The 144179-nt window shown below is 45.0% G+C and overlaps 4 protein-coding genes and 1 pseudogene across 14 annotated transcripts; 2 read left to right on the forward strand and 3 right to left on the reverse strand.

Moving 5' to 3' along the window:
* Nucleotides 1-12715: 12715 nt before the first annotated feature.
* Nucleotides 12716-34811, reverse strand: THNSL2 (threonine synthase like 2). 9 transcript variants are annotated; one of them, XM_086700628.1, is made up of 9 exons: nt 34667-34809; nt 26813-27045; nt 25113-25307; nt 24553-24705; nt 20301-20531; nt 17026-17174; nt 16798-16923; nt 14316-14467; nt 12716-13917 (listed from the first exon to the last, which is right to left on the reverse strand). In XM_086700628.1, the coding sequence occupies exons 1-9, from the start codon at nt 34669-34671 to the stop codon at nt 13692-13694; spliced, it is 1470 nt and encodes a 489-aa protein (XP_086556754.1). In that variant the 5' UTR covers nt 34672-34809; the 3' UTR covers nt 12716-13691. The 9 variants fall into 9 exon arrangements, 8 of the variants coding, with proteins under 8 accessions (XP_086556754.1, XP_086556761.1, XP_086556757.1 ...); XM_086700635.1 differs by lacking the exon at nt 34667-34809 and adding an exon at nt 28704-28855; XM_086700631.1 differs by lacking the exon at nt 34667-34809 and adding an exon at nt 28522-28689.
* A 24015-nt stretch (nt 34812-58826) lies between these two features.
* Nucleotides 58827-64966, forward strand: FABP1 (fatty acid binding protein 1). The gene is made up of 4 exons (XM_025927364.2): nt 58827-59017; nt 60602-60774; nt 62878-62970; nt 64841-64966. Exons 1-4 carry the CDS (start codon nt 58951-58953, stop codon nt 64889-64891), a joined length of 384 nt encoding a protein of 127 aa, XP_025783149.1. The 5' UTR covers nt 58827-58950; the 3' UTR covers nt 64892-64966.
* A 4238-nt stretch (nt 64967-69204) lies between these two features.
* Nucleotides 69205-113695, reverse strand: SMYD1 (SET and MYND domain containing 1). Of its 2 annotated transcripts, XM_025927293.2 has the most exons (10): nt 113477-113695; nt 98696-98872; nt 95029-95242; nt 89577-89707; nt 87207-87245; nt 84107-84296; nt 78969-79061; nt 76672-76835; nt 75271-75439; nt 69205-73717 (listed from the first exon to the last, which is right to left on the reverse strand). In XM_025927293.2, exons 1-10 carry the CDS (start codon nt 113611-113613, stop codon nt 73559-73561), a joined length of 1473 nt encoding a protein of 490 aa, XP_025783078.1. In that variant the 5' UTR covers nt 113614-113695; the 3' UTR covers nt 69205-73558. The 2 variants fall into 2 exon arrangements, with proteins under 2 accessions (XP_025783078.1, XP_025783079.1); XM_025927294.2 differs by lacking the exon at nt 87207-87245.
* An 8317-nt stretch (nt 113696-122012) lies between these two features.
* KRCC1 (lysine rich coiled-coil 1) lies at nt 122013-138564 on the forward strand. 2 transcript variants are annotated; one of them, XM_086700636.1, is made up of 3 exons: nt 122013-122987; nt 133482-133594; nt 137087-138564. In XM_086700636.1, exon 3 carries the CDS (start codon nt 137184-137186, stop codon nt 137955-137957), a length of 774 nt encoding a protein of 257 aa, XP_086556762.1. In that variant the 5' UTR covers nt 122013-122987; nt 133482-133594; nt 137087-137183; the 3' UTR covers nt 137958-138564. The 2 variants fall into 2 exon arrangements, with proteins under 2 accessions (XP_086556762.1, XP_086556763.1); XM_086700637.1 differs by having other exon boundaries at nt 137162-138564.
* Nucleotides 122414-134843, reverse strand: LOC112864224 (ribosomal protein uL24-like pseudogene; annotated as a pseudogene).
* Nucleotides 138565-144179: the final 5615 nt, after the last annotated feature.

Here is a 144179-nt window from a genome sequence, read left to right on the forward strand (position 1 = left end):
AAACACAACACAAACAGTGCAAAATGGGAATTTGTTCTTTTCTCCTTTGCTACATTTTACTGGTGACAGAAACCAGAATATGCAAATAGACTTGATGTTGAACCTTGTAAGGAAGATCCTGACCAGCCCCCATGGCCCCATTATTAAGTGAAAAGGTGGTTTTTAAATAATTCAAAAAGAATTCTTCCAATTGAAATAATTTTGAGAGGGTCATACTTTAAAAAAATGTGTAGAATATAAATATTTAAAATCTTGATCTATTATGAGTGAAATTAAGTTGGTTTAATGTATACAATTTGGCAGTTTTATTCTAAATTAAAAACATAATCTCTTTGGGGCACCTGGGTGGCTCAGTTGGTTGAGCGTCCAACTTCGGCTCAGGTCATGATCTCACAGCTCGTGAGTTCGAGCCCCGCATCAGGCTCTGTGCTGACAGCTTGAAGCCTGGAGCCTGCTTTGGATTCTGTGTCTCCCTCTCTCTCTGCCCCTCCCCTGCTTGTGCTTTCTCTCTCAAAAATAAATAAACATTAAAAATAAATAAATAAAAAACCATAATCTCTTGCTATAATTTTTTGGTAATTTCTTGCTACAATTAAATTTTTTTTTTTTTCAACGTTTATTTATTTTTGGGACAGAGAGAGACAGAGCATGAACGGGGGAGGGGCAGAGAGAGAGGGAGACACAGAATCGGAAACAGGCTCCAGGCTCTGAGCCATCAGCCCAGAGCCTGACGCGGGGCTCGAACTCACGGACCGCAAGATCGTGACCTGGCTGAAGTTGGAGGCTCAACCGACTGCGCCACCCAGGCGCCCCTCTTGCTACAATTAATATGTAAGACCATGTTCTTTCCGTCTGGCGTGATCCAAGCACACGAGTTTAATCACCTTGGTGTCCTTCCAATCTGTTATACTTTCATAAAGTATCTCACGATGGTATAAGTTGGAGAAACATGGTCACAAGAGCCAGTGGATATGTGTAGAGCTTTGGGGTCAGAGCATCTGGGTTTGAACCCACTTTCTGCCATTCCCTACCTGTGAAGCCTGGGCAACTTCCTCAACCTCTCTTAGTCTTCATTTTCTGGCTTTGGTACAAGAGCAAAACCCCAGTTTCTTGGGGGACAAGACAGTCACACTAAATTAATGGTAGGCATTAGTATTTGCCAGATAGATGCACAGTCTGTGATTAGAAGATTCCACCCAGGAATGCTGACAGAGGGGCGGTGGGGGCCAGTGGCTTCGGCCACCCTCAGGAAAGTCTTGCTGTTTGTTCTCACTTTGGATTTTGCCTCCAGTCTCCTGAAAGCACCTGTCTTATTCCCCACAAACTGCCAGACCATCCCATGGCTTTGGTCCTATCTCGGTGAGCTGCAGGACAGCTTAGCTATTGTCTCCTTCCTACATTTGTCTTCACAGAAGCATTTTTTTTTTTAATGTTTATTTATTTACTTTGAGAGCCAGAGATAGAAAGGGAGCAGTGGGAGGGGCAGAGAGAGAGAGAGAGAGAGAAAGAGAATCCCAAGGAGGCTCCATAACTGTCAATGCACAGCCCGACACGGGGCTTGAACCCACGAACTGTGAGATCATGACCAGAGCTGAAGTCGGACACTTAACCAACTTCAGGAACCCCTCGATGCCTCTTGAAACTGCCTGGCAACTAGAAGTTTCTCCAGGAGCAGCTGCCTGGTGCTGGTTTTAGAGTTTTGCCTTGATGAGCTCCAGCAACCCTCTCTGTCTCCCTGTCTCAGCTTCTCAGTCTGTGTTTCTGTCTCTCTACCATCCGCCCCCAACACCCTTCAGAAGTGAAGGGCATACCCCCCCCCCCCCCCCCCGCCCCAGCTGTTAGGGGTTTGCTGCAGGCAGCACTGAGCCCTACTTATGTAGAAATTGTCTCAGCTGAGGACAGTCAGCTCATCCGATGTCCCCCCCTCTGGGGTGTGTCCACATACAGTCGATGGGGGGGGGGCAAACACAGCTCACTCCTGCTTCTTTTCCTTCCCTTCCACAGGACGGCTGCCCTACTGTTACCCCTCCCCCAGGCCACCCCTCCTCCAGCCAGGATTGCCCTGCTCCGAGCCCCTTCTCCCAGGCTGCTGTGCCACAGCACCCGCTTTGGAAAGGTTCTCGGGCCCAGATCTCCCTTCCTGAACTTCAGATGTGCAAGCTCCTGTTTTGTTTTGTTCCTCATGGGGAAGGAAAGACAGGGTGACTCCCGGAGGAGAGAGAAGAGGGAGAAGTGGAGAGGGGTGAGAATAATAAACCTGCACATCTGTAAAGCCCAAGACACTTGGCAAAAGGATTTTATCCATATTATTTTAGAGAGGAGAAGAGGCATTCCTACCTTGGGGCACTGAAACTACAGGTGATCTTTGTTTTCCTTTTTTGCTTTTCTCTATTATCAGAATTTTTTTTTCAATGAGAAAATAACCAGGAAAAACACACACACACACACACACACACACACACACAATAAAGCTATTTTGAAGGAGAAGGAGGAAGCGAGGACACAGGGCTGGAGGGCTTGATTCTTCTCCCTCTCCATTCCCTCATTCCGCCCGCCCCCAAAGTAGCACGTCCGAGGGTGGCTGTGGGCAGAGGAAGTGCGGCCGCAAAGCTCAGAGGCAGCTCAAAGCCAGGATTTCTGGCTGAGCAGATCCCCCCATTCTTTGCTTCCAGCCCCAAATCCCACGCTTACTCACTTCACAGCACCTACTTTTAACCTGCCAAATGCCACTAAATCTGCAAATTAAACCTCTGATTACAGAATTCCTTTTGATGTAAAAAAAATGTGGGGATTTTTAAAATGTAATTATTCATGCACTAAGATTTTAATGGTGCTGCTTTTCTCCCTCTCTTGCCTTTTTTTTTTTTTTTTTTTTTTTTCCAGGGCAGGGTGATTCCCCCGTGAGGGCCTGCCCAGGCAGCCCCACCGGCCGGGCGCAGGAAGGAGCCTGCAGAAGCTGTCTGCTGCGGATCGGATCGTGGGGACGCTCTGCTGTGGGGAGGCTGCAAGGGTCCCGAGCCCCAGGCCTCCCTCCACTCCTCAGCCTCCCACCTCAGCAACCAGATAACACCCAGACAGATGCAAGGCTGCAGTGTGATTCCCAAGCCAGGAGCCTCGGACCGAGGGTCTGAAGTCCCGGCTTCTGCTGGGGCATGGGAAGGTTCTTCAGTGGAAATCCCGGAGCCAGCCCGGATAGGCACAGAGCAACGGGGAAATGGCTCGGCCTGCCCACATTTTTCTAGCCTGCGCCTCACTCCCCGCCTCAGCCGCAAGCAGACCGATCTTTCTTTTTTTTTAATTGTGGTAAAATACACGTAACACAAAATTTACTACTTGAACCATTTTTACGTATCCGATTCAGTGGCATTAAGTACATTCATAGTATCAAACAACCATCACTGCCATCCACGTCCAGAACATTTCCATCCTCCCAAACTGAAACTCTGTACCCATTAAACACTAACTGCCCATTCCCCTCTCCCCTGACCTACCCTCCCCCTCCCCCCCTCCCCCCCACCATTCTCTGTTCTGCTTGTGAATTCGCCTGTTCTAGGTACTTCATGGAAGTGGAATCACATAGTTGTCCTTTGGTGTCTGGCTCTTTCGCTTAGTATCACATCTTCAAGGTTCATCCATGTTGCAGCAGGTATCAGAATTTCCTTCCTTTTTAAGGCTGAATAATATTCCAACATAAGGATATATTGCATTAAAAAAAATTTTTTTTTTAACGTTTATTTATTTTTGAGACAGAGAGAGACAGAGCACGAACAGGGGAGGGTCAGCGAGAGGGAGACACAGAATCTGAAACAGGCTCCAGGCTCCGAGCTGTCAGCACAGAGCCTGACGCGGGGCTCGAACTCACAGACTGAGAGATCGTGACCTGAGCCGAAGTCGGACGCTTAACCGACCGAGCCACCCAGGCGCCCCTCGTATTGCACTTTATTTATCCATTCTTCTGTGGCTGGACCCTTGGGTTGCTTCTGCCTTTTGGATCTTGTGAACAATGCAGCTGTGAAGGTGGCTTGCAAGTATCTGGTCAATTCTCTGCTTTCAGTTCTTTAATGTATATACCAGAGGTAGAATTACTAGATCATATGGACCAGACGGATCTTTTAAACATGCAAGTTAAACCATTTTGTTTAAATGGTCTCTCTTGGAGCCCTCAAGGGTCTGCGTGACAGGGTCCCTGCCAAGCCTAGGGAGCTCATCTCATCCCACTGTAACCTCGCACACTGGACACAGCCACACTTGCCTCCTTGGGGATTCTCAAACACCCAAGCACACCCTACCTGTAAGCCTCTGCTCTGGCTTGTGACTTCCCCCTTAAATGTTCTTTTTTTTTTTTAATATCTTTTTTAAGTTTATTTATTTATTTATTTTGAAAGAGAGAGAGAGAGAGCAGGGGAGGGGCAGAGAGAGAGAGAGAGGAAGAGAGAGAATCCCAAGCAGGTTCCATACTGTCAGCACAGAGCCTGACGTGGGGCTCGAACTCACCACCTGTGAGATCACGACCTGAGCTGAAATGAAGAGTCAGAGGCTGAGCCACCTACTGAGCCACCCAGGCACCCCTCCCCCAAGAGTATTCCTGACTCCCCTAGTTGTCATCCCTGGCATGGTAGCTCCCCAGCGACCCTCCCTTGACCACCCCAGCTAAAGCTGGCCCTGCCCCTCCCCCATCTCCGCCACATCTTCACCTTCTGCTTAACTCTCCTTCCCAGCCGCATCACAGTCTGGGCTGACCTTGCTCATTTGTTTGTTTCTTGGTTGCCTGCTCGCTGCTTCCTCATCATGAAAGCTCCCAAGGAGCAGGTATCTTATCTGTCATATCCCTGTGCCTAAAACCATGCCTGGCTTACAGGGTCTATCTCCTTGGCTTGAAGATGGCCGTCTTCTCCCTGTGTCTTCACATCGTCTCCCCTCTGTATGTGTCTGCCAGAATCTTCTCTTTTTATAAAGACACCAGTCATATTGGATTAGGGCCCAGCCTAATGACCCCACTTGAATTGACTTAGCTCTTGAAAGACCCTATCTCCAAATACAATTACATTCTCCAGAATGGGGTTTAGGGTGTCAACATAGGAATATTGGGAGGAATACAATTCAGTCCACAATCGCTCATAAACCATTAGCTAAAACCTACCACCCTTTCACGAGATGCTTGACTCATTCCCCCTAGGAAGATTTTATGAGCTGTCTGACACTGAATCAGTGACTTCCCTCCTTCTCAGAACCACCACAGGAAATTACCTACTGCCCCCACCATTTCACATCTGTGTGTATACGTGTGCATTTGTGTGTGTGTGCAGGTGTGTGTGTGTGTGTGTGTGAGTGTGTGAGCGTACACAGGTCCCTGGCAACTACTAGAGAGTGGGGCCTACTTTTTCCTCAGGATGCCTCCTCATGCATGGTACCAAGCACACAGCAGGGGCTTTATAAATACCGAATGTTCGACTGGCCGCAGGCACCGCACCTGAGACCAACAGCAATATATTTTACCCTGAGGAATCTCGTCCCCAACTCCGTGCAAGTAAAAGATGCAGCCCAGTGGGGGATTGTGAGTCTAAGGGTGCAGGGACCAGGAAGAAACACAGAGAACATGAGGCCAGTGCCACTATTCAGTCAAGGACACTGTCCTTGTCCACTCCTCTGTCCACCACAAGCACCACCTCTGTCCCCAGGACGGGCCTCGAAACAGACCCACACACCTAAGCATAGCAAGCTTTCTCTTGTTTGGGCGGGGGGTGGGGGGGTAGGGAAAGGAGGTATTCTGGTTCATTGAGAGTAAGTGCTTAAATCAGAAAGATTGTCAATTTTCAAAGAATAGTATACACTAGTAGGGAAGATTCCCGAAACCAGAATGGGACCTTGAAGACCAGTCCTTTCTTTGGTGATGCTGGTGGCCTCACTGGTGTGACAGGGCCTCTGTGTCACCATCCTGAGTGTCATCCCCAGCAGCCAGTCCTCTGTGAGGTCTGTGAGATTGGGGTCCCCTGGAAGTTGAGACCTACAATGAAGTTCTAATGTTAACATGCTTACCTACTCCATTTCTCTTTTCCGTCAAGCTGAGAGCAGAATAAGGCCCCCAGCCCAGATGGCTTATTTACCATATTTGCACTATTTTACCATTTTATTTATTAACCATTTTCCACTATCCCATCCTCCGCATTGCCTCAAAAGTATTCTTTCTAGAGTATAAATCACACTATCTCAGTCCCTTCCTTCAATCATTTAATCCCCGACCCTGCCCACCACATCATCGCCTCCAAGGATAAACCATAAGCTCCTTAGAAGAGTATGGATGTGGGGTGCCTGGGTGGCTGAGTTGGTTGAGCATTCGACCTCAGCCTAGGTCAGGATCTCGTTGTTCCAAGTTTGAGCCCCACGTCAGGCTCTGTGCTGACAGCTCAGAGCCTGGAGCCTGCTTCGGATTCTGTGTCTCCCTCTCTCTCTGCCCCTCCCCCACTCATGCTCTGTCTCTCTCTCTCTCTCTCTCTCTCTCTCAAAAATAAATAAATATAACTACCCTTGTTATCTCCCCTCACTAGAAGTCCAGAAGCAGGAAGTTGCAGGCTGCTCAGTTCAGAGGTTCACAGCATCACTGAGAGCCTAGGGCCTTGTCCCAGCTCTGCCATCCTCATGGGGACAAGGTGGCTGCAGTGGCTCCAAGCATCCCTGCCTCCCATTCCAATGTCAAGAAGCAGAATCAGTTGTGGATGAGTTTTTCCTTGCATCATATGGGCCAAAACTGGGTGACAGGCTCTTTCTGAAACTGGCATGGGGAATGGAATACTGTGATTTTTTTACACAAGCCTGCCTATATATATATGTATGTACATACATGTATACATATATATGTATATATATATACACACAAACATACACTTAGTGTATATATATATATATACACACACACACACACACACATATGTGTGTACACACACATATACTTAGTATATGTATACACAGGCATATACTTAGTACATATATATATACACACACATATACTTAGTGTGTATATATATATACACACACACATATACTTAGTATATGTATACACAGGCATATACTTAGTACATATATATATATACACACACATATACTTAGTGTGTATATATATATATATACACACACACATATACTTAGTACATATGTATACAACACACACATATACTTAGTGTGTATATATATATATATACATACACACACACACACACAAACATACAGAAAATGAGAGCATATGGAAAGGTGCAAACTGGGCCTTCTTTTCAGACACTAGAATCTGGAAGGGCTTTAAGCAAATTTTTTTCGTATGTGGCAGTGGCTGTGTATATCTAATTTCTTTCATATTCCAACTTTCAAACGATGGCTGCTTGAAACCTGCAGGGAACCACCCCAACTGTAATCAATGACTACCCTTAAGAGAACTCCCAGGATTCCTTTCCTCAGGAGTGTGTTCACAGGAGGTAGTGCTATGCAAAGTAAGACAGTCCCATAGCTTTCAAGCTGCCCTGACTGGCCCTATGACCTTGGCTAAGCCAACTCTCTTTGAGTTTCTGTGCTCATTTGCAAAAAGTGAAGGTTGGGGGAGATGGCATTTGTCACATGGGGCTCTGGACACCCATTCCTGGTATTTAAGAATTCTCAGTCAGTGGTGTGTTTTTTTTTTTTTTTTGTATGTGATTTCATAAGTTTTGTAAAAGAACATTTTGTGGATCATCTGTCCGGCCACCTTAAAATGAAGTCTTACGTGTAATTCCAGTGTCTGCATTTGTGTTTGTATTTACAATCACGAGCAACAATACTGTCTCAATTGTCACAAGGCAATAAGGAAGGGTAGACCATGTGACAAATGCATGGTGAGTTGCATTTAGCAAAGGCTATATGACATTACAATGTGCTATGCTCGGGATGTTTCCCTGTGGTTAGAAACGAACAGTAATGAAAGAATGAAGTTATTCCATCACAAACAGGGGATAAATACGCGAAACAGACAAGGAAAATCATGCCTGAAGAGTTCAGTGCCATGGTTACCGGGCACCAGGGATTTGAGTGCAGCATGTGACGTATCACATACATTAATGAGGTTACTTTGAACTCTGATTTTGTTTGTAGATTTGTTCTCATTTAATTTGAATTTTTATTTCTGTTTATCTTTGTATGGGAGTTATCAGTATAAGGAGTTCACAGGTGGTTTTATGTTTGTACATGTTTGAGTAGCATTATTACAAAACAAAAACTACTTAAGACAACATTGGAAGCATCTATGATACACACACACACACACACACACACACACACACATTTTTAAAGGATGGAGGTCCCAATATTAAATTTGAGGATGAACTAAAAAAATTTACCTCCGCTCCCACCCCGACCTTCAGGGGTTCTAATTCCTGGAGAACAAAGTCAGACAGGCATGCCTGTAGGGGGCGGGGTCGAGGGTGGGGCTGGGGTCAATGGCCTTTGGAGGGAGAGGGCCTGGTGGTGGGGGTTCTGCTGCCCTCTGCTGGCCATGTGAATCACAGGCTCGCTCCTCCTGGGCCCAGAGAATTTGGAGGGAGCTTTTGCCCAGAGGTTGGGGGAAAGGGGGCGAAAGTGACCTTTATTGGCAGGAGCATTGCACAGAGCTGGGCCTGGACCCTTCTGATCCCTGGAGACCTAAACTGAATCCACTCTACAAGCAAACGTTGTCTCTGCTTGGGGGGTGAGGCTTGGATAAGGGATTCTGGAAGGAAGGCAGTGATCCAGGCGATTGAGGAGTTGAAGGTGGGGCGGGGTAGGTGACACTCCGTGGGTCCCCCTAGCGGCCAAACTGGGGGAAGGCTCTAGCGGCTTCTCCCTGGCCTGAAGGACCCAGAGCCTTGCCTGGGTTCTTGGTTTTGTACCTGTTACAGGAACTTCGCCTTGGTTATTCAGCTCCTGAGCGTTCATTCAGAGGGAAGGAAGTCCCTTCGCCTTCTTATTCAAGATCTTTGTGACGCCCAAACTATGGAGGAGGAGAAAGAAACAGTTCTGAATCTAGGAGGACCTCCTCGGTACCTAGCAGACCCCTGGAGACCCAGAGCAGCCTGTTTCTCCCCTACCCATTGCTCTCCTGCTGCCTTCCTTCCTCTGGTGGGCCCTGTAGCCCTCCTGCCAGATGGGTTCCAATCAGGCACTCGTGGAGGTCACACGTAGGAAGGCTGGGTTTGGGGGTTAGGTGTCGGTTTATGGGGTATTGGACAACAATCTTGCAGAAATGCTCAAGTATTCAGGGGGCAGGCCCCTAAACCAATCACTGCAGCACCGTGGCTCAGTGCTAGAGCTGGACCAGGAAGACTGGGCCACGAGAGGGCTGCCGGGGCTTCAGCATCCAGGAACCAGTCGCGCACAGCCTTGGGGCAGGCCCTGAGTGTTTTCCAAACTCTTCTCCTTCTACATAAATCAACCCCAACCCCATCTTTTCCTACTCTTTCTCTCTCCCTTGGAACCCAACACAGGGCCCAGCACCTGGTAGGTTGTGGATGGATAAACTGATAGGCAGGCCTTAAAGCAAAGCTTTCTTGACCAGGACAGAGAGAAGTCGACCCTCTCCTCTTTCAGGGGGCTCGTGGCCCAGCCCTCCTCGGGTTGCTCATGCTTTGTTCATTTGGGGACACAGAAAACGCAACAGAGTCTCCCCAGCTCCATGCATGTGAGTCTTCCCAGTGGGGCCCGCCGGGCCGGGCCTCCCTGCCGGCAGCTGAAAAGCCCTCAGAACTTCTGCCACGTCACTCTCTTCCCACGACAACACCGGCCCCACTTAGCAGACACTTGCTCCCAACCTTCCCCTGTGAGGAACCCAGCTCCAAGTGGGAGCCCGGGCCAGAGGCAAGCCCCCAGCAAAGGTTCTGGCTCCCTGCCCCCTCCCGCGAGCATCTGGCCCTCTTCCCCTCAGACACATTGACCTTTGGATGACTGCGGACTCTGATTTCAAGAGAACCTGGAGGCCATCTGGCCCAAAGTGCCTCTCCCAGCCTAGCACAATGTGTAAGCTCACAGACCCTCACATCTCTCCTCCACCACCCACAGGCTGGGAGGTCTTCAGCAAGTTACTTAACCTCTCTGAGCTTTGTTTCCTCATCTCTAAAATGGAGATCCTAACAGTACTTTCTCATATAGTCCTCGTGAGAATTAAAGGAGTCGATGTCTGGAAAGTGCTTCCCAAAGGGCTCAGCCGGCCTTCAGTGCTCAAGAGAGGGAATCAGTCCATCACTATCATCACTGCGGATTAGTGAGGTTTGTTAACCAGCTAACAGAGCCACTGCTGCTCGATCCATGCCGTTCAGCCCCCAAAAGAGCCTCGCCGAGCCTGGCACACTGGCTGGGTGAGGGCAGTTCCAGCTCTCTGTGTGCCCGGAGCTTTGCCAGCATAGTGGGGCCACAGGAGAACTGGGTCCTCAAGGAAGAGGCAACCTCACAGGCAAGATGAGACTAATTCACAAAGCAATTAGCAAAAAAATACAAGATAGCTTAAAAGTACTAAATTGTTCAGTGCAGACTATAATTGTGTTACTAAGAAGAACCCTTTGTGCAGCATTTTAGCATTTACCTAGCACTGGGAGATATATTGTTTCAGGTAATCCTGAAAACAAACCAGCAAGGGAAGTACTGTAATCGGCAGATGAGGAAACTGAGGCTCACGAAGGTGAAAATGACTTGCTTGTGATCACACCACCAGTGAGCGGTTGACTCAGGAAGGACGTCTTCAACCGATTCTAACCTGGTCTGGTGCCAGTGAGGTGTGTGTGTGTGTGTGTGTGTGTGTAGATGTATGTGTGTGTCAGGACAGCGGGGCTGTGTGTATGTTTACGTGGTGGGTGCGTCTTCGGATATTTCCCTCACCCGGGTCCTGCTCCTCCATTCACCCCCAAGATCCCCTGTGGCCAGACCATCCTGTTAGTACATGTTTCACATCTGTTTGTGCTGTGTCCAGTGGCTTTATTCTGGGTCCCTTCTTCTAGGTGTGGTGACCTTTCAGAGCTGGATAGGTAGGTCTCTGAACCACCCAGAGGGCAGGGATTTTTGTTACCCTTATGACCCCAACACCGCCCTGAGCCCCTCAGAAATAAGGCAGCAAAAGATGGGGAACTAGTGTGGCTCAGGTCGGCCCACAGTGGGCCCCGGGTGCCAGGGTCAGTGCTGGTTAGACAGACCAACAAAGCGGGGTTGTAGCAGCCCCCGGCGGGCCTCTCAGAGAAGCAAAGCCACGCTCCCAAATCCATCCATGAAAGGGATGGTGGAGGAGGCCCCGGAAGCAGGGCCACAGCCGGGGGGAGGATGGAGAGCTGGCGAACCACAGAGCAGCTACATAAGACACGGTGTGATGGAAACTATACGGTGAACTTGAAGCCACAGGATCTGGGTTCAAGTTCCAGCCTCTCTGCCCCCTAGTGGTGCCACCCCAGCAAGGTCTTCACCTCTCAGCGTGCCTCGGTTTCTTCGTCTGTAAAACGCAGGTAATAGCAATACCTACGTCCCAGGCTGTGAGGATTCAATTACAGTAAAACCTTGGTTTGCGAGCATGCTTGTAATCCAAAGCACTTGTCTATCAGAGTGAATTTCAAGAACCGTTGGCTCGGTTGTGATCACGTGATGTTCGGCATCCCGTACCACTCATATTGCAAGACATCGCTCGTTTATCAAGTCAAAATTTATTAGAAATGTTTGCTCGTCTTGTGGAGCACTCGCAGAACAAGTCACTCCAATCCAAGGTTTCCCGGAGTTACTTTGTAAAGCATTGCCTGGCACATAGTAGGTGCGATCAGACCCACATGATGACTTCTGCGGGCCCTGGGCACTTTTGCTGTCATGGGCCTCTTCCTCCATAAAAAATGTTTAAAATTCTATTGTACAACTGTGCTGGTATAAAGATGAATATAAGCCAAGCTGGGTTATATTCTTGTTTCTTTTGGTTTTAAAAGAAATGAAAGCATTTTCATAGGTCTTTCAATGTATCATGACTCCTAAGCATCAGACCTCTAGCGCCTGGTGGGTAAACGGGCCCTGGGACTCCATCATGTTTGCTAACATAGATATTACAGTGTCTCAGAAACTGCCCAGGGCTTTGACCTGTAAGGATCACTGTCTTTCCTTTAGGAATGCTCTATCCATCCTCCTGTGGGTCCAGCATTCCTGCCCTTCCATTTTTGTACTGACTGCCATGCTTCAATGAAAAGTTCTCCAGTAGGAGGGCACCCTCCAGCTTCTTCCTTCTCTCCCTGGGCATCACAGAGAGGTGGGGCCGGCATGCTGTGCTGTGGGAATGGCAGCCAGAGATCAACCTGGGTGACCAGCTCCTTTAGACCTCAGGGCATGGGAAGTGGGCTCGGGAGGCAGGATGCCTTCTCCCTGCAGCCCTCAAAATGGTAGCAACAGTGAGCTCTAGTACCCCCCTCCATGATGTGCCTGCCTCACCTGCCTTCCAAAGCCCACCACCCCCCCCCCCCCCGCCGCCATCACATCCAGGGCAGAAGGCTTGTGTTGACCTTCACATGTTTGTGTTGGTCTCATTTCACCCTCCTCGATTCAGACAGGATGTGAACCCAGTAATACAACTAAACCTGCAACTATCTGTAGCATGTTCAAGGTTAGGTTCTAGATCACTTCTGTCCATGGAAATGCAATGTGAGCCACAAAGGCGAGCCACATATATCACTTTAAACATCCTAGTAAAAGGAAAAGAAACAGATGGAACTAATTTTGATGATCTATTTTGTTTAACCCAATACGTCAAAATATTATCCTTTCAACATGTGGTCAGTGTAAAATTATTCCTGAGATACTTCCGATTTTTTTCGTTTGACGTCTTTGAAATCCAATATATATTTTGCACTTACGGTCTTTCTTAATTAGAACGCTAAATTTTCATTGGGCATACTTACCTGTATTTAGACTTCATAAAATTGACAGCTGAAAAAGCCGATTCACATACTTGCATTTTTCTAACCACACTTAAAATTTTTTAAATAACGGAATCAAGTAACGTAAGAAGTCAAGACATTTAAATGTAAATCAATTAAAATTTTTAAAAATGAAAAATTCAGTGTGTTAGCCATACTAGTCACATTTCAAGTGCTCAGAGACCATATGGCTGGTGGCTACTGAGTCCGACAGGGCAGGGCTAGATCGTGAAAATAGTAGAAGCAATAAAGCATGCCCTCGTGAAAAGAAAGTACACCTCAAAATGGATAAATAAGAAATTACGTATCAACCTAAACTCCCCAGCTCAGGCTTCCCAAATTGGAGTGCACAGAGGACTTACTCAGGGAATTCGTAAGAACTGCAGACGTCCACCCCCCACCCAGAGATCTGCCTGAGAAGGTAGAGGGTAGGGGCCGGAAGTGTGCATTTTGAGGAGACCCAAGGGCCACACTTTGAGAACCATGGCACGGTTAGCGGGCATGCCGCAGCGGTGACGCTCCTGCACCATCCGGAACGCCCCATCACACACACACATCCCCAGCCAGCATCTCCGGTAAGCAGGCACACCACCACCATGGTGAAGACACAGAGCGGCTCCAGAACACAGCAAAGCCAGCTGGTCCCCAGACCATGCTGAGCAACTTCCTGAGAACCAACTACACCACCTCTTAACGAGAAGGTGTGCAAAGCAGTTTAGAGGGCATGCCTCCCTGCGGTCTGGAGCTTGAAGGAAGTCAAATCCAGCCTGGCTACTCCAGAGCATTCAGGAAGTGACCCCTCTGCTGGCAGCTTATGTCCTCAATGGTGTTCCGAAGCATCAGCGTCCAGTCGTCACCCTTCCGCATCGGGGTGCAGCGTGTCCCCTTGCTCTCCAGGGCTAGGATCTCCGCAGGGGTCTCTGGGGTCAGCCCGGCAGCCAGGACAGCTTCTGGGAACTTGGCTGCAGAGGCGGGGGCCAGACAACACCGGGGAAGGCTATGGCATGGAGCAGGTGGGAACAGGAGGGCGGGTGGGAGAAGAGAGGGACAGATAAGGGAAGGAGAAGGCGAGGAGGGAGGAGAAGGAGGAACAGGAGAGAAAGAAAGAAAAGAGACAGGCGCTTGGTACCTTGAACTTATCTCTGCAATGACACTGCTAGGGAAACTGCTCTTCTTTGTTGGAGGCCCAGCTCAACCACCACCTGTCACAGTGGCTATCCCCAGAATATATCACACACCCTCCTCTGGGATCCCTGTTCCCGGGGCACTGTTCCACACAGCACCGGTCATGCTCAGCACAGCCATTTGTTCGGACTCCCATCTCCTCTGCTTGGGGGAAAGAAGGGCCCCTGAAAACCAGAGTACCCCAGTGACCCAGGAGCCCATGGCCTATACCTGGGCGGCTGCTGCTCCGTCTGTTGGTAATGGTAACTCACGGCCACGGCCGAGTGAGGGCACAGCAAGTACTTGTTCTCTTCCCAACAGCGAGCCATGGTCTGGGTGATGGCCTCATCCGACACTGACTCAGACGTCACTGCCCCTGAAAGCTGATGGGGCCCAGGGTCAGAGGAGGGGGGGGGTGGGAATCAGGTTTGGGGGTAACCCAGGGAAAGCGACCAAAAACTCACTACAAAACATAGCCAGGCAAGGGGAGGGTGGGTGATGGGTATTGAGGAGGGCACCTTTTGGGATGAGCACTGGGTGTTGTATGGAAACCAACTTGACAATAAATTTCATATATTGAAAAACAACAACAACAACAAAAAACATAGCCAGGCAACACGAGAGATTCAGATGAAGTCTTCAGACTAAGTAGCTCAGCTTCAGCTCAGAGAAAAAGCTGGTTCCCCAGGCTTCCCAGTTTTAAGTTGATTCACTCAGCTTGGGGGAAGGACCGTTTGAGTTTCAAGTCAGTAAATTTAGTAAGGATTAGCTCATGAATCAGCAAATTAGTATATACTCTTGTTCAACAAACCGACAAAACGCAGAAGGTTAAGGGTAATCAAGCATTCCTGGTGCCCTGTCTTTGGTGCATCCCTTTCCTGTGGGTGTAAGAAACATCTTCCAGTCAGTTCCCACCCAGTTCAGGTAGCACCTCCTCCAGGAAGCCTTCCCCTTCCACCCACAGACAGCAGAAGACTCCCTTCTCACTGTCCCCTCAGTGTGGACGGTTGATCTGATCATTCTCTGAAAATTTACTGCATGCTGTTGAGGTGCCAAACACCTTGCATATACTTGACTGCCGCCATAGGGTGTTATAAATCATTTGTACAGCTACCTGTCCCATTAGGGTTCACAGAAGACAGAGAAAGTATTTTCTTTATCTTTGTATTTCCAGTACCTGCACAGTTCCTGGATTACAGTAGATATTTTGAATGAATGAATGAATGAATGAATGCTGTTCCAGCAGATGCGATGTTTTGTACGTGTACAGCCAGGGAGAGAATGAAGAAGTGTGGGATCTGGTGTCTGTTTCCATGGAGCACCTCATTTACATGAGGAGAAGGACTGGGGATATCAACACGAACCGTTAACCAAGTAAGTTGACCTTTGGTTGTATTATGGTCAGAATGTTTACGTCCTCCCTCTCCCAAATTCGTATGTTAAAAACTTAATCCCAACATTATGGTGTTTGAAGGTGGGACTTTGGGAGGTGACGAGGTCATGAGGGTGAAGCCTTCATGAGTGAATGAGTGCCTTTATAAGAAGAGGCCGGAGAGCTAGCTAAATGTCTTGCCATCATGTGAGGATACAAGACCCTGGCGGTCCGCCACTTCTATGAAAGTTGCTCTCGTCAGAACCCAACCGTGCTGGCACCGTGGTCTCAGACTTCTGGCATCCGGAACCGTGAGAGATAAATGTCTGTTGTTTATAAGCCACCCGGTCTCTGGTACTTTGCCAGGGCAGTGCAAACGACGACAAGTTGCAGCACAAGAAAGATTGAAATTCCACTCTGGTCTGCGTGGGTGCCTAAACCCAGAAAATTGTATCCAGTTCTGGCAACAACCCTTTAAGACTGACTTTGACTATGCAAAATTAGGTCACGGAAGGGACAGCTAGAGGGACCGGGAAGACTCAGCAGAGAAACAAAGATTCTCTTCAAGTATGGGAATCGGACTGCTCCCCAGTGCACAAGTCAGAAGGAGACTCCGGCTCAACATAAAGAACTTTGTAATGATTAGAGCTGATGTGAGCCAGTGAGGACCTGGTCACTGGATATACACACGGTCTGGATGACTTGGTGGGATGTGATAGAGAAAATTAAAGGCAATGTCAACATATGAAATCCTTTCTCTTACGTAAAATAAGTGGACCATCACTAGGCTATATTAAAATAAAAGCAATCCTTCCCAACCAGATTCCTACCACTCTGAAGAAATAAAATTTCTCCTTTTCCTTAAAAAAAAAAAAAAAAAGCTCAACAGGCCTCTGTTCATACTGGATGGGCAAAGTGGCTTCCAATTGTTGCTACTACTGAAAATCGACAATAATGAATTAAAACAATTAACAGTGAATGTGTTAAGCCCTATATTTCCAGGCAGTATCCAACGTGTCTCATGGGCATTGATTGACGTAAATCTTCAACAATGCTGTGACAGGCATTCTCATTAGCCCTACTTTATAGACGAGTTTAAGAAACTGGCCCAAGGTTTCACAGCTGGCTTAGAGCCAACCCCTGTCTGATTTGAACCAATGCTCTCTACTGCCTCTCTTCATTCAACAAATCAGTCCCTGTAAAGAGACTGCAAAAGGGCCAGGCTCATAGCAGGTGCTCAAGAAACAGGTGTCCTCTTGCCTTAGACAGATTTTCAAGCCTACAACTGGGTTTCGTGGTTACACCCTTTGCTTTCCCCGTGGGGTGCAACCGGGGACTGACCTTGCTATGCAGTTCCTTGGGTAGGCTCACGCTTTGGGTCCTTTCAAACTGCTCCATGAGGGCTCTTGTCACCTGACTGTTGGAGCCAGAGAGCAGCCAGAAGATTCTCTCCATGTTGTAGGGCACCTGGAAACGCAGGGTGCCAGGGGCCACATTGATCTCAGTCCTTGTCCATTCCCAACCAATCAATAGCTGGGCCAGACCCGCACACTTTCCCACAGGTCCTACCTGAATGTCCATTGCTGATGCCAAGGTCTGTTCAACGGCCTCAGAAAGAGAGAAGTCGCCCTGCTGGACAGTCCTGTGGATGATGTCATTGCGGTTCACTGCCACGACAAGGCGGATAGGCAGGCCCATCTTCTGAGCAATGCACCCCGCTTAAGACAAGTGAAGAGAAGAACAAAAGTTTTCTCAGAGATGGCGCCCAAAGTACAAGAAATAAAATGAAATTCGGATAAACCGGACTCCACCAAAATTGAGAAACTTTTATGCTTTGGAAGATTTGTGTTTCAAAGGACACTATCAAGAAAACAAAAAGGCAGCCCACAGAATGAGAAAAAAAATATTTGCAAATCATATATCTAATAAAGGACTTGCATACAGAATATGTAAATAAATCTTCTGACTCAACGATAAAAAGACAAATAGCCCAATTTAAAAATAGGCAAATGTCAGGGCGCTTGCATCGGTTAAGCGTCCAACTTCGGCTCAGGTCATGATCTCACAGTTTGTGGGTTTGAGCCCTGCATCGGGCTCTGTGCTGACAGCTCGGAGCCTGGAGCCTGCTTCGGATTCTGTGTCTCCCTCTCTCTCTGCCCCCTCCCCCAATTCGCACTCTGTCTCTCTCTCAAAAATAAATAAACCTTAAAATTTTTTTTTAATTAAAAAAATAAAAATGGGCAAAGGACTTAGACAAACATTTCCCAGAAGCTATACAAATGGCCAATGAGAACATAAAAGAAATTCAGTATCATCAGTCATCAGGAAAACACAACCCCAAATCATAATGACATACTGTTTCACACCCATTAGGATGGCTAGAATCAAAGTATTGGTGGAGAAATGAAACCCTCATACATTGCTGGTGGGGATATAAAACGGTGCAGCTGCTTTGGAAAAGTCTGACAGTTCCTCAAAAAAGTTAAGCATAGAGTTACCATATGACCCAGCGATTCCACTCCTAGGTGTATATACTCGAGAGAAATAAATATAGGTCCACACAAAAACTTACACACCGATGTTTATAGCAGCATCATTCATACCAGTTTCAAAATGGAAACATTCCAGATATCAACATTAACTGATAAACGGACAAACAAAATGTGGTACATGCACACAATGGAATGTTATTCAGTCAGAAAAAGGAATGGAACACTGATATGTGCTATACTATCGATGAAACTTGAAAACATACTAAGTGAAAGAAGCTGGACACAAAAGGTCACATATTGTATGATTCTATTATATGTAAAATGCTCACAATAGGCAAATTGATAGAGACAAAAGAGATCAGTGGTTGAGTTGGGGAAATGAGGGGAAATGCAGAGTAGCTGCTAATGGGAATAGGGTTTCTTTCCAAGGTGATGAAAATGTTCTGAAGTTGACTGGGGGTGGTTGCACAAATCTGAACATATACTAAAAACTATTGATCTGTATACTCTAAATGGATGAATTGGGGTTTTTTTTTTCCATTTTTTAAATGTTTCTTTATTTTTGAGAGACAGAGAGGCAGAGAGGGAGAAACAGAATCCAAAGTAGGCTCCAGGTTCTGAGCTGTCAGCACAGAGCGCAACTGGGGACTCGAACTCATGAACTGTGAGATCATGACCTGAGCCGAAGTCAGGTGCTTAACTGACTGAGCCACCCAGGTGCCCCTAAATGCTCACTACTATTTGCAGAAGAGAAAATGGAGGTTCTGGGAAGTAGAAATGACCCACCCCAAGCCTGCCGAGTGGCACAGCAAGGATTGGAAGGAGGTCTATGTCCAGAGCACATGGTCTTGCCCCCCGAAATCAGCCTCCTGGAAGCAGCGCCTCCAGACGGCACCTCCTGGAGAGGCCCCTTGGGAGGACGGAGCGGCACCTTATTTGCACGGAACAAATAAGGAATCCCTCACCCTGAGAGAGGGAGAGCCCAAAAAGGTAATGACATACTTCCAGGGGTGGCCTATCTCTGGCAGGTCGTCAAGAGGAGTTAGGGATCACCACCCCACCCCAACGTCACCCTGAACTTTGCGAAAGCATGTTCACATTCTGTTTCACTGCATCTGCACGTAAACGTCATGATATCCGTGTACGGCAGAGGAGACGTGGACCCTCAGTAGGACCCAGGGGCTTAAGCTGAAACAGCTGGTTCCCGATGAAGCAGAGGTAGGTAGGAGCTACTGTGGTAGGCACTGGGGCACGTGCAGGTGGCATCATTCACCGGAGGGGGATGCACATGGGGAGCATGGTGGGCTTCACCCCGTGGGTGGTCACGGTGGCTGACCGATCCTTGCCTGACTGCCAGCTCCCCGTTCTCCCCATCCCCGTGTGAGTGGAAGAAGTCAGGAAGACTCCCGACCACTAAGACGCTTTCATGGTGTCATGCTTGGCGCCCATCAGAAGCGATGCCACCGACGAACCATCAGAGACTGTAGTGCCCGTTACGAGGCAGCTTGGCAAGCTCATGAGGACGCAGGCTCTGGAGCCAGCCTGCCTGGACGGTACTTCTGGCTCTGCCGCTGATCAGCGTGTAAGCAGGGGCAAGCTGGCCGAGCCCTCCGTGCCTCCACTGCCTCATTATACAGTGGAGATAACAGGACTGTCCTCCTCAGAGGCGCACGTGAGGATTAAATGAGTTGCTACATGAGAAGCACTGAGAGCGGAGCCTGCTAGGTAGTAAGTGCTGGATAAATGTTTATCAGTATTCCGGAAGACGATTTTAATGCCACGCAGCGGTACAGCCCTTCACCCTTACAAAGTTCACCTACACACGTGAAGACTCATGTGCACTTCGCAGTAGTCCTGAGAGATATGATAAGCTATCCGATGTTGCTTTTACAGCGGAGCGGCTGAGTCTAAGGGACGGCCCCGTGGCCATGCAGCTGGGGCCAGAACCCCAAGTCCAGCCTTCTTTCCATCTCACACGGTCTCTGGGGAGTGATTCTAGGAGTGGGAACACGGTGTGCCAGGTGCCCTCACTGTAGGCAGCTGGCCGAGGCTGGGAGCAAAGTCCGTATCTCTGGAAGAGGGAGCTGCCAGGCCAGCACAGAGGTGAACTTTGATCTCATCTTCCCACATTCTCCTGAGCGGGGTGAGCCCATCTTTCCCTCCTGCAGCAAGAGGCCGGGATGTCCTCTCGGGGAGTTAGGGGGAAGTTTGCTGAGGGCTTGCCTGTCACCTTCAGAGCCAGAGCGAGGACTCAATCTTCCTCCTCATAGTTGCAGCCGAGGGGGTGGCGGGAAGGACTAGGGCTACAGGCATTTTTCTGGAAAGCCCATTTCTGCCCAGGGGTCTCCTTACCTGCAAGGTTACCTGCAGCCCCTGTCGGTACAACCACCTCCACGCGGGGCAGGGGGTCCATGTCTAAGGATGACGCGCACTGGAAATAAGCGAAGAAGTGGTGGGCCATTTGCACGAGGACCCGGGACCAGTTCATTGAATTCAGGCTCATCAGGTTGTGCTTCTTGACAAAAGCCACGTCAGCAAACACAGCTTTGATCGGCTCATCGAGCTCATCGCTGTTGCCCTCCACTGTCAGGGAGAGAGTGGAGGGTGGCTCTCAGGAGCATGAAGAACCCCCAGGTGGTCAGCACTTGCCTGCAACAAGGCCCTCCCACACTGGGCCCATCCTGCCGGGACCTTCACTCGACCTTCGGTTTCTGCTCTCCCATGTCTTGGCCTGGCTTCTTAGACGCAAAATTAAGCAACTCAAGGAAAGAAACCATGTCTCGTATTCTTGTGGTCAGATTTCCAACATTTCTACCACTATATAAGTTAGGCATATAATGTCAGCCTTCTGGGATATTGGGAAAATGACTCCTCTTTGTAATCCGTGCCCACCTTCCCTGCTCTTTAGGAACAAGGAGAGATGGTTTATGAGGTCGTGAGGTGGCAAGAGGCTGATCTTTTCTTCACTCCACGGTCCTCTACCAGCGGGTGGGGGTAAAGAGTCACTGTTGCCATACGGTCTGCCCTTCTTCTCTCAGATCACAGAGAGGCATTCTGTTCCCTGCTCCTACGTGGTAGGGAAGCTGGCTGGCATGGACCTTTCCTCCATGAGCTGGGTGTGTACCCCATTTAATTTATGGATGAATTGCTCATTAAATTTATGGGTGAGTTGGCTACTAGTCCAAGTTGCATTCCTCAATCCAGCCCAACTAGCAATTAAGCCAATATGGATCTCTTATCTGAAACCTGGGTCTACTTCTCCTCTGGATCCAAACTTGGGATTTACCATGGGAAGTGCCAGAGTAGGCACTGAGGTTGTTATTCATCCCACCCTTCGCACTGAGTAGCAGCAATGAGGCTAGGGGGCTGACTCTAGATCCATGCACCAGGGGATGTGTGCTGGAGTTCCAGAAAAAATTCACTGCTCTCAAGACAGAGCCACAGGAAGAGAGACTTGGCTACATTAAGTAAGCACTACATACACAAGGGGGAAGGAGCCCTAGGACTGGGGAAGGCAGAGCAGAAAATACAGAGAATCTGGGTCCCTGTTGAGGGACTGCTGAGTCACTGAATCAACTATTCAGGAGCCCAGCCCACCTCTAGACTTCCAGTTACGTAAGCCGGAAAATATTCTTGTTCAAGCTGGTCTGAGTTAGATTTTCTGTTACATCTGGCCCCAAACATCCCAAATAATGTGTAGCTAGCACTTGCTGATTACTCTCTGCTTAAGAGGAACCAAGTATAGGGGCACCTGGGTGGCTCAGCTGGTTAAGCATCCAAATCTTGCTTTTGCCTCAGGTCATGATTCCAGGGTGCTGGGATCGAGCCCCACGCTGGGCTCTGCTCTGACAGCAAGGAGATTTCTTGGGATTCTCTCTCTCTCTCCCTCTCCCTCAGCCCCTCCCCACCCCCATTCATGCTCTCTCTCTCTTTCAAATAAATAAACTTAAAAAAAGAGATTCTCTTTAAAAAAAAAAGAACCGGGGCGCCTGGGTGGCGCAGTCGGTTAAGCGTCCGACTTCAGCCAGGTCACGATCTCGCGGTCCGTGAGTTCGAGCCCCGCATCGGGCTCTGGGCTGATGGCTCAGAGCCTGGAGCCTGTTTCCGATTCTGTGTCTCCCTCTCTCTCTGCCCCTCCCCCGTTCATGCTCTGTCTCTCTCTGTCCCAAAGATAAATAAATGTTGAAAAAAAAAAATTAAAAAAAAAAAAAAAAAAAAAGAACCAAGTATGAAATATATATGGAAATTAATGACTTTATTTTCTTTAATGTTTTATTTATTTTTGATAGAGAGAAACAGAGCACAAGCCAGGGAGAGGCAGAGAGGGAAAGAGGATCTGTGCTGACAGAGGAGAGCCCTATGAGGGGCTCAAACTCATGTACCTCGAGATCATGACCTGAGCTGAAGTTGGAAGCTTAACCGACTGAACCATCCAGGTGCCCTGGAAATTAATGACTTTATAAAACATCAGTGTCCAACTCACAACAATCCAGGTGGTCCATCCCTACTCCCTGAGCTCACTGGTCTAAGGGAAAATACATATCCACTGTTAGCTCTGGAACTAACACACATCCTCCTAGAAACCAAATCAGAAGACTCCAGAAAGGAAAGGAAGAACCTGAACGGTGCTATTTAGAAATAAAAATTAATTTCTCTAAAGTCTGCTGCCTTATTTTCTTGAAGCTCAGAGCATGTGCACGACAGAAATGCCCTCTTGAGCTTCAGCAATAATACATTTATGACAGATTTGCACTCAATACCATTGACATTTCTACCATTATTTCACAAATGGGCACCATTCTCCACCCCATCGTCAGGAACCAAGCTTACATACGAGTCGTTTTTTTAAATTTATTTTTCTTTTTTGAGACAGAGAGAGAGAGAGAAAGAGAGAGCAGGGGAGGGGCAGAGGGAGAGGGAGAGAGAGAACCTTAATCAGGCTCCCTGCCAAGCACAGAGCCTGACACGGATCTCGATCTTACAACCATGAGACTATGATGGTGAGATCATGACCTGAGCCAAAATCAAGAGTCGGACACTCAACCAACCGAGCCACCCAGGCTCCCTAACCCCCATGCCTTTAGATAAAAGTCTTCCAAAATCTGGTACAAGGCAAGAAGGGAGTAGGTGGCAGACAGAAATACAAAAGGCTACTCTCTGCTTTGATTCTAGGCAAAGACAGCCCTGGACCCATCACTAGCAATTTCAGTGCTTAGGGTATAACAGAGACCCTCAGGAGCCCAAATATCATACATCAATGCTTTGCAATGACTGCAGAAAAACGCGCCAAATACGGCCAACCACCAAGGCTAATGTGTAAGATTTTGCCAACACCTGCATTAGCTAAACCCGGAACCTTTCACTGGGATGTGGATGTGCTTGTTAAAGGGAAGAGTAGAAGGGGCTTTTTGCTTACTTCTGAACAAATGGACAAAGGCTATTCATGCTACTCCCATGGGGAAGGTTTCTTTGCACTACGCTTGGCTCCTTGACAAAGCCCGTGTCCTATGCAAACATGCTCTATGGGATCATACCAGGAGACCAGGCGAGTTGTAGGAGGACTGTCTTCTGCCACCACATTTGCTCTCCTGCCGGGTGAGTGACCAAACCAGACCAGACCACTGGGACAGCTTCCCCAAGGCCACGGTGTACACAGTATGCAAAACCTCACCAAGACCCCTACTGCTCATATCCCCGCCCCTACTTTGGGGCCACCTGGGGTCTAGCTAGGTGTGAGAAGTGGAAATAAAAGTGTTCGGCTCCACTCAAGCTCACCCCACCCTTCCACAGTCTCGATTTCTAAAAAATAGATGTCCTGACATTAAAGGAGATAAGTTTTTTGTGTTTCTGCAAATACAAAATGCCCAAATTCCTGACGTGGCTCAGGAAAGGGCGTCTCTAGCAATGGGTACCACTAACTGATTTCCTATTTTAAATACTTAGACCTGCTGGGGTGCCTGCGTGGCTCAGCCGGTTAAGCGTCTGACTCTTGGTTTCGGCTCAGATCAGGTTCTCATGGTTCACGGGTTTGAGTCCCACATCAGGCTCTGCACTGAGTGCATAGCCTACTTGGCATTCTCTCTCCCTCTCTCTCTTTCTTTCTCTGCTTGGGATTCTCTCTCCTTCTCTCTCTGCCCTCCCCTGCTCGCTCACGCTCTCGCACTCAAAAATAAATAAACATTTAAGAAATAATTATTTAACATATGTTTGTGCCCTCTTCCCGTGTCCTGGAACAAAACCCAAGTCACTTGGCTCAGGCGAATGGGTCTGGTGGCTGCCTGTATATAAGGCACCAGGAGGTTGAACCTGCATAAAGGTGGCAATCTTTGGATTATGGTTTTCAGCCTACACTTCTTAGGTTGTACTGACAGTATTGGTCTGTGCACTCGTCACCTCCAACAGCTTATGAAACCGTGTTGCCAAGAGCTTGCCCAGAGCTAAGCCAAGGCATATACCAACTTCATAACGGTTGAAGGAAGGAAAGGACAGAGAAAAGGCAGGAGGAAGGATGATCAACCAATCAACTGACCATTTTATTCCAGCTCATCTCCCCAAACAGACCCCCCTATGAGACAGGGCCACGCTTTCCCATCCCAGCACTCACCTCCAAACACATGGACGTTCTCCCTCAACACTGTTGTCATCTGGAGCTCTTGAATCTTCGTGCAGTGGCCCTTGGGCAGCAGAACGATGATGTCCATGTTCTTTGCCCCTTGAACACTCTCAATGGCAGCACTCCCTGTGTCCCCAGACGTCCCTGGGTAGGAAGCAAAAATAACCCTCTTCTTTAGAACAGGGGAGACAGAAAAGGAAAGACGTGGCCCCTAAAGCATGGCTGCCATGTGAGACAATGTCTATTTCAAATACCTGAAGTGTAGGAACCTAGTACTTAATCTGGGGTCCATTAACCTCCTAGAGATCCAGGGATAGAAATCAGGGCACCTGTGCACTTGGTACCATATAATCTTACATATTTTGTGTACTTAAAAAAATTATTCTGTGAAGTCTCCATAGCCTCCCTCAGACTGTCAAAGGGGCCAATGGCCCAAGAAAAGGTTATAAACCCTGCTCTAGAAGAACCAGTAACACACCCTCCTTGAGACACATCAATGACGGGCATCCTGTGGATGGATGCGGGCAAGTCAGGGCCCCCAAGGGGCTCACCTACGACCACAGTGACGTGCTTCTCCTTCTTCTCCAGGAAGTATTGCAGGAACTGTGCTGTACAGCACAGGGACAGGTCCTTAAATGCATATGTGACGCCATGCCACAGCTCCAACACGTTCAGCCCATTCCTCAACCTGGACAGATGGACCACTTCTCTGTGGCGGAATCTGCTGAAGGCTTGGTCGATCAGACCTGTGAGGGGAGAGGGGTTGGATGGTGGAAGAAGGGCATTATCTCTTCTACAGGTTCTCTCTCTTGTCTCTTTACACTTTTGAATTTGAAGCTCCTATCTCCTGCTACCAGATGAGAGGACAAAAAATGTTTACCCCAAATGATACTGTATATGGATATAATTGCATAATCTGAGAAAGAAGTCTGAAAAGACGTGAACCACACCGTCCATAGATTCCTCATAGTGATGCACCCCAGAGAAGAGAAATGACACTATCAGACTTCCATTTTTTATTGTGTAAACTTCATTGTTTGGATTTCTTCTGTGTGTGTGTGTGTGTGTGTGTGAATGCCAACAGAAGTTTGATTAAACAATTGTGCAACAAACAAATCCATGTCCCACCTTTTCTAATGTTCCTTCCTTAAAAAAAATTTTTTTTGACGTTTATTCATTTTTGAGAGACAAAGAGGGACAGAGGGAAAGCGGAGGAGGGGCAGAGAGAGAGGGAGACACAGAATCGGAAGCAGGCTCCCATCAGCACAGAGCCCAACATGGGGCTCGAACCTATGAACCGGGAGATCATGACCCTGAGCTGATGTCAGAAGCTTAACCGACTGAGCCACCCAGGCACCCCATAATATTCCTTTCTAAAGACAAGTTGTTCTTTATTTGTTTTTCCTATACTAAATCTCACATCTGTGATACCGGAACCTTGGGATGGTTTACATATAATCCTACCTAAGGCAGGCCATCTTAGGTAATGCTTCTCAAACTTTTCATTAGCAAACCAATCACCTGGGATCTTTAAATGCAGATTCTGTTTCAGTAGGCCTGAAGAAGTCTGAGAATTCTGATTAAGTGCCCAGGCAATGCCATCACTGCCATGAGACCACATTTTGAGTGGCCCTCTTCTTCCCAGCCCCAAGCTGTCACCATTATATTGTGATTATATCACATGTTTGACCCACGGACCAGCAACACTAGTATTTTCTGGACATTTGGTAGGAATGCAGAATTCTTGGGCCTACCCCAGACCTACTGAATCAGAATCTGCATTTTAACAGGATCCCTAGGGCAACCCATGGGTATATTCCAGTTTTGAGAGGAGCTGGTCCGGGATACTCTCAAAGTCCCTTCTAAAATTACCATTCAAGGCAATAAAACAGCAATCTGAGGGTCTAAGCACTTTACATACAGGCAGGAAGCATCCCACTATTCAAGCATCTCAGGATGTTGGTGAAATGTCTAGTCTTGAAAAGGGTTTTGAACAATAAATGAAAGGGAAAAATTCTCTGCAGATGCCACGGGACATTCATTTTATTGGAGATGGAAGGTGAAATGGAATGGATGAACTCTCTGGGGAGATTTCCATTTCTGGGATTCCAGAATCTGGAAAAAAAATCTGAAGTTTGGGAAATAGGACTAGAAACCTCCTAGGAGTTAAGTGATGGATTTGCAGCTCTGTGGGGGAGCTGGCTTGGCTGGGGAGTTAGGTGGGAGAGTAGGGAGGCTGGGGGGTGCTCACCATTTAAGACTTCTCTTGGAATGAGCTCAGGGCCAATGAAGAGGGTGCACAGCTCCTTTACCAGGCCGGGGTAGGACAGCGTACTCCACTGACGCAGGGTCTCTATGCTCAGCTGGGGGAGCTCCTCGGGCATGAAGAGACCCCCATCAGGAGCATAGCCAGAGAAGAGGGCTCCCTCAAAGTCGACCCGGGGGGCCATTCCCCGAGTGCTGATGTACCGCATCCCTGGTGGCCTGCAGAGGGAAAAGTCCCAGAGGCACCTGCTCTCCAAGCTCAGTACCCCACAGAGAGAAGCTGAAGCATACACAGCACCCTCGGCTAGCCCCTAGACCACGACTCATTTGGGGTAGGCATCCCAGACTGAGAGACTGGAGCCCTGTTGAGTCTCATGCCAGCTTCATCCAGAACTGTCCACATCATGGCCTCTCCAATCCAAATGAGGCAAATTCGTTGACCTTGGGAAAGAGGATACTGAGGCATTCGAGGAAAGGAGAAGGCTTGCTGGTCCTCACTGTTGAGGAATAAGGGAACTGGGGAAAGATAATAGCAATAATAAAGCAACTGCCATTTTGATAGCCCTCTTGATAAAGAGAGGACTACCATTTTGAGAAATGTCTGGGTCCACTTCTGTTCAAAAAATAGCCACCTTCAATGGTTTTACAGCATTGTTGCCCATAACCTAGTGGTTCCTCACTCTGGTAGTTTGTTGGGATCAACTTGGGAGCTATAAAAAAATATTCCTATCTGGGACCCTCCCTGAATCCATGAAATTAGAACCCCTATATGAGAACTCCTTGGGTGAGTCTATCGTGCAGCCAGGGTTAAGAATACAGGAACCAACTTATCCCACTTTGCCCACGACCTTCCCAGTTTTAAAACCGGAAGTCCCCTGTCCCAGGAATCCCCTCAGTGGTAGACAAACTAGGATTTGGTCAAGCTAATTGAAAACCAGTGCCCTACTTCTCAGCCTAACCCTGGAATAGTTAGAAGTGCTGAAAAGCTACCCTTAATACTGTCTAGCTAAGGCTGACTGGCCCTGGGTGGGTTCAGGATTCTGACTGGGGTTGTGGCGGGGGGAATGCCCAAGGCCACCCAAGGCCTAACTCTGGTTACAATGTCACATCTGTTAGTTTCTCAGGAGCCGGGTGCCATGTTGAGGAGCTGAGCTTGAGCTCTGAATACCTTTCTCTGGATCATGACAGTGAATTCAGGAGGTCTGATTTTAAAGCCCCAAGGCCAGGAAATAGTTCAGGAAGGGCCCAGCAAGGCGAAGAAATTTTCTGATAAAGGGCGGGGCAGGGCTGGGACTTGGACCCCAGCAGCTGAGTCTCTGTCCTCCGAGCCCAGACTGGGCCCCTCAAGGTGGAGACTCTAGCAGGCTCGAGGTAGGCGCCTGCCTGTCTAAGGTCACCGGGCACCAGTCTTCCGCTATCCAGGCCGTGGGTCAGGGAAGGAGGTTTTGATAAGGTCTGCATGATAAGGCACACTCCCAGCCTCTGAAAACACTTCTCAGTGTCCGAGTACCGCAGAGCCCCTACGGAAGGCTCCAAGCCTCGGAAACCCTCGACCCTCCCAGGTCCTCCAAATCTGAGCACAGTGCCCCAACTAGACTACGGAAGGGGGCAGGGAGGCCGACACAGCCACGCGGAAGTCAGGGTTGAGCGAAACCGAGAGAAGTTCAAAAGCGCAGACAGACCGCTACCGATTACCGCGGGGAGGGCGCCTCAATTCGCCAGAAGCCGACGCGGGGAGGAGATCCGGCCTGGGAGGGGGGAGTTTCGGCCGCTGGGGCGGGGGTTGGTCACCGCGGCGAGCGAGCGGCGCCACCCCGGATCCCGGCCCGGAATCGGCTGGCTTGGGCCGGGTGTGTGTGTGTGGAGGGGACGGTTACCGGGTCCAGGACGCGGGCGGCGGCGGCGGCGGCGGCTGGCGGGCGGCGGGGCCGGGGATCGGCCGTGCGCGCTGGACTTGGCCGCAGGCCTCAGGCTTCTGCGGGCGAGTGAGAAGGGCCGCGGGGGAGTGAGGCCGAGCGCGGAAGAAAGAGGCGCGGGAAGAGGGGGAGGAGGGCGCCAAAGGGCACGGCAGTGAGGGAGCCGCTCACTTGGCATGTTTTTAAGGCACCTCGCTAATCACTTACATTCAGTCTCTTAATCTTCATCGCAGCCCTGGAACCTTATTTTTTCAGATTAGAAAACAGAACTAGATGGAAAAAAGAAGCCCTTATCTTCTTTGGGCTTTATGCTTCTCACCTGCAAAATCAGACGACTGGACAGACTCCTTGTTCCTGAGACTGGGGCTAGCACATTAGGAGTTCGGAATCCACAAGGACACATGGCATTGTTTTAGCTCGACTGTTATTTGTCAGAAAACACTTTTTAGTAAGTACAGATCTAGTCTAGAGTGAAGTGCCTCCCCAAAGAATTTTTTTTTTTTTAAAAAGAAGCAAGACACTTGAAAAACTGTCCTCCAGATATGGCAAATGCCCCTGGATTCATATTTGTGCTTCTGGGTCCCAAGCCACTTTGGAGGCAAAGTTTGCCGAGCTGGACAGATGTCAGCTAAGATTTAGTCTGTGCCTCTGGGCTGGGCCTGGTCAGTGTAGCAGGCCCAGCTGGGACTCATGGGGACAGTGGACTTGGATGGCTGCCCTCCTCCTTTCTTCCTCCTATCTATGACATTCTCCTGACCCTGTGGTCTCTGCTTACTCAAGTTACCTCTCTCCACACTTTGGCCCACATGTGCTCATTTGACATATCTACACGAGTCCACGTACCTGCCATTGGCCAACTCTAGTCTGGATGGGTCTCAGATTCCAGAAAGAGAGAGTCTGACTAGTCCCTGTTCAGCTAATGGACAGTGGTCATGGAGTTCACATATATGCCAGGGAGCCATTCCCAGAGAAGGATACAGGCCAGGCAAAACCCCCAACGGTATCCATCCCTTATATCAGGTATACAAAGGCCAGGGAAACTGAGGCACCTGGCAAAGAGGCCCTAAGACACAGCTATGTTTGTTACAATGCTCGTGACCAACCAGGATGGAGTTTCAAAAACTCCACAAGGACAAAAGTAGCTTCCACAGAGTTGTCCCACCAGGCCAGACTCCCAGAGGCCTGCAAGACTTCTTCATTATTCTGTAAGCAGAAGGGGAGGCCAGAAGCTCTTCTATAAATCGTCTGACTCTCTCAGAAAGGAGAGAAGCCTTTTGCTCAGGGAAGAAGAGGTCTAATTTGTTAGGAATTCCTGGCCCAGGACATTCAGAACAATGCAGCTACAGAGAATAAAAACTTCTGTGCGGACTATGAGGAGAACAGAATTCTGAATTCTAAGCAGGAATAGTAGGAATGTGGCGTTCTCGGAGACGTTTACACTAGACCAGCGTTTAGTTTTTATGAGATGAAAAATTGTTCTTATTTATTTATTTTGCTTTCTGACCTTCCAGATTTGAGTGCGTAGCCATTTGTGGCCTTGAAGCCAATGATTTTCAAAGCAGAGCCCCAGGGCCCCTGCAGTGCCATTTTCTTCCATGTGTCCCTACAAAGTCCTCTAAGGGAAGCTTCTACAAGACTGTGAGCACAGCGGATTTACCGTGGTCTCCATGCAGTGGGATGTAGGAGCTAGGGGCCAGAGCCCTCTGTAAAGATTAGAGAACACACAGGATGCTGGAGGAGCAAGTGACCTGCCAGAAGCCTGCCAGCCGTTTGTGCAGAGCACAGGCGAGCACTCAGGCTTTTTCTGGAGTTCTGGTGAGGCAAGACAGCAAGGCAAAGAGGAGAAAAGATGGCATTCAGAGACACATGCCTGGTATCTCTGAGCATTTTGACCTCCTAAATTGAGAATTGTTTTACTTAATGTGTGCAATAGTTGTTTGAGGAGAGGGGGTGATATTTAAGCTCAAGTGCTCTGAATCACCCTCATTCTTCTGAGTTCCTGACTCTGTAACTAAGAGTTTCAAGTAAAGTCTCAAATTATCGAGAGAAAACTGACGAGTATCATTCCAACTACCTTTCTTTCAGAAATGGACAAGTGGATCCTAAAATTTATACGGAAACGCAAGGGACTCAGAATAATCAAAACAGTCTTGAGAAGAAATTACAAAGGCAGAAGACTTATACTTCCTGAGTTGAAAACCTGGTAAAACTGTGGTAGTCAGGACAGTGTGGTGTTGACATGAGAATAGACATACAGATCCACGGAATAGCACTGATAGTCCAGAAATAAACCCATACACATATGGCCAACTGATTTTTAACAAGAGTGCCAAGGCTTTTCAGTGGGGAAAGAATAATCTCTAAATAAATGATGATGGGATAACTAGACATCTACATGCAAGTGAGTGAATTTGGACCCCTATCTCACACCGTATGCAAAATTTACCTCAAAATGGACAGAAGACGTACATGTAAGAACTAAAATGGTAAAAATCTTAGAAGAAAACTATGGTATAAATCCTCATGAGACCTTGGATTAGGCAAAGGCTTCTTAGATATGAGACCAACATCAAATGCAACAACAACAAAACAGACAAATTGGGCTAACCTTTTGTGCATCAGAAGACACTATTAAAAGCAAGTGAAAAAGCAACCTACAGAATAAGAGAACATGTTTGCAAATCACAAATCTGTTGTGATTTGTTGAGTCTCCAGACTCAACAGTTGAGTCAACTCTGGAGAGTTGAGTCTCCAGAATATATAAGAAGCCCCTACAACTCAATAATAAAAAGACAATCTAATTTAAAAATGGGCAAAGGACTTAGATCTACAAATGGCCAACAAGCACATAAAAAGATACCATTAGTAATTAGGAAAATGCACATCAAAACTAGAATGAGATGCTGTTTCACACCTTACTAGGATGGCTTGCATCGGAGAAATTGTGTTGGTGAAGATATGGAATAATTGGAATCCTCATACACACACCGAGACCCATTGCTGGCGGGAATGTAAACTGTCTAGCCACTTTGGAAAACAACTTGGCACTCCTCAAAATGTTAAAAGAGTTACCTGATGACCCAGTTATTCCATTCTTAGGTGCATGCCCAAGAGAATTGAGAACATATCTTCATACAACATCTTGAACACAAATGTTCATGGCAGCATTATTCATAATAACCCCCAAATGGAAACAACCCAAATGTTCATCAACTGATGAATGGATAAACAAAATGTGGTATATCCATACAATGGAATATTATTCAGCACAAAAAGAGATACTATAGCATGGATGAACATACTATGACACGGATGAACCTTGAAAACATTATGCTAAGTGAAAGACAGACACACAAGTCCAAATCTTGTATGGTTCTCTTTATATGTGATGTCCAGAATAGGAAAATCCATAGACACAGAAAGGAGAGTAGTGGTTTCAAGGAGCTGGATGAAAGGAAAATAAGGAGTGACTGCTCATGAGGACAGGGTGTTTTTAGGGAATAATTTAAGTGTTCTGGATTTAGACAGTGGTGATGGTTGCACAAATTTGTAATATGCTCAAAATACTGAATTGTACACTTTAAAGGGTGATGTTTTTTAAAGTTGATGTATTTATTTTGAGAGAGAGAGAGAGAGCACATGTGTAAGCCGGGGAAGGGACCGGAGAGAGAGGGAGAGAGAGAATTCCAAGCAGGCTCCACGGTCAAGGGCACTAATCTCACAAACTGTGAGATCGTGACTTGAGACAAACTCAAGAGTCGAATGCTCAACCAACTCAGCCACCCAGGCACCCCAAAAGGGTGATTTTAATGCTATGTGAATTATATCATAATAAAAAAAAATGCAAAAAAACATAAACACTAATTGGCTAGGAGTCAGGGCACGTTATCCAAAAGAGCTGCCCAGAGAGAAAAGCTTTGATGGCATGACAGGGCAGACTGAGCCCTGAGAGGGGGCACGCTGTTCCCACTGGGAGTACAAGACAATCAGAGTTTTGATCCAGACATAATCTAATCCATCAGCGAACAACTTTAGAAATCATTTCTAAAAACTCAGAAAAGAACAAGCAAGCCTTTTCTGATGCTGGAAGTTTCCTCTGTGTAGTTAGTATGCACTCTTTTCTGCTCTTCTAAATATAGTCTTCCATTGCTAATTTACTTGGAATAGCAGTCAATGGGGCATAATTAATGCAGGTCAGAGATACCTTTTACCACTCTGATCTCTGGTCTTACTCCATAACTTTTGAGAAACCTGCAGAAAATGCTGAAAAGGGTACAAATAGTTCTGCAGTTAATGTCACTTCAGGTGATACTTTCTTACCATCTGAGCAGAGTGTGCATTTATAAGAGATGTTTGTTATAAGGACTGGATGCTGGTTTCTCGGTTGTGTCTTTTCCCTCCCCCTGGCCCGTGCTGAGCATTGCTCTGTGTGCATGAAAGCATCTGTGCCAAGTTCAAAGGTACTTTTGTTCATGCAAATAGGAAATCATGCGTACCCAATGATCTCCACTGAAGCAGAATTAAGTAAAAGCCCGGACTCATGTTCCATTATTTCGAGACCATTGCCCACACTGACCCTGTGTGTTCTGCATATTTTCTCAGAGTGGTAATAATTATAAATTGCTTGTACAGTTCCGCCGTCATGGGTATCGTTGGCTGTCAGGATGGGAGGTCTTGTGCCCGCTGTACGTGTACTTGGATACGTCACGTCATGGGAGCGGACTCTTGTTGCTTTGATCTGGGAGGGGACCTGGCTCCATGCTGCCCGACAGGTGCTGGACCTGCCCTTTGCTCCTCCACTCTCTCAGCTGGACTCACGTTTCCTAAGAATCTTCACATATGTTAGCCCATTTACCCACCCAGTCACCACGTCATTTCCAATTTTCAGGAGCTGAGACTCAGCAAGATTGTGGCCTGCCTAAGGGCACGTGATGAGACAACAGCAGGTCCGGGATTCACCCCCAATTCAGCATCCAATTTCCCTTTCACCCCGCCACCACTCTAAGTTGCTTGGGACTTGGAAAAGATGTTTTCCATTGATGAGAAATTCTGAAAGTCTGGGAAAGATAGCGGTATAAGAGCTACCTTACAAACATCCTGGGACAGACCACTGCGAGATGCTTGACCAACACCCACTTTCACCTACTCCTCTGATGTGGCAAGATGTGCAGTTAGAAACGTCACGTGTGCCTCAAACTTCTCTGCCTTTAGGGGTGACCCAGTGGCCAAGTTCAGGCCAGTGAGATACAAGCTAAAAGCTCTGGGACAGTTTCCAGGACAGCTTTTATAAGGAATAAACCCAACTAGTGCCCCTGGTAGTCATTTGTTAGTTAGCCTGGTGTTAAGTCAGAAACCACGAAGGGTCTGAGACGTTACCCTGCCCAGAAGCTCACAGGCTGGCCTGCCACACTTTAGGTATATCTCCTGACGGGAGACATGGGGTTTTCTGGATCAGAGAAACAGTTGATCGTTCCCTGGAAAAAGCAGCCAGAGCAGCATCTTAGCACTAGTTCCCACACCCCCAACCCCCGGGGGAGGACATGGCCAGAACCCGATGTTACTGCACATGCCATGGGGTTGGCATCACAGTAGAGGAGCCCTGAAATTAGGCGTTTCATAGGCCGTTGGCACATCTGCCCATTGAGATGACTCATTAATCCTCAGTAGTTCTCGTCACTATTAGAATTTAGTTCTGAGCCCACATGGCCCAAGAGGTTTCTCTGACCTGGACCCTGGGCCCAGCACCACCCACTCAAGCTCTTAATACTTGCCAGTTTGGGTAGGTGTGACAGCCACCTCTCTTTTCTAGGAGTGATATGGCAGATACTGTTTGTCGCTTCAGAATGGCCTCCGAGCACCCTCAGAGCTCACCCCTCCCCATGTCACCATCATATCGCCCGTTCCATTGTCTTCGTAGCACTTACCGCATCAGATTTATGTGCTTCTTGGCTGTTTTCTCCTCTCTCTATTCTAATAGAAGCTCTTCGAGGACACAGACCTTATTTGTCGTATCCACCGGTCTCTCCCTGGCACCTAGAACAATCACCAGCCACACTCAGTACATGCTTATTGGATGAATGAAGAAAATGCTAGAAAGTAAAAGCTTTGCTTGAATTGTCAGCCACCTAAATGTCATTGGTTACTCATTTAGTAAAGGCCAGCCTGCAAAAGTTGATTGGAGACTGATATGAAATTCCATAATTGGGGACGCCTGGGTGGCTCAGTCAGTTAGGCATCTCAGTCTCCGTATCCGCCCAGGTCATGATCTCACCCCACTTTGCGGTCTGCACCGACAGCATGGGAGTCTGCTTGAGATTCCCTCTCACCCTCTATCTCTGCCCCTCCCCTGCTTACATGCTCTCTCTCTCTCAAAATAAATAAATAAACTTTAAAAAAATCCCATAATTGGTGGCTAAGCTAACCATCCTGGAAAACAGTGGTTAGCAAAGACATTTTCAAGCTTCAGAATGAGAACACGTTTTTGGGGTTTTTTTTGCTTTTTTCTTTGCAGATCGAGAACTAGAAAATCTGCATAGACTCAAGTGGTCTCTAATGTATAAAAGGAACCTGCAGCTGCATAACTTTCTTCCTCTGGGTGAACCAAACAACCATTTCCTGTGGCCCCAATCCGAGTGTAGACCCTATTCTCAGAATACATACTGTTACCTGTTGATAGTGTTAGATCAGTGGTTCTTACACTCCCGGGTGTATAAATATCATCTAGGCCTATGCTTTTCAAACTTGAACATGCAAAAGCTTCACCTGAAGATTTTTAAAATGTGGATTCTAACTCAGTAGATCTGGGATGGGGCTGAGATTCCCAGGTGAGACCAATGTTGCAGGTCTGAGGACCACACTTTGGATAGCAAGTACCTAGAAAGTTTGTTTAAAATGCAGATTCCTGGGCTCAATCTCCAAGATCCTGATTCCCAAGGTCAGTAGGAGGGGCCCAGGAATCTTTATTTTATTTAAAAAAATTTTTTTAATGTTTATTTGTTCTTGAGAGAGACAGAGCATGAGCAGGGGAGGGGCAGAGCGAGAGAGGGACACAGAATCCGAAACAGGCTCTAGGCTCTGAGCTGTCAGCACAGAGCCCGACGCGGGGCTTGAACTCGCGAGTCATGAGATCATGACCTGAGCCGAAGTCAGACACTTAACCGACTGAGCCCCGCAGGCTCCCCCCAGGAGTCTTTGTTTTTAACAAGTGGCTCAGGTGATTCTGGTTCAAATTGTCTGTTGATATATTTAGAGAAAGTTTGCATTTGACCATTGTAAGAAAAAAACTCAAGAAGAGTGATGAGCTAACAAGCTGCCTTCAAGAAAAGTAGCCAATGGCAGCTGGAGAAATAGGAAAAGGCTTTGGGCAAGGGTAGAGAGGGGGCTCTTTATGGATACCCTGTCACGGGTGGTGAGGAAGAGTGACGGAATATAACGCTCACAATATAGTCTTTGCCAATGGTCCTTGTTGAGACACCTGAAAATGTCTAACTGAAGTTCAGGAACGGGCTAGTGAAATCTTGATACCGAGCATGGCATCATTCATGACAATGGGCCTGGGTTTGTACCGAGGGAAAAAACTTATCGACAGTTCTTTCACAGGCAGTGAGAAATATCAGGGTATTCAGTCCTAACTCCCTCCCCTACACACTCCCTTTTGCTCTCTCTGCTCCGGCCACCGTGGCACCCGACAGCTCCTCCGTGCATCAGACATTGCATGACCTCGTGCTCGGGCCTTTGCACTTGCTTCTTCTGCCCAGAATGCTCTTTCCAGAGAGTCCTTCCCTCTTGGTGCAGTCAGGTGTCCTAATTACAAAGGGCTTCCGTAATCCCTTGGTCTAAAGCAATGGTTCATTATCCCCCTGCTTGGCTTTACTCTTCTGCAGAAACTTATCACCACTAGACACTGTAGAGGGCCATTGGTTTCTCCTCACCATAAGAAAAGCTTCCAGAAAAGCAGGGAATAGCTCTGTTCCATTCCCTTGATTTATCACCAGTGCTTAGAACAGTGCCTATCATATGATACATGCTCAATAAAATATTTGCTTCAGGGTCAAGGAAGCCATGGCTGCATATTGGAGATCTTGGCCCCTCTCTGTACCCCAATACCTTTAATTACTCCTGGTGCCTCCAGACCCAAAAGTCCTTACCACCACCCTGATGTGGATACAAAAAAAGCAGTTAACAGTCTTTAATGACGAATGCTACTCTGAGCGTGGCTACGTGTGGTTTTTGACAAATCTGAGAGAGACAAAATAGGGCAAGGTCAGCACAGAATTTATTCCTTCAGGGGAATAGAAAACTATAGGTGAACTTCAATTTGACACAGGTGTCACACAGGCCATTTGGATGGCATAGTTCTGGGTCACACGGAACAAGACTGAGACAACATAGGACAGGAAGTTAAGAAAACATGAGTCTGGTAGACTAAGCCTCGGCTGGGAGCAGATGCCGACTTTCTAGAACAGGAGTCCACAAAGTATGCCCCATGGGCCAAATCTGGTCCATTGCCTGTTTTTGTAGATAAAGTTTTACTGGAACCCAGCTGTGCCCATTCATCTGAGTATTGCAGATGGCTGCTTTTGCACTGTGGAGGCTGCAACATAGACCATATGGCTGGCAGAGCCTAAAATCTGTCCCTTTACAGAAAAAGGTTGCCTGCCCTGGTTTAAAAGATTTTTCCTAAGTGGCTCAGTTAAGCGTCCGACTTCGGCTCAGGTCATGATCTCACGGTTCGTGGGTTCGAGCCCTGCGTCGGGCTCTGTGCTGACAGCTCAGAGCCTGGAGCCTGCTTCAGATTCTGTGTCTCCCTCTTTCTCTGCCCCTCCCCTGCTCACACCCTGTTTCTCTCTCTCAAAAATGAATAAAAACGTTAAAAAAAAAAAAAGATTTTTCCTATGTAGAATTACAGTCATGGGGGCAAAGGTGGGCAGTCTTTATGTGAACACTCTGGAGGAGACTCAGAACTTGTTGCCTCTGTGTCTCACGACAGGACTTCACAAGAAGACTCAGGAAATCACCTGCTAAGGGGAAGGCAGGCAGGCGCTGGGACCAGGAAACAATGCAAGTCACATAGGGACACAGAGGCAAGAGGAACACTTCATTTAAAAAAAAATTCTTTAATGTTTATTATATTTGAGAGAGAGAGAGAGCGAGAGCGCACAAGCAGAGGTGGGGCAGAGAGAGAGGGAGACACAGAATCCGAAGCAGGCTCCAGGCTCCGAGCTGTCAGCACAGAGCCAGATGCGGGGCTTGAACTCACAAACCATCAGATCATGACCTGAGCCGAAGTCGGACACTTAACCGACTGAGCCACCCAGGCGACCCAAGGAGAACACTTTAAAGCGCAGGCTACATTTAAAAAACATAGATACTGAGCTGAGCTTGCCTGAAAGGACTAGGAAGACTGGGGACACTTGACAACGTGTACCCCAAGCTGTGGAAAGGGAGGAGAGAGCGGCATGCTCCCCCCAGTGTAGAAATGGGGCAAGTAAGTCAGGGCTTGAAAGAGACGGAGGCTCCTGGGGGCCGACCTTAGGAACAGCACAGCATCTTCAGGAATCTCATGTGATTCTACAAATGTGGGCCTTTATACTCCCACATGGATTAAGCATTGGATACGGCTGCCCCGGAAGGAGGTGTGACCTTGGGCCAGAATGGTACAGTCAGTGCCCACAGTTGTATCTCCAGCTGATACAAATCCCCAAAGAAGGCTGTGGCCTGAAGGCCTTGTCCCAGCAGTTCCCAGCAGCTGGGGAAGAAGCTCTTTCTTCCTGAAAGAGGAGATGGGCCGAGCGTCACGCATCCACTCCATTTAGAAAATGACTTAAGAGGGGTAGATGTTTCATTCTCTTGGGACTGACTTTATGAAGGTGATAGACATTTACTCTGCCATTCACTCATTTTTTATTTTAATGCTGATACATAATTATACATATGGTGTATGATGTGTAATTATACTCCATATATATTGCACACCTACAAAGTTCTAGGCACTGGGCCAGGCTCTAGACATAAAACAAGACCTCTGCCCTTCAGGACCCCGCAGTGTGGGGAGCAGAGGGAGAGGGACACGCACAGCCCAAATGAGAAGCGCTTATCTAAGGGAGCAAGCCCGAGCGTGGCTCGGCCCAGATTGTTGGGGCTCAGGAGTCAAACCCAACACCTCGTGGAGGAGGTGGCCCCTGGTCCAGCTTCTGTGACTCGGGTTTGCAGCTATACGTACAACAGAAGAGGGCTTCTTTTCACCCACTCACGCCAGGCAGGAAGTAGATACAGGGCGTTTGGCTCCCTTCTCTCTTACCTGGTTCCAACGTCCTGAGCTTCACCTCTGTTCCTGGATCCGTCATAAAACATAGTGTTTACATTCAGTGCCACTAGATGGCAGTATTGGGTCAAAAGAGCTGCTACAAGGGCCCTCTCGCAAAACCACCCCCAGTTTGGGTTTTGGTTTATCCTGGGAGTGAGCTGGGTGGGAGTGGTGGTGAGTTCCTGGGAGTGGTGATAGGATTTTCAAAAAAAATTTTTTTTTACTTTAATTCATCAAATTGTATATGGCATATATATTTATGTGCCCCAAAGGATTAAAACATCAAGCAAATAGAGTATTGCTCTCCAGAGTAGATTGAAATCACTGCTCCATGTTTTCCTAGAAAATTGGCAAACTGGAATTTTGCCATGGGAATGATGTTTTCTTACCACGTCCTCCTTACCTTCTGGCCAGGTACCAAGTGTACACATTGGTGATGTTATACTTCATTTTTTTCATGATCTTCTGTTGACACTAACACTTTTGCCTGTTCCCCCAGCTTCTTTCTCTAAGTAGATGATGGTTGGAAGGCAGCTATTGTCTAAAATGTTTATGATATGTTAGAATCAGAAGATAGTTTGGACCTTCCCTGATAATTTACGGATGGAAACCAGAGTTGGGAGTCTCACCTCCAAAGTCACCTGGTTCATTTCTCAGTAATCCCCCCCTTTTTTTTTTTTTTTAATTTTTTTTTTCAATGTTTATTTATTTTTGGGACAGAGAGAGACAGAGCATGAACGGGGGAGGGGCAGAGAGAGAGGGAGACACAGAATCGGAAACAGGCTCCAGGCTCTGAGCCATCAGCCCAAAGCCTGACGCGGGGCTCGAACTCACGGACCGCAAGATCGTGACCTGGCTGAAGTCGGACGCTTAACCGACTGCGCCACCCAGGCGCCCCTCAGTAATCCCCTTTTGATGGGATTAAAATTCTCATTTCTTATTAACTAAGGCAGTATGGTCTCTGTTTTTCTTAACTTTAGGGAAATGATTTTTTTTTTTTTAAGTGTTGATTTAGGGTGCCTCGGTGGTTCAGTCAGTTAAATGTCGACTTCGGGCTTAGGTCATGATCTCAAGGTTCCTGAGTCCAAGTTTGGTGTCGGGCTCTGTGCTGACAGCTCAGAGCCTGGAGCCTGCTTTGGATTCTGTGTCTCCCTCTCTCTGTGCCCCTCCCCTGCTTGTGTATGCTCTCTCTCTCTCTCTCTCTCAAAAGTAAATAATCAGACATTAAAAAAATTTTTTTAAATTTTTTCTATGTCCCTCCCCTGCTCAGGCTCTGTCTCTCTCCTCTCTCAAAAATCAAATGTTTGATTATTGATTTTTGAGAGAGGAGAGAGAGACAGAGCGCCCTGAGGGACAGAGAGACAGGAAGAGAGAGAATCCAAAGCAGGCTCCAGCCTATCAGCCCAGAGTTAGATGTGGGGTTGGATCTCCAGGGGCTTGATCTCAGGTGCGGTGAGATCATGACCTGAGCCGAAACCAAGAGTCAGCCCCTCAACCTACTGAGCTACCTAGGTGTCCCAGGAAACTATCTCTTAAAGAATACCAACAGATACTTTGCAAGACAAAGTTATTCATTCAACAAACAGGCATTAGGCATTTCCTAGATGCAAAGCACTGCATGAGGCTGGAGAGTCGAAGCTGACTATGGTGGTGTGAGCCTCGCAGACATTTCCCGTCAAGGGGGGGATGCCGAGGATGTTACGCAACCAAGTGCCTTGATAGAGGAATGACCTTTAAAAAAATAAACAGATGTAAGAACAACAAATAGAAACTTATGCACAGTTCTGTCAACTTCTCACACGTGGGGAAGATGATACAGAGGGAAAAGGATGGAGGCAAAGGAATGAAACCGGCATTGGGGTTTAGGAGCTGGTGGCAAAGAGGACGCGGGTTGGCACTACAAGTCAGGAGAAGGCAAGGATCCTCTTTCTTACCCACAAGGGACTGCAGGGAAGGTTTAGGGCGGATTCCCAGGTGTCTTGGGGGCTGGGATCAGCAGTGAAGGCAGAGGGGAACAGGGCGCACAGACCATGGCCTGCTCTCCAGCGCCCCCGAGGGGAGGGGAGGTTGGACTTACTGTGGCAGGTGAAATGGGTATGTCAATAGCACATCTAGAGTCTAGAACATTCCCTGACAAGGAAGATGAGAGACGTGAGCCCAGCTGGGCACCTGGAAACCCCTAAACAAGTCTCATGACCCTAATCGCCCATGATAAAAACTTAGCTGAGACTATCCACAGCTACAAAAGTAAGGAGAGGAGAAAAGGACAAAAGAAGGAAGGAAAGATCATAAAACAGTGCTATTTAGAAATGTGGAGAAAAGTACTAGGGGGGAAAAAGCTAAAAGAGTTGAACATGGTTGCGATTGCCTCATTACATTACCATTTATGTGTGTTTTGTGTGTATTTTTTGATTCTCGGGCGGTCCTAATTCTCAAACCCTAAAACCCGGAGGGAGCTTACTAAACTCCGGCCCCACCCTCTGACTCTGAGTAGGTCCACCGCAGGCCCAGATGTCTGAGTGCTTAACCTGCCACAGGGGTTCAGAGGACCACTTGGGCACTTCTGCTCTAGATTCTGAGAGGGGTAGAGGGCAGGATAGAGCTAAGCCCCAAATTGTCTTCCAGGTCACATCCCCCTTGCTGTGGGATTTTGCGCCAACCACTTCGCTTCTCTGTTTCCCCGTCTTAGCAAGGGATCAAATTAGGTCAGAGCTTCTCGAGATTTTTGAGAGGTTCAAGTTGAGGATCTAATGTAAGTCTTATCAGAGAAATGCAATATACTTCGCACACAATTTCGGGGTCCCTTAGGTTTTTGGTTACAATCTTTTAGAAGGAATGTTCTCCAAGAACATGTCCCTTTAAGCTCTGATGTTCAAGGCTGATATGGATTCTGGAGGCTGTGGGCAGGCTGGCTGGGGAGAGAGGGCAGGACTCCCATCTGGACAGCTACTTAATAGTCACGGCCCATAGGTGGTCTCATGCACTGAACGGGCACCTCACACTGCCTGTTATGGGCTCAAAGAGCTGATCACTAACTTGGCAAATATAAATCTCCTCCACCTTGACCAAGACACTAGTGGCTAAGTCTCCTGCTGGGAATGATGAGGGACCAAGGACATCCAGGGCTATAAGAAATCAGAACATCTCAAAGAGTTGCATTTAATCAAAAACTGATTCTAAGAAAGACAGGTCAGCTGGGGAAGTAGGCTCAGCTCTACCCTTGTCCTTCAGATCCTGGAGAAAATGGTCTTTCTAGATAAGTAACGATTTTGATAATGGCCATGGTGCTCATTCCTCATCTGGTTCATGGGCTCAGATGCCCTGGGAAGGGACAACCTGTACAGTTGTGAGGCCCAAAGGTCTTTAGTCATCTTTGTCAAGCCTGAGAAGACCTTTCATCCAGACGGAGGCCTATTATCTAGGGCCATCAGAGGCCGAGATTGAGTGCTGAGTTCAGACCATTTCGGGTCTGATTGAAGGAAACATTGGCTCCTGCTGCTTCCCTAATCTCAATGAGATTAATTGAATCTGTGGCACATGGCCAGCTGGTCAATGGTCACAGTGCCAAGTTCTTAGATAGGAAGAGCAAACTCAGGGCCACTGAAGTTGTGAGCCACCCATTGGGACATGTGTGCTGGCACAGGACTCCTGACCACAAGCCTATCACCATCCCAGCCTGGAGGAATGGCCGTCCGTGGGAGGCTGGTGGGACTGGCCTCCCCAAGATATTTACATCCCCCATTAGCCTACCGTCCTGCTCTCTCATTCCCAGTCTCGGTATCCCACTACTACATCATGACGCATTATATAACATGGCAGAATAAGGTTGTCGACTGTTCTGTCTGAGATTATGCGTTCTTTGTCTTTTTGTTTTGTTTTGTTTTTGTTATTTATGACATGGCATGATTACACTAAATTAAGTGCCATGCAGAAAAGAGTATATATGGTATGATTGCACTTACACAAAATTCTAGAAAATTCAAACTAACCCAGTGACAGAAAGCAGATCAGTGGTTGCTTAGGAATGGGGGCATGTGGGTGACAGGGAGTGAGAGGGAGGAATTATAATGGGGCACAAGGAAACTCTAGACTGTGATGAATATTTCATTATGTTGATTGTAGTAATGGGTCTAGGGATTCATACATATGTCAGACTTATCAAATTCTACATTTTATTTTATTTTTAATGCTTATTTATTTGTGTTGAGAGAAAGAAAGGAAGAGAGAGGAAGGCAGAGAAAGATGGTGAGAGAGAATTCCAAGCAGGCTCCGTGCTGACGGCACAGAAACTGACACCAACATCCATCTCACAAACCATGAGATCATGACCTGAGCCGAAATCAAGAGTCAGACACTTAACTGACTGAGCCACCCCAGTGCCCCTCAAATTTCTCATTGGAAATATGTGTAGTTTATTATATGTCGACTAGACCTCAATAAAGCTGTTAAAAAATTAATCTCCTAGTATAAAAGAGTTCAACAAGGTGGCCAGATTTCTGTTAACAGAAAGAAAGAAAGAAAGAAAGAAAGAAAGAAAGAAAGAAAGAAAGAAAGAAAGAGAAAAGAAAAGAAAAGAAAAGAAAAGAAAAGAAAAGAAAAGAAAAGAAAAGAAGAAAGGCACCTTCCTATACCAGGACTAATCGGTTCGAAAATATAATAGCATCTACAATATCAGCACAAATCACAAAACATCTAGGCACTGACTTTTTAAAACATGTGGCACCTCCGTGGGGAAAATTTTAAACTCCATGAAAGAATCCAAGAGGATATGCACTTGATGGGATGACTCAATATTATAAGGATGACAAGTGTCTGTAGATTGACGTAGACACAGACATAAGTGTGGAAAGTACTTGATTTATCAGAAATGCCCAGAGCTCCAAGTAAGAGAAAGTACAGCACCATCTGAACATGGTGGGGGTTTTATTAGCAAGGAAGATGTCAGGAAACAATCAAAAGGGTCTGCTGCATCACTAAGCATGGTGCAGGGAAAAGTTTCTGACCGGGAGTCAAGCGCCTAGGGTTCGAATACCAGCCCCCACACAAGAGCACTGGAACTTTGGGTCAATATCTTAACGTTTTTGGCCTCTTACCATCATTTATAAAAGCAGAGTCTACACCATTTGATCGCTATAGTATATGTAGTTCCACATTTTACTGCTGAACTAACAGGCTTTGGGAAGGTTAAGTGAGTTGATTCCTCCTCAGCCCTCCTGTTCCTACACCTTCAACTCATGCATAGCCACCCAGGGAGTAAGGAGGTACCTCCAGTCCTCTGGATCCTCAGCCCTTGTCCTTTATGAAGATATCCACATGAATTATCTCCATCAATCCTCTCAGCAAAGCCAAGGGACAGCCAGCACTGACGCCTGGGAGGATCAAAGCTCTGCAGACGTCCCACGGATAATGGCCACAACTTGTTAATATCTTGGATGAGCAAGGTCCTGGCTTGAGGTAAATGCTCAATAAATATGTGTTGAATGAGTGAGTAATTGAATTGCTTCTTATTCTACAAATGGGAAAACTGTGGTCAGGGAAGCTGATGTACCCCCAGGGTGGTGGGGCCAGGAATCCACGATACCTGGCTACAAATCCTACACTCTTTTCAGTAGATGGGAATGCCTATTTCTCATGTCCATTGAAGGTTGGGAGCAGAGGTAGGAGTCAGAAGCAGGGACCCTCCTCACGGGTCACTGAAGATGATTTGGCAGCAATTAACTGTAAAGGCTGCAGTCTGAGTCTGTGAATGGTTCAAGGTACAATTTGGGGCTGTCCTGTTACGCTCACTTGAGGGGCCAGAGTGGTGTCCTTAGGCCAGCATGCCATGATCTCCAAAGGAGATTTGAACAGAGAGGTTGGTAGTTAACTTGCAGGGCCAGTGGGGGAGATTCCAGGATGCTCAGGGAGGCCTCCAGCAATGCATTCAACCTCATCAGCAGAGCTTCCCTGGCAGCATTAAGGGCCATGCTTTACTAATGAAATACAGAACTTTCCTTGTTTTCTTTTCTTTTTTCTTTTCTTTTCTTTTCTTTTCTTTTCTTTTCTTTTCTTTTCTTCTGTTCTTTTCTTATTTTATTTTATTTTATTTTATTTTATTTTATTTTATTTTAGACAGAGAGAGCATGCAGGGGAGGGACAGAGAGAGAGAGAGAGAGAGTTTCCCAAGAAAGCTCTGCACTGTCAGCACGAGGCCTGATGCAAGGCTCAAACTCACGAACTGTGAGACCGTGACCTGAGCTGAAGTCAGACACTTAACCGACAGAGCCACTCAGGTGCCCCTCTTTTCTCAAGCTTCGTTCTGTGATGATGTGACTCCCATCACTTGGTCCTGATCATTACCCTCACCCCTGAGGGTGAGAGAAAGAAATGGCTTACACTAGAAACAGGACAGGGCAATGTCTGCCACTTGGGTGTGGAAGCAGAAGGCAAGGTCAAAACCACTTGCTGCCTTAGAGGCTCGGTGCTGGGAGTGGGCAGGGGCCTGGCACTCAGCACAGCTCTGAGAGCGCCAACCAAGTGGGCTTCAGTGGCTGGCAAGCAATTGTGACTGGGACAGACTGGACCCCAAGAGCCAGGGAGTCTGCTCTTTCCCGGACAGCTCCTGCCTGGGCTCAGCCTGGGCCTGAGGTGAACTAATAGGAAAGGCCAGAGGCACTGCTCGTTTGTTCATTCATTCATTCATTCATTCATTCATTCAATAAATGGTTATTTAACACCTGCAATGTGCCAGGCACTGATGTCTCTGATTTTCTGGTCTAGTAGCCAAACTCGCTGGTAATGCACTAGAAGAGAAATTCCCCAACTCTGAGTATATATACTTCGTTAAAATACAAAGTTGTTTTGCATTTAGAATGAAAATGTGAAGAGGAGATACCTCTGGCACGGAGGAGACAGTTCTGACATTGCTCCCAGAAGGGCTGCCTTCTCTGCTGTTTCCTAGCTGTGCAGTCTCAGACAAGATGCTTTCCGTCTCTGGATCTCAGTTTTCTCTGGGTGAAATAGGAGTTGTAGCGTGCATCATGCCTGCCCGACGGGGCATTGGGAATGCATAAGTCCTGCTGAGCTGTGCTGTGCAGATTATGGTTCAGCAGTTTATTCTAACCTTTGGCGATTTGGATTCTCTTTGAATCAGTCTCCCCAACTAGAGTGAAAAATATCAACCCAACCCAGGGTCAAGAGTTTATCCACTTGGGAGTCAAGCAAATGGTTGGAGACACCTGACTGGTCCCACTCAGGCCCACGCATCTTTGGTTTTTATTATTAATTATTATTATTATTATTATTATTATTTTATTTTTTAGAGAGAGAAAGGGAGAAAGCGTGCACAAGTGGGGGAGAGAGGCAGCAAGAGAGAACCTTAAGCAGGCTCCACGCTCAGTGCGGAACCTGATGCAGGGTTCAGTCTCACGACCCTGGGATTATGACCTGAGCTGAAACCAAGAGTTGGACACTCACCCGATTAAGCCGTGCAGGCTCTCCTGGCCCACACACTTTTGTAATAAACTTTGAATCCCACTTAACTCAGTTAATCCTGCCCTTTCTCGAGACACCAGAGTCTCCTTGGGAAACTTTGCCCTGACCTTGGAAACAACTTCTTTCAAGGCTATTTTCAGCAAAGACAGCAAAGAAAGCTGACAGACTCCAGGGGCCTAAGTTACAAGGGGGGTAGTTTAGTCAAATAATATTTAGTTGAAATTTAACCATATTGTCAAAAGCTTTGGTCAAAGCAGGGACTTGGGCCAGAGATGGACATGTGATTACAAGTGTCCCTACCCCTGACACACACACCTTCAGCAGATGGGGCAATCCCTCCTCTCAGTGGACCATGTGCATGTCATGAGCTCTGCCCACATCATGGAATCCGGTACTTCTCCATGTTACTTTCCAAGAGCAGGGGGCTCTAGTGTTTCTATGAAATGTTTATAAGGATGTTGCTTAAACAGACCCAAGGCCCTTTCTCATAGATCTCTAATTACATCTTCACTCCGTGCAAGGCGTTTGTTTCCCTGGGTAACGGAAGATCCTGCCAGGAGGCAAAAGCCAGAAGAATTGTCACTTGTAGGCCAAGTTTGTGACATTTGTTTTATTCTTATCCGTTCACTCGGCTATTCCACTGACACACCAGGCATGTCCGGAGTGCCTTCTACTCTAAGGGATTTTGCTAAGCTCTAAAGATACACATAACAACACAGTCCCTGCCCTCAAGAAAGTTACAAGTAATAAACAAAACAGAAATAGAAAATGGGGTTACAAACCCTAACTCTCCAACTGTACCATTTTACTCCTGAGTTAATATTATGATGATCATTCCCTAATAGTTGAAATCCTCCCAGTCATAGATTGATAAACTGAAAGTAAGCAGTAGAAATTTTGTGTGTGTGTGTTTTTTGAGAACTTTACTTCTTTTTTTTTAAGTTTATTTATTTATTTTGAGAGACAGAGAGAGAGAGATGCAGAAAGAGAGAGAGAGACAGAGAGAGAGAGAGAGAGAGAGAGAGAGAGAGAATCCCAAGCAGGCTCTGTGATGACAGCACAGAACCCGATTTAGGGCTCGGAACTCATGAACATTGAGATCATGACCTGAGCCAAAATCAAGTCGGACGCTTAACTGACTAAGTCACCCCGTCACCCCAGGAACTTTGCTTCTTAATCAAATTTCCACAAAGTTTACAATGTAATAGTTCGATAGAAGCTTGAGGTACAAGGGGAGAGATGACAATTCAGGGGTCCCCAAGATTTTCCGCTTAGCCTCAGACCAAGTGGAGCTTTGGGTATCCCCGTGCTTGTCGACAGTGCTGCAGAATAGCTCAGGGTTACACTTTGAAACCGACCACCCTTTGAGACGTTGGCAGTCTCAAAAATCCTGCAGAGCATTTGGTGAGGTACCAAAGTCGCACATGTGAGGCAGTCGCACATGTTTGGAGAACGTTTCTGGGAAGCATTCTGATGAAGGACTTACCATGGTTCCTCCTAAGCGGGCTCACTCCCAGGTCCAGTATTAACAAAGGGAGGATCAGGATGGTTTTGACATTAATAGATCCTTCTGTCCTGGTTTCCATTCAAGGTTCCTATGAAGTTGGTGAGTGTAGTTAGATCCCTGTGAATCAGGATGCACCGAGAAATATGACAGAATCTGACTTCTCACCTTGCATTGGAATCAATGGTCTGGGCAGTGTAGCCAGAGTCCGTGGGTTTGAATCCTGGCTCCTTCCTCTGCTTCTCATCTGCGTGGAGCTGAAACTTCCTACCTTCTCTGTGCCTCATCTCTAAAATGGGTTTTAATGTGTTGTGAAATACGATAATTCATATAAATGTGCCTGGTACCAGTGAGCGCCAGGAAGTATTAGCTGTAACAGCAACGACATGCCAGAGGGCCATGAAGCGGTGCCACTGTGAGTCCGGGCGAGACCTGCCACTGAGGTCTAGAGCTGGAAGTGACTGGTTTTTCCCACAGCTACAGGAGGAGCCAGGACCCATCCTTCTGTAGTGGAGAGAGACACTGCCTGAGTATTTCTCACGTGGCAATGATGGCCCCATTGTCAGAAATCTAATCATACAAGCAATCCACTGTGAAAAAATCAAATGAACACAGGTAAAAAGTACCTTTCTGTTACTCCTTCCCTTCCCACTGCTCTCTTCTCAGGTAACCACTGTGAACCGTGGGGTGTGCCCTTCCAGACTTTCTCTGCATGCGTGTGGGTGTATGCGCATACATAATCATGGCTATTGGGCTTTTAGAATTCAAATGAAATCATTCTACATTTTTCTGTAACCACTTTTTATTACCTTAACAGTCCATCTCTGGAAATATTTCCAAGTCACTCACGCTTGTCAATGGCTATACAGTAATTCAAGTCACAGATGGACCATAATCAATGTAGGCAATCCTGTAAGGGCAGATATTCTGGTAATCCCTCTCAAGACACCCCCTTTTTCTGGGTACTACAAAGAAAGTACCAATATGGAGGCTATTCCTTCATGAGCCCTCCTTCACACAACTTCCAGACTAAGGATATTCGAGACCACAGACCCTTGAAATGAGAAGGCGCTACACTTTAAATTTGGTATTTAGGGATGTCTGGGTGGCTCAGTTGATTAAATAACCAACTCTTGATCTCAGCTCAGATCTTAATCTCAGGGTATGAGTTTAAGCCCCGCATTGGGCACCACACTGGGTGTGAAGCCTATAAACAAACAAACAAACAAACAAACAAATAAAACGTTTAGTGTTTACTGAGCTGTACTATGTATATGGGAATCCCATCAGGTAAGAGGTTGAGTGACAAGGTAGCCTGAATGAATTCCTCTAAACGATGTTCACCAAGCTTTGGCTGTTTCTGTTGAGCTGTCGATGTGGATGCTGGATTTTGCCCTCGGGATTTTAAGGGACCATGGACATATGACAGTGCACGAACAATCTACTAGGAACAGAAGAGGGGTGGAGAGGAGAGGAGATTGTACAACATGAACATACACAAATAACATCATTACATCATTACAGCCACCTTGTTCCTCAGGCATACATTGATCCTTCTCTGTGCCAGGGACAGTGAAAGTCCAGTCAGGGAGACAAGGGTGAATGACTGCACCCTGCTACCTAGCACCTTACCATCCAGAGGGAAAGGAAGACATAAAGCTAGGTGAGATTAGAAGATAGAGTGGTACAAACAGTGAGAGAGGCATAGAAATTCAGGAGAGTTCAGAGTGAGGAGGACATACTTCCAGCTGGGAGAAGGAGGAGAGGGAAGAGGTGAGGATGATCTCCCTCCATTACCCACTGGATGGCACTGACACCCCCATGGTCACCGGGGCTGGAGCTTCCCGGAGCGTCTATAGCCCCTCCCCCATCCATGCGCCTACAGTAGACCCCCAAACACTGTAGTGTTACATTTAATTACACAATAGCGTTCCAAGTCCCACCCACCCACCTCCTCCCGAGATCAGGTCCCCCTCGTCTCTTGCCAGAATTTTTGTAGAAGTTTCCGAACTCATTTCTCCACCTCCAAATGTCTCCCCATCAAGCCAGTCTTTCCTGCTGCCTCCACAGAGTAATCTTCCAAAACCACAATCACACCTCTCCTCTGCTTAAAACTTTTGTTGGCTGTCCATCACCTAGCATAGCAGTATCCAAAATGCTGTCACTAGCACATCAGCTTCACTATCTCTTTTTGTCATATCTTTAGGTACCTTTGTGCCAGTTTTTTGACCATGTCTCTCAGCCCCTTACCCTCACTCACCACTCTGCTCTGTATTTTAGGGACTTGGAGTCTACAAACTACATTTTCTGAACTCCTTTGCCAGCTGCCTCCCCTTAGGATCTCAGGCATGGCGATCACCCAATCAGCAGGAAAGTGGAAATCAGAAGGAGGAGGTAATCTTGCTTAGCAGCAGTTGCTGGACATTCTCGTGGTTGCTGGTGTGACAGCAGGAATGCAGGGGCTCTAGATTCCAGCAGCCTGGCTGGGGGTGGCCCCCTGTCAGTCACTCATGCCTGAGCCAAGGTGGCAGCCGTTTACTGAATCCAGCACTGAAGGCACCAGCAACCTCCAACACTGTAGAAGCAAGTGTAGGCCTCTGGAGCCCAGCCCAGGGGCATAAATATCCTTGAACCTCCTTTCTTTGGTTGTTCCAGCTCTTCTAAAACCTTGGTGACTAATCCCCTGTATTAAATTTCCTCATTTGAAATGCCTAGGGCACTTTCTGTTTTCCATACTATTAGTGATGTACTATTTTTTCTCTAAGTTGCTCCTTAAAAAACAACTTTCCCTTGTCCTAAGCAATAACATCTATGAGGTCATAAGTTGGTGTATATCTTCCAAATCTATATTAGACTCCATGCATAACTATTAATATTAATATATCAACATAAAAGTGTTCATCCATGTACCATCTAAAAATCATCTCCTGTGCTGATACATACTCCATTCTGGGTATATACAGACTCTCGTCTGGGGATCCAATCCAATCTCTCCCTCACTGTCTGGCTGTGGCCTCCCTTTCTGGCCTCCATCCCCAGTACGCCTGCAGAGACTCTTCCCTTTTCCTCTCTACTCTTTTTCCCTGAACCTCACGCTTTGTTCAACAGCAGCCTATTTTTCCATGTCTTTGCATGCTTTGTTCTCTATTCGTGAAAGTATTTTGACTCCTTCCCTGACCAGAATATTCCTTCATTTATTAATTCAATCATTCCCTACATTTTGAAGTTTTTTTTTAAGTTTATTTTATTTATTTTGAGAGAGAGAAAGCAGGGGAGGGACAGACAGAGAAGGAGAGAGAGAATCCCAAGCAGTCTCCATGCTGTCAGCATGGAGTCCGACATGGGGCCCAAACCCAGAAACTGTGAGATCATTACCTGAGCCAAAACCAGGAGTTGGATGCTTAACCGACGGAGCCACACAGACACCCCTATTTTGAAATTTTATTCAAACTTCATCCTAGTCAAAAGGCAGCTTAAATTCTCATTGTGCTCCCTACTACACAGCGAGTTCCTTTGTGGATTCAAAACGTAGCTCTCCCCTCAACAATTTCACATAGTAGGTCAGTGTATGCTTGCTGAGTGAATACTTGACAAGTAGGTGAATCATTGGATGCCTGTGGCTTTGTTGGGATTGAAGCTGGGGAAAGGCTTCCCAGGAAACCCTGGAGGAGGGAACAGAATGATGTGCATGATCACCATAGAGCACAGGGATGTGCTTACAGAGTGACCCATATGGGATATTCCAGTAAAACCAATATAGGAAGAACTATAGATCATACCATTAAAGAATTAGAATTTAGTGAAATATGCTTTGCACTGTACCTCTCCTGAACACAAGGGCCCAGCAGCTACCCCTGGATCTTTCATTTCTTTGAGTTTTGTCTTCATACACATGGACCGTCAGGTTACTTGATCTAGACTAATAGGACACTTCTGAGCCAACAGTAAATCAACCATGAATGACCCAAGAGGTCAATGGCATCTGGACTATTGTCCTACCAACATTTTCTAGACACACACTCTATGGAAAGTGCAAGCTAAGCTCTGGTGTAGAAGAATTTTCAGGAAAGTAAGCAAGGTATACCTTTAAAAATTATAATATGGAAATAATAAAGGTAAAAAATATAAGCTTTGGGGTCCAACAGACTGGGTTCATGTTCCTTTTTATCAACTTCTTATTTGGTACCTATAAGCAGTTACTAACCTCTTTGTACTTCAGCTTTCTCATCTGAAAAATGGGAATATAACACTTACCTTATAGTATTGTTCTGAGAATTTGATGAGATGGCACAGAAAAACTATCCACTTAGTGTTCAGTTAATAGAAGCTACTATTTTATCACTATTAATACAATAGAATTAAGGGAACATATTAAAAATTGCCATTGGGTACTCTGGTCTAGGGGAGTAGAGAAAGCAGAGACCTCAGGAGGGCTGTATGGTGAGGGAACGTGGAGCTGAACCTTGAGAGATGTCAGCGGAGTGGCCGTCCCAGCTCTGAAGGGCTGGTGACTCATGGCTCTAAAGCAGAGAGAAGGCAGAGTTGCAGGGCAGAGGTGACAGGCTGGCGAGATTTCTCTTTGAAGTGTCAGGCTGACTTTGAGGCCAACTGGACTAGCTTTCAACCCTCAGAGGGCAAGGGACACAAGGACACAGGGACATAGGACAAGCAAACACTATTAGCTTCACAGCCAAAATAGGAGCCTAATAAACAAGACTTACAGGTAAGTTTTGAGCTGTCTCTTGATTACATCAGCTCACAAATCATCCCCATTGCCTGCCACAGAATCCACAGGATTTTCCACTCCACTGTGTCACAGTAAAGGAGAACTGGTGGGGCGGGGGTGGAGGGGTGGCTTAAATAAATCACAGGAAGGTTTCCCTTTCTACAACAAGGATAGTCCTAAAAGTTATAAAGGGAAATTTTGTTAAGTGGACTTTTCAGTGCAGTCTGTGTAGTGTGATTCTTTTCACAGTGCAAACCACCACCCACAAAGTTTGTTTATCATATTCGCACTTTTGGGCCCCATTGGGTTCTTCAAGCAGGCAGACGTCTAAAAATGCCACGGATATTGGATGGTTTTAAGGCAGATTCCATTCTAAATACTGGACAGTCATTTACAGAGGGTTCTTTAAGGAAATGCAATGCTCGAGATAGAATAAGCATATGAAAAGCAAAGCTTAAGGAATGTCTTTTAGGGCCACCTCAGCTAGTGGGTTAAGGGTTAAGCACCTGACTCTTGATTTTGGTTAAGGTCTCTGTGCTGCCAGCATTGGAGCCCTCTCAGGATTCTCTCTCTCTCTGCCTCTTCCTTGCTCACTCTGTCTCTAAAAGTAAGTAAATAAATAAATAAAAATAATGTCTTTCAAAAATTTTTTGTTGAAAAATGTGCATCCCGGAATCCCACCAAAAGGATTTAAGACAGCACATAATAAAATCACAAGTCTTCCAGGTCCCATGACGTGGCCAACTGAGCTGATGTAAGCTCTTCCCTCAGCACGGCAAAAATGTGCAGGCTGAACCCTAACAGTCTTTCAGATATACAGCTGAGGTCACAAGAAGAAAAGAAAGAAAAATCCCCAAGTTCCACGAGCACAGAGGAAACTGAAAGAACAGTAAACAGTTTGATGAGTCTGGGGTGCCTGCAGGGGAGGGGTGGCCAGACCTGGAAATAAGTCCCGTTGGCCAAGAATGTGGGTTTCCATGCCCTCAGGAGCAGGAGATGGGGCCTCAGGCTCATAAAATACACAAAGTGGGAGAGATGGCCGGCAGGGTTGGAAGGCACTACCCACCAGCCCAGAGAGATGTGAAGGAGCTTGTCCCCAAGCCAAGAGGTACACATAAAAATTGGTCCTGGGCTGGAGATACCTCTGAGACACCTGGAAAAGCCAATGCAAAGTGCTCTGGCCCCCTCTGATAGGAGCTTCACGGTCCTGAAGGACTTGACAGTTTACACGGTGCTTTCACAAGGCAGAGAATGCCGTGACCATTTCACAGAAAAGGAAGTAGAAGCTCCATAGGGCTGAGTGATTTGTCCAGGATCACACATCAGGGAGAGAAATCCGGGCCCAAATCCAAGTCCTTCCCGTCCGCAGCCCTGCCTCTTGCAGAAGTATGGGCAGCTCAGGGCACCTCCTGGAACACCCTGGAATGGGCGCGCTGGCACTGCGGACACCCCGGGATCAGATACAACTGTAGATAGGTACCTGGCTTAAAATGAATGCCAGTCATATTCTGACCACCAAGAGCACGTCTCCCCTTCTCCCATGCCTCCACACTGCTCATCTGAAGAGGGAGCATGAGAAGGGACGTCTAGTGGGAAGTGGGAAGGCATTATTGTTTGGGGGTTGAGAAATCACACATTGCTCCCATGAAGTGAGAGTCTTTTTTTTTTTTTTCTTCTTGAAAGCCACTTGAACTTTGTCACTGCAGTTAAACTTATCTCTTCTTGTGTTTGCTTAGCTTGTGGGCAGGGGATATCATAACTCTCTCCTAATTTTATGGAAAGCTACTTACAAGTGTTAGATTTTGAAATGGCCACTAACCTTCTTGGCCCCAAGACTCACTAAAAAATAATGGGGGGTAGGGGTCAAAAGAGGCCATTGCCAATTGCCTGAGAAGGCCCTCTCTGGGATCTTGGGGAGAGAGGAGGTCCTTGCCTCATGTCTGTCAGGCTCTTTGCTCCAAAAGCTGGTGGGTCTTCGCTGTTGTGCCAGTCCATTGACCAGCCTCTGAGTGAATCACGCCCAGGTGCTGCCTGGACTGGGTAGGCAAGAAGTACAGAGGCAGGCAGAAGGGTCTGGAAAGAGTCAGCTCTCAGATACCAGAAAAGGAGTTCCTATCCCAGGCTTCCTGACAGGGCTCTGGGATGGGTGCTAACTTCCTCTAAGGAGAAAAATTCATGACCTTCCTTCCTGCTCTCCACCTTGGAGCCCAGAGAACAGCACTATGGGGTGTGTCATTTGACATCTGTGGTTAAGGGGAGTGGGTCTAGATGTAGACCCAGGTATACCTTTATCTGAGGAGAGATGCTGGGCAGCCAGTGGTGGCACAAGAGCGCATGGTGTATCCAAGGCACTGCCAGGAGATCCTCCCAGATGGAACACTTAATGGCTGGGGGATGGGGGTTTAAATGGCCTCATCATTGCCATTTTCTTAGTGGTTATTTCATTGGCTTTAGACTACAGAGCTCCTATGCTCCCCACTGCTGCAAATTTTTACTGATTTACTCCTTGATAAGTGTTTGAAAAGTTCTTTGGGTAGGTGGCAGGTGAGGTGGGGTGGGTGGGGTTTCAAGCATGACTTGAATTTAGTCCAGCACTCAGTCACTATGGCCATTAGACAGACACACACTAGCTGTTAGCCAGTTGCTATTAGCCTACGTCATGCAGATGCCATCTCAGACCACATGGCACTCTGGGATTTGGATAAAATCAGATTAATTTCCCCCAAACCCCTCGCTAAGATTTCTGGGGATCCTTGGAGGGACTGTACTCCCATAGACACTCTACTCTCTGATACAGACAGTCCCTGACCTATGTTCATCTTGGGAGGTTTTGAGTTTACAATGGTGTGAAAGTGATACTGATTCAATAGAACCCGTACTTTGTGACTTTTGATGCTTTCCCAGGCTGGTGATATGCTGTACGATCGTCTCTTGTGATGCTGGGCTGCAACAAAGAGCCTTGGCTCCATCAGTCATGGGATCACAAGAGTAAAACAATCCATACACTAACAGCCATTCTGTACCCAGGCAAACTTTTCTGTTTTTCACTTTCAGTACAGTAGTCAATAAAATACATGAGATATTCAATACTATATCATATAATAGGCTTTGTGTTAGATGATTTTGCCCAGCTGTAGGCTAATGTAAGTATCCCAAGTACATGTAAGGTGGGCTGGGCTAAGCTACGATGTTCAGCAGGTCAGGTGGATTAGACACATTTTTAGCTCACAATGGGTTTGTTGGAATGTGACACCATCGTAAGTTGAGGAAGTTCTATACTGTTTCAACTCCAGCACATCAATCTGGAAATGAAGCTCAGCCCTTCATCATTTTCTATTTGCACATGTATTGATTTATGAATTACAATTTACTGAAGCATTTGAGATAGCTGGGGAGAGAATTAAAAAAAATGGATAGAGATTCATTTTGTGGCCAATAAGCAGCTTCAAATTCAACATTAGTTTTCCTGGAAGCCCTTAGTGCCTCACTGTCACTGGGGGTGTCTTTGTGACCCATCACCCCATACCCACTCAGTGGTTCCCCCTCCTTTTGGCCTGCTGCACTGTTCTTTCCTTTCCCTGATGTCCAGGTGGAGAAAGAAGACACAACCAAGCCTCTCCCTGGGTCCTGCACAACCCAGAAGTCCTTCCCCATCACTATCTTAGCCCTGGTTGACCACAGACCGTAGGTTTCACTCACTCTCTCCCAAGCAGCTTCTTTAGCCATTCACACATACACACACACACACACACACACACACACACACACACACACAGTTCATATCAGAGAGGAATTCTGATGCTAATTCTCAAGACACTGGATTTTTGACTTCCTTACATATACATATATAAAATAAAAAATCATTGTCCCACACGGAGGAGATTAGGGTCTACTATGGGCACCCTCAATACAATAAGACATATATAAAGGTACATAATCAAGGTTCAGAACAAGATGAGAGGATGTGCCCATCACCCTGTGAGCCACTCTCACTGCCAGCTAGGTGCAAGGGCATTTGAGGTAGCTAAAAATGCCTGTGAGTTCTGGACATACAAGCCTGCTTAGTGTTCGCCAGGGACCATCCTGACCTGTGGCCTGGAAAGCACTTTGTGTCCTGGGCACTGTCAGAGGAGGAGGACTGAGCAGAGAGGGCAGAGGTGAGCACCTCTCTGAGCTGGAGGGAAAGGTTGACTGGTGTTAGGATCCACATGATGGCAGGCAACCAGTGCCCTCTGCACATGCCACTCAGAAGGGAGTGATCTCTCCACAGAAGGGAGGAGGACTTTGACATTGAGCACATGGGTGGATGAGAGGACTTCTCAGGTACTTTGCCGGATCACCATGTCTCAGATTCTGGAGGTTTGGGAGAGGATGTGTGAGGGAGTTGGAAATAACGGAGTGCGCCTCTACTGCGGGCTGACGCACTTGCACGGGTGCCGTGCTCCTCCTTAGGTTTGTCTTCCTGCGTCCTTGGCATGAACCTTCATCCACTCACCTGTCCCCTGACTCATCTACAACCAGAACCTGAGGGCTGCTGGGTCTCCAGAGCAGACCCCCAGGAGCCCAGAGTTGGCAGGTGGGTAAGTGAGCATGTAGGCTTCCGGGGGATTGTGCTGCAGATGAGAACAGACAGGATCTCCTGGCAGGGGAGAGCACTTCCAGGAAACAGAGGACTCTGGCTGTGATCTCCCTGGTGCAGGCTGGAATGGCAGAGTAGATTCTCCTGGTGCAGGAGAAGGAGAAAGAATGGGCAGGGATGGGAAGACAGTGGCTGGCCCTGGGGTCTGGGGTCACATGTTGCCAGCCCTGTTCACCTCCTCTCACACTGGAGATTCATCTAGGCATACATGCCCGGTTAGACACACACACACACACACACACACACACACACACACACACCCTGATCCTGGCTGCCCAGCCCCAGGGTTTCAGTGATTTGAGGGGATAATGGGCCAACCCGACTACTCCATGTTTCTTATTTTCCTTTAACAAGAAGATCCATGGCCTCATTATCCTTTGATGGTTTTCATTTGCTGACTCATCATGAATTGGACGCTTGCTATGTGCCGGGTATTGGGAATACCAAGGAAGAAATGAAAAAGAATACATAGAGAAATAATCCCAGTAGGATTTGGATGATAGGTATTTGTGAAGTGCTCCAGGAGCCCAGATGGTTTATAGAGGAGGTGAACAGGTGGAGGTGAAGGATGGGCAGAGTCTCATCGGGAAAGCAAACCCGGGCATGGGCGCCCCGACACCTTCAGCTGTCAATATGTACAGCCCAGCACGTACTACCTGCTTTCTTTCTCCTACCTCATCTCTGCCTAATAAAGTGCATCTCAATTTCCATACACCCCATTTCAATGGTTCCCATCTGCCCTTCAGTACGTAGTACTTTGACATCTTTAAACGAAGACTGATGTGGATTATGCAGAGCTTACAATTATCAAGAGGATTACCAGAATACAAAATAGCTCTAGGAGTTTATGACAACTTTGTAAAAATTAAGTTTGTGTAATGATAAAAATGGAAGAGATCATAAGGTTATGTAAATAAGATGAAGGTTTTTTGTTCCTTTTTTATTATTATTAGAGAGAGAGGGGGCACAAGTGAGTGAGGGTGGAGAGAGGGACAAAGAGAAGTGAGGCCAGAGGTGAGATTCAAGCTCACGAATCCTGAGATCGTGACCTGAACCAAAGTCAGATGCTTAATGACTGAGCCACCCAGACGCCCAATAAGGTGAAGTTCTGAGTTTAAAGGGGTTCTTCAGTATTTTTCTGTGTATCTACATCTCAACACACGCGCATGTATATGCACACACTTACACACATATGCACACATACCTGTGCATGCAGGAACATATATGTGTGTACATATATGTAAGCATACATATACACACAAATTTACATTTCATGGAGGATTAGCACATTAAAGTCGTGGGGACTTAGGGCTTTGCACTTGACTGACCTCCACTAATGTTTGCTGAATTAGAGCAAACCACTGCTGTGCCCATCCTGGTTTTTTTATCGTTGACCATTGCTCCTAGCAGTTAATGTTTGAACCTGGCCATAAAGGAGTCGACAGCTGCTGACCTATGGCCAACATTCGAAGCGGAAGGAGCCCCCTATAAATCAGCCCACACTGGACATCGCAGCCCACAGAGCTGCAGATCAGCTGTGGAGGGAGCCTCATCGCCACCATGAACTTCTCCGGCAAGTACCAACTACAGAGCCAGGAAAACTTTGAGGCCTTCATGAAGGCAGTCGGTAAGTGCTGGGCGGGACGCCAAGGCTGGGGGTCATGGCGATGAGGGTCTGGCCCTGCCAGGGGTAGCGAATCAGAGTCTCGATGCTGGGATGGGAGGAAAGTTTCAGGCTCTGCACAGGCCAGAGGCCATGTCGTGCATCCTCTGCAGATATCTGTGGCTTGTGCTAGTATCACTCACTGGACGAGGCTACTTCATAGGCAAGTGGAAAGCACCGAGCTAGGGGCTGATCTGGATCGAAGCAATCTCTGCTGGTACCTCACTGTGTGAGCCTGCTTATTCATTCATTCATTCATTCTTCTAACATCGATTCAACTCCAATCATATGCCGTGTTGGATGGATACCAGGGAGACAGATAACAATGAGCCACATTTCCAAGTCACAGTTTACAGACAGACAAAGAGACGAGATAGATGCAATAAAGTATCCCCTGATGTGTACTGAGCACTGACTCACTGCCAGGCACCGTGCTAGGCCCTTCACATGTAATAAATCCTCACCACAAATCTCTAAGTTGGGTACTAGTGTTTTTCCCATTTCACAGTCAAGACAACTGAGGCCTAAGAAGGTTAAGTGATCCTGACCAAGTTCACACAGGCAGGAGTGTCTGCCTTGGGATTTGAAGTAGAGGCTGGTTCCAGAGACCCAACTCTCATCCCCTGTGACTCCCAGAGTCATGTGCAGAAGGATGAGGTGCTCGCGGGAGGGCATGGATGGAAGGCTTGGTGGTGGTGAAGGTGAGCCTAGGCTGGGCCTTGGAAGATGAGCGAATGTCCCCTAGGGGACAGGGAGAGGGGAATGTGCTCCAGGTAGCGGGAACCCTCTGAATAAAGGGTCGATGTGCCAAAGAAGGGTGCCCAGGAGGGACAGGGTGGGGAAGACGGAAGGCAGGAGAGGAGGACCCTCAGGGATAGGCAAGGCTCTTCTCCTATAGGGTGTCATATCATCTCTCTTTCGAATCCTTTACCTGGGCCATAGGACACTCCACCCCCACTGACACTGCACGTGGATCTCAATTTGTTTAACAGTATAGATATGGCCTGAAATTTGTGAAGCTCTGTCCCAGGGTGAGGGACTCCCACTGTGCCTTCCTCAAGAGCCTCGACAGCAGAGACTGAGGCAGGGGTAGGGGAAGGAGGCTTTGTGGACACAACCCCAGCTTGTGAGTGTTGCCCCGGCACCTTATTCGTAGCTGCTCCTCTCACTCTCAGTAGGGACCTGGCTCAGAAAACGAACCGTGCGGTCAGTCTGGGTGTGAATGGCACGCTGACACTCAGAGAGCAAAGTCTGGCGTGAGGAGGGAGAGCGAGCGAGAACCAGGGTGCTCACCAGAGGACAGGTTCTGCGGGACCCAGGAGTGTCCTCTTTACAACCCTCCTGGCAAAACAGCAGACCTCCAGGTCAGACCACCAACCTTTCCCTTCAGAGGTCAGCCCATGTTGCTCACAGGACTTGGTTCGTGCCTGCGGTCTCTGGGGGGGCACGGCGCCTCCCCCCCTGCCCCGCGCCACAAAGTTTCTCTGTGACCGTCGCCTGGCAATCCCCACCTCTGCTCATCTCTGAACCTCACATGGTTTCCACCAGGTCTGCCTGACGAACTCATCCAGAAGGGGAAGGACATCAAGGGGGTGTCGGAGATCGTGCAGAACGGGAAGCACTTCAAACTCACCATCACCACGGGGTCCAAAGTGATCCAAAATGAGTTCACTTTGGGGGAGGAGTGTGAGCTGGAGACCATGACTGGGGAGAAGGTCAAGGTAGGAGGTGCCCCCTCGAGCCACCTTCTGGTTCTGGAACTTTCCTTGGAACCTGGCCGCAGGGCTTCATCCAACCAGGGTCTCACCTCACAGTCCCCACCATGGATACCTTATCTCCGAACCCACTTCTGGGCTGGGAGGCAGAAAGACAAGATAGCTCTAGGGAAGAAACTCTAAGGAAACCCTTCCTGTTTTCCTGTGACTGTGTGGGTGCTCTGACCCAAGAACCCGAGCTCTCCCATGTGGAGGATATGGGGGGACCAGTCACAAGTTCTCCCAGGCCCAGACAAGCAGGAGTCAGCGAAAAACCCTAAGCAGAGCTGTGATGTCATCCCTGAGCCCAAAAGAAACTGGCCTTGCTGAGCCTAGAGCTGCTGGTCATGGGGAGAGACTTCCTGGAGGAGGGGCTGGCAATATCAAGAATACCAGAATACCAAGACCCCAGGCAGGCCCTCAGACTGAGTCCGAGCCCCTGGCCTCAGCTACCTCATCTGTAAAATGGGCACAGACACCCTTCCCTGACTGAAGGCAGTGGGCAGGGCACCATCATTCCGCTGGGCTGTGGCTCAGGGTGTACAGTAAGAGCTAGGTGTAGACTATGGGAGTGGTCAGAAGGAGATGGCAGAGAAATCCAGAGGGCAGGAGGCTCCTCACTAGAGACCTCTCTTCCTCCCTGGGAAAGTCCACACACCCCAGCACAGCCAACGCCACAGAGCAGCCATCTTTACCCTTCCCCTCCAGACAACTGAGGCATCGGCCTCAGCATGCTGGCCTTTTTACCTCTTCTGATGGCCTCTTATTTCCGCTTCTCCAGATATAACATCACAGCTCAGGAAATCTGTAACAGGAAATTGTCTTGAGAGGCCCATAGTAAGGGGCAAGCCCTTACGGGTTTTACCACAGTGTCTTTTTTTTTTTTTTTTTTTTTTAACGTTTATTTATTTTTGAGACAGAGAGAGACAGAGCACAAACGGGGGAGGGTCAGAGAGAGGGAGACACAGAATCTGAAACAGGCTCCAGGCTCTGAGCTATCAGCCCAGAGCCTGACGCGGGGCTCGAACTCACGGACAGCGAAATCATGACCTGAGCTGAAGTCGGCCGCTTAACCGACTGAGCCACCCAGGCGCCCCCACAGTGTCTTTTTCCAATTGTCCATCCTGGAGGCAAATTTCTAACTTTGGCCAGGGTCTTCTGTTACTTGCTGGGTTTCTGTTGCTTCTTCCTGGACACATAAGGCTTGAAACAGAGACCACGATAGAAAACATAAACGTGCCAGAAGGAATACATACCAAAGCTAAATATGTGTTTTCCCAACTGGCCAGTAGTTGGAATTTTGCTACTACCTCTTTCCATCAGCTTGGACAATTAAGATTTTACTGATTTTATTTTAGTGCTTGTAGTCGACACCACTTCGGTGTCCTATGCTCATTTCTAGTTCACATATCATAAATTAAAAGTTTTTGGGGCCCCTGGGTGGCTCCTTCGGTTAAGAGGCCGACTTCAGCTCAGGTCATGATCTCACGGCTCGTGGGTTCGGGCCCTGTGTCAGGCTCTGTGCTGACAGCTCGGAGCCTGGAGCCTGTTTCGGATTCTGTGTCTCCCCCTCTCTCTGCCCCTCCTCAGCTCGCAATCTGTCTCTGTCTCTCTCAAAAATAAAATTAAAAACATTAAAAAAAATTTAAAAAAATGGAAGTTTGACAAAAGGAGCCCTGACATTTTCTTTAGGTTTTAAATTTTTTTCTAATTTTTATTTATTTTTGAGAGACAGAAAGAGACAGAGTGTGAGCAGGGGAGGGGCAGAGAGAGAGAGAGACAGAGACACAGAATCTGAAGCAGGCTCCAGGCTCCGCAAGCTGTCAGCACAGAGCCCAATGCAGGGCTTGAACCCACGGGAGATCATGACCTGAGGCAAAGTCGGACGCTTAACCAACTGAGCCACCCAGGCGCCCCTTCTTTAGCTTTTAAATGAACCTCCCATCTTTAGAGCTGGAGAACAAGGGGGTATGCTAGGCTGAGGTTGCCGTAAGCAGAGACCCCTGCAGGGGAGGAGCCAGCTTCATTAGCGAGACGTTCCTCACAGGTCATCTCTTCTGTCTCCTGCAGGCAGTGGTTCAGATGGAAGGTGACAATAAGCTGGTGACAACTTTTAAAGGCATCAAGTCTGTGACCGAACTCAATGGCGACATAATCACCAACGTAAGTTGGCCCTCTGAGCTTATGGTTCCCAGTGCTTGAGGGGAGGGGAGAGGTAGAGTGGGGAGGAGCTCTGTCACCTTTCCTGTTGTCAGTCTCTGCTACCACTTAGTGAGGACCCGTTATGTTCGGCACTTTACACACATTCTATCTACCCAACAACCCTAGGTTCTCTAAGTGGGGAAACTGAGGCAACACATAGCCAGGGAATGGCAGAACTAGGGTTCCTCTGATCGGGGCCTGTCACACAGGGCCGTCCTCCACAGCTGTACCCTGCACAACCCTACAGGGAGCCACTCCCATTATAGATGGTGTAGACTTGTATTCTTATTACCATCTTGAAGTGTATGTCAGTTAACCGTCTTGCTCTGACAAAACTAGTGCAGTGTATTTGGATAGTTTCCCAGCAGATAGAAGTATAGTATCTTGAGGAAGGGGCGTCCTTTTTTAATTCACCCAAGACCCCCCATGTGTTGGAGGTGGGCCCCAGCTGGTGCTTCTCTACCTCTCCTGAGTTCCTTCAGCCTGCCCTTCCGTCCCCACTTTCCAGGTCGGGGTCAACCCCCCGTTCTTCCTTCTCTCCTCATTGCTGTCTCCTTTCTTCCACCCATACCCAAATGGGATGGGGGAACAAGAGGTGCTTGGTAGGACGAGCCACGGTTCGTGCGTGGCCCACCTTTCTCAGTCGCCACTGGGATGTGGCCACAAGACTTGCTCACAGGCATTTACGAGGAGAATCATATTCATAGCAGCTTCGTGGCAGCTTATCAGAATGGCACACACCAGTTGTGCAATCCTCCTTGGTGCCTGACTGTCGACCATGTCCTATCCCTGATTTGGGGGTGAATAGGACAGTGTTTCTCCTGCAGTTATATTCCCGTGGCTCTTCTTTGCTTTGGGGAGTAACAAAAGGCAGAACACTACCCAGGGAGTCTGTTGCACCCCTGTTCAAGTGGGAAAAATCCCTCAACTAGGGAGGGTGTGAGAGTCAGCCAGGAAACATGTGGTCCCACCCCTGTTGGACACATTCACAGCACATCAGGAAGGTGCCAGAAGGAGGAAGGGAGATGAGCCTAGACTCAGTTCTGGCCAAAGTCCTTTGATAGGCTTTTTTTGTACTTTGATATGCATTTGATAGCTCCCCTAATCTTTCCCTCTGCTGCGAGGGAGGCAGGCTGAGGGATTTAATAGACAGGCTGACCTGTCCAAGGTCACCCAGCTAATGAGCTATAGAACCATGGTTCAAACCTAGTTCTTTCCATTCTATTCCATTGCTGCTGAAGCTAAGGGGCTCCTTTGTAACCCTGATGACATTACCCTGTGTCATTGTCACAGACCTGTTCAAGAGAACCAGTGGGGGGCAGTGGTGGTGGGGTCGTGTGGGAGAAAAGAACATCCCTCAAAAATTCAAAAACTGGTTAATCCAATGGTCCAATGCTTTTATATGCTTCATAGCTCTTTGGGAGGAAAATTTTGCAACACCTACTATGTTCCAGGCTACGTGCTTACATGTGTTTCCATGCACATGTGCTCTTGGTCCTCAACATGTGTTTGGTACGTAGCAGGCACTCAATGAAACTGAGAAATTGGACTGGACTGGACCCATTTGGATGGTCTTGCCCTAACTGCCATTGATATAGAAAGGAATTCACTAAAAGGCAGGACAACTCTCCACATGAGGAAGTGAAGCGACCAAGATCTGGCATGGGATTTTAGAAAAGACTGCCAACCCTTCCTCTGGTCCTATAGAAAACTTCAGGTTGTTACTCATGCTAGCATATTTGGGATGATTTTGTAGCCTTAATTACCTTTTGCAACTCCACATCAGATGAACATTTTGTGATTTTTTTCTTTTTTTTTTTTTGACTTTCAGACCATGACACTGAATAACATTGTCTTTAAGAGAATCAGCAAGAGAATTTAGACAAATCTGCATTTCATATTCTTTTACTGTGTAAAATTAATGTAATAAAGTGAACTTTGTTTTAAAAAAAAAAAAGTCTTTTCTTCTCGATAGCTTGTCATTGATGGTGCTGAGTATCAGTGTGCATTGACCACCTATATCTTTGTAAACCTTGATCATCTGCAGGTTCCATCCTGCTGGGTCAAGTCTGAAGGGTGATTCTCACCCTGAAAGCGGACCCTAGGCTGCCCACTCAAGTGACCCTACAGGGAACCCAAGATGTGGCTGGATGTGTATGGCAGCCCTGGAATGACGTTCCTGGTCATCCAGACAGGCAAGAAGCTGGAGTAAGAGGGTGTGCTGGCTGCCTGTGGGGACAGAGAACAGGAATGCTGCGCAGGCAAAGGGGAGCTATGCCTGTCAGTGTGGTCACGGTGTCCCCGCCCACCAAGGGACATGAACCAAAAGACCAGGCTCTGACCCACCAAATGAACAATTCACTCTCTGGGAGAAGGGCTGATGGAGGAGATTAGCAGGAGGCACCAGAAGTGGACAGAGAAAGGCCAGGTGGACATCCCCTCTGTGCTATGGGCAAAGGCAGAATGTGGAAAAAAGATTTCTCTGAACAGCACTTTGTATCAGGCTCCGGTAGCCGTTATAGGTTGAGTTGCACCCCGCCCCCCCTAAAATTCACATGTTGAAGTCCTAACCCCCAGGACGGCAGATTGTGACCTTATTTTGAAATACAGACATTGCAAATATAATTGGTTAAGTTAAAAGGAAGTCATGCTGGAGTAAGGGGGACCCCTAATCCATTATGGCTGGTGTCCTTATGAAAGGGAGACATTTGCAGACAGAGACATCCACGCGAGGAGTATGCCACACGGAGATCGGAGTTATGCAGCCACAAGCCAAGGATGTACCAGAATCTAGGAGAGAGACCTGGAACAGATCCTTCCCTACCTCCTTCAGAGGGAGCATGACCCTCTCTTCACCATGATCTCAGACTTCTGGCCTCCAGAACTGTGAGATAATACACTTCTGTTGTTTACGCTGCGCAGTCCGGGGTACTTTGAAATGGCACCCCTAGCAAGCTGATACGGTGCTCATTCCCCACATCCAAAGAACTGCCAAGCCCAGACACGTCTACCTTCATCATGTCTTTCAGCCCCAGAATGGCACCAGCGCACAGAGCACTCTCAACAAAGTTGCCTTAAATATGAATGAACCTGTCACATTTCCCACCTCCTCTCTTCCCACTTCCGGAGTTGAAACCCCGTAACTTGTTATGTGGATGGTTGCACAGGCCCTATGGCATCTCCCCACCCCCCTCTCTCTCTCAGCTACAAATCTCCACCCTACTAATAGTCCTCTTCCATAAAAATAGCACTGATCATAAAGCCTCCTAATTCATTGTCTCTCACATGAGTCAAACTCCTCAACCTGCATTCATGTCTCTATATCAGGAGGCAGGAAACCTTTTCTATAAAAAGCCAGAGAGTAAATATGAATGGCATTATGGGCCATCCAGTCCCCATCACAGCTGCCCAGTTCTGCTCTTATAGCACAAAGCAGGCCCAGGCAATACACCAACAAATGGGCATGGCTGTGTTCCAACAAAACTTTATGGACACTGACATTTAAATTTCATATCATTTCCGGGTGCCTGGGTGGCTCAGTCAGTTAAGTGTCCGACTTCAGCTCAGGTCATGATTTTGCAGTCTGTGGGCTTGAGCCCCGCGTCAGGCTCTGTGCCGACAGCCCAGAGCCTGGAGCTGCTTCAGATTCTGTGTTTCCCTCTCTCTCTGCCCGTCCCCTACTCCATCTCTCTCTCTCATTCTCTCACTCTGACTCTCTGTCTCTCTCTCTCAAAAATAAACATTAAAAAAATTTTAATCTCATATCATTTCCATTTGACATAAAACAGCATTCTTCTCTTGATTTTTTTCTCAACCATTTAAACACAGAATACCGTTCTTAGCTTGCACACCATATAGAAACAAGTGGCAGCTGGATCTGACCCATGGACTGTAGGTTGCTGACCCTTGCTTGATTATAGCCTGCCCTGCCTTATCTAGCTTCAACCCTTTCCTATAATATACATTCCAGTCAAGCTAAACAATCTCTCATTGCCCTAGCAATTTAAGTGCCGCCTCCTTCAAGAAGACTTCCTGAATTGCACAGCTGAAAGTACTCTTTCCCTCCCTCTGGCATTTTATCTACACCAGTTTATTGGACGAAATTCTTCCTGCCTTGCACTACAGTATTTGACATATGTGGAGTGGGGTCTTAGAAAAAGAGGGAGCCCATAATTTGGGGAACTGAGGCACACTTAAGGAAAGAGCTTCAGAGCTTCAGTAAGAATTCAGAGGTAGGAGATACAAGAAAAATAAAAAACCCTAAAGCACACTACAATATGCCATTCACAAAAATAAGTTCTAGACGAACTAAAGAGCTAAATGAATAAATGTGAAACATTAAAAATAGACATAGTAGATAAATCAGTATATATTGACGTATAGGTGCAAAAACCATGAAGAAAAAGATTAATCCATATTACAAAGGTGTGTATGAAAAGAGACTATAGACACAGTTTCCAAAACAAGCAACCATGTGGGAGAAATTATTTGTGACTTACATAACAGAGGTTGACACAATATAAAAACCTCTTCCAAATCAGTAAGAAGCCCAACAAGTCAATGGGAAGGTGGGGTAAGCACATTAATGGGCAATTCACAGGGTGAAACATGCTTAGTCTCAAAGTAATCAGGGAGGAGGGTTTTAAGAGGAGATACCATATGACAAATCAAATTAGTAAAAAGTAAAAAGATTGATAATAAGGAGCGTTTGCAAGGATATGAGTCAAGAATGGCTCTCCCATCACTGGTAGAGATGTAAATTGTGTAACGGTATCTACTAATATTTTCTAAGTTCCCTAACACCTAGCAATGCCACTCTTGTATGTCTTCCTAGAGAAGTGTTTGAACACATATATAAAAATGCCCACAAGTAAGAAAGGGCTAGATAAACTGTTGCATAGCCATACTCTGAGTTATCGAACCCATGTGGTGGCCCGTGGTCAGGCTGCGTGTTGTGCTTCTCTGAGACTGATGAGGTACTCCTGGGCAACGTGAGATTGGGGGATTTGTATGTAGTGCTGGGCAGGGAGCGGGCAAGGCAGCTTCCAGAGGTGCTGTTAACCCTCACGCACTGGATGTTATCATCAGCACTGTGCACCCCTCAGTCCAAGAGCTTGCACCTCTGACTGCCCTCACATATGTTCCTCTTCTCTCTGCTACATGCCCCAACTATGCTGATTCCCTCCTGCATTCTTTTTTAATGTTTATCTATTTTTGAGAGAGAGAGAGAGAGACAGGGCATGGGCAGGGGAGGGGCAGAGAGAGAGAGGGAGACAGAGAATCTGAAGCAGACTCCAGGCTCTGAGCTGTCAGCACGGAGTCCGACATGGGGCTTGAACCCACAAGTCCTGAGATCACGATCTGAGCCGAACGAAGTCTGACGCTTAACCAACGGAGCCACCCAGGTGCCCCAGGAAAGATTTCTTTAATGGCGTTTTTAACTACTCATTCTGCTACTCGTATGTAGCGGACCGCGTTTTTATAGACTGACAACACTACAAATGAATGTGTTCTTTTAAAGTTAAGCCAATTGCCCCGGTATAAATATTCCCACCATGGCCAATACCAAGCTATCGACGTGATGTTGATGAATGCAGAGTTTGGAAGAGATGTGCACAGTCTGCTCTCACAGGCCGGGAAGAGCTGGTTCCCACATACTGCTGCTTGCATCTACCCTCGACCTTCACTTTCCTCTTAGGGGAAGGGACCCTGGACAGCACCATGGCCGGAGTGCCCACGAAGCACTTAGGATGAGCCAGGCACCATTCAGAGAGCTTTCACATTTTAAAAGTTTAATTCTCACATCAACTCTGTGTGGTAGGTAGAAATGAGGAAACTGAGGCATGGGTGAAATCACCAGTCCAAGGTCATGCTAACATTAGGAGAGCTGAGAAAGGAACGTCACCTGTCTCTGCATCCATAATCTTAAAAACCACACTATTCCCTAAAACTGCATTGTCTAATACAGCAGCCAGTAACCACGTTGGCTTTTAAAACTGAAATTAGTTGAAATTAAATAAAATTTAAAATTCAGCTCCTCACTCATACTAGACACATTGCTAGAGCTTGAAAGGTGTAGGGGCTAGGGGCTATGGTACTGCACAACACAGATATGGTATATTTTCATCATTACAGAAAGTTCTATCAGAGAGTGCTGCTCTAAACAGACTATCAGAAATAAAGAAGCCACACATATTTGCTTGGAAATATGGATGATTTAATGGCCTTTGTTCACCGCTATAACATAAAAACTCAAAAATACGCAGTGTTACTTGTCTCTTCTGCTCTGAGATGAGCAAAGTCATTCACTTATTCATTCATTCAACACATATTAACTGAGCACCTAGTCCCAGGACCTGTGCCAGGTTCTGGGGATTGAAAGACAAAGAAAGGGACACAGCTCCTGCGTCTCCAGGAGCTCACAATCTGATGGAGGAGGCAGACAAGGAAAAAGACAATTATTAGTCATGAGGACAGTGCGATGGTGGGGGATTCGAGGGTGATGTGAGAGACTGAGATAGGCAGCCAGCAGAATCCAAGGCACTCAGGGAAGGCTTCACAGAAGGGGTGATTTCCTAACCGGATGTTGAAAGATGAATAGGAGTTGGCAGGTTTCAGATATTTTAGATAGAATGTTTCAAAATTCAAAGAGAGGCCCAGGAGAACATGGGTCACTCAGGGACCCATGAGTGACTGGGATTGACTGGAGTCTAGGATGCAGTGGAAGCAAGCAGCTAGAGCAGAAGTCAGTCTGAGGGGCAGATGTGGGGGAGGGGAGAAAGGAAAGAGAAAGAGTTTCGTTTTGGATGTGACGAGGGTGGTGTGCATGGACAACATTCGAGGGGGTATGTGGGGCTGGAGCTCAAGAGCAAGGTCTGGGAATACAGATTTAACACTATCAGCCTCAAGGTGGTGATTAAACAAAAGGCCTGGCTGGGCTCATGCAGGGAGTGCGCAAAGCAAGATGAGCACGGACCAAGAATGACCAGAAGGAACAAACCCGATCCCAGGAAATAACGCCAATGTTTCCGGGGCAGGTAGAGAAATGGGGTCGGGGAAGAAGAGAAACCACACCAGAGGATCATCACAAGAAGTGGTATCCAGAAATCAAGGGCTGGGAGTGTCAACTGTGCAAAGAGGCCAAATAATATACAGACTAAGGTACCCGCCCACCAGAGTCGACCTTGGTATGAGCCATTTCAGTGGAGTTCAGGAAGCCAGCCTGCAGTGGGTTCAGGAACAAATGAGAAGTCAAGAAAGGCAGAGAAGAACTATGAGAGACAAGTCTTTTATTTTTTTTAATGGTTACTTATTTATTTTGAGAGAGAGAGCATGCAAGTGGGAGCAGGGGCAGAGAGAGAGGAAGAGAGAGAATCCCAAGCAGGCTCCACGCTGTCAGCATAGAGCCTGATGCGGGGCTCGATCTCACAAACCATGAGATCATGACCTGAGTCAAAATCAAGGGTAGGGCACTTAACTGACTGAGACACACATGTGCCCTAAGAGATAAGTCCTTTAAAAAAAGTACTCAGTGGGCTCCTGAGTTAAGTGTCTGACTCTTGATTTCTGCTCAGGTCATGATATGATCGTGAGATTGAGCCCCATGTTGGGCTCTGTCTGCACTGAGCATGGAACCTGCTTGGGATTCTCTCTCTCTCCCTCTGTCTCTGCCCCTCCCTTGCTTGCACGCTCTCTCTCAAAATAAATAAACATTAAAAAAAATACTCGGCTGTGAAGATTATGATCAAAGAGCCCTCAGCACGTTTGTTGATGGCATTGAAGAAGGCAGTGGACAGAAGAATGTCAAGGATCCATGGTGGTGAGGGAATGAAAGGTGAAGCAAGGCCCTGAGGACATCAGAGGGGAAGAAGTCCACAGCACAGGTGGAGAGTTAGCTTTGTGGGAGGAGAGGGGCTCCCGTTCCACGAGTGTGAGAAGGAGGAAAAGAAGGTCAAGCACAGACAAGACGTGCATGAATGTGGGAAGAGGATTGAGGGAGTCCCATCTTCTGGCCTCTATTTCTCCATGGAGCAGGAGATGAGGTTCTGCTGAAAGCAGAGGACTCGAGGACAAGAGCGAAGGCCTCAAATAGCTACTGGGCAAAAGGGAAAGACAGCCAATGAAGGGCACATGAAATACTTCTGGGCTGCGCCCAAAGGCCAGCTGAGGTTGGCAAGGAGTCTGTAGAAGTGCATGTTTTCAGAGAGCCACTGTTCTCCCTGACTGTTCTTAGCATCTCCAGGAGCGGCAGACAGAAAACAAGACAGCCAAATTAATCCAGGGTTGAGACTCTGCCAGGCAGAAAGGGACAACGGGCAGAAGCTTATTTGGAAGGAAGCAAAGAAAGTAGCAGGGTGAAACACTCCAGTATACATGTCATATAGTAATCTGGGGTGGAGAAAAAAGAGAGGCGAAAAGGTAGGAAGCAATGACCAGAAAGTTAAACATCAAAAATGGAGAAATTGAGGTGCCTGGATGGCTCAGTCAGTAGAGCATGTGACTCTTGAGCTCAGAGTTGTGAGTTCAAGCCCCACACTGCGTGTAGAGTTTACTTAAAAATAAAATAAAATAAAAATGGAGAAACTATGGTCAGGAGAGGGTGCTAATGGAAAAACTGGAAAGATATCTGTAATTGAGTAAATAAAGAATCTGTGAAGCAAGAGGATTAGATGATTTTTGTGAGGGGACATTGAAGACACCAAATTTGAGGCAGAGGGGATGGAAAATAAGACCATGAATATGGGAGCATGACCGGCGGAATGGCAGACAGTGACAGAGAAGGGTAGTGGGTGGGGGGCAGGTTTTATAGGAGGCAGAAAAGTTGGGCCCCTGGAAGAATGCTGGTGCCATCTGTAGGTCTGTTGGTATGAAGGCTTGGAAGAATGGCCAATCTTCCTGTGAAAGCTTCTAGAGAAGGGGGTATCCTTGAAGAAGAGCCAAATGCCAGACATGAATATTGTGCAAAGACGTAGCACATTCACAGAGCTTTCGGACAGTTTTTTGGCATATTTGCAGAGCCACTGGAAAGGTTAAGAGGGAGGCAGTGGGTGGTTTTGAGGATGAAAAAGTAGGAACAGAGGAACCAACACTTTAGGCAGAGATGACAAATATGGGGCCTGGTGGCATTGCTTCCAGATGGTTAGAGCTCTGGGGTCAAGGGTGGCCCCAGGTGGTATAGAAGATTGGTGACACTCCCCAAACGGATAGCTTTGCTCCAGGATTCCCCCAAAACATTGGTGAGAAGTTTAGGACCCCAGAAGGTAATGGGACAACTAGATTTGGCTGATCCCAAGACCCTAACTCTTGGGTGGAAACCACAGCAACCTCCCAGGAAATGATGACAAGTCAGTCACGTCCCCAAGGAGATCCTAACCTAGGCGTGCAGAGTCCAGATTAGACTTTCCCCCTGGTGAGACTTGCAGAGGCCTCAGGGGATGGGCAGTGAGAGAAATTAAGCAAGAGAAATCATAATTATTCCTTACTAGGAATAGAAATTTGCTCGGGGCCTATGATGACGCCTAAGCCTTACATGTAACCAAATAAAACCTCCCCAAACCAATTCTGCTGAACCCATGACCATCAGGTATGTGTGTTTCCAAGCTTCCCCTTCAGCTTCACCCTGCTAAGACTTCAATCCTGGTTGACCAGTGGCCAATAAAATCTCAGATATTGTTCAAGTAGCACCCACATCACAGGGAATCAAGGCTTGACAGTGAGGATGGGTGGGGGGAGACACTCCCTCTGTGTGTTTTAGAAATAGTTTCAGAATAATACTTGGAATCCAGACTTTAAACTGAGGCCTTGAGTGGTTTGGGCAAAGCCCCACCTATTTCTGCACATTCATCTCATTCTCATATTTACTAAGAGGTTTTGGTTCTCTGAATAGAACTCAAATGGCCCAAACATCACCCCTTCTTTATAATCCCACTAATCTGAGGAAACTAGACATCATCCATCCTAGTCGGACAAGACCTGAGTATTCCAGACCATGAGTAAGACCAGCAGTCCCTGAGATACCTGCACAGGTGGGTCAGCAGTCACCTGAGACTCCTGGCACCTGCCACCCTCTCAGCTCAAATATCATCTCCTCCATGACACTCCTCCCAATGAATGCATGTGCGCACTCACACGCACACACGCGCGCACACACACGCACACACACGCGCACACACACACACCAGCCACATGCCCTCCACTGCACCCCCCCCATATAGTTTACCATTGCATTTATTATTATACTGTGCTTTAATTGTTTACATTTTGGCTGCCCAGCTACATTTGAAGCCTCTTTATCCCTTGGGTCTACCACCCAATAAATATTTACAGGATAAATTGGGCGAGGCTAGGCTGGGCTGGGGTAGAGTTCAACTGAATCTAACTGAGTTTAAATGAACCAAAATGAACTTAGGAACATAGAGCAGTATACCCACAGCAACAAGCGTGAACATGACCCCGACTTCCTCATCAAGCGTCTTCCCAGAAACCTACCACCTTCAGAATGTCTCCCCAGGTCCCCAGCCACGGTGCCCCTCCCCCACCAGACCGGTCCTCATTGCTTCTTATGGAACAGAGCCGGGGCTGGCTCATTGCTGGGCTCTGCCATGACCTGCATGGGCTGGTTGTTCAGGGCGGCCTCACGCATCTTGTGGTACATGAACTCGTTCTGGCGGAACATGCGCAGCTCCATCTCCGTCTGCATCCGCATGGCCTGTGGGACATAAATACACGATAAACGGTGATGACAGGTCACCAGGACGTATTGGCCTCTGACCTACCTTCGCCCTTTTGGAAAGGGCAGACAATGGGGTAAATGACTCCCAGACACTGAGATTCAGCTGTTCCCACTCAGAGGACACACAGATACACACACACACACACACACACACACACACACACACACACACATCCTCTGGGGGCTTGAAGTCCTGGGAGTGGGCTCGGTTTGCTAGGGAGAGGGAGGCAGACCCCTAAGAAAGTACCTTGAGGGATTGTTCACAGCAGAGAATGCTTGTTCACAGGAACTGACAAGTGGGGATTGGGTTGGAACCCTGGATCCTGCACATAGGTCCCAACTAACACTGTGGGACCTTAGGCAAATGACACCTCCTTTCAGACCTCAGTTTCCTCACACATAAAGTGGGTGAGATTCCTTCATATGTCACAATGGAACAAGAAGATTACAGTATGTGATGCATAGAAAAGCCCCTATGCTCCCATATTTCCATGCAAGAAACATTTACCAAGGGCCAGGCATCATTGAGGCACTAAGGATACAGCAGTGAAGAAGGCAGAGCCTTTGGCAAACTTAATATACTATACGTAAAGTTGGTCTTCTCAGACATTTTATGACACTGAAGTCTGTCCTCTTTCCCTGTACCATACTGAATGAGGACCGTCCTTTGAACCCTGTCACCCTCAAATAAACCAGCTCTTCCAAACACAAAGGAAACTTGGGGCGCCTGGGTGGCGCAGTCGGTTAAGCGTCTGACTTCAGCCAGGTCACGATCTCGCGGTCCGGGAGTTCGAGCCCCGCATCAGGCTTTGGGCTGGTGGCTCAGAGCCTGGAGCCTGTTTCCGATTCTGTGTCTCCCTCTCTCTCTGCCCCTCCCCCGTTCATGCTCTGTCTCTCTCTGTCCCAAAAATAAAAATAAAAAACGTTGAAAAAAAAAATTAAAAAACAAACAAACAAACAAACACAAAGGAAACCCCAGCTATTAAGACCAGGCCATTTGCTAGGCACTGTTCTGAGTGCTTTTTACACATTAACTCACTGAACCCTTATCACAACCCTATCCTTTCTCTCCATTTTACTGATGAGGAGACTGGGGCCCACACATTCCACGTTTGCACTCACACAGCTAGAAAGTGGTAAAGCTGGAGTTCAGTCTCAGCAGCCTGATTCCAGGGCCTATGCTCCCCAGCTCTGCTCTATGAGGCACAAATTCTAATGTACCTGGCCGCACACATACTGCTGGTTAGGCTTTCCCAGTCCACGCTTGGAGCATCTCAGGGTTCAAACCTCAGCTTTGCCATCCACTCACTATGTGACCAGAGACAGGTTAATCCCCTTCCCGGGGCCTCAGTTTGCTCGGATGTAAAACAAGGGGGGTGGTGAACTAAAGCAGTTCTGAATTCCCTTCTGCTCCAGCAGGCAATCTATGGGACTCCCCAAATGCAGAGTCCAGAACTCTGGGGTCTGCAGCTCCCATCCTTAGAGAGCTCAGACCAGACAAGGACGCACATCTCTGAGATGCTACTTGCCTCTAAGTCCTTGGTGATTGGGTGGGAGGGTCCATGTGTCACCAGGAGAATGGCATAGGCTTTGCAGATCATCCCGTGCCCCACCTCAATGTTCCCAGCATGCCAGTTGGTCAGCCCTGCCCGCATCACGGCCATGCCCAGCTGGGCATTGTTGGGGTGGTAGAGCTTCCTGTGGGGGCATAGCAAATAATTGTACAAATCATCCCAACCTTCCTGAGAGGTGCACGGTATTTGACAGCTCACCATGTACCCTCATTGATTCAGTCCATCTGCTCTCCCATCAGCACCATGAGGCATCTACAGCCCATTGGGCAGGGCCTGAGCCACAGAGAAGGTGGGCAGTGACCAAGCACACCGAATGGTGAGGCTGTGAGAGCTGAGACTCTGACCTGGGTCACCAAGGCAAGTCCTCGTGGGGAAATGGAGTCAGGATTGGACTCTGAACTAGAGGACAGGAGGCTGGGAGCTCTCAGGAGCACCCCAGCCTTCTCCCTGCAAAGTAGACGTTCAGGGGAATAAAAATAACTTGAATGTCCTTTCTGGGACAGAACTGTATTCTCACCTCCTTGGCACGGTCCTAACAGAGCTTCCTTTTAGCATATTGTACAGTCTTCCTGGCTTTTGTTTATGAGGAACATTCTCTCCAAAAAAAATGTACCTTCTTGTGCCAACATACTCATTTGGTCAAAGATACAAATTCACATGCCAATGTGGACATGGAAGGCAAGAGAAAGACATTGGCAGAGGGAAGGCAGGAACTGTGCATTTTCTAATTTATAAGCAAGGATGGCTAACACCTTTTTTTTTTCTTTAATAAAAGAAAGGTCACAGGGTTGCCTGTGCTGACTGCCAGGCGGAAATCCTTTCGAAGCACTTAAAAGCAAGCTGAACTTAGCCGTAAGAAAACCAAACGCAGAAGGGGCCACCCAAGTGGTAGATGTGCTAGAGGATTTGGGAAAGACCAGGGATGACCCATAGGTATCATCTCAGGTACTAACTCTGATCATTCGGTCAGGACCACTCAGAGCACCATGGTAAAAAGACTCAGTTGTAAAGATAAAAAGGACTGGGCCACCTGGGTGGCTCAGTCAGTTAAGCAGCCAACTCTTGATCTCGGTTCAGGTCATAATCTCACAGTTTGTAAGTTCGAGCCCCGCATCAAGCTCTGCTCTGACAGTGCAGAGCCTGCTTGGGACACACATGCTTTCTCTCTCTCTCTCTCTCTCTCTCTCTCTCTCTCAAAATAAGATAAATAAACTTAAAGATAAAGAGGACCATGGTCGATTACTGATGCCTCCCGTGGGTGCAGGAGGGAGAGACAGCAATATGGGTGCCATCTTTGCCATTCCTGGAATAGACACTTTTCCAGGAGACTTTCTGAGACCCAGCATTGTTACCTACATATAGCCATCCACCATCCTCCTGGCGTAGTGCGAGGCCTCCTCAAAGGCCTGGAGGTAGGAGAGGACCTCCGAAACAGTGCTCAGCATCCGCAGCGTGTAGAGGTTGGTGTCGGCAAACACTGGCTCCTGCTTCTGCAGGCACTCCCGGCACAATTTCACAACCTGGAGGAGACACAGGACCTGTCCGTGACCACGGCACCGCAGCATGCACGTAGCTCATATATGGGGGCACCACGATGACACTAGACATTCATTCTTTTAAGGCCGAGGAAATGGCTGACAGAGGTGCAGGAGCACCAGTCTGTGATCTGAATAGCAAAATGGCCCTATTTGGCTACGATGCAGGGATGGAAAGGGTGACAGTGGGAGATATGGCTGACATATGACAAAAATGAGTTTTCATAATCAGTAGGTAGCAGAGAGTTATGAAAGACAGAGAGAGAGAGAGAGATTGACTGATTGATTGATTGATTGACTCTTACAATAATGCAATGAGATAGGTACTACTAACATTCCCGTTTTACCAGAGGAGGAAACTGAAGCACAGAAAGGGTTAAGTGCTTTGCCGAAGTCATGCAGGTGGTAAAACATGGAGCAAGAATTCAAACTAAGCAGCCGGGCTTTATCTGAACCACCATTCCTGGGACTCTCCACTCTGGTTGGGCTCTGGAATTACCTGGAGACATTTTTAAAAACAGCAGTGTCTGGACCCTACCCCAGACCAATTGAAAGCAAATATCTGGGGGACGGACCCTGGCAACTGTAGGGTATATAAGCTCCTGGGTGGTCCTTATGCACAGAGAGTTTGGACAATCATTCCCCGATGGAAGCATACAAGATGAGCTGGCAGAAAGGGAGGCTCCCAGGAGGCTGGGAGACCCACCAGGAGGATGTCACCTTGGTTCTGGTAAGGAATAAGATGGGCCTGACCCCAGTGAGCTTGGAGTCAGGCTTTTCTGACTGATTCCTGTGTCCACATGGGCTTGGGTTGCATCCTACAAAGTCAGATGGTCTCTAGATTTTAGTTGTTCTTTGTTCCCCCTTCACTTGCCGCTGTCATGGGAGAAATGTCACACAATTCCTTCCATCTCAAATGAGCAGAAAATAATTTTGCTCTGAGACTCTCCCAGAGTCCCATGGGTGGGGGGTGTGACCAACTGTGGACTGACCATCAATCCATCCTGAAGACAATCCTCTTAACCCCACGGGGCCAGTGTCCAGGTCTACACCTGGTCCTGTTAGGTTTGAATGGAAGGGGAGAAATGAGAAGTCAGAAGATTGGAACCAGCGGAGCCCTCCTGATTGCTTCAGCTCCTACGTCGTGCCTCTGACATAGGTTTTCCACATTGTACAGTAACACCCTGCTGGCGTGCCTGTCTCCCCACCCATGAGAACTCCTGGGAGACAAGGAGCATGTCTCGCGTTGGTCACCCCACCAGTAAGGGCTCACAAATGTGCAATGAATGAGTAAATGAAGAGGATGAAAATAAAGGAGAAGCAGGTGGAAATGAAAACAAATTCATCTCTCACTGCCATGCCTTGGTGGCTTCCAAACCCAGCTACATGCCTGGGTTGTTGAAAGAGCCTGGGGGAAAGACACTGATTCACAGTCACTGTGTTCTGTTGCAGATTTGACAAATCATATCTTAGGGGGTGAGACACGGGAATCTGCATTTCCAACAAGCTGCCCAGGTAAATCTGATGCAAGTACTCTGCAGGTCAGTGTGTGGCAGTGGGTCTCCATTTTGGGTGCACATTGGAATCACTTGAGAGTTTTAAAAATCCTGACATCTGGGTTTTACCCCCAAAGAGATTTGGGTGAAAATGTCCTGGGTCGGAGCCTGAGCATCAGGAGTTTTCCACGATTCTAGTGTACATCCAGTTGACAATTCCTGCTGCTTCGAGAGCCAGGGCTGAATGCTCAGTTGGTAGAGACTGGAAACTGTAGCCAGGACATGCATTCAATTACGAAAAAGCAGGTGACCCACTGCCATTTCCATTTCTCCTCCTCTGATGCCAACCTGAGATATCACAGACCTCCCAGGGACATTTGCCAGGCTGCCTGTGCTCTCCTCAGACCCAGTTTCAGTCGGTTGAGCAATCACTGAGAACATATCCCCAAGAGATGCTAAAGGCTTAAGGGCAAGAAGAGTCATGGTGCAAACCAAGGGCTATCCTCCAGAAAAACAACCTGCTGGGTAGCCTCCTCATCTCCACCCCTCCCCATGTCCCTCCCATACTAGAGAATCTTTCTGCCCTCTTCCCCACCCCATCCCTATAAAAATGAATTCTTACCTCATGGTATAAACCCTCAGAGCGAGCCTTGTCAATTTTTTCCAGTGTATCCTTGGACAACTGTATCATTTCCTTTACCGCTTCCGGAGAGGGCTGGGAAAAAAGGAACATTGAGTTAGAGACCCCCTCACGAAGCAACCCATTGCATCTTTGAATAGCTGCCATCTTTGACATTCAATGTAGGACAAGATTAACGCTTTCCTCATTCTGAATGCTTCGTTTCCATAAATGCTGCTCAAGATCCCTATAGCTTTTCCAGCTCCCTCATTATGCTTCTGACTCACATGCATTTTTGACTGACCAAGCCCCAGCACCTTGCTGCCAGACAATTGTTCCCCACCTGGTGCTCATGCCTGGGTTTTGGAACCCCAGTGCAGAATCTGACATTCTCATTCTATCACCCAAAATATCTTCCATTATTTGTCTTTACTTCAAGTCAACCACGTGTTCTACAGGTAATGCCCTCGCATTTTAGTCTTCACACAAGTCATGGATTTAAATACTGACTGGCACAGGACTGAGGACAGAAGCTTACGGCTTAACCAAAAAATCGTGCTCCAGTTTGCCATTGAGCTCATTATAGAAGGGACTTGTGGTTGTGGGCATTCAAACCCTTCCAAAGTATCTTTGCACCCAGTTCATATTTCTTTGTCTTGACCAAATTATATCATGAGAGAATTTGTCAGCTGTCTCTGTGAAATCTAGACTCATCAGGTTTACCGCATTTGCCTACATGGTCCAGTGATCTTATTTTTCAAAAACCAAGGTTTGATATTTCAGGCAAGGAGGCACCATAATTAAAAGCCCACGAGGGCATCATAATTTTGAATAAGAAGTGCCAAACTTCTCAGTGTCCAAAGAAAAAGTTTACTTGCTGGGCTCATCCATATCAGAAACTCTTTTCCGGAATACAAAAATAAGAATTTTTTTCTTTTCCTTTTTTTTTTTTTTTTTTTTTTTTTGCCTACACAAATCTGATAAAACTTTTTTCCAAAATGAAAAAAAACTTTGTTATTTATTCCGACCATAAAAATGATATATAGAAGTTGTAAAAAAAAAAAAAAAACAAAAAACAAAACTAAAACACGTGAAAAAAGCATGGAGAAAAAACAGAAATCCTTGGAATCCACCCAAAGATGAACATAGCATTTTGAGGAACACTTTCCAATGCATATATACAGGAATAATATTTAAAATATTTAACAACTGGTACAGGAAAGGCACTGACCAATCAGAACAGACACTGACCATAAGCAGCCATACATTTATACGGCCTTAGCAGGGGCGCCTGGGTGGCGCAGTCGGTTGAGCGTCCGACTTCAGCCGGGTCACGATCTCGCAGTCCGTGAGTTCGAGCCCTGCTTCGGGCTCTGGGCTGATGGCTCAGAGCCTGGAGCCTGTTTCTGATTCTGTGTCTCCCTCTCTCTCTGCCCCTTCCCTGTTCATGCTCTGTCTCTCTCTGTCCCAAAAATAAATAAACGTTGAAAAAAAAAAATTTTATACGGCCTTAGCAGTATATCCTGGCTGAACCGCCTGTACATGTGCACATGCGTGTGTGTATATGCCAACAGCACCAAATATTTCTTCTAATTGGAATAGTATCAGATTTCCGTCTATAGTCTGTTTCTTTCACTCAGTAGGTTATGGATATTTTCCCATGTCAATATAAAAATACAGCACCACGCTTAATAATTATAGACTTTTCCACTATATAAAGCCAGAATAATTTATTCAACCAGTTTTCCAATTTTTTCACTGTAAGGAATTGGGTCCAATGGCTCCATTTCGATTTGCTGCTTACGTTGTTTTGTGAGATCATGACCTTCACCAAACCACCAAAAAGTAACAAGAGGATGGGCATCTGTTCCCATAAAAATACAGTCCCTTAATAGATGGAGATCAGGATCTTCCCTTGGTCTCCCAGCTGTCCTGAGCCAGTTCTATACTGAGTATCCACCTTGCAGTATGAGAGGCCCTGGCCAGGACAGCTTGCTTCAGGGTCAGGATCTTCTAAGGAATGACCTTTGTATTTATTCTTCTACGCACTGCACTTCGGCTTCCGCAGAGTTCTTAACTAACTAAAGTGTTAGTTAACTAACACTACGGTTTTGACTACCCTCATTTCCTTCTGCATCTGGCCTCCCTGGAATCCTTCTGCATCTCTGGGGTCTTGCGTGGCCTGACGCCAACAAGTGTTGCATCCACCAGTGCTGTGATTTCTGCTCACAGGCCTCACTCCTGACCCAACCTTTGTCTTGATCTTTGATGTGGCTCAGATTTCTGGCTTCTGGCTACCCTCTAGCCCCAGAGTACTTCTTCGCCTTCTGTTAACTCGGATCGTGTCTTGGTTCCAGACAGGTCATTTAAGTGCATATCTGCTTTCCTAAACTCATTTGAATCAAGCACATAAGTAAGAGGGGGGTCTATGTCTCATCTGGTTGGGCAGAGTTCTGTAACTGGTAGTCCAGAGGTGTACCACCAATCTGTCAAACCTAGATTTTTCCTTTCATCCATTGCTTGTTGCTCAAATAATGGCTCATTGAAGCACTTCTAGTTTATGAGCACTAATCTGTAATCTATAGTAAGTTCCATCATGTTTAAAACTCAAAACTCATAGTGAATCTTCTGGAGAAATCAGGGTAGAGCTGGAGAATACCAAGTGGTCAGGTATTAATAAAAGTCTTGTTCAATTTGATGTTGTAAGGAAGACTGTTACTTCAAGCTTTGGAAGTGAATCAAATTTGCTCAAGGAGGCAGCTGCCAAGATTCTCAAAACAACCTGGCTAGTAGGTTGTTAATTGCATGTGCAACATGTGATAAAGCTATTCTGAGAAAGGAAATAGGGCTGTTCCATTTGGCTCCACTTTTCAGAGTAAAGGCAGGAAAGCAGGATCTGCAGATAGGATTTTAGGAACCCTGCAGAGAGAGACTCTCCTCCCCAGAAATACAAAAGAAATAGAAAACCAGGAGGACAAGAGTAAGGAGCTGGAGCAGAGGGAAACGTCAGTGGAAGAGGAGCCAGAGGAAGAGGAGGAGGAAGACTAGGAGGAAGGGGAGAAGTCAGAAGATGGGGAGGAATCATCAGAAGGGAAGGACCAACTGGAGTGGGAGGAGCCAGAAGTAGAAGAGAAGAGGGAAAGAGGGATACTGGTTCCCCAACGTTGAAAAACTGGCATATTCCTATCGTGAAAACCAAGGGTGAGAACTGAGGAGACAGAAAAAGAAAAACGTAAGCAATCCAAACAAGGAGGGCCCAAAGCTATAGTTGAGGGGAATGTTAAACATTTTGGTGTTATTTTCGCATTTTGTAAATATTTGGTTTTGACTTTTATCCAGGTTAACATACACACATATATCAACGAGTTAACACATACATATATTAAGGAGTCAGGAGGGATTCTGATGCCAATCAAAAGTTTGAGGAAGAGTCACAAAGCCTGGATTACTGGATAGGGCTTATCAGGCTGAGATAACACATTATAAACGCATTTAAAGAAAAGCACCTTTGACAACCACATAGATAGGATAAGCTTGAAAAAACTGCTAACAGTGCAACTCCCTTTTTACAGATGAGGACACTGGCTCAAAAGGAAGATGCTTGCCCACACTCAGAAATATTCAGTGTCATAGCCCGAACTCTTAACACTGGCCTCCTGGCTCATTTTCCAGTATTCTTTCTACTATATTATAATGGCCTTGAATTTGCCTTAGGATGCACTGCTTTTTAAAAAATTATACTCAATATTTGGGGCACTTGGGTGGCTCAGTTGCTTAAGCGTCCGACTCTTGATTTTGGCTCAGGTCATGATCTCATGACTTGTGAGATCGAGCCCTACACTCGCTGACAGTGCAGAGCCTGCTTGGGATTCTCTCTCTCCCTTTCTCTCTGCCTCTCCCCTGCTCTCTCTCTCTCTCTCTCAAAATAAATAAGCATTTAAAAAAATAAAAATAGGTTAAACTCAATTTTTTTCTGATGAATTTTTTTGGTTGACTAATTTTGGTTTGGGTTACTTTTATTTTGTTTATTTATTTTCATAGAGAAACCAAATTTTACATAAAAACAATAGAAAGCTTTTGCTTTGAATCCAGGTAGGTTCAAGCAGAAATCATCAATCTTTTATATCAAGAGAAACGCCAACTCTGCAATTCCACACTGGAAGACGTGGGCATATCGTCACCAGCTGGTAGCAGCATATCTCAAGTAAAGAGAGGAGAACCAAGAGCCACATATTGCGTGGTTGTATTCCTAGCCAGGAGCCTTCATTCCTAGGTCTCTTTATCTGAGGTCTTGACCTCTGGAGGCCTCCTTCCAGAGGAGGAGGAAGGAACCTTGAAGATTCTCTCCCCCACTCCAACTTGGTACCCAGTACTTTTCTACCCTTAGCCCTTCCCCCACAGCTTCTTCCACCCTCTCCCCATCTCAGGTCCATAAAACTGCTGAACCCCTTTGGCTGAGCCCCTCAGCAGGGAGAAGACCCCCACCTGACCCTCCACCTGTGCACTTTTCCATGGGGGAAAATGGAACAAGAGGAGTCCAGTTTTAGCCTTTTGTTTATACCATTGCTGGGCTCTCTCCCAGTTCAGCCAAGCTCCTGAAATCCCCCTCAGGAATCCTTTAGCTGCTTGGTGGTCTCACCAGCAACCAGGCAGCAAGCAATTCAGGATTTAAGCACATTACCCAATCTCTACATTGCCCATTTCCATGGGACTAGGAATATCTTTGTGATAACCAGGCAAATGATCTCTTTGCCCATCTGGTCTCAATATATGAAACTCTCAGCATTACTTAACCAGCAAAAGGGCACAGAGAAGAACTAAAATTTACTCAGTGTCCACTCTGTATGCCACTCCCTTTACATTTATCACTTTGTTCAGTCCCCACAGTAACCCCTTCTGGTGGGTGCCATCATTCCTATTTTACAGATGAGAACACTGAGCAACTTCACCAACGCAAACACCTGGCAAGCGGTGGCCCCAGGACGCTAGCTGGGACCTTTCCTCTATGTCCTGTCCACCACCCCACAGCACCTTTCTAATAGTCACAGGCTGGTTCTCTGCACGGATGAGCTGTGAAATCCACCCTTGCTGGCTCCCAGAGAAGATGGTCGCAGACACCCCAGGAGCAGGACTACAAGTACCTTCGGGTCATCTTTCACCCCCAGAAAGAGGTCATCCTTCAGCTTTTTTTGGCAGTGCTCACACGTGCAGTCAAAGTAGTACTGCTTCTTCAGCTGCCTCTTGCGCTCCTCACTGACGTTAAGGAAGTCGATATAGGATACGGTCAGCTCCTCTCCTTCTGAGATCTTGCCCAGGGCCCGGAGCTCAATTCTGGACAAGGTAGAGGAAAGAGTAAATCAAATACAGGGCTCTCAGAGTGGGGTCTCTGCTCTCCAAGGTCGCAGGGAGTTGAGTCTTAAAGATAACTCCCACTAGCACTCCAAGAAAACTCCCAATCCCACCCCCACCCCCAAAGGACCCAAAGGACAATTTTCTGGATAATTCTGCTCTACACATTATAACAATCAAATCTGCTCCATTCAGTTAATTGCTCTGAAATCCAATTAAATGGATTCCCAGGAGAGGGCTGGGCACAGTCACAAAGCCATACGTAGCTTCCTCGCCTGCAATTATCCCTGTACATTTAGCTACTGGATGCCTGCAACAAAGGAAGGGAGAAATAATAAGGTAAACATTCCAAATAGGAGAAGACTCAACAGTTGCCTCTGCTTAGTTTAGAGACTACTCTTTTGAAAGTACGTACATTCAGTTACCCACAATTGTGGCCTGTTCTGGGTTCAACATTAAGCCCTCCCTCACCTACCCCTCAGTCCACTGGTTCTGGTCTACGTTATGGAAAGAGACAGGCCTGGAGATCACTGATGACGAATAAACAAAGGCTGGCTCTGTTAGCCTGCTGCATTGTTCATTTTGTATTTACGGGGGGGGACGCGGGCTTTGGTTGAAGGTAGGTAGCAACAGCAGATGGCATTTCAATCCCCTTCCAGCCTAGACCTGACCCTCTCATTACCTACAGCACTACCACCTTACCAGGTAACAGATACAGAAGGTGCTGAGGACAAAAGCCCACTCACTGCAGAGCTGATATCCAGCTAAGCCAAACAAGCAGAGCAGCTCGTGGGCCTCTCAATCATGCACCCTCCACCACAAGGCCAGGAGCTACAGAGAACAACCGGGGAGCCCCGCAAGCTGGCTGCCTAGCTGTGCTCTTGTGTCCCCCCAGGATCTTCTCACTGCCCAGTGGGAAGCCATCACCCAGAGAGTGGGTGGCAGGACACAGAGGGCTGGGGAGAACATCTGCAGACAGGTCTGTGTTTATTTCCGCTACCTCCCAGAGAGGCTGAGTCAGACACCATGTGACCGGCAGCCCCTTCCACACACTCTGAGGTGGCAACCAGGTGAGTAACCACTGACTGGAAGTGACAGGCATGTCCAAGTATCTTAGGTGACCACTTAAGGTAAAAAAGCCTTCTCCCAAATCGGGGTACCCTGACATGCCAAATAAACGTGATAATATATACAAACAATTCAGAGGGAGCCTGGCAAAGTCTCAGTGCCTGTTCATGTGCCCATGGGACCCCTTTCTTTTCTCCCCCACCCCAATTTTTGGCAGCAGCTGTCCTGCCATGGTGAAAGGCAAGAGGGAGAGGTGAGTTGTATGATTCTCCTCACAGCCCAGCTTAGAATCCTAATAGTCTCAGCTGCAGGGGATCAACGTCCCCATTTCACAAGGGAGGGCACCGCCACCCAGAGAGGGGAAGGAACTCCCCCCATGAGGTCCCACAACACTTTGGCAACAGTCAAGACGAAAAATCGAGTGCCATTCACACTTCACCTCAATATAATCCTCTCCCTAGAGTGTCCTCAGTCTGCCTCCCAGGTCTGCCATGCACAGGGAAAGAAATGCACCAAAGCCTTTGACTTCAGAGCTCTGTCAATGTTCTAAATCGTTCCATGCGAACAACTCCTGGGCCAGTGTTGAGTGTGGATCTCTGGCATCTGGTCCTGGTAAGGTAAGTAATTCTGCCCCCACCAACCCCACACGGCTCCATTGTGACATATTCCCATTCAACAGTGATTCAATGCCAACTGAGTGAGGATTCCCAATAGCCTTTCTTCCTATCACAGCTCAGTCAGTTCTCGCAAGGTCTCAGAGTATCTCAAATTATCTCAATTATGTAGAGAATTTTCAAAACCAAATGAACTTAGTGTCCCTCAAATATGAAAATATGCATGCCCCATTTCACCTTACTTGGGATTCGGGGTCAGGGGATGAATTGCAACCATCAGTCCATTCTCCCTTTTCCATCTTTAATGCCTGCAATTCTGGAGTTCAGCTAATTGAGGCACACATAGGCAACTTATTTAACGTATTTATTTCTTGGAGAGATTAGAAATGCAGTGCAGAGCCCCAGAGACTTAAAACTAGGAAGGTCCCTAGAGATGTGCTCATCTTGACCTTTGCTCTCCAGATGTGGGACCCACATCCCATTCCCAAGGGATGATGGGAATCATCCAAAGTCACATGTAATCCAGACCAACACACACTCCAATGCAGCAACCACTCCTACCCCTGCCTTCCCAGAGCCCAAACTCCCATGCAGAGTTTTGTTCTTAATCTAAAGAGCATTTCAAGTACTTTCAAACCCAGCCTGAGAAATAGATCCACCTGGGGCCATTTATTTGTCACTAAGAAAAGTCAAAGCAAAATCTTACCTAAACCACTAACTCATAGTTGGCCAGAAACATTGAAAAAACAGCGTAAATAAATATTTATCAAAAAGATTGCAGCTACTATACTCAGAAGACAGTCTGGGTGAGAAATTGGGGGTTATACATAAACACAGTCCCTTTAGTACGTCAGTAATATCAGTATCCTCATTTTATATAAGCAGGACTTCGACGGACAGCGTGGGTTTTGCTAAGGTGATGTGGACTAGAAGGGACTGGCATGCTTTGGGATTGGGGTAGTGAGAGAAGCAAGGAGTGAAAGGAAAGAAAAGAAGCAAAGGCACGGTGGGGAGTGGGTGGGTGAGGAACAAAACGATTAATATATATGCATTTAAAATATAGCATTCAGCAAAGATCAGACTCTGGGCTGTGGAAGGATATTACAGCCAGAGAGCAGCTTCGGAGTCTCGGGAGGGGGCGGCCCCAGCAAACCAGGCAAGTGAGGGAGATGGGTCAGAGGGGCAGGGATGCTTGCAAGGACTGACCCACCTCATCTGGGTGTGAAACATGGATTTCACTGCCTCATGACTGAAAGACAAAACAGACACCCGAATGGAAGTCATTACCATCGGCTGGTCCAGTACAGCTAGCAAGGGAGCACAGCATTCCAGCTTATGCAATGAAAGCTTTGGCCATCACCACCACCTTTATCCCAGCCCCTTCCAGTGGGGGCTCACTTGACAAGAAGCAGACTGCTATAGTGGAAAGTGCACTGGATTTAGAATGAGAAGTTCTGGGTTCAAAGGTCCTCAGCTCTGGACAAGTTATTTCCCTTTCCTGGGCTCACCGTCCTCAACTGCAACCTGGTAATGGGACTACCATGAGACAGTGCATTTAATAATAGGTGCTAAACCCTGTATGGGTGCTGTTATCTTACTCCCAAGCATCGTGGCCTCTTTGATGTCTATCTTGGGGACTGTGTGAACTGCAAATGGAGGTTGGTTCGGTCACATAGGTAGTATGTAAAATTCCATTGGGTTAGAATTGGGTTCTTTCCACTATGGCAGGCAGCTAGACTATGACTGCAAAATCACCTTCTTTTGCACAACAGCCAAGAAACCAGGTAAATATGGCTGCTCAGTGGATGCAAAGAAGCCAGAGCAGACATCAGATTTGGTCTGAAGAAAGGGTTCCTGGGCTCCTACAGCTGTTACATGTAGTGACAAGGGGAGCCCTGGGTCAACACTGCTTAGGGGAGTGGTGTCCCAAAAGACCAGCCCATATATGGCTGAATTTGATCCTCAGCCAAGCAGGCTAACCTGGGACAACAGCCCCTCTGAGGAGTATTCTATGAGGTCCACGTCAATGACCCCAAGAGGCTTAGCAAGGGAAATGCAAATTCCGGGGAAAAATGATCTGGGTCCCAAATAAACTTCTCTGTCTTGAGTAACTTTCTCACTTGCTTAGAGCCTGGTGTCATGCAGGCCTTTGTTTCCAGAAATAGGAAGGAAAAGGGAAAGCAGAGTCCTTGCTATATTGGGGTTTAGGCTTGATTCTTGACTAAGAACCAGAAACCATTGTCTCTGGCTTCCAGGAAGTTTGGGGGCAAAGCAGCTCATTGTTGATGGCTCAGAGTTGACTTACACCTGTCATAAAATCTTGTCTCATCTCTAAGAGCAAAATAAGTAATATTGCTTAGGCTTCGTCCTCCAAATTCCCCCAGCCCTGAGTCATGGACAGCCAGGCTCTCATTCTGTTTGCTGACTTCTCCATTTATGCCCATCCCAAGATCCATTCTTTGTCCTTCTGTCCCCTGATCTGTGCCTTGGGAGTTGGGGGTGAGGGGGGATGACCTCTGGGAGCCTCATCACCCAGAGTCCTTTGCTCTCTGGCTTCTGGTTGGAGTTTGGCCAGTGGGAGGGGATCAGAAGATGGGAGGAGAGGGAGGCTGGGGTATTTAATTCTCCTGGCTCCCTCTCTGCCTGGCCATGGTTCCAGCAGTGCCAGTTTTCTCTACCAGTACAGCCAAGCCACTGGGTGGGGAGTGGAGAAACGGAACTCTCCCATGCTACAGCTCTCACCAGATGCAGGAACAGTACTTCCTCCACCTGCCCCTCCAGGTCTGGAGGTGGTAAGGATTTCATACTATTGCTAGACCCTGCACACCTCACCATTCCTTGTTAGTTTCTTAAACGTTACCCCTACTTCTGTAAATTTTCCTGTTATTAAATTATCTTTGGGTAAACACTGAGTGTACCTTCTGATTTCTGCTGGGACCTTGACTAATATATGCTTCTGCCAAGCACCTTCTCAGTTGATGTTGTTCTGCAATGACTGCCTGATAGATAATCCCAGGCTTTGAGCTTTAAAACAGTAAAGGTTTGGAGCGCCTGGATGGCTCAGTCAGCTAAGTATCTGACTCTATATTTCAGCTCAGGTCATGATTTCATGGTTCGTGGGACAGAGCCCCACATCCATGCTGACAGCATGGAGTCTACTTGGGATTCTCTCTCTCTCTCTCTCTCTCTCTCCCTCTCAAAATAAATAAATTACCTAACACACCTAGGCAGCTTCAAGAAACATGCAAAGACTCAGTTATTACCCATGTGGAATCCTTTGCTTTCTCATTACCTTTCTCTTATCCACAATTATTCTAGAATGAAATGTTTTTTATTTTTAAAAAAAATTTTTTTTTGTTATCTTTATACCCAATGTGGGGCTTGAACTAATGACCCCAAGATCAAGAGTCGCTTGCTCATCCAATTGAGCCAGCCAAGTGCCCCTAGAACAAAATTTCTATTTGCTGCCCAGTCAAAATCCATGCTAGTTCAGGTTCCACAGTTTGGTTTAGGTCAAGTAGAGAAAACACAATAGGGTCCACATCCCCATGATACCATCCCCAGTTAAAGACATACTCACTTGCCATTGTTAAATATAACGGTGCAGTTGGGCCAACAGTCATGGTTCACCAAGCCCAGGTTGGGGAAGATGCCCACACCCACTGCCTGCAGGCCTCTCTGGTCACTGAGTGTGAAGCCATTGCAGCTAATCTACTCAGAGGAAAAGATAAAAGAGTCGATTAACAGACATAGACCAAGGACAGAACACCATCTTGTCTGTTCAAAGTTCAAGAAAATAGAAGACTCAGTCTAATCCTGGAGATGCTTAGAGTCTGCAACAAAACAATTAATCTCTTGTTCTCTAGGTGACTTCAAAGGACCCTCAAGGTGAGCACCCTGGAAGAGTACTGTACTTGCCAAAAAACAAAGCCACCTTGGAAGCTTTTGGTAGCTGCATTCTAAAAAGGCCAAAGACGGAAACGTTGGTTCTGAGAAGTCTCCCTCTTTTCCTGTTTCTGGGTCTCACATGAGTTTTCCCCAGTATCTATTTTGGTTTTTCTCCATGACCTGCTCTGCCTTACTCTGTGTATGTGTGTGCATGCACATGCGCATGTGTGTGTGTGTGTGTGTGTGTGTGTGTGTGTGTGTGTGTGCATAGATACAGAGGGCTGTGTGCCTCCCCTGCTTCCTTTGCCTACCCACCCTCAACTCCTATAGCTGCTCATAAAATTGACATCTCTTTTTGATTGTTTTGGGTCTGGTGGATGGATATTTTTTACTCCTGTTCACAATTTTAAAATCTGTTGAGTGCAACACTTAACATATATCTTTGAATGCAAGACAAATCAAGTTGGTTACTAGTTATGTGGCACTCTATTGATTTCCTTTCCCCCCAAATCACTTATTCTTTATAGAAACAGATTCCAAATACCTTTTCTGAAAAAATGCATAAGAATAAATACAACCTAGAATATATTAACCACTGCACACAAACGTCTGCTATCTGCATAAATACGTATGTAAACATGTGCTACACTGTGCTCATGCATATGCATGCATGCACTCACGTGGCTATGTGTCATAGATATTGCAGGAATGTCCCTTTCTCCATTCAATCTCGTCAGTCATTCAGCAAATACATGAAGTCAAGCCTGTCAGTTCCACTAACAAGCTGTTACCTCGGGCAAATTTCCTTCTTCCCTGAGCCTCAGTTTTCCCATCTGTAGGTTGGACTAGATGATCTCTAAGAGTTCTTTCAGCTCTGCACTTTGGTGATTATGTGGTCCTGTGAATCCAGTCCCTGGACCACTTTAGTGATACCCAGGATCGGTCTGTGACACCCATTCACCCCAAGGCTATAGAGCATAACTGCTAAGAGTAAAAAATCTAGAATCACCTGCCAGACTGCTTCTAGTCCTTTCTTGGATACCAGCCCATTATCACTATGTGGGCTTTGGAGATAACATAGCCTCTCCAAGCCTAGGCTTCCTATTCTATAAAATTGGAGTGCTAAAAGCAATGATTTCAGCTTGTATTTAAAGATTGCATAAAATAAATATATGGAAAGCTATGATGGTTAATTTTATGGTTAATCTGGGCTGTAGTACCCAGATATTTAGTTAAACAGTATTCTGTATATAACATTTAAATTGGTAGACTAGGGGTGCCTGGGTGGCTCAGTCAGTTAAGTGTCCAACTTCGTCTTCATCTCAGGTCATGATCTCACAGCTCGTGAGTTCGAGCCCCACATCAGACTCTGTGCTGACAGTTCAGAGCCTGGAGCCTGCTTTGGATTCTGTGTCTCATCTCTCTCTGCCCCTCCCCTGCTAGCTCTCTCTCTCTTTCTCTCTCTCTCAAAAATAAATAAACATTAAAAAGTTAAAATCAATCAATCAATCAATCAATCAGTAGACTCTGAGTGAAGCAAACTAGCCTGCATAATAATGTATAGGTGGGCCTCATGCCATCAGCTGAAGCCCGTATTTTTTTTTACATTTTTAAAAAATATAATTTATGGTCAAGTTAGCTAACATACATTGTATACAGTGTGCTCTTGGTTTCGGGGGTAGATTCCCATGATTCATCGTTTACATACAACACCCAGTGCTCATCCCAACAAGTGCCCTCCTCAGTGCCCATCACCCATTTTACCCTCTCCCCAACTGCCCCATCAATCCTCAGTTTGTTTCTGTATTTAAGAGTCTCTCATGGGTTTACCTCCCTCTCTGTTTAAAACTATTTTTCCCCTTCCCTTCCCCCATAGTCTTCTATTAAGTTTCTCAAGTTCCACATATGAGTAAAAACATACAATATCTGTCTTTCTCTGACTTATTTCACTTAGCATAATACCCTCCAGTTCCATCCACATTGCTGCAAATGGCCAGATTTCATTCTTTCTCATTGCCAAGTAGTATTCCATTGTATATATAAACCACAGCTTTTTAAAAAATATTTTTTAATGTTTATTTATTTTTGAGACAATGTGAGAGACAGAGTGCAAGCAGCAGAGGGGCAGGCAGAGGGAGACACAGAATCTGAAGCAGGCTCCAGGCTCTGAGCTGTCAGCCCAGAGCCCAACATGGGGCTCGAACTCACGAACCATGAGATCATGACCTGAGCCAAAGTTGGACGTTTAACCGACTGAACCACCCAGGTGCCCCAAAACCACATCTTCTTTATCCATTTATAAGTTGATGGACATTTGGGCTCTTTCCATGATTTGGCTATTGTTGAAAGTGCTGCTATAAACATTGGGGTGCATGTGCCCCTATTAAACAGCACTCCTGTATCCTTTGGATAAATTCCTAGTAGTGCTGTTGCTGGGTCATAGGGTAGATCTATTTTTAATTTTTTGAGGTACCTCTACACTGTTTTCCAGAGCGGCTGCACCAGTTTGCATTCCCACCAACAGTGCAAGAGGGTTCCCGTTTCTCCACAATCTCACCAGCACCTGTTGTTTCTTGAGTTGTTAATTTTAGCCACTCTGACTGGTGTGAAGTATTTCCCTGATGATGAGTGATGTTGAGCATATTTTCATGTGTCTGTTGGCCATCTGGATGTCTTCTTTGGAAAAGTGTCTATTCATGTCTTCTGCCCATTTCTTCACTGGATTATTTGTTTTTCGTGTGTTGAGTTTAGTAAGCTCTTTATAGAATTTGGATACTAACCCTTTATCCAATATGTCATATGCAAATATCTTCTCCCATTCTGTCAGTTCCCTTTTAGTTTTGTTGATTGGTTCCTTCACTGTGCAGAAGTTTTTGTCTTGATGAGGTCCCAATCGTTCATTTTTGCTTTTATTCCCCTTGCCTTTGGAGATGTGTCGAGGAAGATGTTGCTGTGGCTGAGGTCAAAGAAGTTGTTGTTTGTTTTCTCCTCTAGGAGGAGATGGTTTCCTGTCTCACCTTTAGGTCTTTCATCCATTTTGAGTTTATTTTTGTGAATGGTGTAAGAAAGTGGTCCAGTTTCATTCCTCTGCATGTTGCTGTCCAGTTCTCTCAGCGCCATTAGCTAAAGAGACGTTTTTCCATTGGATATTCTTTCCTGCTTTGTCAAAGATTAGTTGGCCATATATTTGGGTCCAGTTCTGGGTTCTCTATTCTATCCCATTGGTCTGTATTATCTGTTTTTATGCCAATACCATACTGTCTTGATGATTACAGTTTTCTAATAGAGGCTAAAGTCCAGGATTGTGATGCCCCATGCTTTGAGTTTTTTTTTTTTTTTTCAACATTACTTTGGCTATTCAGAGCCTTTTGTGGTTCCATACAAATTTTAAGATTGTTTGTTCTAGCTTTGAGAAGAATGCCAGTGCAATTTTGATTGGGATTGCATTGAATGTGTAGACTGCTTTGGGTAATATTGACATTTTAACAATATTTATTCTTCCAATCCATGAGCAGGGAATGTTTTTCCATTTCTTTGTATCTTCTTCAATTTCCTTCATAAGTTTTCTATAGTTTTCAGCATACAGATCTTTTACATCTTTGGTTAGGTTTATTCCTAGGTATTTTATGGTTCTCAGTGCAATTGTAAATGGGATCGATTTCTTGATTTCTCTTTCTGTTGCTTCATTATTGATGTATAGAAATGCAACCGATTTCTGTACATTGATTTTGTATCCTGCAACTTTGCTGAATTCATGCATCAATTCTAGCAGTTTTTGGTGGAGTCTTTCAGGTTTTCCATGTAGAATATCATGTCATCTGCAAAAAGTGAAAGTTTGACTTCTTCTTTGCCAATCTGGATGCCTTTTATTTCACTTTGTTGTCTGATTGTTGAGGCTAGGACTTCCAACACTATGTTAAACAACAGTGGTGAGAGTGGACATCCCTGTCTGATCTCAGGGGCAAAGCTCTCAGTTTTTCCCCATTGAGGATGATTTTAGTTGTGGGCTTTTCATATATGGCTTTTATGAGGTTAAGGTATGTTACTCCTATCCCAATTTCTTTGAGGGTTTTTATTAAGAAAGGATGCTGTATTTTGTCAAATACTTTTTCTGCACCTATTGACAAGATGATATGGTTCTTTTCCTTTTTGAAGTTTATAACTGAACAAAGACTGACCTCCCCCAAACAAGAAAGGATTCTGCTAGCAGACTGCCTTTGGACTTGAACTGTAACTCTTCTCAGGCCCCCTGCCTGCCAGCTTACCAGCAGGTTTTGTATTTACTAAGTCTCCACTATCACAAGAGCCAATTTATTAAAATAAATCTCTTCTTCCTCCCTCCCTGCCTCCCTCTCTCCCTCTCTCTCCACACACACACACACACACACACACACACACACACATGCACACGCACTATTGGTTCTGTTTCTCTAGAGCGCTCTATCACAGAAGTTCTGGCACATGGTGAGGACAGGCGATGTAGAGTATGATCATGCTATTGTTGTTATTACAGTAACCTCCCCCCTTAGCCCACTCATCAGCACCACAGAAGGAAGACCCGCCAGTTGGAAGACATCTACCCCCAGAACCCAAGGCCTGAACCTGCTGATCCATGAAGCTCCTACCCCCATGCTTTGGCCTCTTATGGCTACAAGAGCTATGGTTTTGCTGCTCCAAGGCAGCTCTCTCCAAAAGTCCTTCCTCTTGTCTCCCTAATGTCCATAGCACACGACTCCAGGCTCTCCATTATCCTGCCTACCATACCTGGGAAAAGGAAGGATCTCATTTCCAGAGTGACTTGGGCAACAAGGGATGGTGATTGGGTCTTTGCTCTCAGTATAAACCAGAGAAAGTAGAAAGCACAGATAAATAAGAAGGTCAATTCCTATCTAAATCTACCATGCAGGGATAACCAACAGTTTGTGTGTGGGATGCCTGCTTCTGATAAGGTGGGAATGACTTTCTGGCAAGCAAGGCCAGAACAACAGAAATGGGATGAAAGTTCTTCACTTTGGGCCTCTGTCCCCTCTGGTCCTTCTCTCGGCCTCCCCTCCCCTGCTCCAGCCTGGTAGCCTCTGAATACTTCTTGGTTGACCAATCCCAGCTGCCACCTCCCACCCCCGCCACCTTATGGGGGATCATACCACGCCAAAGATGTGTGAGATGTACTGCATGCTGAACTGCTGGCTCTGGGGCGGCCAGTACTGTAAGAAAGTGTCCACGTCCACCCGCAGCTCCTTTTGCTCCTCCTCCCCGAAGTGCTCCACGTGGTTCTGCAGGTCATCCACAGCCACCAGGCAGCCCTCTGTGAGCCCAGTGCCCTCTCTCTCCACCCGCCACATGATGCGGGCCGCCAGCCTGTGGAGAGGGGCAGGGTTAGGGATGCCCCAGCACAGTCATTCATTCAACAAACACTTACTGAGCGCCTAATGCATGTCAGGCACAGGGCTGACCTACATATATGGAATTTCTTTTTATCATGGAGCCTTTATTTTATTTTATTCTTTTATTAATTTTTTTAATATGAAATTTACTGTCAAATTGGTTTCCATACAACACCCAGTGCTCATCCCAACAGGTGCTCTCCTCAATGCCCATCCCTCACTATCCCTTTTATAGTGGGGAGACCTTAGTTTAAAAAATAATAATTTAAACTAGCATTAAGTGCAACGCAAAGAATAAACTAGGGTAGAATAAAAACATAGTAGAGGGTGACTGGGGGAAGGGATGCCAAGGTGATTAGCGGAGGTGATACTGAGGATGATACTCAAGCTGAAAATGGAATGACTAGGAGCTGGCTCTGTGCAGATGGGAAGGAGCAGTGAGTACCTAGACCTTGAAGAAGGAATGGGCTTGGAATGATGGAGAAACAGCAGGAAGTCCAAGGTGGGTGGAGCATAGTGAGTAGGGAGTGGAGAACAAATAAAGATGGAGAGGTGGGCAGGAGCCAGGTCATGTGGGGTCTATGAGACCATGAAAAAGGCATCTGGGGACACTGAGGTATGGCATCCTGGGTCTCTCCTGATAATATGGCTAACTGAGATGAGCACTAGAGAAGGAGTCTAACAACCTGGGTTCAAATCCATTTCCACTTACTATGTGACCTTGGGCAATTCCCTGGACCTATCTAAGGGCCAGTAAAAGATGATAATACGTATCCCCTGACATAATATTTGGAAGACAAAGTGGTGTAACAGATGTCTACATGTGTGTGAACTTATCTGTAGTCTTAGTGATTAAAGAAAGAGGTGGGAAAGACAATCTGGGTGGGGAAACAGTATAAGAAAAGGCTCGGAGGCAGCTACAGGCTTGGCATATGCAGGAAGCAGGGAGGGGAGGGGGCTGGCCTGGATGAAGCAGAGGGCTCTGAAGGAGGAGGGGAGGCAAGGTGGGATAGGAGGGAGCCCTGGAGAGCACAGGGTGTGGAGTGTGAGACAGAAGGGTGAAGTTCATCTTGAGGACAGTGAGGGTTATCTATTTGGTAGCCTATGCCCACTAGATGAAGCCTATGACTGAGGGCATTTTGGCAACTCTCGGCTACTCATTGAATGCATGCTGGCCAAGCACCTGCAAGGGGGTGGGGGCCTAAGGCAGATCTTGTCCCTGAGGGACCTCCTTGGCAAATAACAGGCCCATTTCTCCTCTCGTTTGGGTCACAGAGTTATTTCTGAAAAGATGCCCTGCTGGCAATCCCAGGTGCCTGGGAACTGAGGTATCCCCACATGGAGCTCAGGACAGCACTGGAGAAAATAAGGCTCCAGTAGGGTGTCTGTTGCCTCCAAATATTAGGGAAATGGTCCCTAAGTGTCCATCAATGGATGAATGGATAAAGAAAATGTGGTGTGTGTGTGTGTGTGTGTGTAGATATATATATATACACATATATATACTGTATATATAATATATAAATATAATATATGATTATATAATATAAATATATATAATATACATGTGTATATAATATATATACAGTATATATATATGTATAAAATGGAATACTATTCAGTCATGAGAAAGGAGGAAATCCTTCCATTTAAGACAGCATGGATGGACTTTGAGGGCATTATGCTAAGTGAAACAAACCAGACACAGACAAAAACTGCATGGTATCAGTTATGTATGGCATCTTAAAAAAGAAAAGGAAAAAGTCAAACTCATAGAAACAGAGGAAAGTGGTTTCCAGGGTCTGGGTAGTGGGGGAAACAGGGAGAGGCTAGTTAAAGCACAAACTTTTAGCTAGGAGATAAATAAGGTCTGAGGATCTAATGTAAAACATAGTGACTACAGTTGACAACACTGTACTGTATAATTATAATCTGCTGAGAGAGTAGAACATAAAGGTTCTCACTTGGGGAAAAAAAGGATAAATATGTCAGGTGATAGGTATGTTAATTAACTAGATGGGAGGTGTCCTTTCACATTGTATACACACATCAAATCATCATTATGTACACCTTAAATATCTTATGATCTTATATGCCAATTGTACCTCAATAAAGCTGAAATTTTTAAAACATGAAAATAAAATAAAATTGCAAAAGAACATGTTTTTAAAGAAGCAGGATTTCAACAGGTGGAACTACGGGGATGGGGAGGCTGACTGAGCCATTTCATTTTGTAGTTTCCTAAAAATTACTAGGATATGATGATTCCATTCTGTACTTGAACTTCCCACCCTACCCACTGAAAATGGTCCCAACTTCACCTTCCCCATCTCCTCTGCTCTCCAACACCACCTCCCAAGCACTGACCTGCAGCCCTATCTTGTGGTGTTGGCCCTGAGATTCCTGGCCGCAGCCGCCCTGGGGATGCCACTAACTGTTGTGAATGTCTTTCGCGTATAATGAGTGCAGAGGGCTGTGTGCACAAGCCAAGGGACTAGTGGTCTATGGTTACTTGAAAAGCTCTGCATTTTATCTTGGTTTACCTGTCTGTTTTTTCCCTTTGTTCATTTGTTTTGTTTCTTAAATTCCACATGAGTGAAATCTGACTTATTCCACTTAGCATAATCCTCTCTAGCTCCATCCATTTTACTGGAAATGGCAAGATTTCACTTCTTGATGGCTGAGTAATATTCCATTGTGTATATATACCACATCTTCCTTGTCCATCCATCAGTCGATGGACACTTGAGCTGTTTCTGTAATTTGACTATTGCAGATATGCTGCTATATAACCACAGAGAACAAAGTGATGGTTACCAGAGTGGTGGGTGCATGAAATAGGTGATGGGATCAAGGGGCGCACTTGTGATGAGTGCCGGGTGATGTATGGGAATGTTGAATCACTGCATTGTACACCTGAAAATAATATTACACTGTATGTTAACTAATTAGAATTTAAATAAAACCTTTAAAAAAAAAGCTCTGCTTTTTTGTGTGTTTAATTCTGCTGGAATTAAATAGCTCAGCTGCTGTTGAGCTCTAGCTCATTTTGCCAAATCTTCAGATTTTTTTTTTCAAGAGAAACCAGAAATCCTAATTTTTTTAATGTGGAATTTTCCAATTTTTTTAAACATTGGCAGATCAAAAAAAATTTTTTTAAAGTTAAACACTAGGGAGCCATTGAGAACAGGTCTGCAGTCAAGTCTAGAGGGGTTGTGGACTAAAACCATGGCCACAGACACCCAGTTCTAGATGGGCTCCCACACCTAAAGGCAATGCACAGAGATGCCCCTATCCAGTCTCTCTGAGGCTCTACCCTGATCTGCACTCAGCCTGGCTTCCTTGGGCCTGGGAATGCTTGTCACTAACGCCTTCCCCACCTGACACTTGGGAATCCCAAACACTAGCCCCGGGGCCCAGCTCTGACCTGATGTTCTCATTGGGCACCTTCCCATATCTCTTGATGGCCGAACACTCGTTCTTGTGGTTCAGCCAAGCATCCTTCTGGCAGGTGCGGTCACAATAGTGGGCGAACTTGCACTGTCCACAGCGATGAAGCTTCTCCTGCCTCTTGAAGCAGGTATGGCACACAAAGTTAACAAGGCTGGGAATGAAGGGAGAAACAAGTGACTGGGGGTGGCACAGCAAACAGGGACTGCACTGGACATTGGACCCCAACGTGGGGACACTACTGCACGCTGCATATAAGCCTTTCAATTTAATTCTGCAAGTGTAGATTTAGACCCATATGCGGTAGGCACTGAGAATACATAACCTGCATGAGAAAGCTATGATAGCGGCCCCATGGGGTGTTCCTGGAACACACTGGAACAGACACTTGAGGAGCCCAGGAAGTCTTCCAGGCCAAAGGACTAGGTGGAAATTCCTTATGGTTCCCTCGCCAAAAGCCACAGGTCACTGGTACCATAGCACTCTGTGTGACATGACCCTCTTGTTCTTGAAAGGCAATGCCCCTTTCCCTTGAAGAATAAAACTCATAACTACCTACAATATGATGGGACGTGAAACATGATGTATTTTTTGCAAAATGGGGTCTGCGCATTCTGATGTATGTCACAGTTCCGTGTGTTTTGCAAGGGTAACAATTACAAGGTTACTGATGTCACGGAGGTTACCCGCTGTATTCTCCTGACTCAGAGAGAGAGAGTGGAAGTGACATGGAAGGTCATGCCTGCCCACTCAGTGGGAGAGGGAGAGATGAATAGGCAGATGAGGTTCCTTACCCCGTATTTCCCACCCCCCAGTGTTCCCAAGAGAGAGCTTCGTGTCTCCCAGGTTAGAGCCGTCTTTCAGGCAGAAAACAGCACAGGCTAGTATGATGGAAACCTAATACCAAGAGTGAGTGAAATCTGGCGTGATGCGCAATATCTCAGTATCTCTGCAATGTGGAGAAAAGAAACCCTGGCCACTGAAGCAGAAAAATGATGAAAACAAGCTCAGCAGTATGAGCAGAAACACTGAGCTCCCTGGGAAAAAATGGGTATGTGAACTCAGACTGGAGTTTACGGTCTAAAGAGGCATCTCAAAAGTATAGGAAAACAGGAGCTTTTGGAATCACAGAAGGCTAGGTCCTGAAGAAAGAACCTTCAATAGAACATACAAACACAGAAATCCCTGTGTCCATCCTTGACCTTGCACTTTTTAAGTTCCCATAGTGAAATAGAGTACACTGTTTCCAAGAACAGTTAATCCATTGTTGGCCAGTCCTAATTGTTGCAGATTTCCTCCTTGAGTTCAGCCTGAATTTGCCTTCCTGAGAAACATACTCCTATCATCGAATTCGGCTCTCTGGATCCTTGTCCAGTGGAACAGGCCTAGGTAGGTCAGTGATGCAAGAATCTGAAGACCGCTGCTGTGACTCCCTTTCATTCGCCCTCTCACTCCCAGCTCCTTCAACAGTCCTATTCCAGTCTCTGATGCGCCCACAGTGGGTCCCTGTAGCCGAAGGAAAGTGGGTGCAGCAGGGCAATCAAGCAAGATTCAGTGACCAATGCTAGGGCGCTGGGCTCAAGGAGACCAAAGGTCAGGCCCTGTGGCCCCAGGAGGGCATCAAGAAATGGAGAGAGGTAGAGAGCCAAACTGAGGGCACTGCTCAGGCTATTGCTGTAAGCTAGGTCCTGAGCTTCCTGGAGTCCAGTTTTCAGCCACTGGGTGGCCAAATCAACACACTGCTGTGTCCCCATCTGCTGTGAGGTGTGTTGCTAATAACTTGTTACTAATCATGAAATACTCATGGGCATGGAAGGTTAGTGGTTATAAGTTTAGAGCAGGTTCAAAGTTATCCCCCTAATAATGTCTTCCTCACTCCCATGCAATCCCTTAAGCTTTCCCAATGGGAGAGGAAGAGTAGAATTACACTAGCATATTTAGAATATGCTATATTTGCACAGAATCTGCAGCCCATCGTAGCTATACCACAGAGGGTATTCCCTGCTTGAGAAGGTCATTTGTCATGAGTGCTCCAGCAGAACAGAGCAGATAGGCTCATGCAGGACCCTGACCATTTAGTGGAATCTTCAAACCCCTAGAAATGGGGAGCTATGAATTTCTCCTATCTGCCTCAAGTCAAGATGGCATTCTCTGGCAGAAATGTGAAGTTCTTCAGCAGAGACTGAATTGCTGCAGAACCCAAGTAATTTGGATCCCAGTGAGGCTCCAAATCCTGTCTCCTGGCCACTCAAGGGTGGATATGGGTCACAGAGTTTTATAATTACAGGGCCAAGAACAGAGTATGGTATCCAGGTGTGGTGCTATAAATGCTTTCCTGCAAAAAACTCAGTTATTTGAGATAAAATTAAAAATCTAGTCACTGGTACGTCCCAGGTTTTCTCAAAGGCACACAGCCAAATCAGAGCTTCCCTCCATTTGTCCATATGATGCTACCTTTTTTAAATAGCTTGAAGTATGACTGACATACATATCCAAAATCTTTAATTTGGTAGACTCTGACATGTGCATATACTTGTGAAACCATCAACATGACCAAGACAGTGAACCTATCCACATTCCCCCAAATTTCCTCATGACATTGAATTTTTTAACCTGAAGTGGGGTCTTCACCTTTATGGTATTCCAAACGGTCAAAATCATTTTGAGCTTTCAGTTTTTCATCACTTATAACAGTATGCTAAGCCATGAGTCATCTCCAAGTCTGAGAGCATCTCTTAGTTTGGGATGGGGAAGGAGGAGCAGATTCTCGCATCTGGGGTATCAGGACTCAGACCAGGAATACAAACCCAAGGCAGGAAAGAAAGGGAAATGGTCTGGAGAGGGGAGAGTTAGAAGCAAGTGTGATCATGCAGGCTGCCATTTGTGACTTGTCACTTGGAACTCCATGCCTATCTGCCCTAGGGATGTCCATCAGGGAACAAACCCGCACTGGATTGCCCTAACATTTTATACCCAAACTGATATTTTTAGAACATTCAAGCATTATATTCTCATATTTTTATTTGTACACATATATTCACATTTGTATACATCTTTCGTGTTGAAACTGGAATTTACACCTACCAAATATTATGCATTGCAGTTCTCGCACCATTTCACAGTTTCACATTTTAAAGAGGACCACAAACTCCAGGTGGTCACCTAGAATGACAAAAGTTCTTCTGCTTTATCTTTATGAGCTCCACTTATTTCTTTCTTTTTTAAAATTAAAAAAAAATTAATATTTATTTTTGAGAGAGAGAGAGAGACAGAGCGTAAGTGGGGGCGGGGGGCAGACACACAGAATCCAAAGCAGGCTCCCGGCTCTGAGCTGTCAGCGCAGAGCCTGATGTAGGGCTTGAACCTATGAGCCATGAGATTATAACCTGAGCTGAAGTCAGACGCTTAACCAACTGAGCCATCTAGGCACCCCTGGGGTCTGCTTATTTCTAATACACTTAAACTTCAGGAAGAGATAATAGCATAGGGGTTGGAGACATGAGCTGTGGCCTTCATAAGCTCAAGCAATTGTGAATCTTAAGAAATTGTTCTTGCAACAAACATATAGTGTTTGGGAACATGTGTTAGGGGCCAACTGAGAGTCTCCCGGATTAGCTCCCAGGCAGAATACAATGTTTATTAAGGGTTATGTGATTTTAAAATGTGCCAGTTTGAAGTTTATGCCACGGCAATTGTTTAGAACTTAGATAAACACAGTTTTTCTTTTTTCCCAAGGAAGAGTATTTTATCCCTGACATTGTTTAGAATTACTGGTGCATGGTGATAATAAAAACAGAATCTTTTAGTCAGGTTTTTAAAAGTCAGTTCTGTTATTGTTTTTAAATTCTGTGCAGACAATGCCCCCTTACTGTCTGCTCCATGGTTGGACCTCTGGCATTGCCCTTCCCTTTGTCCACACTGCCTGTGAGGCTCAAATTTTCTTAGTCTGGCTCATAGAGGGACAATACATCTGTCCTGGAGCCTGCATCCAGGCCCCCATAAACTGACCTAACATACTTCTTAATGGAGCCTGATTATAGAATAATCAATCTGCCATGAACTATAGCTATATAATATGTCCATAAGAAATTCTAGTGGAAAGCCCCTCACATGTCCCAAGTCACTAACAACCATTTTGACAAGGAGAAGGCTGGAGACTAGAAGGACGATGAGGGTAGGTTTGAAGCAGAGCTGGGTTTCTCAAACTTCCGTGTGTACACACATCACCGGAGATCTTGTTAAAATTCAGGTTCCAATTCAGTAGGTCTGGAGTGGGGCCCAGGATTCTGCATTTCTCACAAATGCAGTCTAACAGTGTAAAGGCTTCACCCCAGACTGGATGATAGAGAGACCTCTCCAGTCACTATACAATCAATTATCAGTCCTTGAATCAATTCAGCTACCATCAATTCAATTCATCAGTTCAACATTTCACATCATCTTGTCTCATCAGAGTCTTTACACTTTTCTATAATAAACTTTTAATTACTTTTCATAAAAAGAAAATGTGGTCAATTTTGAATGATTCTTTTTCTTACAGTGAACTCATAGTGGGTTCCAAATGTTAGCCACCCAACTATGCAAACTATTTCCAAAGGCTTACACACCTGTTTTATAACCCATCCTACAATTTTGCTAGGGCCTGGAGGCAAGTTTTAAAGGCTAGTGAAAAAGCATCGGGACTTATCTCCTAACTTAGATCTCCTTAGGATGAGGCTGACCTTTCTCTCCATTACCTCACCTGCCAGTAAAGCTTAGCCATGAGGCTGGAACCAGGAAGGACGAGGGGGGTAGGTTTGAAGCAGAGCTGGGTTTCTCGAACTTCTGTGTGCACACACATCTCTAGAGATCTTGTCAAAATTCAGGTTCCAATTCAGTAGGTCTGGAGTGGGGCCCAGGATTCTGCATTTCTAACAAGCTCCTAGGTGATGCTGAGCTGTGACTTTGAGCAGCAAGAATGTAGAGATGAGAGAAAACCTGCTCCTTCTGGTGGGGTGTGCAAGGAAGTGTCAGGCAGGCAGAAAGGGGAAGTTTAATTAAAAAAAAAGAAAAGCCCATCTCTCTGGTCTCCATCTCCTTTAATAGTGGTGGGATGGGTATTACGGAAGGTCAGACCTGGAACCGGTCAGAGCTGGGTTCAACTCCGGATTCCAGTATCTACCTCAAGCAAGTACCCTAACCGCTCTGGGCCTTCATTTCCATACGTGAAAATGGGAATAATAATACCTAGATCCTGATGCCTTTTTAAAAAAATTTTTTAACATTTATTCATTTTTGAGAGACAGAGACAGAGCATGCATGGGGGAGGGGCAGAGAGAGAGGGAGAACAGAATCCAAAGCAGGTTCCAGACTCTGAGCTGTCAGCACAGAGCCCTACTTGGGGCTCCAAACCATGAACGGTGAGATCATGACCTGAGCCAAAGTCAGATGCTTAACTGACAGAGCCACCCAGGCGCCCCATAACAACACCTAGATCTTGATATCTTTTAGACAAATATTACTTTTTAATGAAACATGCTTACTATTTTTAAAAATTCAAGCAAGAAGGGGCGCCTGGGTGGCGCAGTCAGTTAAGCGTCCGACTTCAGCCGGGTCACGATCTCGCGGTCCGTGAGTTCGAGCCCCGCGTCGGGCTCTGGGCTGATGGCTCAGAGCCTGGAGCCTGTTTCCGATTCTGTGTCTCCCTCTCTCTCTGCCCCTCCCCCGTTCATGCTCTGTCTCTCTCTGTCCCAAAAATAAATAAACGTTGAAAAAAAAAAATTCAAGCAACAAGAAGATTACAAAGAAGTTCCCAAATCCCACCACTATCAGATTAAATGTAAAGTTAGCCAGCTCTGAGCCTGGCACAAGATAGTGCTCAGTAGACGACAGCTGGGTCCACCCGCCCATCTGTCACATGGGGAGGTTGGGCCAGGTGATCTCAGAGCTCCTGCTGTCCTCCAGCATCCACTAATTCTCAGGCAGCCACCAGCGAGAAAGACCTCCAGGCTAGCAGAGAACCCCTGTAGGAGGGGCAGGTAATTCTCTGACAGAAATACCTCCCCTCATTCTTACTAACCCCGATGAGAGAGAGAGAGAGAGAGAGAGAGAGAGAGAGAGAGAGAGAATCCAGAAGACAGGAAGTCCTAAAACCACTTTTGGGGTTGCAGGAGAAAGATGCTTCTTCTAGCCAGGCTTAGCCAGGCAGCCTTCAGGAAGTCCCATTTTTCCTCCTAGTCTCTTTCCCCAGTGCCCACAGAGGATGTTAACTCCCACCTACACAACCCCCTGCAATTTTCAAAGAGATGTTGTAAGCAATTCTCCTTTGTTAAACCTTCACAACAACCCTTAGGAGTAGTGATTACTACCCTCCTGGGGATATGAGGATCCTTATAGGGGTTCCTCATGTCTGCCACTGCGCCCAGCACAGAGGACAGAGGAAGTCCCCAAAGCCCACTTTTGGGCTCTGTCTGCAGCCCTGAGCGTTCTTTGCCCTGGCCAGCGGGTCCCCACTCACTCCTTGCTCTGCAGCCCTGCCCTGGGTCGTGTCACCTGTCAGAATCAAGAGGGCTAGAAGGGCAGCTGCTGCTCAACTCCTTATATGGAAATAACCAGTTGCTGGACAGATAAATGCCAAGAGAAGGCGCCTGCAAGGTGGACAAGCCGCCTAAAAACACAGCCAGAAAGGACTGAACCAACAGCTCTTGCTTTCTGTACTGCTTAAAGACTCTCAGCCTGCCAGGAGCTGTTCCCTCAAAAACCAAGGGGGATGTCCTAAAGAACATCCCACATTCCTCAAGTACCCAGAGGATTTTACAATATTTTAAATTCCTCTCTCCTTCCTTCCTTGTCCCTTCCACTCTACTTTCCTTTCACAAGTATTTATTGGGCATCCATTATGTGCTGTGCGTTGAACTTGGTAATACAGGGCCTTAAAGGTAAACAAGACACAAACCTTGCCTTTGAGTGGTCCCTAGGCTGAGCTGGGGCATAAACACATATAAGCAAGGTGAGGCATGCCATCTAGGAGTGCAGGTAACTCCTGCAGGGTTCGAGGGAAGCCTAACTCCCACTGAGGTGGGGGAGGCGAGGAATCTGGGAAGGCAATCATCTGTGAAGGGAGGAGGCACTGTTCTGACCCTCTAAAGATGGGCCGAGTTTGTACTCAGAGACCGTCAGTTTTTCCGTGGAGAGGCAATGGCTTGAGTCAAAGGCATCCATATAGGGGCACAGGTACATACAGGAGAGACGGGAGTAGCTATCTGACAAGATCATAGGATGCACCACACTGGGAAATGATGCTGGAACAATGACCGGAGGCGAGGGGACCTGGAATGCTACTCTCAGTAGTATGTCCTTATTCTGCAGGCAAAGGGGGAACCACTGAAGGCTCCTGCAGAGAAGAGACACCCACCCAGAGTTGGAAGGCTCATTTTCTTTTCCCCATGGCATCTACTTAATGTTGTTTTGAAATGGCTCATGTCAACCCCTGAGGGGCATCGCTGGATTCATGTTTGCACTATACAGACCTTAGCTTAAGAAGTTAAGGGGCGCCTGGGTGGCTTAGTCGGTTAAGCGGCCAACTTTGGCTCAGGTCATGATCTTGCGGTCTGTGAGTTCGAGTCCCGCGTCAGGCTCTGTGCTGACAGCTCAGAGCCTGGAGCCTGTTTCAGATTCTGTGTCTCCCTCTCTCTGACCCTCCCCCATTCATGCTCTGTCTCTCTCTGTCTCAAAAATAAATAAACGTTAAAAAAAAATTAAAAAAAAAAGAAGTTAGGTGATACTGCTTCCTTAGGTCAGATCTAGGTATTGCCTATTTTTTAACATCTCTTCTATATTCAAGTAGCAATTCTCGAGCTTTCCTCTGCCACAACTCATACGAAGAAGTTCACACTCCCAACTCAGACCTGTCTGCATTTCCAACACTATAGCTGTGACCACACCTCATTTCCCATGCTTAAAACACATCTTCAGATGCACATGACTGAAGATGAAATCACTGTGGGGACAACCTGGCATTTGATCTCATTTATATTTAAAAAGCAATTATTTGCAAACTTCTGCATTTAAGGATTAACTGCGTTTCATAAAATGTAGCAATACAACCTGTAACAGGGCATGTCACCACATCTTGCACCTGCAACTAAAAGTGTCAAACTAAAGACATTGCGAACCTGGTTGGCTCAGTTGGTATAGCATGTGACTTTTGAGCTCAGGGTTGTGAGTTCAAGCCCCACGTTGGGTACAGAGCTTACTTATAAAGACATAGTTTTAAATCTGCTATGGTTATCCGCAACATCGAGTGTAAATGTTTAACACTGTAAATTGAACAATAAACAGTGATTCATTCATTTCTGAACTAACTGTTCAGGAATTTCCCTAATCCTTCTATTAAATGATTTCCATTTATAGCATCATTTGCTCCCCCCACCCTCCCCCCACCAGCTGTTATCAGATTAAAGGCCACAGTGTGTTGGTTGTGTATGCCACACTAATCCTGCTGTTCCCACAAGCCCATATAGAATTACACTGGCTAAAAGCCCAGCTGTCTCCAGTGGACCTGAAGCTCGTAACTGGTCCAATTTTCAAAAAAAAACCTGGCTGGCATTAATTTCTCTTAAAGTACTCTACTTTTTCTTAGGTTCTTATCATTGTTTACTCCTACATATGTGTGCATATGTAGACATATGCACTTTCACCTAGACACTTTCAACTGCTTATACAGAATCACTTAGGAACCAGTCAAGTTTTTACTTAAAGAAATTTTTGTAAAAATCCACTATCCTTGCTCCTTCTTAACATTTTTTTTTTTGTGATGAATTGGATTAATAGGAAATTCATCTTATTGAATGTCAAGGTCCTAATCCCTGGAACCTGTGAATATGTTACACTACATGGCAAAAGGGACTTTACAGATGTAATTAAGGTTAAAGACCTTGAGAAGGGGAGATAATCCTGAAACATCCCGGGGGATCTAATGCAATTGCAAGGGTCCTTATAGGAAGGAGGCAGGAAGTCTCCTGTGTAATCACATGTATATTCCTGTTTTTTACCTAGGAGTCTCTGAATCTAACCATTCTCAGGTCCCAGAACCAGATTTTGATTGTTCTGAAACTGATGGATGAGTATCGTTTCCTTTATTAAGACTAAATATTATTAACTGGACTGACAAGGAAAGAAGAAATTAAGTCAGCGATGCCGGACCCACTTGGGGTGGGGGGCAGTGATAAATGGACAAGATCTCAGGAATCTTAGTCCTGCCCTATGGCTTGTCCATCCATGTATGACCTGGGATGGCCTGCCTGTCTCCTCACTAAGCCTCAGCTTCCTGATCTATAAGAGAGGACTGAATATATCCAATGGGTCTCAACCTTCTTTTGGGTTGAAAGTGATTTTGAAAGTGATGAAAGCTATAGACTTTCTCCCCAGAAATAAAAAGCACAGATGCACATCCACATAAACTTTGATCTTTCAAATATAGTTCTCTCCTTAGCTAAGGATCCATGGACCCAAAGCCTAGATGCACTCTAAATTCATAACGTCTGGGACTGTTAAAAAGGAACCATTTTTAACATTTTAGCATTTTTGGTTCCCGGAACTGCTCATGAGCACCATTCCCATGCCATGTCTTGTGTTTAATGCTAAAATAAAAAATGACCAGAATAAGCTCCATTTTATATTAGTCCAGCACCCCTCTGTTGCTGCACCGGAGTCCTTCACATGTACTGAAGAAATCATGAAACCCATAGAATCTCACGCTAGAAGAGATCTTCAGGGTCAAATAACCCAATCCCCCTCTACTGCCCAACTCCCCAAGGACCTCATCTCTGCCAGGTTGCCACCAGAAACTACAAAACCTTGGAAATAGCTTCCCATCTCCAGACAACACTGGTAGCCCTGGTCTCCCATTAGACAACAGAGGTTCTGTGTCAAGGGCCTAAAAGCTTACAGGTGACCCAGGAAAAGGTTTGGAATTCATCACACCTTCGAATAGTCCCCAAATTTTCTTAAAACAAAAAAAAAAGCAAAATGGAAATTAATAACAATTGTAATAGCAAAGTTATAAAAACCCATTCAGAAGTGGTAAGCAAAAACTACCTTTTGACATATTGTGAGGTGGAACCTCTAAAGGTAAAGGTATCCAGGGCCTACTTCATTCTTAAATGTCTTGAGCTCTAACTAGCACTTTCCCCACCACACATCCCATTTTGACCAGAAATAACTTCTGCTCAAGGTGCTTGGTTCTCACCCTTCTGTCAAGTACAAAAATAAAGTTTAGAACCCTCTGTCTTGCAAATGACAGTTTGTTATTTGCAGATGGCTTTTAGGAGAAGAAGTTCTCCAAAGTTATTGTAAAATATGCTTCAAATTCCTATCCTGGTCAAATCTGATTCTATTCCACATTGGCCATGAATCTATTTGTTTGTGGGTTTTGTTTGAAGACGGTGATGGTGATGGTGGCAATGGAATTGTACTCAGTGTGATAAATGGCGCCCCATGGACCTCAGTCTGTAGATCCACTGGGCTAACCAACTGATTTTATAGTTTGGAAAAGATGAATGTTCTACTTCAGAGAATTGGAAGGGTCCTTTCAAGACCAAACAGCGAAAAGATAAGGATTGAATCTTGCTGAAGGCCTGAGTCAGTCTTATGGCTAAAACCATTTATCTTCTCATTCCCCTTGACAGAAAATGAACTAAATAAGCTAAAAGTGAATAAATTCAATGAAATGAATGTGAATAAAATTCAATGAAAGTGAATAAATTCAATGACAATAAGTAACTGCATAAAAATAAACTAAAAAAAAAAGAAACTTAAAGCTTAGGCATAATTTTAATATATATATTATATATATAATATATATACACATATGATAGAAAAATGAATAGGTTTTAAAATAAAAGACATGAAAAATAAAGAAAGTCAAAAGTAACTGAGGACTAGAAAAGAGTTAAAATCAAAAGGGCTAATAAACCAAAATGATTCATAAGAATTCAAACAATTTAGAAGTTCTGAACATTAAGGAGTAATGAAACAAATGAGCTTTGTTTTATTAAGGAGTAATAAAACAAATGAGGAGTAATAAAACAAATAAACAAATAAAGTTTTAAAATGAGGGCATCAATAGAAAATAGACAAATCACAAAATAAGGATGTAATGATCAATAAACAGATTTTTTAAAAAAAATCTCACTTCCTTAATAAAAAAATTCAAAACAAAATAGTACTAAGTTTTTATAGGTGAAGTCGGAAAATACAAAAGTAAAAGTTAGTTTTCTGTGTTAGCCAGTGCTTGGATAAGGAGGCAAATGCTATAACCCTCGTGGAAAAAACTAGTATAATCCTCTTGGGGGGGAGGGTGATTTGGAAATCTATAGTAAAAGACTCAAAACTGTCTTTTCAATCCAAAATATACACTTCTAGGAGTTTATCTTTAATAAATAATCAGAGATGTACAGAGAGATCTATTAGGAAAACTGAAACAACTTTGACATCCAAGTTTGATGGCACTTGCTAATCTGATATATAACAGTCAAAAGGAATACTACGCAGTCATTAAACATTCCTTAGAATTTTTAAATGCTAAAATATTTGGCTCGGTCAGTTAAGCATCTGACTCTTGATTTTGGCTCAGGTCATGATCTCACAGTCTGTGGGTTTGAGTCCCATGTCGGACTCTGCACTAACAGCATGGAGCCTGCTTGGGATTCTCTCTCCCCCCCTCTTTCTGTCCCTCCCCTGCTCATGTACTTGCACTCTCTCAAAATAAATAAACTTTAAAAAAGTAAATTATATATTGTTTAATAATATGTACACATGTGGTAAGACTATTCCTCAAAAGGCAACGGAATAAATAACATAAAATTCAGGCTACTAGTTACCTTTGGGACAAGTTGGGGACAGGATAGGCGAAGATAGAGAAGATACAATAGAATCACATACTCTAGCTAAACAGGATGATGGTTTTATGGGTGTTCATTTCTTGTTATGCTTCATAACATATATAGGTACATACAAGTCATATATTGTTTGAAAGAATTTTCATTTAAACATTGTGTTCAACTAAAAATAAAATCTTTCCTCATATTTGTGTTTGGAGGGTAGGGCAGGAAGCCTGGCTTGCAATAACATGGATTAGGATGTATCTCTTCTATAGAATGATTAAAATGTGCCTCTTTTGTGGGTCACTCTCAGTCCTACCTCCCCCCTCAGGTTTCTCATCTACAGTGGCTGAGTCTCCCCAGGAGGCCACAATGGGAGGGCAGGATGGGCAAAGCTTTCCTCCCATGCCTTTCCAAGCTATCTTTGGTATACCCAAAGCGCAGCCCCTTCATGTTTGCAGTGACATACTTGGGAAAAATCACTTTTTAAAAGTATCTCTTTTAGATTTTTTTTTCAATCATCTTAAAGATCGTTTACCCCAATCATCCCAATTTTTATTACTGTAATAATAACATAACATTTTGCTAGCATTCTATCTGCAATGTTCACTAAAGTTGTTTTGTAATTATTACTTCTAATGAATGATGACTTATTTATACCAAGAAAACCATGTAAACATCAGTCAGAAAAAAAGTTGTAGGAGAACATGCAGCCATTAAATACTATGTTTATGAAGAGAGTACAGTCACCCAGAAGTACTTAAACTATGAAACGTAAAACATCATAGTTTCTGTAAGAAGATCCCAGCTGTGCAGTACAAATGAAACCTACCTTTTAAAATAAATGGTAAGGAAACAGACAAGGGTGTTTAGAGTTAGTATCTTTGTGTGAAGATACTAAAGATTTTTTTCTTCCTTAGTTTTCTTTTCATAATGGAAGGAAAACCCACTCAACTCCACTCTTAAAAGGGACACTAATTGGCTATATTAGCTTTTAGGGAACTAGAGGCACCAATGGAGGTATTCTATGCAAGGCAGTGTGGCGACTCAGTGGCGGCATCAAGATGAGTGTTCCAAGTTTCTGTTTTCTAACTTTTTTGTCTTTATTCTGAACCCGACTGACTCCTTTACCACACTCACCTCCATGCACGACACACATACAAGTAAATTAATAAAGCCAGACAGACTCCTGTTGAAGAGGTATAACTGTCTCCTCAGCCCCCTCACATTCCGCAGGTGGCAGTCAGCCACATACTCCATTCACTGCCCTCTCACTGCAGGTCCTGGTAGGCAGGGAGAAACGAAGATCTGAACGCTAATTGAATTATCTCTGAAAAGCAGTGCCCGTTCCCAGGATGGTCTATACAGCGAGCCAACCACAAAGCCTAGATATCAGAGGCCATCTTGATTCAGATCACATCAATGTCAGGCAGGTCACCCAGCCTTAGGTGGAGGGAACATTGTCATAGTTTAATCACTGGGCAGGTTTTGTTTTGTTTTGTTTTGAAATAAAGATTTAATACTAATTTAAAAGTTTGGTCAAGTATAGACATGGTTGTGGGGAAATGGGAATGTAAATTTAACAGAGCCACTTTGGAGGCCTATTAAAATAGAAACAGCACACTGTGGAACAATTCCCCTTCTAGCCATATATCCTTGAGAATAATCACACATGTGTGCAAGTGGACATGGTCTAGGATTTTATTTGCAGAAATGTTTGTTTTTGTGAAAAGCTAGAAACCACTGAATGTCTCTCATTAGGGAAGTGGATAAATAAGTTTTCATATATTTATTGGGTAGAATATCCACAGCAGTTGTAATTGGTGATCCACATAGCATATGGATCAACACGGATAGATCTACATGGGGGTAAAAGAAACAGATCTTTGAGGATTTAAAAGAATTATCTGTAGACTTATAGTTCCCATGAGGGTAGATATCAAAAACATGTTCAGTGAAGACAGCAAGTTCTAGAATGACATCTGAAGTATGATACCGCTTCTATTAAAAAAAAGAAAAAGACAAACTACAGTGCTACATTCTTGATAAATGAAGATATACGTATGAACTGGTACAAGAACATTCTAGAAGGAAGCACATTAAAATCATAACAAGTATTATCTCTGAGGAAAGACAGGAGATTGGGATTGGGAGTAGGAACGGTAAAAAGGGATTTCGGTTTCATGGTGATATTCTAATGTTCCAAATGTAAATGGATTGTAATGTTTACAATTACTTTTTAAAAGTCTCAGCAATTACTTTACGCTGTAATATATTTATTATACTCAAGAAGCTAAAAACATGGAGCCTTTTGTAAGAAAATGTTTCCTATGGGGCACCTGGGTGGCTCAGTCGGTTGAGCATCTGACTCTTGGTTTCAGCTCTGGCCTATCTCACAGGTCATGTGTTCGAGCCCTGTGTCAAGCTCTGTGCTGGTAGTATGGAGACTGCTTGGGATCCTTTCTCTCCCTCTCTCTCTGCCTCTCCCCTTCTAAGTAAATAAATAAACTTAAAAAAAAAAAAAAAGAAAGAAAGAACGGACAAAAGAAAGAAAGAAAGAAAGGAAGGAAGAAAGAAAGATGTTTCCTATAGTACCACACCCACCTCTCCAGTGGGCTCCAGCACACCCACTCAGCCAAGTTCAATGGTATTGTGAGAAAGTACCCCAGCGCCCTGGCTCACCTTTACAACCCTCCTAGGGACCAGAGCAAATCACATTAGTGATGACTCTTTGCAGAAAAAGTTATTCCAGAAAACAGCTGTCAGAAGTGCCATTTTGCTAAAAATGATCAAATGGCTTCTATCCCTTTCCCTGAAGATTTTGAGAGCAAAGTGTTTTAGAGTTTGGCACCGGCCAAACCAACAGAGAAAAGAAGGCAACACCCCACATTTCATACCTGTCAAAAACCACTGCGGAATAAGCCCGCTCGGCGAAGATGACATCCGCAGCCCAGAACTCCTTAGTGGCCTTCAGACCCCTGCCTTTGCCCTCAGAAGTGAAGACCTCCACGTTCTCCATTCTCCCTATTGTCATTTCAGAGTCTTTCAGGCAGCTCGGCAGATATTTAACACGGAGCCAAGTCCCCTGTCATTGCTATTTCAGCACCTTCAGCATCCCAAAGAGCAAGCCTATAAATGGACAAGCACCTCCCCTTCCCTACCCCCTCTCAGCAATGGGGCCCTCACCTCCCCCTCTCCCACGCTTCCTGGAGGTGGGAATGGGGCAGGCAAGAGAACGGTGATCCGAGAAGGGTCACGTTCATCACCAGCAAAGCTGGCAAAGCAGAAATGACCACGGGCTGGTGCACCTCTCGAATTGGACCTGAAAATTTTTGCAAAATTCCTTTGCAAGAAGCAGCTCAGTCCTGAATGGCGGTTGTGCTCAGCTTCAGTTGGAATAGGGAACACTTGGTCAGTGGGGTATTTTTAGCAGCCAGATGCCTCTGTCAATCCCAAGCAGACAGCTGAAATGGTCCAAGAGAAGAGGTGATGCTTGCTGCTCTGGGAACCTTCAGCTGTCAGGCTCATACTTTCTCAAGTGAGATGGGCCCCTTGTCCCCCTCTCCCCTCCCCCATAGGTGGATTGCTTGCAGAATACAGCAGATGCCCAACTGACCCCCTTCGCACATACAGAACAGTACTATTTAGGCTCCAAGTGACATCCCTCTTCTCCAGTATTACCTGGGACTCCCACAGCACCCCCACGCAGGGCTCAGAGGTCTGGGAGCCCCCTGATGATACAGGGGTGCTGGACGCAGGCTAGGAGAGGAGATAGGCCTTGAAAACGAAAACCCTCATTTCTGTCTTTTTATCAAATCTCCCTTAAACCGTGTCTGTTGCCAGGAGAACACCAACATGCTCTGTCTTTCTTCTTTCCCAGGAATAAGGACATTGGAGGGAAAATTCTAAAGTGTCCATTGACCTAAATGCCACTCTTCTTTTTTTTTTTTTTTAAAGTAAACTCTACACCCAACGTAGGGCTCGAACTCACAACCCCTAGATCAAGAGTCACAAACTCTACAGACTGAGCCAGCCAGGTGCCTCTAAATGCCACTCTTCTTGATTGCCAGACAGCTCTTCCCAAGGTTGAAAAGACAAATACCAGGTGATTTCACTTATATGTGGAATCTAAAAAACAAAACCAACAAAGCGGAAACAAACTCACAAATACAAACTAGTGGCTGCCAGAGGAAAGAGGGGTGGGGGCATGGGCAAAAGGGGAGAGGGAGACACAGTCTTCCAGTATGGAATGAATGAGTCACAGGGATGAAAGGTACAGCATAGGGAATATAGTAATGGTCTGTAATAGCCTTGTATGGTGACAGACGGTAGTGACACTTGTGAGCACAGCGTAACGTAGAGTTGTCAAATCACTATGTTGTACGCCTGAAACTAATACTAACATTGTATGTCAATGATACTTCAATAAAAAGAAATAAAATAAAAATAATTTTTTTAATAATAAATAAATAAATAAATAAATAAATAAATAATAAATAAATAAATAAAACAAGGCTGGATGCCCCAAAGAGTAAACATCACATGCTCCCAGTGGTAAAAAAAAAAAAAAAAAGATTGAAAAAGAGCTCTTCAATCCAGGTTGACTTCAAATGAATACCTGGACCCCCATTGCCTGGCAACTCGGAGCTCCCCTCAGGAAGGGAGTAGACTGTTCTCTAAACACTATACCCCTGGAACAGGTCAGCCCAAGCCAAGGTCAAGAAAGAAATCTTGCTGTTCCAAGACAGAAAGAGAGGGAACATCAAGCCCAATGCTTTAGTTATATCTGTGGGTCTTGACCTTATCAGAACAAGTATTATATTAAAGTGTGGTCAATAGGGGGCACCTGGGTGGCTCAGTCAGTTAAGCACCTGACTCTTGACTTCAACTCAGGTCATGAGTTCAAGCCCCGCGTGGGGCTCCATGCTGAGCATGGAGCCTGCTTGGGATCCTCTCTCTCTCTCTCTCTCTCTCTCTCTCTCAAAATAAATAAATAAGCATTTTAAAAAAAACCTTGAAAAATTAAAAAAAAAAATAAAGTGTGGTCAATAGAATAAAGGCCCACCCCCCACAAAGATGTCCAGGCCCTGCTCCCCAGACCTGGAAATATGTTACCTTACACGACAAAAGAAACTTTGCAAGTGTGATTAAGTTAAGGATCTTGAGAGAGGGAGATTATCCTGGATTGTCCAGTAGGGCCCAATGGAATCACAAGAATCCTTATAGGACGATGGCAGAGGGTCAGAGTCAGAGAGACATTTGAAGATACTATATCGCTGGCTTTGAAGATGGAGGGATGGGTCATGAGACAAGAAATGCAGGTGGTCTCTAGAAACTGGCAAAGGCAAGGGAGCAGCTTCACCCCCTTGGGCCCCCAGAGGGAAAACAGCCATGGTGACATCTTGATTTAAGCCCAGTGAACCCAGTTTCTGGCTTTTGACCACCAAATGGTAAGATAGTAAATTTATGTTAAATCACTAAGTAATTTGTTATGGCAAAACCAGGAAACAAATATATAAAATATTATAGTTTTTCATTCTAGTAAATATTTTATAACATCCCTTTTGCTACTCTGAAATGAAATGGCATACATAATTTACCAGCTCTTATACCTAAAAAATATAAATTACTATATGTTGTAGTCTGAATGTTTGTGTATCTCACTCTCCTCAGCCCCCAGCCCAAATTTCAAAATATGGAAGTCCTCACCCTCTAAGGTAATGAATGGTATTAGCATGTATGGCCTTTAGGAGGTGCTTAAAAATTATGAATGTGGAGCCTTCGTGAAGAAGAGGCTCCAGAGAGGTCCCTAGGTCTTTCTGTTATATGAAGACTGTGAACGATCTAGAAGAGAATCCTCACCCAACCATGCTGATGCCCTGATCTCTAACTTCCAGCTTCCAAAACTGTAAGGCATAAATTTCTATTGTTTATAAGCTACCCAGTCTGTGGTATTTTGTTATTGTAGCCCGTACGGACTAAAACATTTACCTAACCTAATAAGGGAGAGATAAAGTGAAAGTTAGCCTATAATAAAATAATATATAATCATGCTAAATTAAATATGTCAATGAACTCACTATGCATGTGCTTGGGCACAACTACACTAGAAAACATGATACAGCGGTCATATGTTTGTACCTTCCAGTAGAATCGCTGTGAGAGCGAGAGCCGAAAACGTAGATTGATTCTGGGGACACAAATATCACACAGGGCACGGTTGTCTGTGACGTGATTTTCTGAAATGGTGAATGACTCTTACTTAGTCAAGTTCTGAATGAAAGAAAGCATAATCCTTCAGTTAACAAGAGGTTGCCTTGGGAAATTTAGGATATATTAAAAATGATTCTGTGATTATATATAAAACAGAATTCCAGACTCTGATAATTATAAACAAAGTTTCATATACCTAAAATGTACATCTGTATGTTTGAGGCTGTGTAGGACAGGCAAAGAATCTTCAATGTATGACTGTTCCTTTCTTCCCAAGCTATCCTGCATCTGTGGCCAGGATCAATGAGACAGGGGATGTTGGCTCCCGTTATTAGGCTGGTGACAAGGACATGTCCTGGTACATGTCCCTGCTATACTGCTTATCAACATAAATCCTCTATAATAGTTTTTTCCCATCTGCCCCCCTCCCGTTTTGTTTTCCACTGGGACCCAAAACCTTCTTTGTGACCCTGGTCCTGCGCACAACATGCCAGCACCACTGCACAACCAAGAGTTGCCCCGTGACATTTCTAAAATGGCCCCTAGGTAGTGGAACGGCCTTCATGAGAACTGCTTGTCTTCATGACCAGGAAAAATCCATCTAGAGTTTTGGAAGGATATCTTACTGCTCTACTGGAGATGCTCAGCTGAAAAGACTCAGGAAGAACCTAAGAGCTCTCTTCAACATCGTATATTGAGGTGTGGAAGAAACAGATTTATTCCATGTTTGCTGAAAGATCCAACTAGGGGGCAGAGTGGACATAACCATGTGACAGTGTGGTGTGGTGGCTAGGGTCACAGACTTGAGCTTCAAGGATCTTCAAAGTCATATTTCTGTCAAGCCCTTTTCTGCTCCAGGAAGATGGAAACTTTTCCCATTGTTAACAATTTTAATAGCCATCCAGTCTCTTTCTTTCGTGTGTCTGGATAAAGAAGGGTGGTGAGAAAGGGAGACAAATGGGACAGCTCAAGCCAGGGGACTCCTAGTCTGGAAGAGAGATCTAAGCTGGGAGATTTCAGACAAGAGGATGACAGGAATAACCACAATGGTTCTATGCACCTCTATTTCGGCTGAACTTCCCTTGCACCTCAGGCCACACATATATGCCAAGAACGTCACTATGGCTACCAAATACTCCCATACCCTAAGAAAGGTGTGAGAAAATTGTTGCAGAAGATGCTAAGCCAGGGCTATGTTGGGTCCCCAGTTGGGCACCTTAAGGGTAGAAAAAGGTGACATGAAGAGGCCAAGAATGGGGGCTGCTTTTGGAGTTTTAAGTATCAACACTTGGGCTTCAAGTATCATCTCAATATAAGCTCCACTTATTAATCTGTATCTCAGGTAATATCTGTTCCCAGATCCAAGTTGCAGCTCCCAAATCTTCAGCCATAACCTGTATTCAATTATTGTCCTCCTGAGCCTTCGAGCAAATAATCTCAGAGGACTTGAGAGCGATTGCGTTCCCTTCAGTTTGATATGCTGCAATGGAAGGAATTTGTACAAATAAGTGTGAAGGTGGAGACATAAATGAAACCCAGAAGAATGGTTTTTGAAAGCCTGGGACGGTTTGTATGCCTGCGTTAACAAAGCAGTGGCTGATCTACTATACTTGGAAAAACTTCAATCATCCCTTCTATTGGAAAGACTCACTGGCTGGGCCACACACCTACAAGGGACCACCATCTAGTGGTAAATCAAGAGAACTGCAAGATTTGTTTAGTAAAAGAACAGTCCTTTATCACTGGGTTTCACCCCCTTTGTACGTGGAAGTAAGGTTCATTTCTACCTGGGGTCAACAAGTTTTTTTTGAAACCGTGAACTAAGCATGGTTTGTACCTTCCTTAATAGTTGGGGGGGAAAGTCAAAAGAATACGTTGTGATACATGAAAATTATATGAAAGTTAAGTTTCAGTGACCATAAATAAAATTTATTAAAGAACAGCTATTCTAGGGGCGCCTGGCTGGCTCAATTGGTGGACCATGGGACTCTTGATCTCAGGGTAGTGAGTTTGAGCTCCACATTGAGCACAGAGCCTACTTTAAAAAAAAAAAAAAAAGCTATACTATTCTGTTTACATATTTTCTATGGTTGCTTTCACACTGTAACAGCAGAGTTGAATACTTGCAACAAAGACCATATGGCCCACAAAGCTGAAAATACTTATGATCTGGCCTTTTACAGACAATGTTTGCCAACGCCTGCTTTAAACTAATAACAGTTTAAAGCCTGGCAATGTTAAATAAGCAAGGGGCTGCTCACTGCCTTCAAGTGAATTCACTGGCTGATTCATTCATTCATTTTATAATCCCTAGGAGTGACAGATTCAAAGAAAAAGTTCTTGCCTACATCTAGCTCTCACATTCCAGAATGACAGGGGCAGGTCTCCTCCTTAACAGTCCATTATATCCTATATAACTACATCATTGGCAAAACTTCAAACCCCCGCGGCACTTAGGTGGCTTGGTTGGTGGAGCATCTGACTCTTGATTTTGACTCAGGTCATGATTCCAGGGTCATGGGATCGAGCCTCACATTGGGCTCCATGCTGAGTGTGCAGCCTGCTTAAGATTCTCTCTCTCTCCCTCTACCCCTCTCCCTTTGCCCCTCTCCCCCACTATCCCCCTCCCTCTCTCTCTAAAATTAAAAAAAAAAAAAAAAAAGCCTCCAAAAAACCCCTTCAAATTCTCCGGTCTCTGTGTTCCTAACAAAAGAGCATGCTTGCTTCCATCTCTCTTCTTTGGCTCCAAGAAATCTTTGGCTGCAAATTGCTTTCTTCCCAAGAATTCCTAAGTCCACTTGTGGACTTTCTTCCCAAGAATTCCTAAGTCCAAATGTGCTGTGTAGTTATCAGCACATTTATCAGCACTGTGCTCAGTGCCTGGATAAAAGACGAGTAACACGCAGACCCTGTCTTTAAGATACTGACCATTTAGAAAGATTATGGAAGAGCATGTAAAGATGGTGAGAGAGATACAGGAAGGGAGGGGAAAGGATATCCAGGGCAGCCTGAGGAGTCAGGAAAGGCTTCAGAGAAGTAGCCAACAAAGATAAGAAGGGAGTGAGACAACCAGAACTGGAGGAGACCATTTCAGCCCAAGGACACATCAGCACAAGCAGAGGTGTGGAGGTAAAGAAATGGCAGACGTACAGACACCTACAATAGGTTGGGTACCTTGGAGCTACGGGAGCACACATATTATACTTCTGTTCACCATTCTAGCACCAGACTATTGCCCTTGTGACCCACTGTTTCATATACGTTTGCAAGTTTTCTAACATAAATGTATGAATGTCTGAAATTGTGTTTTATTAACATTACCTCGTATGTTTTTCATAATACCCTTCGAAGTGGGTATTATCAAAGCCTCTATTTAAAAAGCAGCAGCATCTCATAAGTATAAACCCCAGAGAAACTCTCATATGTATGCACAGGGAGACTGCACAACTACATTAGAACAGCACTGTCTATAAAAGCAAAAATGAACAACAGGCTCAATGTCTGTCAAATGGCTAGTTCATGGTGTTTTCATGCAACAGAATGCTCTAAAGCTGTGAAGGTAAATGAATTAGAACCTCACATCTCAGCATACCTCAATATCAAAATATAATAAGTGAAAAAAGTTGCAAGGGAATAAACAGTATGTATAATAACATTTATGTAAAGTTTTAAATCATGCAAAGCAATATTTCATGTTCTTTGGGGACACATACATATGTAGCAAAAGTATTAAGAAATGAATAGGAATGAGAAATGCTGCATTCAGGACAGAATTTACTTCTGAAGGGAGGAGGAGTTCATTAGGAAGTAGGGAGAAGGCATTCCAGAAGAGGGAGCAGCATATACAATAAACTGAGTTACGCCGTAATTTGGTATTTATAGGAATCAGTAAAGGTTTAACGTTGCTAAATCATAAAGTGAAAGCAGGGTGGGGAGGTGAGCAGTAGAAAGACAGAGATCAGGGTGCACAGAAGCCCAGTAGTACTCCTGTTTGACTTTCTCCAACAGACAACGGAGAGCCAAAATGACTTCTACATCGAAGGCTTTGGCAGTAGTATGGAGAGGACACTGGGCTGGTGAAGTCGGAAGGATAAGTTAGGCATCTCTTGCCATGGTTCTAACAGGAGACGATGGGCACCTGAAATTAGGCAATGGCAGTGTGACAGGGAGGGAGAATCCATTCAAGAGAAACTTTGGCACCCTGCACCAGGAGGCATGCCCCTCAACAGGAAAATGGGTGGAATACTGTGCAGCGGTGAAACAAACACCTAAAGGCAACAGCTTGGATGAACCTCAAAATGTTGAGTGAAAACAAGTTCCAGAATACTGCATAGAGAAAGATACAAATCTTATGAAATTCAAGAATCATCCAAACTGTTTTTGGCCGCATACGTATGGAATAAAGATATAGATATGAAAAGAAACTACAAAGGAGGGTAGTGATTTCTCTGGGAGATGGGGAATGAGATGAGGTGAGTTTGGCTGTGCGTGTGAGTGCGCGCATATAGGCATATATTGACGGAGGGCGACAAATGTCATTTACGGACCAGTGACGACAACGTATCAGGACCAAGGCTTCTGCTTACTCTAACTCTGTGCAATAAAGGCCCTAACAAAGGAAAGACAAACAGATAAAGGAGATGACGTATTTCTCAGATACTTTGGAGGAAGAATCCGGAGGTTCCCAGACTTTTTCTTTCTCAGTCGGTTTTAGATTCACTCACCCCAGGCGAGCAGCCCCACGCGCTCTCCCTTCCCTCCGACAACGAGGGGAAAGTCCCCGGGGAAAGTACACGAGACGGAGGGGACACAGCCACAGTTAGAGCCGAGACCGCCCCCCCCCCCAAAAAAAAACCCCAGCGAAAGGGGCCGGGCTAAAGGGGGCGGGGCTAAGGGGCCTCCCTGGAAGGGAGGCACCTGCGCAAGCGCAGTAGCGCGCCTTGCCGCCATGGCGTTGGCGCCGTCCAGTAAGCTGCCGGTGGTGGCGGAGACTTCCCCTCAGGAAGCCTGGTCTCCGCCTCCTCCTCTCACCCCGCCTGCTCGGCGGCGGAGGCGGCGGTGGCGGCAGCGCCTGTCCCTGCCTCTCCGCCACCTCCACCCCGGCCTATCCCCCGGCCGGCGGCGTTGGCGGGGAGGGGGACAGTAGTTGTAGACGCCCGCCCCTGCCTCAGAGAAGGTGAGTTCCCGCCCCGGCGGCGGGGGCGGCCCGGTCTTCAGCCCCTCAGCTCCCTCCGCGGCCCAGTGAAGGCTGGGCGCGCCCCTAGCGTGCGCCATGGCCGACCGGGTCGGGGCCGGAGTCCGTCCGACCTCCTCACCACCCGCCGCCCGGGGAAAGGGGCGCCACGGCCCCCCGGTGGAGCGTGGAGGGGAGAGGGACACCCCAGCAAGCTCAGGAAGCTGAGGATTGAGGGGGCAGAGAGATGTCCAGGGAGAAGTCTTGACTGGAGTGGCAGAGAAAGGGAAGGAGGATGGATGAGGCAGCTCCGAGGATAAGGAGAGAAACGGCCTGAGACGTGGAAGCGAGGAAACCTCGGCGGGGTGAACTTGAACATCCGGGAAAGTAGACACTTGGGCCGAAGTGGAGTTAGGACTCTGCCCACCGCAGGAAGTAGCTCCGGAGCTTAAAACTGTCGGGGCCCTGGGGGAAGAGCGGAGGGATGAGGGCGTTGAGAGGTCCCTTTGGAGAGTTTTCCGGGGCTTTTTGAGGATAACACCCTATAAAGCAAACTTCTGAGATTTATAGGCCTATTTTGATAGTGGTCTGAGTTCAATAGGGATCTACAGATCAGTGTCAAAGGTAGCAAAGTGGACAGTAGTGAGAGCGGTGAAAAACGGAATTTATCCAGACACTCCCGACTGTAGGGGAAAGAGCTGAGCTCCATTTGCATTTGCGCAGAGGTGACTGGGAGTTTCAAAGGGAAAATGAGGGACTGGAGGAGAGGTGGGGGTTCCAGAAGAGTCAAGGAAGTGAGGAATTACAAAGGGGATGTTGTTAGGCCAGCTGTGTCTGGCTGCTGGCAAGTAGGGAGGGACCTTAGGATTCTATGCTCCCACAGCCACTGGGAGACCTAGGCGTCTCCTTCCCGATGATTACACTTCAATGGAATGGCTTTCAGGTCTTTGAGAAGGACACTCCTGAGTTGTAGGAGGGACACATCCTTCTCAGAGACAGGAAGGATTCACAATCCAAATTCAGTAAGTACTCTTAAAAAGAGAGATGGGGACCTGTTATCAGGTGTTGGCTCTAAAAACAGATTTCTTTTTGACAGCCCTGAGGTTTTTCTTGCAGGAGCTCCAAAGGGGGCTGGGTCATCGCTGGGATTCAGCCTTAAGCTGCTAGAGGCCAAGTTAAAATTTGGTCAAGTCTCCCTGCAGGAGTTTGGAAGGAGTGTTTCTGCCCAAGTTTTCACAGTTCTCACCAACACATTTCCCCTAACACAAAAAGCTATTTCTTCATCACCTCGATCTAACAGATGTTTAAGTTCCTACAAGTACTATATGTCTGTGAACACCCTATTTGTCCCAAACTATGAGGTAAGACTGTAAGGCAGTTTAGGAAAGGATTTTAGATGGTGGAGCTTGATCGTGTTTCAGGTCTCAGTAAAACATTTCACCATCTTCAGTCTCATCATTTTTAGTACTTATCGTGTTGACTTATGTTGCTTTTTGTCCCCAGAGGGAAAAGACAGTGGAAGCCAAAATATTGTAGAATAATTTAGATTCCTTTTTTCTGGAGAGGCATCAATATAATAACCTCATGAAAATAATTTTGTTTTTACCCTTTTTCGTGATATATTCTATTTTTCTGTGCTATTCCATAATCTTTTACGTATTTCACTTTGGTGGAATGGCAAAGTAAAAAAAAAAAAAGTATACGTTTCTTAAAACATTTTTATAAGCACTTTATATAAATTCCATGCACTAAAAATGGAATGAGGAAGTCATTGCAACCAAATGATGTTCTAGTAAATCTCTGAATGAAGGCAACCTTCGGAAGACTAGATTTAACGTCTTGAGTCAGCCTAGGTTAGTTATCATTGTTCTGAGGTCAAAAATAAACTCTGGATTGTTTTCATACCAGACTTACTGCCTCTCACCAACAAGTAAGCCTGAGCAGTTTATAGATTATGTAATTTGTAATACAGTTTATAATTTTTATACGGTTTATAGTTTATACAATTCAGTTTGGCTCTCAGCCAGATCACAGGAAGATTTGGAAACAGTTTCTCATAGAAAAACAAGTTTTTTGCCAAGATGGCATTTTTTGTTTTTCGTGTGTGTGATGACTTTAAATATGTGCAATTTCTTAAGACTTTGTACAATGTCACTTCACACAGTGCTAGCAGTAACCTTTCTATACGACTTCAAGGTGGTATAATGAGAATACTGGAATAGGAATCTTGACTAGTACTAGGTTCTAGTGCTAGTTTGTCCACTAGTTGTATGACTTGAGTAAGTCCCAAACTTTTTTTTTCAAACTTTCGAAGTCCCAAACTTCCGTTTTGAGTTTTGTCATCTGTGGGGAGGGGGAATGGGATTAGCCCAATTGAGTGGTTCTCAGCCAGGGGTTATTTTGCACCCCTACCCCAGAGGACACTTGGCAGACATTTTTGGTTTCCACCACTGGGCAAGGAAGGACGGGGTGAGCACAGATGCTACCTGGCATCTATTTGATAGAAATAAAATGCACAGGGCAGTCCCACACCCACCCCAACAAAGGATTCTCCTACCCAAAATGTCAGTAGTGTCGAGGTTGAGGACCTCCGCACCAACCAAACTCTGAGGTCCTTAAAATTGTTAACTGGCTTTACAGTTCGGTATTGATATTTCCATGGGCTGGCTGTGTACTGGAAAAGCAGTTCATAAAACACGAAACCTCGACCTATAATGGCCGTCAGGTGGCATTCAAAGAGTGATGAAATCTCTGAGTTAAGATTGAGACTATTCATGAGGATATGAAAAACAAAATATAATTCGCTACCTAAAAATTACCTCTTGTGACATTATTTTGGGTAAATATCCTTCATTAACTGTTCAGTTAACTGCTACCTAACAAATGGTAAATATGTGGCATATTATATTATTTAAAACACTAGTAGAAGTCATATATTTTTACTTGAGATATTTGTAAAAGCCTTAAATAATTGCCAGGTAAGACAGTACATAAACAAGAGGGGGAAAAATGTTGCTTGTTACTGACCCAGCATTTTTTTTTCCCCTTAAAAGACTTGGTTAGGAGATTTACCTTAAATGTATGAAAGAATTATTGTGCTTCCAGTTACTAAAATCCTAGTCACTGTCAAGATCCTGATAGGACCATTCAAACTGATTTGAAGAACATCTGCTAAACCATTTTCACCTATAGCTGTAACACTGAGAGGAGCTCCTTTGTATGGGCTTGATAATGAACAGATGTCAGTAAGGATTAGATATTGGCAAGCAGAGAATATGTAGAAAGTGTCAGATTACAAATAGGAAATTGAGAAATTAAACTCACTCACAAAACCCCAAAGAAATACCACATAACCAGACTTCTATGAAAGGACATATATATAGAATTTATGGTGAAGTTGTCATAACATTTTCCAGGACACTCTAATTCATTCAGTGAGGTTTCTCAAAGTTTTTTGGTTTCTCAAGTATTTTTGACAGTTAAAAAAAATGTTTAAGTAATCATATTCCTGAAGGATTAGTAAAAACAAAACCACAAAAATCAATTCCAGCTTATTTGCTTCTTTTCAAGAAATTAAATGAACTTGGTTTTAGAATGAAGGACATTTTTGACTCCTTATTGAATCAGTAACCCATTTACATAGCATTACCTAAAAATGTTTTCCTTTGTTTTCATGATAGTAAGCAGAGATTTGGATCAAATGACAGAAAAATCTAGCTAATAGCCATTGTTGTATTATTCAGAAAACACTTTTTGAACTCCTGGTATGTATCAGGTACTCTGCTCAGTCCCAAGGATATACTGATGAATTAAGCACAGCCCTTTTAAAGAGCTTAGTAGTTAATGTTTTTTTGTGAAATTAGAAAAAGAAAAAACAAAACAAAATGCAGTTTGGGGGTTTTATGTTCTTTTAAACACAATAAAAGTTTATTTATCTCTCAAATTACGTTAATGGTGAGTGCTCCAGAGCTGGCATGATTGCTTTCTTCTTCCTGACACACAACTTCTATCTCTTAGTCTGAAATGGCTGCAGAGGAAATGTGGGATAGTAGTGTGAGGCAAGTCAAATTCTCCATGGAGTGGGGAGGAAACAGGTTAATTGACAACTTCTAAAATTGGTAAGAAATAGCAGGATGAACACATTAGAGAAAATGTAGTCTTAAATGTAGATTAGCCAGGACTCCTGGGATAATCAGGAGTAGTTCATTGTTTTGTATGAAGCTGTGCTCTGTCCAAGACATATTTGCTACATGCACACCAGGGCACGTTATGTTGTAAATCTAGTGTTGACAGATGGGTAGAATGGTTGGGGAGGAAGATCTCTGGAGGGACACTGATGATTATTTGTTAGTTGCAGATCTGCTGACTTTATTAGATGTCAGTGTGTGAAAATAGTGACTAAGCATGTTAAAATGGCTAAAAAGATTTCCCCTACTATATTCATCACATATATGTTAGGGCATCTATGTGAAAGCATTGGGGCTTTCCCCCACTTCTTACAGACCCATTCACATTCACATTTACTAATCCTTTGAAAGGAATGGAATGCATCTGCTGGCATTCTGATGTTGGATGTCTGCCTTGGGTCCAAGTAAAGCTAACTTCACAAGCATGATCCTTGAGCTAGCTAGCCACAGAGTACTTACAATTATTGATGTTCAAAGACTTAGTTTAAATAAAGACACAAATTTTATATTAAATGTGTAACTATATTAAATGTGTAGTACTCCCAATTAATGATTTTGTTAATTCTTTTGTATTTTATCATTGGAAATTTGCCATAATAGTAAACCCTTAGTTATTTTTGTGATTGTTGTGTTAGTGTGAAATAGCTAGAGCTTGGCAAACTCCTAAATCAGATACTAATCTACTTTCCTGAAAAGACAAGGTTAATAACCAACATAGCTAGGAGTATTTATGAGGCTGACAGCTACAGGATTGCATGTCTAGCACAATTAAGATCTCTAAAAAATACTTAAATAGGTAAAAAATAAAAAAATAAAAACCTGAAAAGATAGCAAATAGTTACAAAAGATAGCAAAGATAACAGTCAGTTACCTAGTCTCCTAAAATGTAATGCTCTGCTCTGCTTAGCCTTTCCTGAGATTATAATGATGCTAAAAGATTGCAAAACTCAAGAGCAGGAATGAGGGGAGGCTATACACTCTCACCACTTCTGTTCAGTATTGTACTGGCAGTCCTAGCCAGTACAGTCAGACAAGAAAAACAAAAGATGTTCAGATTGGAGAGAAATAACACTCTCTATTTGCAGACGATATGATCATCTATGTAGGAAATGCCAAGGAACCTCAGAAAAGGCTACTAGAATAAATTTAGCAAGGGGGCAAAATATTAGCTCCATATACAAAATCAATTGTATTTCTCAATATTAGCAACAAACAGTAAGTTCAGATTTTTAAAAATACTGTTTACTACTGCATCAAAAAACAAAATACTTTTAGATAGCTTTAATGGAATACAGAGAATGCTACATAACATGGCTGAGAGAAAAATGCAAGTAATGGGGAAATATAAAACGTCTCCTAATACTTCTGACTGAGTTAAATTTAAAAGTATTAGACCGTAAGGCGCCTGGATGGCTCAGTTGTCGGTTAAGCATCTGACTTGATTTCAGTTCAGGTCATGATCTCACAGTTGGTGAGTTTGGGCCCTGAGCTAACAATGTGGAGCCTCCTTGGGATTCTCTCTCTCTTCCCCACTCACATTCTCACTCTCTCTCTCTCTCTCTCTCTCTCAAAATAAATAAACTTTAAAAACAAAGTATAAGACCATACCATTTTGGGGGTGTATTTATTAAAGGGAAAGAACTGAGCTAAAACTAACCAAATTAACATCCTAGTTTTGCTCATTTTTTCTTCAGAGATATTTAATACACATTTTTTTAAAGATGCTGTATAATGTTTAAGTGCTGTGTCACAACAGAAATGATGTGCGGTGGGGCATGAAATTTTTTAAATAGATTTTTCACTTAAATTCAGTTGATTTATTCATCAGAACTGAGACTTACTAAAAACATTTTATACAATGCAAAAGCTCAGGCTTTGCAATTTCCATTTTTTAATATATTTTTTTTAATATTTATTTTTGAGAGAGAGTACACGTGCTTGCAAGAGCAGTGGAGGGGCAGAGAGAGAGGGCAAGAGAAAGAATCCCAAGCTGACTCCCTGCTCAGCTTGGAGCCCAACACAGGGCTGGATCTGATGACCAGATCAGGACATGAGATCTATTTCTAGAAATAGAAAAGTTTTCAGAATTTTGCTAGATTTTTTCCAAAAAATATTAGAAGGTAAATCTAAAATAATACTCCAGATACGTTTCAGTCAAGACAAGCTATTTCTTGCTTGGGACCTAATACCAGCCTGTAAGTAGTAAAATTAGCTAGTATCCTTAGAGGTTTCTGCTTGATATTCCATACTCTTTTGGGTATTAAAGTAGACATGGCACCAATTAACACAGGATATAAACTGAAATCTTCAAAGAATTGGTTCAAAATAGAGCAGCCAGAAGACACAATAATGATCAAGTCTAACTTTCAGCTTTCTTTCTTTCTTTTTTTAATGTTTATTTTTGAAAGAGTGAGAGCAAGAGAGGGGCAGAGAAAGGGGGACAGAGGATCGCAAGTGGGCTTCACACTGACAGTAGAGAGATGGATGCGGGGCTTGAACTTACAAGATCAAGGCCTAAGCCAAAGTCAGACGCTTAACCAACTGAGCCACCCAGGAGCCCCCAGTTTTCATTTCATTTCATTTCATTTCATTTCCATTTTCTTTCTTTCTTTCTTTCTCTTTCTTTCTTTCTTTCTTTCTTTCTTTCTTTCTTTCTTTCTTTCTTTCTTTCTTTCTTTCTTTCTTTCTTTCTATGTTTATTTTTGAGAGAGTGTGATCAGGGGAGGGGCAGAGAGAGAGAGAATCCCAAGCAGGTTCTATACTGTCAGCGAAAAACCCAGTGTGGGGCTGGAACCCACCAACTGTGAGATCATGAGCTGAAGTCAGTCGATTAAGTGTCCAACTTGTGATTTCAGCTCAGGTCATGATCTCACATTTAGTGAGTTTGAGCCCCGCATTGGGCTCTGCACTGACAGCGTGGAGCCTGCTTAGGCTTCTCTCCCTCCCTCTTTCTCTGCCCTTCCCCACTTGCTCTCTCTCTCAAAAATAAACATTTCAAAAAATAAGTACTAAAAAGGTCCTCTAAAACATGAACATTATCTTGAAATACAAAGAATTAGGTACTCCTGTCAGGCACTCTTGCTCTGTTTACACATAACTTTTCCTTTATTTGGCTTTCTGTAGTTACGAGAAAAGTTGGCTGGGAGAACATTTCACTAGGTCAGTAAAATGGATGAAATCCTGAGTAACAATAAAAGCTCATTCATTCAGTACTTGCTATGTACCATATACTGTTCTAAGCATTTTATGTATATTCATTTCCTTAAGGCTCACAACAGCTCTTTGAAGTATATGTTATATCCCTATTTTAGAGATGAGGGACTTAAGGCATAGAGAGGTTGAGAAATTTAACCAAGCTTACACAGCTAATAACTGGCTCCAGAGTCCCTATGTCTGGCTCATAAGAGCAACAAGATAAGTGACACAATATGATGGGCAGTAGTTCTGCATAGGTGAATTGGCCTTATGTTAGGTGGATAATCTTTCTGGGGGAAAAAAAAAACAACATTTAAAAGTCCAGTTTAACAAATTAAGGTATAATTATTTCATTTTCCAAAAACATCTGTTAATAGATCTTTAAGCTCTTCTAGTACACTTTATTGAGATATACTTTACTTAAAATACACACATATTTAAAGTACACAAGGCAATGTGTTTTTGTCAGGTATATACTCAGCAACCATCATAAATAAAATGCCAGATATTTCCATCAACACCCAGAGTTTGCTCATGCCTCTTTACAATCCATCCCTCCCTCTACTCCTGTCCCCAGCAACCACTAATCTGCTTTCTATCACTATAGATTAGTTTATATTTCCAGAACTTTTTGCAAATAGGGAATCATACAAGTAGGTACTCATATCTTGCACTAAGCATGATGACTTTGAGATTCATCCGTGTTGTGTATATATTGCTATTTTGTTTCTTTTTTGTTGCTGAATAATTCTACCATATTGATATACCAGGTTTTGTTTATCCATTAACCTATTGACAGACATTAGGGTTGTTTTAGTTGGGGGCTATTACAAATAAAGCTGCTATGAACATTCATGTACAGGGCTTTGCATGGATATATGTTTTTGTTTCTCTTGAACAAATACAAGTGAAATGGCTGGGTCATATGATAGATGTTGAATGTTTAAAGAAATTATCAAACAGCTTTGTAAAGTTGTACCATTTTAAATTCTAACTAGTAACGTATGAGAATTACAGTTGTTCAGCATCCTTACCCACATTTGGTATTTTTAGTCCTTTTAATTTTAATCATTTCCAGTGATAGTGTAGTAGTATCTCATTGTGGTTTTAATTTGCATTTACTTAGCCATACACACACACACACACACACACACACATACACTCTTTGAGGTGTCTGTTAAAATCTTTTGCCCATCCATTTTAATTTGTGTTTATCTTACTGAGTCATAAGAGTTATATTCTAGATACAAGTCCTTTGTCTGATATATGAGATGGGAATATTTTCTCCCACTTTATGGCTTGCTTTTCATTTTAATTTTAGAGTCATAAGTAAATTATATACATTATAACAAATCAGAAATAATTCAGAGAGATACTATATATATTAGAGAAACATTTTTAAATATTCATCATCCTTTCTAAAAAGTTTATCATTTACAGTTCTTAAACTCAATATTTTTAGCCAAACCTTTTTAATCTATACACTTGTTCTGAAAATTAACCTGTAGAACCTTTAAATTCAATTTTTATGGAGTTTTTAATTACAAAGTAATTTTTTTTTTGCACAAATTAAAACAGTACAGACATATGCAGAGAGCAGAATGTTAAATATTGTCTCTTACTCCTTTCCTAAACTCATATCCCAAGCCCCATTAAGTGTGTATCTTTTCAGATTTTTTTTTCTATGGGTATTGAGATATACAAGATCAGACTGTCAAATCACACTAACACAAATCAGTAATATTACCTAGTATCAAGGCTTTCTAAGTATTTCAAGGATACAAGCAATCAAGCAACTCTAAAGAAGCAAAGATCTCTAGGACATGAAAAATGGCTCCTCAGACCTGCATCTCTAACCCAACATAATAGATAGATGAGGTTTCTAAGTAAGGATCACCTCACGCAGTGTGGGTATTTAAATTATGAATCATTTTATATACGCTTGCTTATGTGACATTCTTCATAGAGCTATGCCTCATTGGTCCTGAATTTATTTACTGTAGATCATCCTTAGCCAGGAACATCTTGCTAAGGGCATTTCAAAGATAAGTTCCTATTCTTTTAGCCTGTATCATTGGTCTCTTTTCTCAAAGGTCCAGAAGTCACCCACCCTCTTCCCTCTCCCCCCACCCCCAGAAAGGAAGTGAATGGATTGCAGCCCAACTCCTTTAACTCCTTCCTTACAATAAATACATGTGAATATATTTATTTTTTGGTTCTGTGTTGTGTTTTTATACTAAAATTGGATTTGAGATTGATCAACAGATAGGTACTCAGGTAGGTAGGTAGATAGAGTTCTACATCTTGTTTTTTTCCCCTTAATATATCATGGACTTTTCTCCATGACAGTACACGTGGTTCCAATTCATATTCACTTAAGTGGCTGCATAGGAAGTACAATTTTGACGTTCCATGATTGGTATCATATTTATAAACTAGTAAATTTCTTTTTATATATATATGAAATGTCAAATTTGTTTCCATACAACACCCAGTGCTCATCCCAACAGGTGCCCTCCTCAATGCCCATCACCCACTTTCCCCTCCCTCCCACCCCCCATCAACCCTCAGTTTGTTCTCAGTTTTTAAGAGTCTCTTATGGTTTGCCTCCCTCCCTCTCAAACTTTTTTTTTTTTCCCTTCCCCTCCCCCATGGTCTTCTGCTAAGTTTCTCAGGATCCACATAAGAGTGAAAACATGGCATCTGTCTTTCTCTGTATGACTTATTTCACTTGGCATAACACTTCCCGGTTCCATGCACGTTGCTACAAAAGGCCATATTTCATTCTTTCTCATTGCCAAGTAGTATTCCACTGTGTATATAAACCACAACTTCTTTATCCATTCATCAGTTGATGGACATTTAGGCTCTTCCCATAATTTGGCTATAAACTAGTAAATTTCAATAAAAATACATTTCAACTGTTAGGAACTTTAGATAGTAGTATGGACCTCAAGGATACATGTGGTAAGTTTGGTGTAGATTATTTATTGAGGTGAGGAACACTTTGAGCAAAAGTTCTGGAAGTTAATACGTGAATATGACTATAGCTTTGAGTGGCTTATCTGAGCCTTGTTTAGGGAGCCTTGCTTGTGATCATTTTTGTACAACTATAGAGGACTGTTGCCCACCACAGGTAAAGATGGTTTGTGGTTCCTCTCTGTGATTCCCAGATGACCTGAGAGATACAGCTAGAATCAGTAACTATCTTAAAATAGACTATTTCTTGAAATTGTCTGCTATAAAACACAAAAATGCCAGGGCCAGATATCTTCTCCCAGCCTTTCAATACAGATCATTTCCATAAAGTCCAGACTCCTACTGGTGACCCAGTAACTTCCCTTTCAGAATATATTCTGGACTAAATAAGAATATACTACCATATTAAATAGTAGAGCCTTACTAAATGTTTTCATACTGAAATTTCATTCTAATTAGCAAAAAGTTAGTAGATACTCTTGCAAGCACTCAGGAAATTAAGATTTGAGATGGTATGTGAAGTGATATCTAGTTACAGATTGAAAATATTACCTTAAATGTTTAATATGATCTTCAATCTTCCCTCCCTTTATTTTATTCATAGATACCACATTGAATGAATAAATATTGAGCTTTTACAAATACTCTTTGTAAAAGGTATATGGGAAGTAGTGATATAGTTTGAATTGCAAAGGATTTCATATTATGAGGGAGGTTGAAAATAAAGATCTTCTGAATCATAGGATAATTTCTACTGAAGCTGATACTTTGATTTGAATGCAAACAAAACTCTGTCCTTAAACTTTTAGTTCAGACTAAATGTGTTAAAAATCATGAAAGCTATTTTCAAATTTAGAGGTAGACATTTGGGGTCACTGTGTTGTAAAACAAAATATTATTTACTTTTCTGGAGTAAAATATATGCTTAAAAAAATATAGGCTCAATATGTAGCCTAACTTTCAGGTTTATAGGAAGTAAAATGATAAAAAAGGATATGGATTTGTGAATTTTCAGATTCTGGATCTATGTTCGTGGTATGAGTCTAAACTTTGAACTATTTAATCTTTGTAACAAGATTGTACTTGGTTTCAGATGACTGGGAGTGGAATATTAGACAAAAATAGATTTTGGGATCTCTGCATCATGTTTTTTAGCTTCCTGGTTGTTGCACGGTCTCACCATTTGGGGAAAGTCCATGCTAGAAAACTGAAGCAATTAATGGGGGAATATGATCAGATTTCTTCACCAAGTTCCCAGCCTGATAAAGGTAAGTTTCCATTCACCTCTTCATTGATTTCTGCATGATATGTGGGCTTTGGGGACTGGCTTCTTTCATTTAGCATGCCTTCAGGATTTATCCATGTTGTACCACATATTAGTACTTCATTCCTTTTTACTGCTGAATAATATTCCATTGTATGAATATACCACATTTTATTTATCCATTCATCAGTTAATGGACATTGACTTGTTTCTACTTTTTAGTAGTTATGAATATTGCTACTGTGAACATTTGTGTGCAAGTTTTTGTGTAACCATAGGTTTTCAGTTCTCTTGGGCATATACTTAGGAGTGAAACTGATGGGTCATACAGTAACACTGTTAACATTTTGAGGCATTGCCATACTGTTTTTCTTTTTTTTCTTTTTAATTAGGAAACATTTCCAAGGTTATTCATAAAATTATTAAAACAGCAAAAGTTGATTTACAGAGCCACATGACAATAACAAAACAGGAAGGTAATGAAACGTTCAAGAGACATCTTGAAAAGTTTCAAAGAAGTATATACCAAGCTAAAAATCTGCAGTTAAACTATGGTTGCATAACAGTTTATACTCATTCCTACATTTTCTCAATAAGTTCTTCCTTATATTTGCCTTTCTTTTTTCCAACTTGTTGAGATTTGGCTTTGCATTCAAGATTTTTTTTCTGATCAAGAGTGCCTGGGTGGCTCAGGTGGTTAAGCATCTGACTCCGACTCTTGACTTCAGCTCAGGTCATGATCTTACGGTTCATGGATTCGAGCCCTGCGTCAGGGCTTGGGATTCTCTCTCTCCCTCTCTCTCTTTCTGCCCCTCCTCTGCTCCCTCTCTCTGTCTCTGTCTCTAAGTAAATAAACTTTAAAACAAAAAAAGAAACAAAGTCTTTAAAAAAAAAAAAAAGGAATTTATTCCTGCTCTTTTCCTGTTTTATCCTGCTGATAACCACCTTGTTTGGGTAAATGCGTGCATGGACAGTTGTGGCATTACCTTCTCACATTGAACCTGCTCAATGTAGATGACCTAATTTCTTTCTAAACACCTGGACTACCTTGCTGATTGCTGACCTTTATAGTGTCCTTGAACCTCCTGAACCTCATCATCTGTATGGATGGGCATGGAGCAGACCTTGTACTTCTGCCACCAATCCTTGGAGAGTGGGGAAGACATGATCTTCCTGCGCATGTGCAAGGGAGCACTGAAGTGGCATTTGGGGGTTTTGCTGTGGTCCGAGGTCACAAAAGGGTTGAACTTCATCATGATGGTCTACCTGGTTCCAGGCAGGCTCAGACCTGTGTGCTTGGGGCCAGAAGTCCAAACTATTTTTCAAAATAGCGGCACATTTTACATCCCCACAAGCAATGAATGAAATGACCCATTTTTCCACATCCTTGCCAATACTGAATCTCACCTGTCTTTTTTATTATAGCCATCCTTGTGGGCATGAAGTATCAATTTCTAAACATAAAAGTGGACAAAATGGTATAACGAACCCTCATATACCAGCATCCAGCTTCAACAGTTATCACCATCTTTTTCATCTTGCTAGTGACTTTGTAAAAGCAGCTTTATTGAGATATAGTTAACATACAATAAACTGTACATATTTAAAATACAAAATTTGAGTTTTGACAGATATATGTGTATACCATCAAATGATCAATACAGTAAACATATCCAGACTCCATAATGTGCCTTTTATAATCATCCCTCCCATCCTTTCCTGTCTCATCCCCAAGCAAACACTGTTACTGTACGTTAGTTTGCATTTTCTAGAGTTTTCTGTAGACGGAATCATATGTTATGTACTCTTTTTGTCAGGCTTCTCTCAGCATAATTATTTTGAGATGCATCGATGTTGTTGACTCTATCAATAACCAATAATTCTTCCCTTGTTACCACTGATAGTATTTCACTGTATGGATGTAACACTATTGATAGTTCCATTCACCTGTTGATCATCATTTCTGTTTTTTCCTTTCTGGGGCTAAAACAAAATTACCATAAATATTCATGTATCATTCTTTGTAAGGACATATATTTCCTTTTCTTTGGGGGACATACTGAGGAATGGAATAACTAGATCGTACAGTAGGTGTATGTTTAACTTCCTCAGAAACCAGCAAACTGTTTGCTAGTGGTTGTACCATTTTCTATCCCTGACCAGCAGTGTGTGAGAATTCTAGTTGTTCCATATCCTCACCAACTACACTGCTGGTGTCATTCTTTTTATCCCAGTCATTCTAGTGAGTGCGTGGTGGAATTGCATTGTGGTTTTAATTGACATTGACCTGATGACTGTTGATATTTTTTCATGTGTTCATTGGCCCTTTGTATATATTCCTTTCTGAATTGTCTGTTCAAATCTTTTGCCTATAATCAAATATTTGTTGCGTTATTCTCGTTAGAATTTTTGTACTATTTAAGTTGAATAGGAGCTAAATTTTCTGATTCACCAAATTAGACTTCATTTAGACTTTATTTTTTGATCTAAAATTTCCAGAAAACGTAGCTGATCATTAGTGACTCTGGAGTGCTATGTCATGCTTCTTTCTTTCTGTTAAAGGGAAGAACATTCTGTTCTCCATGGGTATGCCACCTCCTAATTTTTAGAGACAAAGTATATCATCAAAACTACATAGGAGATGATCTTGTAGTAAGGATCTTTTCTGCTACATTTGTACTTAATGCAGGATTTGAGGTAGGGGAAAGAAATCAGAAATAGTGCTGCCCCCACCAAAAGAATCAAACAAGCCAACAAAAAATTAGTGTCTCTACTTTAAATTTCTTCTAAAACTTTTCTCTGCATCAGTCTGACCCCCTCTCCGCTTTCACCTCCATTCCTCCCTTAACCCTCCCACCAGTACTTTAATAGAGGACAAACCAGAAGACATTCTAGAATGTTTTTTTTTACCAATCAGAAGTAATGGAATGAAATCCAAGCCCTGGACAGAAGATACAGAACTCTGTTCCCTCATCTTCCCTCATGCCCTATACAAAAGAGTAGTTTCATCTCGTAGCAGAATTTCCAATTTCCAGCATTCCCAAACCATTTTATAAACATCCTTTTATTATTAAGTCTTATGGTACTCTAGTCAGGTAAGTAAGCATATTTATTTTATTTTGTCTGAGTAAACTGAAGATTTTAAAAATTATTCTCTATGGTTCTATTACTTCTCTTAAAAAACAATATACAAGAAACTAATTAGTCAGAACTTTAGGAAAACTATGAAAACTATCAGCCACCTATCAGGGATGTGTGGCCCTTAACCACACATCCCTATATGCCTTACATTTTTAGCCATACAACAGAACCCTATATGTCATCTGCTCTCTGCCCTCTTCATCCCACTTCTGAGAATGATAAACCTACTTGTGAGTGGCCTGGGAGATATTTGACTATCCTAATGTACCATTTTGGTGTATAATGTCATGATATTTAACTTCTTTGCTGAATTAGGTTTTAATTTGTCTGGGCTTCTTTGTTTTGTTTTTTGAAGCTCTCTTCAAGAGCAAAGGAAATATTCAGAATACAATAATCTAGTAAGAAGAATTTTCTCCCATCTTCTCTACAGAGAACCCCTTGTTGTCAACCTAATGAAGCATTCAAAGAAGACATATGACTCTTTTCAAGATGAACTTGAAGATTATATCAAAGTGCAGAAAGCCAGAGGCTTAGAGCCAAAGACTTGTTTCAGAAAGATGAGAGAGGACTGTTTGGAAACTTGTGGGTACAAAGAAGAGGTTGATTACAGACCGAGGCATAGAATGTTTGATCACAGACTCTCATCTGAGACTGTCCAGACCTACCCGAGATCATGCCCTATTTCACCAAAGGTGGAAAACCGGTTACCTCAGTGGCTACCAGCTCATGACAGCAGGCTAAGACTAGACTCTCTGAGCTACTGCCAGTTCACCAGGGATTGTTTCTCAGAAAAACCAGGACCCCTGAACCTTAGTCAGCAAGCGTATAACTGTCGCCCATACAGTGTGGAATCTGGAGTTTACAAGCGTCTCTCCTCAGAAAACAGTGCCAGCGCCCATCAAGCCAGTCATAAACAGATACATCAGCAGGGGAAAAGGCACCCAGAGGAAGCCAGAGAAAAAGTAGAGGAGGAGCGGCCCAAGCATAGGAGGAAAAAAGGTTATGAGGAAATAGATTTAGACAAACACAAGAACTTCCAAAGAAATCTAACACAAATGGAAACAGTCAGGGTCAGTACAGAAAAGCTTAAGAATCGAAAGGAGAAAAAAGGCCGAGATGTGGCCTCTAAGAAAGAGGAACGTAAGCGTAGAAAAGAGAAAAAGGAAGAAGGTAAAGAGAGGACAGAGGAGGAAATGCTTTGGGACCAGTCTATCCTTGGATTTTGAAGATCCTGAGTTGGTTCTCCTGAGGTTAAATTGAAAAAATAGTTGAGGAGCTTGGTTTTATGATGTCCATGTTCATATCGATTTTTTCATGTGAACAGGTACTTTAATTTCTAACAACAGGCCGAGTGAACCGAAAGTATTTAATGTGGTTACTCTCCAGCACGGAAATTACTTTTCCTCATTTCCTGAAAACATCCCTACATTTTTCTTCTATATAATGTAATTTTCCTTAATGAGAGTGGCACTGCTTTTACTCATCAAAATGCTATGATAGTAGAAGTATTTTTCCCTTGGGAGGTCACTTATTTTAAATTGAAGTATTAACGGGCTTTGCAGAATCTATTTCTTGATTAGGTTTGTTTTAGTTGTGGGTGGGATATTTTTATATTCATTAGTTTTCTCTTTGACACAATTTAGACTGATTTTTTTTCCTTTGTTAGACCTAACTTGCAGTGTATTTTCTAGATTGCAAAGTGGAAAATGAAATACATTATAATAATAATAAGCTAAGGTTACATATAGTTTTAAAAGTTTCAAAGAGTCTTGATATAAAATCAGTTTATATTCTGGAAATATTTATAATAAAGTGTTCTAATTTCTGCATTTTGTTGTTCTGTGTCAAGTATGTGTTCCCAGTCAGTGATGATTTTCTTTTGGAAGAGAAATAATGGAGTAGTTATACTTGCGAGGAAGATCTTTTGGGTGGGTCACACTTTACAGTTGTAAAAATTCTTTACCTCGCTTATTCATATTTCAACCCACTTTTTAGGATAGAAATCTATTAATGACCATAATTTTTCCAAATAGTTGAAATTGATAATTCCCTTTTTTAAAAAAATTATGGCCTGGGAAACTGAGTCCCAGAATCCAAGTCTCAGCTATGCCATCAAGTTGTTATGTGACTTTGGGGGAGTCACTTAACTTCATTTTCCTCATTATCAAATATGACTAGAAAGATTGGCCCCTAAAATGCCTTGGATAGCAAGATTCTGTGATATGAAAACTCTTTTTGCTTTCCACAATGCTGGGCTTACATGTCTATTTTAATATTAACTTTAGAATTATTTTGCTAAAAGTGATTTTAGCTTATATGCTAAAATACATATAAATATTTATAGGTGTGTGTGTGTGTGTGTGTGTATATATATATATATATACACATATATATGTTATATGAGAGATATATATGTATCATATAAATCACTCCATATATTCCCCACACACACAGCCATCCTCTTGCATGTAACCAGTCTCCCTACCCTTGCTGGGCTGCTGCCTTACTCAGCCCTGGCCTTTCTCTGGATCACCACCCTGCCTAGCCTCCTACCTGCCTAGGCCCCAAGTAGCAAAGAAGGAAAGAAGGGGAAGAGGAAGGAAGAGAGGGTAGATGACCCATTTTATTTTAAACTAATGACCACAAACCTCCAATCCATTGAGTTTCCATAGTAAGTTTCCCACTCTCAAAGACACCACTTTTATATTCTCTTCCCTCAAAACTTTCCCTTCCTAGTGCCTCCCATAAGGCCTCCTTTCTCAGCTGATGACCTCGCCTCACACTCCAGTGAGAAGTCTTCAGAGGGGATTATAACTCATTATGGTACCACCAGACTGATAAACTTCCCTCAGGTAGTCTGTTCTCTGTCTTCCCTCCTGTTACAGTTAAGGTGTCCCTGCTCTCAGTAAAGACCACTCTCTCCCCTCATGCACTGGATCCTACACCCTTTCACCTCCTCAAGGTCTTCATCTCTCCTGCACCATGAGTCTCTCCACCTTTACTGGATTATTCCATTAGAATGCAAACATGCTTCTGTTTCCCCTCTACAAAAAACAGTAACAACTCCCTTGACCCCCATATCGTCTTTCAGCTACCTCCTTTCTCTTTCACAAAAGAACTTGTCTCTGCCAGCTGTCTACACTTTCTCACCTCTCATTCTCTCCTCCATCTCTTCCATCTAGTTTCTGTCCCTACCACTTCCCTGAAACTGTTCTTGTCAAAATCTCCAATGACCTCCATGTTGTCAAATCCAATGGATATTTTTTATTTGTATTCAGTTCAGCCTCTCAGCAGCTTCCATCTGGTCAGCACCTCTTCCTTGAAATGCCCCTCCCTCAGCCTTCATAGCACTGCATTTGCCTGATTTTCTTTACCTCCATAGCTCCTCCTCATGGGCCTCTTTACTGGTTCTTTCTCCACCTACCTCGAAATGCATCATCATGTATAGTGCATCAGGGACCAGCTCTAGACCATCACTCTGTAATCACACATCCTAAGTGATCTGATCGAGGGCCATGGCTTTAAATGTACCTGTATATCGATGTTGTAGACTACGTGTTCCCCACCCACCAAATTCATATGTTGAAATCTAATCCCCAGTGTAATTGTGTGTGGAGGTGAGGTCTTTGGGAGGGAATTAGATCATGAGGGTAGAGCCCTTAGGAATGGGATTAGTGCCTTTATAAGAAGAGGCCAGGGGCGCCTGGGTGGCGCAGTCGGTTAAGCGTCCGACTTCAGCCAGGTCACGATCTCGCGGTCCGTGAGTTCGAGCCCCACGTCGGGCTCTGGGCTGATGGCTCAGAGCCTGGAGCCTGTTTCCGATTCTGTGTCTCCCTCTCTCTCTGCCCCTCGCCCGTTCATGCTCTGTCTCTCTCTGTCCCAAAAATAAATAAACGTTGAAAAAAAAAAATTAAAAAAAAAAAAAAAAGAAGAGGCCAGAGCTACATCAGCCACCTAGTCTATGGTAATTTGTTATAGCAACACAAATTATCTAAGATACCTCTAAATTTCTATTTCTAGGCTACATCTTCTCCCTGAGTTCTAGATTCATAGCCAACTGCACTTGTTGATATTTCCACTTGGAAACCCAAAAGAGTACTTGCTTCCCTCATCACCAGGCGTTCTTTCCCGCCTCTTCACCATCCACTCATCCCCATCTCTGTGAATAACAATACCAACTCCATTGTTCAACCTTTCCTCTCCTACATCAGGCCCATCAGTGATTGCCCCTGGTTATACCATCACATAATCTCTCCTATTGTCCACTTCTCTGCATCTTCGTTGACGGCCATCCTATCCCAAACCATCGTTTATCCTTGCACTAAACAGGACAAGTAAGTCTGCAAAGAGCTGCAGAACTGGAAGAAATCATCATGGGTTCTGAATTGGTGAGTGCAAAACAGGCACCAGAGGCACCCAGCAACCTATGACTGTTATGGCCATCTAAGCCCTGAGGATTTCAGAAATACCCAGCAAACATTTCCTTCAGAAGGACAAAACCCTGCCTCAAAATGAAACAAAACAAAAAAATCTGCTGGGTTGAGAAACCAAACTGAGCTGGGAAGTAACACTAGGAGTAAGGAGAAGAGAATGTTCAAACAGGGAGCAGGAAAAGGTCCCAGATGAAACAAAACCCAGAAACTGCTGTAACAGCAAAATACAGCATCTAAGGTTCTCACCTTAGCAGGTAAGACCTGTAGGCCAATAGGAAATAGAGCAGATTTTTCTGAAACGAGCCTTAGCCCTGAAAGGCAGAGAAATAGTATTTTGCACCCTTCACAATAACAAAAGAGGGAGCCCTGAGCTGTGAAGCTATGAAAGGTACCCTAGGTCATTCCTTTTTCATAAAGGAACCTTCCAGTAGTCAAGGTTAACACATTTCATTTCAATCTTGGAAAAGAGGAGAAAGTGACCTAGCCACACATAAGGTATTACAAGAGAAAAAATGAACTGCACATATTTTGACAAGAAGACACCAGAAGAATTCAGACACTAAGCAGATGAAAACTCTGACCTAACACTTCAAACAGGGCTGAAGTGAGCATAGACAATATAGAAAAAGAAAATAAAGCATAGAAAGGAGAATAATGAGGATAAGGCAACAAAAGTAAGGAAAAAAATACAAAAGACCTGCAAAAAGGTGATTAAGGATAAAAGATAAGCAAAGGAGACTCAAATACACTTGGAGTCTCTAAGGAAGAAAACAATCAGTGAAGCAGAACAGACACTTAAAGCTATGTTTATTGATGTGTAATTTGTGTTTATTAATGGCAATATGTATGTGCATTTGCAAAACAGTTGCAGGTGTGCATGCAAAAGGTGGTTGACTTATTTAGGCAATGCATGCAGCGTTCTGACCCTGGGCAATAACTCCCAAGACAGTTTTGAACTTTCAGATCTGACATACTTGGTTTTGAACTCCAGTTGTACACTTACAAGCTATGTATGGCACATTCTTTGTTGGGGCAAATGGCAGCGATAATTCTTCCTCCCTGTACCACCCCTTAGGTAGTCCGTTCCCGTACTGCTGAGCTTGGCCGTGGTACTTGGCCTGGCCAACGGGAGAATAACAAATATGATGCAAGCTGGATTTGGAAAAGTGCCTGTGCTTGCTACTCGTGCTACTTTTGGAACTCAGCCACTGGGTACAAACCCTGCTGAATAATGAGAGCCTCGTGGCCATGTCTCCATCACTCAGCTGACATTGAACTGACTCCTCCTCTTCCCCACATACAAGGCACCTTGGTCATCCAACTCCCACTGAGCCAGGCCAGCCAGCTCACAAAATTGTGAGAAAACTTCTTGCTGTTTGAAATCATGAGCTGTTGGGCGGTTTGTGATGCAGCAAAAACTAACTTACATACTGTGTGATTTTAGGTGAGTTTCTTAATCTCTCTGGGTCTCAGTTCTCTCATCAGTAATATGGCGATGAGACAAGTACCCTTGCAGGGCTCTTCCGAAGATTAAATGAGAAGATACATGTGAAGTGCCTGACACGCCATAAAATACTCAGCATAATAAAAACAAACAACCTCCGCAGGCTGGAATGGGGCAGTCCTTAGGCTGAGCACACTGCTTTAGTATTTTGTAGGCAGTCCTTATGCCCAGAATGCCAGAGGAAAGCATGTGAGAGAGCTGGCAGCTGAGACCAAGGTATGAAGGTGCATACCCTGGGTCGCAGCACTAATCATGGAGGAAAGAGGGTGCGCTCTAGGCTTTCCCTGCCACCTGCCCCCAGGCTATCTGCCCTGGAAACGATGGATGCAAGGGCACTCGGGGACTCGGCTGGCTCTTCCAGGAGCATAAAGTATAGACTTCCATGGACAAGAAACAAACCAAAGAAAAGGACAATTCTCATAGGCAGTGTGGATATCCAAATGTATCGTGGATTGCCTGGAGACCAGAGACCCTAATAACAGTCTGGTGCTGACTGGGTTCTGACTCACAACAGACATTTGACATTCCTGTACATCTCATCCTCGCAGCTACCATAAAGGGAACTTCCGTTGCTCCCACCATTTTACATGGAAGAAAGCGAGACTCTTGAGAACCACTCAAAGTAATTTGTCCAGGGTTACCCTGGAGCCCAGGCCTGTCTCCTCCCAGATTTGAGGTTTGAACGCCAGCCCTTTAGGGAGCTGCAATAGAATCCAGGAGAAGGTGTGGTGGGTGAGGGTAGCTGGCAGATGGGTACTGGCTGGACTTCAGAGAATCTAGGGTCTTCCTGGAGGGGCCAAGAGTGAGGAAACAGTTTTGCTATAAACTTTGAAGGAAAGGAGGAAGTCACCTCAGCATGTATGAGGGAATATGCTGAGAATATGAGGGCACAGAAGGTCTCGTGAGAGCTTTGAAAAGTAAGGTTGAAGGGCTCAGAAGGCCTCATAGAATATGCAGAGAATGTGAGGGCACAGAAGGCGCTGGAGTCCTTGAAAAGTAAGATGATAGTCTTGGTCTGATAGGAAAGGGGTAACGGGCTGTTTCTAGGCATAAAAAGAGGACATTGGACCAGGTGGTCTGGAAGATTTCCCTCCAAATGGGGAGAATGGAGCCACGCACCATGAAATTTCACACTTTATCATGAGCTGTCTGTCAAGAGATGCCGCCAAGAAGATGAAAATGTAAGGCAAGAGTGGAGATCTCACACCCAGAGAACCAGCAAAGGAGGGGCGCCTGGGTGGTTCAGTCAGTTAAGCATCTGACTTCAGTTCAGGTCATGATCTTACGGTTCATGGGTTTGAGCCCTGCATAGGGCTCTGTGCTAACAGCTGGAGCCTGGAGCCTGCTTCGGATTCTGTGTCTCCCTCTCTCTCTCCTCCTTCCCTGCTCGAGTTCTGTTTCTCTCTCTCTCAAAAATAAGTAAACATTAAAAAATGAGAGAGAAGAACCAGCAAAGGACTCATCTGCAGAATATAGAAAAAATGCAAACTATGCACCAGAAAAATGTTCAA

Source organism: Puma concolor, chromosome A3 (assembly GCF_028749965.1).
Source record: "Puma concolor isolate L17-30 chromosome A3, mPumCon1.1.hap2, whole genome shotgun sequence".
Taxonomy (NCBI): domain Eukaryota; kingdom Metazoa; phylum Chordata; class Mammalia; order Carnivora; family Felidae; genus Puma; species Puma concolor.

Coding starts and splice junctions, on each gene's coding strand:
- FABP1 (XM_025927364.2), top strand. CDS start 58,951: ATGAACTTCTCCGGCAAGTACCAACTACAGAGCCAGGAAAACTTTGAG. Junction 59,018..60,601: donor GGCCTTCATGAAGGCAGTCG/GTAAGTGCTGGG, acceptor GGTTTCCACCAG/GTCTGCCTGACGAACTCATC. Junction 62,971..64,840: donor ATGGCGACATAATCACCAAC/GTAAGTTGGCCC, acceptor TTTGACTTTCAG/ACCATGACACTGAATAACAT.
- SMYD1 (XM_025927293.2), bottom strand. CDS start 113,613: ATGACAATAGGGAGAATGGAGAACGTGGAGGTCTTCACTTCTGAGGGC. Junction 95,243..98,695: donor GTGCCCAATGAGAACATCAG/GTCAGAGCTGGG, acceptor CCCTCTCCACAG/GCTGGCGGCCCGCATCATGT. Junction 75,440..76,671: donor AGGATGGTGGATGGCTATAT/GTAGGTAACAAT, acceptor ATGCCCCCACAG/GAAGCTCTACCACCCCAACA.
- KRCC1 (XM_086700636.1), top strand. CDS start 137,184: ATGAAGCATTCAAAGAAGACATATGACTCTTTTCAAGATGAACTTGAA.
- THNSL2 (XM_086700628.1), bottom strand. Junction 25,308..26,812: donor TCCAAGAGAAGTCTTAAATG/GTGAGCACCCCC, acceptor CTCCCCTCACAG/GTCTGATCGACCAAGCCTTC. Junction 20,532..24,552: donor GAACGTCCATGTGTTTGGAG/GTGAGTGCTGGG, acceptor TCTCCCTGACAG/TGGAGGGCAACAGCGATGAG.